Source organism: Desmodus rotundus, chromosome 7, assembly GCF_022682495.2.
Source record: "Desmodus rotundus isolate HL8 chromosome 7, HLdesRot8A.1, whole genome shotgun sequence".
Lineage (NCBI taxonomy): Eukaryota > Metazoa > Chordata > Mammalia > Chiroptera > Phyllostomidae > Desmodus > Desmodus rotundus.
The window spans coordinates 137,019,350-137,144,003 of NC_071393.1; the positions used below are offsets into that span (position 1 = coordinate 137,019,350).

General features: G+C 63.0%; 4 protein-coding genes and 1 long non-coding RNA gene across 12 annotated transcripts; 2 read left to right on the forward strand and 3 right to left on the reverse strand.

The window, feature by feature from the left end:
- Window positions 1–29,613: 29,613 nt before the first annotated feature.
- JAG2 (jagged canonical Notch ligand 2) lies at window positions 29,614–51,641 on the reverse strand. 3 transcript variants are annotated; one of them, XM_053928678.1, is made up of 26 exons: window positions 50,938–51,641; window positions 50,392–50,736; window positions 43,504–43,561; window positions 42,114–42,365; window positions 41,928–41,988; window positions 39,004–39,134; window positions 38,778–38,897; window positions 38,473–38,586; window positions 38,133–38,246; window positions 37,881–37,994; window positions 37,753–37,799; window positions 37,456–37,626; window positions 36,308–36,458; window positions 36,078–36,230; window positions 35,891–36,004; window positions 35,554–35,667; window positions 35,364–35,477; window positions 35,099–35,215; window positions 34,617–34,644; window positions 34,448–34,533; window positions 33,865–33,978; window positions 33,661–33,776; window positions 33,015–33,263; window positions 32,355–32,486; window positions 31,039–31,195; window positions 29,614–29,817 (listed from the first exon to the last, which is right to left on the reverse strand). In XM_053928678.1, the coding sequence occupies exons 1-26, from the start codon at window positions 51,001–51,003 to the stop codon at window positions 29,801–29,803; spliced, it is 3,255 nt and encodes a 1,084-aa protein (XP_053784653.1). In that variant the 5' UTR covers window positions 51,004–51,641; the 3' UTR covers window positions 29,614–29,800. The 3 variants fall into 3 exon arrangements, with proteins under 3 accessions (XP_053784653.1, XP_053784651.1, XP_053784652.1); XM_053928676.1 differs by having other exon boundaries at window positions 29,614–30,957; XM_053928677.1 differs by lacking the exon at window positions 37,881–37,994 and having other exon boundaries at window positions 29,614–30,957.
- Window positions 51,642–55,864: 4,223 nt separating this feature from the next.
- On the reverse strand, window positions 55,865–62,937 carry NUDT14 (nudix hydrolase 14). 4 transcript variants are annotated; one of them, XM_045202088.3, is made up of 5 exons: window positions 62,760–62,937; window positions 59,791–59,834; window positions 59,186–59,268; window positions 58,780–58,981; window positions 55,865–56,180 (listed from the first exon to the last, which is right to left on the reverse strand). In XM_045202088.3, exons 1-5 carry the CDS (start codon window positions 62,838–62,840, stop codon window positions 55,940–55,942), a joined length of 651 nt encoding a protein of 216 aa, XP_045058023.1. In that variant the 5' UTR covers window positions 62,841–62,937; the 3' UTR covers window positions 55,865–55,939. The 4 variants fall into 4 exon arrangements, with proteins under 4 accessions (XP_045058023.1, XP_045058022.1, XP_045058024.1 ...); XM_045202087.3 differs by having other exon boundaries at window positions 58,780–59,017; XM_045202089.3 differs by having other exon boundaries at window positions 59,204–59,268; window positions 62,760–62,936.
- Window positions 62,938–76,530: 13,593 nt separating this feature from the next.
- Window positions 76,531–116,023, reverse strand: BRF1 (BRF1 general transcription factor IIIB subunit). 2 transcript variants are annotated; one of them, XM_053927977.2, is made up of 18 exons: window positions 115,602–116,023; window positions 110,776–110,856; window positions 104,581–104,754; window positions 100,784–100,815; window positions 98,464–98,536; window positions 90,219–90,368; window positions 89,246–89,339; window positions 88,274–88,400; window positions 87,778–87,817; window positions 87,597–87,689; window positions 83,698–83,961; window positions 82,354–82,415; window positions 81,865–81,946; window positions 81,735–81,790; window positions 80,702–80,958; window positions 80,082–80,133; window positions 79,492–79,663; window positions 76,531–79,118 (listed from the first exon to the last, which is right to left on the reverse strand). In XM_053927977.2, exons 1-18 carry the CDS (start codon window positions 115,783–115,785, stop codon window positions 79,081–79,083), a joined length of 2,031 nt encoding a protein of 676 aa, XP_053783952.1. In that variant the 5' UTR covers window positions 115,786–116,023; the 3' UTR covers window positions 76,531–79,080. The 2 variants fall into 2 exon arrangements, with proteins under 2 accessions (XP_053783952.1, XP_053783953.1); XM_053927978.2 differs by lacking the exon at window positions 76,531–79,118 and having other exon boundaries at window positions 79,589–79,663; window positions 80,832–80,958.
- On the forward strand, window positions 94,655–97,227 carry BTBD6 (BTB domain containing 6). 2 transcript variants are annotated; one of them, XM_024567584.3, is made up of 4 exons: window positions 94,655–95,371; window positions 95,531–95,621; window positions 95,763–95,881; window positions 96,045–97,227. In XM_024567584.3, exons 1-4 carry the CDS (start codon window positions 95,013–95,015, stop codon window positions 97,075–97,077), a joined length of 1,602 nt encoding a protein of 533 aa, XP_024423352.2. In that variant the 5' UTR covers window positions 94,655–95,012; the 3' UTR covers window positions 97,078–97,227. The 2 variants fall into 2 exon arrangements, with proteins under 2 accessions (XP_024423352.2, XP_045057377.1); XM_045201442.2 differs by lacking the exon at window positions 95,531–95,621 and having other exon boundaries at window positions 95,267–95,371.
- LOC128781323 (uncharacterized) lies at window positions 115,984–119,543 on the forward strand. Its single transcript, XR_008427279.1, has 3 exons — window positions 115,984–116,109; window positions 116,623–116,686; window positions 116,883–119,543. It is a non-coding gene; the product is annotated as an uncharacterized lncRNA (long non-coding RNA).
- Window positions 119,544–124,654: the final 5,111 nt, after the last annotated feature.

Genomic DNA, 124,654 nt, shown 5'->3' on the forward strand with positions numbered 1-124,654 from the left:
CCCATGGCTCCATCCCCCATGTAGGCCCAGAGTGCGCATGGTGCCCTTCCCCTGCTCCCAGCCTGGGGTCCTGCTGGAGGAAAGGGGCCTCCACTTACCAGCCTGGGTACTCCTGGCCCCCCAGAAGTGAGCCCCACTGGACCCCGGGCCTCTGTGGGTGGGACTCCTGGATACTTCATCCCCCTCGGAGGTGCCGCCCACCCCGGCTCTCGGACACTGGCTAAAACAGCCTGGGCTTCTCGAAAACACCGAGGCTGCCAGTAGCCCACTGCCCGCCCCACAGGATGGTTCCGGGTTTCGAGGTGAGAGGGGGCAGTGTGGGCCCCTTTCCTGTGTCAGCTCGAGAGGCCTGGCTGTCTCAGCCCCCAGGCAGGGCCAGGCTGCCTCCACTTCTGGGGCCTCTGTGCCAGCATGTAGGGGGCACCTGAGGTGGCTGTACCCCTGTGTGTCCTGGGCCAGGGGGGCCCCAGGCGCACCCCCACCTTTCACTGCCCTGCAGACACGGTCCGGTCCCGGCCGCCCCGGTCCCTGGAAAGCTGGGCCTGGAGCGCAGGCAGGTGTGAGCACGGGGCCCCTCAGCTTCCCCGGGAGGCCAGCCGAGGGGCTGCGGTGTCCGCGGGCCACTGCCCAAGGGTGACACCCGCCTCCCAGGTGCACAGGCCCAGAACAGCCCTTCCCAAACGAGCAGGTGGAGTTGAGGCTCTGAGTGCCCGAGGCCCACTGTCAGCATCGCTCCGCAGCAGCCTCCCGAGGCCCAGGGTCCCAGGCTTGGGAGGCCTCAGTGGGGGCAGAGCCCAGGTGGGCTCAGCCAGGCACCCCTCGGGACGCTATCTGTTCACGCTGGGGCCTGCTCCCTTCCACCCCCCACTCAGGAGGTCCCCCACCCAAGTGGGTGGGTCCTGGCGGGAAGCACAGGCTTACCCTCCATGCCCTGCTGGTCGTATGATATCAGCCAAGGCCACCCATCGGCTCCCCAGCGGGGTCTGGGGGTGTGAGCTGGGGGGTGAGCTGTGCCCACTCCCCTCCAGGGCCCGCATGGCCCCTGCCTGAGCAGGAGGGGTGCGGGAGGAGGGTTTGGAGCAGGAGAGGGCTAAGGGGCACCTGTGGGTCGGCCTGCAGAGCAGCGGGGATGCAGTCACCTGGGCAGAGGTCTGGACACTTCTAAGGGCAGAGTGTCTTCCAGGCAAGGGAGGGCGTCTGCAGCCTCCTGTGACAACACCCCCCGGGGCCCCTGAAGAAGAGGGCCACATGCTTCCCTGGCCCCCGAGTCCTGCTGGGCACCTCCCGGTGAACCTGCAAGGACCTCCTCAGGCATCCTGTGTGCGTCCGGGCTCGTAATCTCGCGAGAGCGAAAAGTACTCACCTGCGCACGGATCCAAACGGCAGGAGGCACAGGAGGGTGGGCGCAGCATCCTGCCTCCGCCCAGGTCCAGCCCCACATGAGCATCGTGGTCTGGGTTTTCAGGGTTTTACAAAGAAAAGCCGCAGAGCCTGAACCCTGCGGAGCCACCACCTGGATTCAACAAACACGCGTTCCAAGACGCGTGACCTCTGAAAGCGGTGTGTTTCTGAGTGGAATGCACAAGCAGGGACTCAGCACCGGACACCCACGGCCTCCCCGCCAGAGCCGGTGCGCGCCCTGTCCTCTTGGCCTCTCACCGGAGCTGCGCCGCCCCAGCTTTCCCGCTGTCCCCTCAGGGTTCACCGCCTGGCGAGGCCAGGGCGCCACCACCGAACAGAGGGCCGGCTGCAGGTCCCCTTCCCTCGGAAGCAGCAGCGCCCCCTCCTTGCAGCCCCGACACTGGCTTGGGAAGGCACTTGGCTGGTTGTCTTACACTGTCCTACACCCTGGGTTTTGCTCGACTGGGGCCTCTGGTGTCGCTTACTGAGTCTCTCTCACCCGCGGTTCCTGTATCTGGAAATTGATCTTAAAGCCCTGAGGGGAAATGACTCTGGTGATGGTCCCCTGTGGCCCGGTGATGATAGGAAATGACCCACAGGTGAGGCGCATGAGGGTATCACTCCCGCCCCTGGCCACCTGCCTGGGAGCTGCCCTGTCACTCTCCATCTGGCCGAGTCCCTGTGCCATCTGCGGCCAAGCTGCAGCTCCTGGTGTGTGCGTTCCTAGTGGACCGGCAGGCCGGCTGGCATGAGAGTGTCCCCATCGCCGGGGACACCGGTGTCCTCCAGCTGCAGCTGAGGAGTTGGACTCCTCTCGGTATCATTCGGGACTCAGAGATCTTTTCATTGCGGCAAATTTCACATAACACAAAATTCTCCATTTCAGCCGCTGTTAAAAGTGCAGCTCAGAGGCGTCGGTGCACTCCCAGGGCTATGCAACTCCCCCCCGCAACTCTAGAACTCGCTCAGCTCCCCACCTGAAGCTCCGGCCCCACCACACACACACACACACACACACACACACACACACACACACACACACGGCCCGGCCCCAGCACCACCGTCTCCTCTCAGCCCCGATGGCTCTGACCCCTGCCGGGACCTCCAGTCAGGGGAATCAGCGTTTGTCCTCCTGCACCTGCTCAGTCCACCCGTGTCGGAGCAGGCGTCACACGGCCTTCCTTTTTACAGCCGAGACACAGTCCCTCGTGGGGAGGGACCGCCTCTTGCTTACCCGCGATCCGAGGGGGGCATGGGGCCGCCACCACCTTCCAGTGATTGTGGACACGGCCGCGGTGCGCACCGCAGCGGGGACTCACAGGTTTCGATAACTGCAGACATAATTCTGGAGGACAGTTGTCCCACACTTCACACACCGGGCATCCTGCCTCTTCACATCTGTCACCTCGACGTGTGACAGTTCGGTTCTCAAGCCACCCATGCCTGTCCGCCCAGGGATCCTTGTCCCTCTGTCCCCGAGTCTCCCCGCCTTCCCTGGCTCTTGGCTCTGCCTCCCCGCCTGTGGGCCTCAGTGGTGGTGCTGACTCAGGGTCCAGGCTGGGAGGCGGGGGATCCCCGGGGGGTTCCCCTGGCCTCAGCCACACTCAGAAGAGCAGGACTTTCCCAGATTCTGGCAGCAAAGGGGCTTTCGGGGCCACTCCTGAGAGAGCCGGCCTGAGGGGCTGAGGCTGGGGGCAGGGACGGGGCTTTGGAGAAGCGTCACAGAGCTGGGTGATTCTGAAGCCCAATTTTGAAGTCAGCCTATGCTCTGGAGGAGGGCGCCCAGCATGCAAACTAGGAGTTGGGATTTCAGCGAAGTGGTGGCGTGTCCCAATTCAGGCACAGGCAGACAGCCTGTCACCCCTGAAACCCCTGATGACCTTGCCAAACTCACAGGCTCTTCTCTCCCTCAGGCTGGCCGGATAGCATCCACAGCCTTGGGAAACCAGTGTCTTCTCAGGGTCCATAATAGTTGCTTGAGCTCCAGCCTTCCCACCTACATTCCAGGTATCAGGAAGGAAGGATGCTGAGGATGGTGGGCCCTCCCTGTTAGGGGGCATCCCAGAATGCACTCCATCCAGGACCCAGGAAGGAGCCAGGCAGAGCCAGCTTCTTTCTGGGACAGGAAGGGGCCACTGACCTGCTCGACAGCTGCTTTATTAAGCACCTGCTGTGTATCACTGCCCAAAGCAGGGGTCGATATTCTCCCCACCCCTAGGGAAGGCAGCCCTGGCCTCCCTGAGCCCCATCGCTCGCCTGGGGCCACAATCCCCCGACCCCTGCTCCTCCCAGGAGCGTGGCGCTCTCCGTGGCTGTAGGAGCTGTGTGTTTGGGCGCACAAGGGTCCCAAAGACCAGGGCCACACCAGACCTCACCCAGAGGGACAGCAGAGGTGCAGTCCTGTCCCCAGGCTGCCCTGGGAGCTCTCTCCGCCCATGAGAGCTGAGAGGGAAAGGGGGCCTCCACTTAGAGCCTCTGGGCCAGGGGCAGAGGTTCCAGCAGGTCCCCAGGTGTCACACTGTCCCCAGTCCTCCCAGTGTCAGAGGTCAGCAGCAGACAGGAGATGAGAGCCCACCTTCCCACTCCCCAGCTGCCCCCTCACCCCCCGAAGCCCCGCCCAGCCTGGAACCTCACCAGTGGTCCCCAACCAGGGTGACTTCATCCCCAAGGGACGTTCCACATTTCTGGAGACACTTTTCAGGCTTCATCGAGTGGGGAAGTGGAGGGATGATGCTGAACTCCCCACAATGCACAGGACAGCCCCTACCCGACCACAGAGAATCATTGGCCACAAACGCCACCATCACCACGGTAGGGAGGCCTGATGCCTTGGGGCGCCCCTCTGGGAGCTGCTCTCAGGCCCCACAGGGGGTGGACCAGGGACACGGACACCGGCTACAGCTGGGAAACCAAAGCATGGAAGGGACGCAGCCCCGACCCCACCCCCTGCTCTGGGGAAGCCCCTGACTGCCAGCCAGCAGCCCAGGCCGACTGTGACCCTGTGCCTTCCCCCATGGGCCCTGCTGCTATTCAGGAAGCAGGAAGGGCCTGGGAAGGCAGGCTGCCAGGGGAGGGCCTGTCAGGGGCACTCCCAGGCACAGCCAGCCAGCCCCCCACATGGTAAAACAGCGCCCACATTCACACCTCGCTGCCCACACCAGAGTGACTGGTTTCCCCTCCGCAGGGAGTCCCGTCCTGGGTCACCCTCACCCAAGCAGCAGTCAGCCCTGCACAGTGCACCACCTGCGGGGCCTGGGGGGCGGGGCATCTCACCCCGATGTCTACCAACTGAGGAGGGGGCCCCTCCCATCAGCGGGCACGGAGCAAGGGCCCCCGTGGCCACCCTGGGCACAGGGCCACGACCCTGGAGTGGCGTCAGAGCGCTGCAGTGGGACCTGGGGCTTGAATGGGGTCAGCTGAGGCCCAGAGGGGCTTCCTGAGGGATCAGAGAGGCAGCGAGCGTGAGCCTGTGGGAGGGTCGCCCCAGAACCCCACGGCAGGAGGGGGGCAGCCCATCTCCCAGGCTGGCAGCGTCACACACTGCCCTGCCAGGTGTCAGGGTCAGAGGTCAGAGGCCAGAGGTGGGGGGAAGAGGGAGGCTGGGGCAGTGTCCAGGGCTAGAGCCATAGGCCATGTGGGGGTTCAGGGGTTTCAACCCCAAGAAGACTGTGGGAAAGGGGGCAGCAGGGCATCTGGACGTTGCCAAGTGGAAGGCCAGGCCAAGGGGCGTGGAAGGGCATGGAAGGGTGCCCAGAGAAGACTCTGGTGGTGCCAAGGTCGCAGCAGCCGAGCAAGGCTGGCATTGCCCAGCCACCTGCCCCCAGTGAGGTGGGACAGGTCAGAGGGCAGGTGGGGGTGCAGCCAACCAAACGAGAGGCTCAGGGTGCAGAAAGGGGAGTTGGGAGACAGCCCAGGCTGGAGGTGGGGACAGAGGGGAGGGGCGTGTTGCGTCCTGTCAGGGGGGTGCCTGGCGGTGGGTGAGTCTCCTAAGCCACGGTGGGTGTAGAGCCACTTCTACCACTTGGTCTGTTGGGCTCCCACCTCACCGAAAATTCAGGTCACAGCAGAAGAGCTGCCTCTACTTCCTGCCCCTCACCTGCGGGCTCCACACACCCCCTCCACCCGTCACCTGAACCACGCGGCTTCCTTCCTGGGGTGAGGGTGAGAGCCACGCCTGCCTGGAGCAGGCTGCCCACAACCCCACCCCTGCCAGCCCCCATCAGCCTCCTCACCCACCTGTTGATCGTCTTTGCACATTCACACACACACTAACACACTTACACACACGTGTGTACAGACAGCCGTGGGCAACACTCACACACAGACCAGGCAGGCACGGGCTCCGGCTCCAGGCTGGCCAGGAGGCAGGTGGGCAGTGTGCAGGACTTCCGGGCCACCTTCCTGCTGCGGGGGGTGCAGGCGGGTCCCCAGGTGGCTGAGCTGGGACATCGGTGTGCAGCCTTGCCAGCCTGGCTTCCTTCCCGCACATGACCTGCCTGTCTGGTGCCTGCCCCTGCCCCTTGGTCCCCTCGCCCTGGGTCTGCTGCTGGGGCTGGGAGGCGGGGATGGGGAGGTGCACGGTTATTCAGGGTCCCTGGGGGCTCCGTGCGCATTGCAGGGTAGATTTCTCTTTCTGCAAGACTCGCGATCGGGACTTTCGGGGCCTCGCCCACAGTCTGCCCGCCCGCCCACACGCATGGGCTCTGCCAAGCTGACTTGTGTCGTCCTCAGTTCCCTCGACAGCTTCGTGGTCTTCACTGGGCACGCCTCTCACCTCCTGGGGTGAGTCGGTTCCCAAGTGTGTCTTCCTCCGGAGGCCACCGAGCATGGGACAGATTTCTTCAACCCCTGTCCATCTGCTGCCGGCTGCAGCGGGCGGCCTTTGCAGCCTGCCGCGTGGCTGACCTCGTTCGCTCCTTCTGACGGGGTTTCTACCTGTAAGACTGGGCTGTGTGCACACAGAGACCGCTTCACTGATTCCTTTCCAAGCTGGATCTGCCCAGAACACCCTCTCTGTCCGTTGTCATGGCGTGACCCTTCCTAGGAAATGAAGCCAAACCTTATTCTGTAGAAAAGCTCCCAGTTCCACCACAAACTGCTGCTGGCAGCTCTGTGCCACCCCCGGAGCACCAGGTCCTCCCTGGTGCCCCGTGCCGGCTGTCCAGCCCAGAGGCTCTCCTGGGGACGCAATGACAGGGACATTCTAGCAGGCCGGGCACATCTGCCACCTTCAGCCTCTGCAGGGCCCTTGACGCCACAGCAGGCTGGGATCAGGCCAGCTGTGGTCCCAGGCTCGGCGTGGGGGCTGAGGGCAGTGACCAGGCTTCGGTCCCCAGGCACCCATTCCCAGCCGCAGCCCTGGGGTCTGGCTCGGGCTGGGCATGGGGCTCTTCTCAGCTGCTGTCGGCCCACCATGGAGAGCAGATCCTGAGCTGGCTCCGGCTACTGCTCTGAGGCCCTGTCCTTCGTCATTCCAGCCCCCAGTGTCCTCGAGACATTTTACTTTTATTTTGATTTATTTTTAGTGAGAGAGGAAGGAAGGGAGAAAGAGGGGGAGGAACATCATGTGTGAGAGAGACCTCAACTGGACAGGTCTATTTCCTAGCAATTTGTCCATTTCATCGTTGTCTGCAATGTTGACCTCATCGTTTTCTTTCTCTTTTGGAGTCGATGTTTTGGGCACTTAAACAATGTTTCCTCTGCACACAGCACAACTTGCTGTGTGACGTCCACACAAGCGCACAGCTGCGTGTCCAGCACTGCCACGCCCCTTTGCTGTCCCTTCCCCCACCCCCTGCCCGCGACCTCAGGTCTGTCCCTCTCTCTAGCTTTGCCCCTCCCAGAATGCCACAGGGGCGGGGTCTCACAGCCTTTGAATCTGGCGTCTTTGCCACAGAAAACGCACTGGACACCCACCCGTGCTGCGTGCCTGGGCAGCACCTTCCTTTTGACCTCCGAGCCGGGCTGCGCATGCCGACCGGCCTGCTGGAGGGCGCCTGGCTGCTCCCCCGCGTGAGGGGGTGGGAAACGAAGCTGCTCTGAGGCTCGCCTACAGGTTTCCTGCATGAACCTCTGCGTTTCGTCCCTGTGAGGAAATAGTGGGGATGAAGTTCCTGGGTCGCCAGGGGGTGAGGAACCACCCCTCGGTCCCCACGGTGGTGCCCGCCCAGCACTCCGGTGGGAGCAGAGAGCGCCGCCTTCAGCGGGGTCCCTTCGGGTTGGATTCCTGCCTGCCGGGTCACCAGGAGTGCAGGGCTGCTGTGCCAGGGTTCGGATCTGCGTGTGCCAGGTGATTTCGAGGGGAGCATCTCTTCCCTTCCGTGCTCGTGGCCGCACACCTTGCTCCCGCCCGCTCAGCTCTCGACCCATTTTTAAATCCGGTGATTGTGTCTGATCTGTGGAGGTCGGGTGGTCCTTATGGAGCCGGAAGGCAGGCCCTTTATCTGGCAGATGGTTTGTGAATGTGTTCCGCCTGCTCGTGGCTTCTCGTTACCTTTGAAATCTTCGGTTGTGATTTGTGTCGTGGCTGTCCTTTCGCTTATTACCCCCACGAGTCGGTCTGTTTGGTTGGTTGGTTGATTTTTCGGAGAACTGCCCTCTCCCTCACGGGCCTTCCCTCTGCTTCCCAGGGTGCCAGTCCCCAGTCTTGTTTTTAGCCTGTTTTCCACTCTCTCTGGGTTCTTCTGGGGTTTCCCCTCCATCTTCTTTTCTGTTTCATTTGATTTACGAAATTTAGGGATAACTTGCATGCACTACCAGTTACCTCCCTTAGATGTGCCGTTCTGACTTTTCATAAATGCTCCCATTGTGTGACCAGTAGCTTAACCGAGTGTAACACACTCATCACCCCCCAGTTCCCTGGAGCTTCTCTGAAGCAACCCCCCCACGCCAGCCCCTCCCGCTGGGCCAGGACTTAGCTTCCTTCCCACCCAGAGAGCCCCCGGGGAGGCACCACTTTGGCGGCCCCCACAAGTCTGGACACTCAGTGGCTTTGTCACTCGGTGCTGGGTGTTTAAAAACGCCTGCTGTCCTCTCTCCTTCAGCTCACCAGTTATGGGGCAGCGTGTGCGTGTGTTACAGCGCTTGTCTGGGAGTTTCCCCAACGTTCCGTCACATCTTCACACACTCGGCCCAGTTAAAGGGATTGTACAGCCAAACTGTGGACCCGCCTCTTATATTTCAGTGTTAACAACTTCTGAGCTTTCTCTCTGCCTCCACCCTTCCATCCCTCTCACTGCCTATTCACCTGCCCTGCTCTGGGCCTCCTCTCCCACCTGGCCCTGGACTGTGCCCAAGGGCACCAGCAGGAGAGGACAGGAGGGGTCGGCATGGAACAGCACCCAATCCACAAGCCGGACGCCTGCCTGGCCTTCCCGCGCCAGGCACACCTCACTTTGCTTCTTGTGCGGAGGGGCTGCTGGCTCCAGCCACGGCGCTGGGCCGGGAAGCCTGGGCCGGGGAGCCCGCTCACCTGCCTTTGCTCCTCTGGTGACGGCTGGAGGAGGGGAGCCCCGGGGACCGGCTTCTCCTTCACGGAGCTGGGCCTGGGAAAGCGGGCTTCTGGGGATTGGTCCCTGGGCTGGAGGCCGGCGGCGCCCGCGAAGGGCGCGGCTGCGCTGGGTGCAGAGTCCTCTTGCGGGCGCCTGGGCTGCGCTCCGGGGCGGGTCGCGGGACGGCCTTGGGCTGGGCCCCCACCCTCCCCTCGGCCCCCCAGACAGTGGATGACGCACGCGCCTCTGCTGGAAACTTTCGTGATTCAGAGAATCCCCCTCCGCCCTCGGACGAAAATCTCCCAGGTCCCTTTCCGGCAATGACTGAAGTTCCCGACCACCCAGCGGTCACGGACGCGGAGTCCGGCGCCTCCCCGCTCACTCTCCCTGGTGGGCTGGGGCGGGGACGGGCGGCCCACCCTGGCGCTTCCGAGCCGGGCCCGGCGGGCGCTGTCCCCGCTGCACGGCCGCGACCCCGGCGCTGCCCCGCCGCCTGGTGGCCGCTGCGGGCACTGAGCCCGCCCACGGGTCCCGGCTCCAGGCGCCCGCAGCGGGAGGGCGTGGCGGGGTCCCGGCGGCCCCTAGTGCCTCCCCCAAGGCGGCCCCCGCGTGAATAGTTGTGGACAAACACACAAGTCTGCTCACGTTGCGGCTTGTCTGTCGGAACTTCCCGTGAACTTCCAGGAGACCATTTCCGCGATCACGCAGAAGAGAGACTAACCAGGTGCCGCCGTGCCAAGAGCCTCTGCATCCTAGGGACGCGTGACCTTCCGGTACTCGCCCGCAGCCCACGCCAGGGAGCAGATGCTACTGCCATGGGCTCGGCGCCCGCCCTGCCGCCCCCTTCGACCACAGCTAATGAAAATGCTTTCAGAGCGGCTGGCCTCGCCCCACACACACCCGATGGGATCCCCAACTGGGACATGGTGCCTTTTCCCCCTGGTGCTGCTGCTGGTGGCTCAGCACCTGGTCTTTCTTGCTAGCAAGGTCCCAATACGCCCCTTCTTTGAAAAAGTCTTTCAGCTGTTGAAGTTAAGATTTGTAACACTTGCCCTCCCTCCCTCCCCGCGCCTTGATCCCCAGCAGTGTGCACACCACACTGGGAGGGGTTGGAGGGGGGCGGTGGGGGGCGCTGCTGCTGCTGCTGGCCCTGCGGACCCCATGAAAGCAGTGCTGGGGGGTGCCTGGGAGACCCTGCAGTGAGCCGGGGCGGGCAGGGCAGAGGGGTGGGCAGCCCCACTGACATCTCCTCTGCCTGATGCCTGGCCTGGGAGGGCATGATTCTCACCCCGTCCTGGGGTCGCCAGCCGTCCTTGCCTCTGGGCAATAGGTGGCAAGCTTGAGCCTAGATTCTCCCTTTGTGAGGTGCCCACCCCCTCTGTGCCATCTGCTTCTTCGTCTGGGCCCCTCACTGGGCTTGTCTTTTTCTCTGGCCCTGGCCCTGCTCCTTCCTCCCCTGAGCCTATTGGAGCTGCCCCATGGGAGTCCGACCCGCTGAGGATCCAAATGCCAAGCCCTGGTTTCTTACATTCCTCGGACTGAAGCTGATTTGTGAGCCAGTTGGGATTTCTCCAAAGTGAGAGTCCCCATGGGTTTGCTGAGCAGGGGGTCCCTCACACCTGCCCACCTGGCCCCTCTGACTTCCCTCAGGTTGGCCGGTGCAGGCCCCACACAGGGGAAAGCTGCTCCTGGGGACGATGGAGAAGCCACTAGAGTCCCAGCCGGGAACAAGAAGCCGCCTGCAACCTCCTGATATGATCGGGCTCAGAAGCGCCAGGAGGCTCAGTTGGCAATCCCAGGGGCTTTCTTGAGGCCATCTGTGGGTGTGACCCACGTTGGCCCCCAGAATCCCAGGGCGCCCACACACACGCCCCCACAGCCAGCCCCAACCGGCCCCTCTTGAGGATTCAGTGCTGCCTTCGGTGCCGCGTCCACAGGGCCGCCTTAGCCTGGAGTTCTCTGTGGGCTGAACCAGAACCAGACATGTTGGCTGAGCTGAGAAGCCAGCCCACAGCCCAGGTGACTCCACGAAAGGAAGCCGGCTGACACCCCTGACCTTCAGTTCCAACGGACAGAGGGGGGCCCCCAACAAAACTGCAGCCCGCGAGGGTGCTGCTGCTCATGCGCACAGCTCAGGCGGCGAAGAAAAACTTACCGACCAAAGGGGCCTCTGAGTCCCAGTACCTCCCCTGCGCAGACTTGGACAAGCCACTCTGCAGGGGGAGCGACCCCTCCTGCCCCGTGTCCTTCCTGACGGTGAGCTGCCCACAGCACTCAGCCCCGTGGGCTTGTCTCTGACCCTGTCCCTCTGTTTGGGCGCTGAGTGGTGCCCACCCTTCTCTCCTGGGCTCCTCCACCCTGTTCACTTACTGGGCTGAGGTTTCTTAGAAAACACCGTGCGGGAATTTTTTCCTCCTGAGAGAGAGAGAACCCAGACACTGGCAGCAGTGGCCGCAGTGGCCAGCTGGGCAGCTAGGGTGACCCTTCAGCGCCTTCCCTGTTCCGCCTCTGATGGCACTGGAGTGGGTCCTAAGGACATGGATCATTTGTCCCTATGGAATCAGCGACCACCCTCCCTGGTGGCAAGGTCCCCCACTCCTGGTGGCAGAATCCACAGGGCTGCTCCTGTCGGGTCCAGGTGGGCCCCTCAAAGCCCACCCCCGAATTAATCCCACCCATAACCGAAGAGGCCCCTTCCCACCCAGGGCATCCTCAGCCTCTCGGAGCAAACCAGGTGGGTTGACGGACACTGGCCCAGACCTTGGTGCCGTGAACAAAGTTGTCACCCTGGGCACCCTGTCCTTCCCAGTCCCATACTTCCTCACCCTCTGCCCCCACGGGCGGCCACGTGTCCGCTGTAACTCATACGTCCTGCCTTCCTCGGAGTCACTGTGGGCTACCCCTGCCAGCGTCCCTTCACCTTCCCTGGGAGGGATGGACAGCGGCATGCTGGGACGGCGGTGCCCAGCATCTCACAAAGCTGGCAAGCTGACATGGATGACGGTTTCCTGGAGGTTCTGCCCTTCCCTGCTCGATTGTGGATGACTTGCTTCTCTGCTCCCTTCCCCCAGCCTCTTCTCCTGACGGCACCCCCGGGAAGGCTGTCAGCCCCAAACGGCAGCGACTTGCTGAGGAAAAACTGCACTTTGTCCAAACTCAGGCCTGTTCTTCAGGGCCCCTGATCTCAGACTCCAGCGCAGCCAGGTCTGGGGGTGTCCTGAATGCCCCCAGACCTTGAGCTAAGCACCAACCTTGAACTCAGGCTGGCTGGCTACTGCCGCCCGGGTTCCAGACTTTGCTCACAGCCCCGCCTCTGTCTGTTTTACTAAAAAACAGTGAATGTGGCCCTATTGCGTGGGGACACCAGGATGACCTGCTTTTTAAAAAATATGCATATTATTTTTTTATTTTTAGAGGGGGGAAGGAGGGAGAAGGGGGAGAGGAACACCGAAGGGCTGCCCCTTTCACATGTCCCAGACAGGGACCAGGCCCCCAACCCAGTATGTGCCCTGACCGGGAACTGAACCCACAACCTTCCTGGTGAAGGGGACGATGCCCAACCCACTGCGCCACACCACTCAGAGCATGATGACCTGGTTTTTAACCCCGGGGGGTGACCCTGGGTCCCCTCCTGCCCTGGGTGCCTCAGCCGCTGACTCTGACCTGCAGGGGCAGCCAGGATGGACTGGGAGCCCACGTTCACCCACTCACGGCTCCACCCAGCACCTCCAGGGGCCACCCAGGCCAGTACTGCGGTGGCCAACATGGGTGCCCCAGGGTCGGCGGTGCGCCTGTGTGGGTGGAGGGGCTGGGGGGCCTCCGGGAGCCTGGCACCCTGGTCTGAAGGGGGTGGCATAGCAATATCCTGAGACCTCAGGGGGTCTCCCGTCCTCAGCCTGGTGGCCCAGAGGTCTCAGCAGGACCACACCCCACTCCAAGCACCCCATGGTCATCTGCCTTCCTGTCATGTGCGGGCCCTGCTTCCCTAAAGCCACCCCCCAGGGACAGTGTCCCTATGCCCTAATGGCCTTCAGTGGCCCACGGGATGGATGGGTGCTGAGCTCCTGACCCCATGTTCACAGCCTCCCCTGCAGCCACCCCAAGAGACCGCTGTCTTCCCAGACCCTCCGTGTATGGATCAGCCTGGGGACTCTGCTCCAGGCCGGCAGCCCCTCTGCCCTGTGGCCCCCGCAGCACCACCCCCCGAGGCTTGCCCCCTCCCCCTGCCCTCTTCCAGGTCCTTTTCTCACCCATGGGCTCCATCACAACCTGGAGGACAAATGGCTTCACGCCACAGGTGGCCACCAGGGGGCGCCGTGCTTGGTTGCGGAGTTAGGGTGCATCTACGACCCTGAGCTAGGGGCTGGGAGTTGGGGGGGAGGGCCTGGGTGCAGAGGAGACTGACCGTTGGCTGGCACCTTCTGGGCTTCCTGAGAACTGGGGTAGGTGGTTATGGTGAGCCAACTCCCCAGGTGAGGAAGCTAAGGCCAGAGGAGGGGGTGCAAGGTCTGGGTCTCCAAGGTTTCTCCAAGTCCTCCATGAGTCTGCCTCCACCTTGCTGTGTGACTTTTGGGAAGTCACCTGACCTCTCTGGGCCTCAGAAAGCTGCCGCCTCAGCAGGCCAGCGGTCTTGTGTCCATGGGGCTGGGGTCTGCAGGGCCCGCTCAGCCAGCAGGGCTCAGACCCTCCAGGGGGCTGCTGGGGCTGTGGCCAGGACACAAGTTGCCAGGACCCTGCTTCCCTGAGTGACCCTGCCAGGGACAGCTCACCGGTACCCTCTCCCGCCCAAGGTCCCTGTCCGCCCAGGATGCCCTGGAGGAGGATCAGGGCTGCATCTCCCCTGGGTAGTGAGTGAACTGGCCCCTGGGGTGAGTGGCAGGGATTCAGGCCCCACCCCTCTCTGAGGCCCCGCCTCCTGGCCAGGTGCACCCCCACTTTGGCTCCACCCAGCCCCTCGGTGCAGGGCAGAAGAGGCCAGGCAGAGGATGCTGGCAGCGGCGTGTTCCCACGCTCTGTGGTGCCAGCCCTGCCCCACCCTTGCCTTGTGGCGACCAGGGCACCTGGAATGCGGCTGTGGACTCCATGCCCTGGGGCCACAGATTCCTGTCTCAGTGGGCGAGGGCAGGAGACGGCTTCCCACCCTTTGATCCCTGCCAACTTCAGGGAACAGGGCTGGCCCGGGCCTTGCCAGCTAGGCCACAGGGGAGGCTGGGAGGGAAGCCCGGCAGGTCTCCCAGCCCTGCTCCCCAGGGGCCCCGGCGGGGTGGTGGTTGGCCCCCACCTTCATTCAGCAGATGACTCTGCAGCACCAGACACACTCCCACCCGGGGTCCAGAGGCCCCCCTCCTCTCTGCCAGGCAGCGAGGCCTGGCCCTGCTCTCCTGCCGCCCCAGCGCCCCCTTGCCACAGCTGACCCAGCCTGAACCCACTGGGGTGCCTGGTGCTGGTCAGGGGTGTTGGACCACCCAGGAGCAGGAGGGGCCCCGGATGTCCTGGGCCTCACCCCAGCTGCTGAGGACCCAGCACTGGCTGCAGCCCTCAGGCAGACCCAAGGCCCCTCACCCCCAAATGTGCTGGTTTCCTGCCCCTCCCCGCACCTGACAAGTCTCCTACTTACAGTGCACGGTCAAGCACCCCTGAGCACCCCAACCCCAGACAAGAGGCCACGCTCGGAGCCTGGGTTTGGGGCAGTGTCTCAAAATCCCAAGCAGGAGTAGGGGGCAGGGGTCTGCTTGGGGCTGCTGAGGGGCAGGAGGACCCAGGGGGCTGGCTGGGCTCTGTTCTGCCAGTCCAGCAGTCAAGGAAAAGGGGCGCAGGAGGCCCCGCCAGAGGAGGGAGGGCTCTGGCCTCAGGGGCTGTGTGGCCAGTTTCTCAGGTGGGGCTCTGGTATCTGCTCTCCTGACCACCTGGAGCGTGGAAGCCATCCCCACCGGGGCAGTCTTTGCTCCCAAACCCTGCCTGACCACGGGACTGTTAGAGACTGGGGTGGCCTTTCCCAAGGGGGCGCCTCCCTCCGGGGACACGGGAGAGGGTGGAGCCAGGCCAGGTCTTCAGGTATCCTGGCTGGAGGAGGTGGCACAGGTGGGTCCCTTAGGTGCAGGGACGCAGTCTTGAGCAAAGCCTCGTGCAAGGTGGACAGAGGGAGTGCGGTGGGATCCACGGAGGTCCAGGGCCTTCCACGCGGCCGCGCGCACACACACCAACCTGACTGGGAGCTGGAGCGGGCCCGGGCAGCGGATTCCTGCGCGCTGGCCCGGTCCCGGGCCCGCGTGGGGGCGGGGTCAGAGGGACGAGGGCCGGAATGCTGACGCCCCTCCACCTGCCCCGGCCCGGCCCGTGGACTTGAGGGCGGGGGTACCCGGACTGGACGGGCTGCGCAGGGCGGAGTGGGGCGGCGGAACGCGCTTTTGTGTGCGGCGTCTCGAGAGAGCGTGTCACGGCCGGCCCGGAGCCCGGCCCCGCTCCAGCGCCCGCCCCCGGCCCCGCGCGCATTCCTGCCGAGGCCGGCGCTACGGGCGGGGTCCGCGGGCGGGCAGAGGACACCCCCACCCCCGGGAAGGGGCCAGTCCCAACTGGAGCCCAACGACGGCGGTGACCCGAGACCATGACCACCGCAGGCATGGACCCCAAGCTCGCTGGGGTGGACCTGCTGGCTCCGGGAGCGGCACTTGGAGGGCGCAAGGCAGGGGGAGGGACGCGAGGCCGCCGACTTGGTCCGCAACAGCGTGGGTGCCCGGGCCGGTGGCTGCCGGGGCGTGGCGCTGCTGAGCAAGATGAGCGCAGAGAGGCGGCGCTGCGGCGGCCTGTGCGGTCTGAGAAGCCGAGAGTTCGCGCCCGGGAGGTGCTGGGCTCGCAGTGGGAGGTGGAGCAGGACGCGGGCTCTGTCCCCTAGCTCTGCCTCTGCTCCTCCATCCATTCATTGAGCACGGCCTTACCGGTGCCAGCTTCTGCTGCGCGCTGGGCCGGAGGCAGAGGACAGGAGACCCTCTCCTGCTCTGCCTGCACAGGGCTTGTGAGCTCGCGCAGGGGGGCAAGGGCCAGCAGCAGAGCATCCAGGGACCCTGGTGGGAAGGGTGGGCCACCTAGTCAGCCAGAGGCCTGTGGGCTGCCCTCCGCCCACAGGGTCTCCGCACTCCTGCCCGCGCGCGGGTCTGGGCACTGACACCCCGCCCCAGGCCTGGATAGAGCACTGGACACACCACACTCGCCCCACCCCCAGGGCCTGATCACGGATGCGCTGGTGGGGGGAGCAGGAGCTTAGTGAGGGATGGAGGGGAGAGGGGCAGGAGGGCTGGGAGGACAGGGGGAGCCCTGAAAGATGTAGAAAGGAGCCCCTCGGACCTGAGAGAAATGCGTGGTGTGGTGTGCAAAGCAGAGGAGCAGCCCCCTGCCTGGAGGACAGGCCAGACAGAACAGCCGGCTCCAGCTAGAGCAGCAGGGACCCATGGGATGTGTGTGAGCTGGGGGTTGCCACAGTCAGGTGTGAGTTCTAGAAAGTTCGCCCAGCCGACGCCGTGAAAGCCTGAGGTACCGTCAGGCTGGACCAAGGTTTGCCTAGTAAGTGCCTGCTGCCTGGCGCGAAGGTGGTTTCCAGGTTTCTGGCTGGAGAATTTTGCAGTGACAGTCACTGTCCCAGTTGTTTGCATTTTGGGTCATTAAGAAGAATTTCCAGAACTGTGAGACTCCTGGTCATCAGCTGCTGGCCAGGAAAGTTGTGCCAGCTTACCATCCCCCAGCAGGGCGTGACAGGTACACAGACGCCCCCCCACGCCCTGCCCCAGCCTGGTCACTGTCCTGGGGCCTGACGCCCCCTGCTGGGTCACTGCCTGGAGCCCCCAGCTCTGGTCTCGGTTTGTGCCAGGGCCTCGGAATCTCTCCCTGGCCCCACTCCTCTGGTCACTGTTGGGGTGCCAGCCGGCCTCCAACCGTCCCCGGATCTCGCCCACAGGCCCCATCATCCAACACCCTCATTCTCTTCGCAAGCCCCCCTCCCCTGGCTCCTCAGGCTCAACCGTGGGAGTCACCCCTTCCTCTACCTCCCCCGTTGACCCAGCCTCTCAAACCTCGTCAGCTCACCTGCCCCCTCCTCGCCCTAGTCCAGCTCCCCCCAGGCCCCTTCATCCTGGCGGCCAAGAGCTACCTCATGCACACACCTGACCGGCCCCTTTTCTGCTTTAAAGCCCACCATAGCTCCCCAGTGCCCTTCAGATCAAACCCAAGCTCTCCCTTGAGCCCCTGCCCCACCCAACTCTCCCCACCCCCCACTCAGCTATTCACAGGCACCATCCATCCCCCTTCCCTGGAACTCAGGTGTGGCCATTTCAGCAAACCCTGTCCTTTAGCTGTCCCCTGTGTCCCTCTGCTCACATCACCCAGGCAAGCCCCATACCCCCCTGGCCTGGGGTGGCAAAGGCTGCCCCAGCCCAGGCTGCACCCAAATCAATGGCAAATGCTTGCCACTCTGGCCTGTTCGGAATCCACAGCACCTCACATGGCATCCCTGGGCCTGGGCCAGGGCCAGACTCTGCCCCCAGCTCAGCAAGGGTTTGCCGAATGGGACCCTTGGCCACGGTCAGGGTGCATGCTGGGACAGAGCATCACGGTGAGGTACCGTGACCACTGGTGTCATGTAGGAAGTCCGGGGCCAGGCAGCTGAGTACAAGGGAGCATCCCCAGCATGCCCCCTCCAAGTCCCCTGGATGTGCAAGCCCCCAGCCCTGCTCTGCAGGCTCAGGGAAGAGCTAACTCTAGGTTTCGCAGGGTCCAGCCTGCCCCCCACCCCCACAGACGCACCAAGCAGCTCGGCTGAGCCGGGCCGCAGACAGGCATGCTCCGGCACGCCCTGGCATTCCTGACCTGGTGGGCTGGGAAGAACCCAGGCAGGCCTGGTCACCACCCCAGTCTCTCTCTCAGGAATGCCAGCCACGGAGGGCTGCGCCGGAAAACCAGCACAGCCCACTGACCCGGGCTGGCTGTGGAGAAGAGGGGCTGGGGCGCCCTGCCCAGACCCACACGCCCTGCATGGGAGGCGCAGCCTTGAGGAAGGCCAGGTCCGAGCTCCATAGGCCATGGGGACGGGACCTAGCCCATCGGTGCTGGTGCTGGGGGCCTGGGGGCCAGGTCAGTCCCGCTGGGGGCCAGCTAGGGTCAAAGGCAGACCCAGGGGGGGCCACCAGCCGAGAAGCGCAGAGGCCCGCCCCCTGCTGAGAGTCTCCAACCCACAAAAATCTGGGCGTGGCCTACCCTGGCACAGTCTCCTCTAGCCCAGCTCCCACCCTGGCGCCGGGCGGGAAGGTGCCTTTATTCCAGTTTTCTGCTGAGACTCGGAAAGATTTTCAGAGCACCCCCTTTCCATGAAGGACTCGTGGGTTCCAAGATCAATTCAAGCATATAGTACACATTGTGTTCTTTTAGAAAATAACACTTTTCCTCTTATTCCTTTTTTTGGCGACTCCAAGGGTTGCTGTTGACTTTGGTGTCGGGCAGCCGTTCCGACCCCGATTGGTGGCAGCTGCTGTCCTGTCCGTTACTTCGGTGTTTCGATGCGAGTTATCTGGTTCTTAAACCGCACACTCCTTGTTCTCATCTCATCCCACCGGCCCGGATGTCCAGAGTAACCCTGAGCAGGCACAGTGGGGGCGAACCTCCCCACGTTACCCCAACCGCACGCTAAGGGTCCATCGCTCTTGTCACGGGTTTGAGGGACATGGTCCTTATCAGCCAGGAAACTTCCCTCCAGCCCTTTTTTCCTAAGTTTTTAATTTTTAAAAGAGATTTTATTTATTTATTTTTAGAGAGGAGGGAGGGGAGGGAGAAAGAGATGGAGAGAAACATTGATGTGTGGTTGCCTCTTGCTCGCCCCCTACTGGGGACCTGGCCACAACCCAGGCATGTGCCCTGCCTGGGAATCGAACCCGTGACCCTTTGGTTCTCAAGCTGGCACTCGATTTACTGAGCATCTCCAGCCAGGGCTAAAAGCCACACTTTCGTGACCCATTTCCTTTTTGAAAGTTATGTTGTATTTCTTGTGTGCTGTAAACACAGACAGTGGCAAAGTCACAGCATAAAATAGTGTCCCCTCCACACGCCTGGTTTCCCTTCCAGGGTCACGAGAGTCTCCAGTCTCTTGCATGTCCTGGCGAAGACGGGCCACCATGGTCAGTGACCCAGGAGTTGTCCCTCTCTGTGCCTTCCCCAGCCCTTCTGTCTGGTCGAGCCCTCGGCCAGTCAGATCCCCAGCCCCCCACCCCGGGGGGAACACAGGATCCCAGCCTGGCCAGGAGGGTTGTGCACACCTGTCGCCGGGGGCCACCCAGCGTGTGCTCGTGTGATGAGATGCGGGCAGACGCCACCAGCGCGGCCTCGTCCTCGTTCCCTTTCCTCTGACCTGGAGGCGGCCGCGGTTGTGGAGCCGAGGCCGTGAGGCCACAGGAAAGGGCTGGCCTGCCCCGCAGAGCAGCCCGAAGGAGAAGGCCCGCTCGCAGGGCCGGGCTGCCTCGGGCCTCCTGAGAGGAAGATAAACCCGTCTGTGCACCTCAAGCTGGGCTAGGTTTCCTTTGCTTGGAGCCAAACCGTTCTTTTTTATCCTCGCCCGAGGACACGCCCTCACTGGCTTTAGAGGCAGAGGGAGGGAGAGAGGAGCGTGGCTTGTTGTCCCCCACCTGTGCCTGGACTGGGCATCGGACCCACGGCCTTTTGGTTTCGGGACGAGGCTCCGACCCACTGAGCCACACTGGCCAGGCAAGACCCAGGCCACTGTAAACGTGCAAACCACACACATACACACACACACACACACACACACACACACGTTTCACAAACGATCACAGCAGCACCTTGACTGTTCCACACAGCCACCAACCTCTGGGCTGTCCATGCTCCTGGTGGGACCCGCCCTGCATTCGCCCCACACGCTTGGTCCGACCGACCGCCGCAGGCCCTGCAGCGGAGCTCACTCCCCCACTGTCGCTGCTGCTGAGGCATTTCACAGCCCTGGCCTCACGCCTGGGGATAAGCTCCTGGAAGTGGAGACGCCTGGGGATAAGCTCCTGGAAGTGGAGACCTCCTAGCAAGGCTACAGCTCCCACCCTAGTGGGGGGGGGCTCCAAGCGCTGGGGTCTCTGCCAGTGTCCTCAGGGCGGCTTAGGCTTCCTGTTAGGTTTGCTCCGGAGTGTTTCCGCTTTCCAGGGTCTTTTCTCTCCTGCTCAGGAGCTGTCTGTCCTGCAGACCGAGGCCGGCACTCCCGGCTCTCTCGTCCCTGCCGCGGCTCCGAACCATCGAGTGCGACAGCATTTACATCGGCCCCCTTGGGTTGTCCAGGGATTTCATCATACAAGCCACAGAAAGTGACATCGCATCCCCCTTCACAATTGTCATAGCTCGTTTTTCTTTTCTCCACGGCAACAGTAGTAACCACAGTGACGGCGCCGCCAGAACCCTCCCCACTCTGGTGTGGTGCTGGAGTGTCTGCGGGCGCGGCTGCAGCCACACTCACCGTCCTGCCGCGGCTGTGGAATGGGGCCGATCTCCGCGGCAGCTGCTCCCAGGAATTGAGCAACAGGAGGAATGTATCTGTGACCTTTGAGGGAGGGAAATACGTGTGGAGAATCCCATGGTCGCCCTGGTTTTCACCTCCGTTTCCTTCCCAGATACTGGGAGATAGAGGCAAATCAGAAGGGCAGCCTCAGGGAAGCAGAGGTCAGAGTTCGGGGCACTGGAGGGAGGGGCGCAGTGGGCAGGGGGCGGTCCTGCATGGGAGGGAGCTCCGGGCAAGGGCTCAGCAGCAGGAGTCTGCGCCAGCTCTCCTTTGGGCTCTCCCCCACGTGGCGCCGAGCCAACACCAGCTGGGGGTCTGAGAACTCAGCGCAGCTCTGACACGATCTATCCAGGAATAGCGTGGGGGTAAGGGGCTCCGTCCCACAGGACCAACCTCTGCAGACACCAGGCTGGTACCTGGGCTTCTGACCACCCGGCCAGCAGTCGGAGGTCACCTCCGTTGAGGGGCTGTGGTGACTCACGGGGCTCAGGAGCCCCAACTGCTCATGCCAATCTAGTGCAAAGGCCACAGAGGGGTTTGAACCAACAGCCGGACAAAGAGGTGCCCTGTGGTGGCTCCGGGACGTGCTGGGTCTCCAACGCGGAAGGTCTCCAGCCTGTCCTTTGAGTTTTGTGGAGGTGCGATTACAGGGCATGACCAATTGAACCCCTGGCCATCGACCACCCAGTTCAGCCCCTGGGCCGTCCTTAGATGTGGGGGGAGGGGGCGAAAGGTCCAGCCCTCTAATCACAGGTTGGCTCCCGGTCATCAGCCCCCCATCTTTAAGATTTTTCCAAAGGTCGCCTCATTTACATAGCCAAAGACACCTTGATGGCTAGCTGCACAGGAAATCCAGGGTTTTAGGGGTTCTTTGCCAGACATGGGGTGAAAACCAAATATAGACTTCTCATCATGAGTCACACAATCTCAGGGAGCCAGCATGGGGGTTCTCCACGGCCCCGGGCGGTCCGCATCCAGGGGAGCTCTCTGTGGGGCCCAGTGGAGGCGGCTGCTGTGGGGTGAGGCAGAGGTGGGACGGCAGCCCCAGGCGGTGCCTGGTGACAAAGCTCAGGCCCAGTGAGATGGAGACCCTGCCGAACACCTTGGACTCTCAGGCAAGACCCCGAAAGACCAGGGTTTAGGAATCAGAATCACACTCCAGGGTGAGGGCCAAACCCCAGGATTAGGATCGAACCTGAAACAGACTCCCTTCCAAAGCCTCCCACCAGCCTGCCAGGCTGCTAACTGCCCTCCAGGGCAACACCACACCTTTCAGATTCTATTCATTTATTTCTTAGAGGAAGGGGACAGGAGGGAAGTATCCAGGTGCTAGAGATACATCGATCCGTTGCCTCTCGCACACCCCCACCTGGGGGCCTGGCCCACAACCCAGGCACGTGCCCTGACCGGGAAACGAACCGGCGACCTTGTGGTCCACAGGCTGGCACTCAGTCCCTGAGCCACACCGGCCAGGGCGCATCGTGGCACCTGTTAAAGGAGGACAGTGTCGCTGCACTGCTGTCAGCACGGCCACCAGCGTCCCGCACCCAGAGAGCTGCTGGGAGGCGTGAGAAGGGGCAGGAGAAGACGGCCCAGCCCGCGGAGGGGCAGTGACCGGGACAGACCCACGGCGACCAGGCTCCACGAGAGGGGCCAGCACCCCAAACAGCCGCTGTGCACAAGCCCCAGGACTCACAGGAGTGAGTGCCCACCGCTGCCCACGAGCGTCGGGGACCCCCATGGGGCCGAGAGCAGGCCGGCAGCGCAAGGCCGTGTGCGCGGGGAAGACCGTCTCTGAGGGCGCACCGCGTCGGTGAACGTGAAGAGCAGGAACAGAACTCAAAAAGGAGCGTTGGAGGCGGGATGGTCTCTGGGGAGAGTTATAAAGAAAAAGCAGCCGAAAAATCTCCAACTTGGGAAAATCGCAGACGTGCAAGGCACTGAGTCCGGAGCACCCACGCACAAAGAGAATCACACCTGGACACTTCCCAGTCACACTGCTGAGAACCAAAGATAAGGACGGTGCAGTTTAAACCACAGCGAGATTCCAGTTTAATAATTAAAGTGGAAACAAGTCGCCGCCCAGTGCGGTAACGTCAGGAGCAGGCGAGCTCACGCTTGGCTGCTGAGACACGCCGGCGCACGGCCGCGGCCCCACGCCCCGCTCACACTCCTTCCCCAGAGAAACGCACTTGTATGAGAAGGGTGTGGCAGCTTTGCTCAAAATCGCTGAAAGCAGAAAGACTCTGTGTCTGTCCCAGGAGACGTGGATGGTCACAGCCACTGCGGCGACCTGCAGTGACCTGCTCCCCAGAGTGAACGGCAGGGAGTTACTGCCACTGGCTGCGCTGTGGGTGACCCCAAAGCTGAGTAAGAAGGGGCCAGACAGCCTGGGCTGGGGAGGCTCAGTTGGTTGGAGCGTCATCTGGTAACCAAAAAATTGGGGGTTCAATTCCCAGCCAGGGCACATACCTAGGTCTTGGGTTCAATCCCCAGTTAGGGTGGGTACGGGAGGCAACTGATTGGTGTTTCCCTCTCTCCCCCCACCCGCCCCGTATCCCCTACCCGCACCCTCTCTAAAAGCAATGAAAAAATATTCTTGGGTGAGGACTAAAAAAACAGTGCCCCACACCCCAACCTGTGTGCTCGGTGGTTCTCTGCCCATGACACAGGCAGGACCAGCCCAAGGGACAGAAGTCAGAGCGGCGGTGACCTGTAGGGGCAGGAATAACCTTTCCGGCCGGCGGGGGCGTCTGACATTGTGACTGGAGGTCCCGATTACGGGGCGTGTGACTTGCCGCATATCCCCGCACTGTGCACTTCAGCCCTGTCCTCTGAAACAGCACTTTCTGCTAAGGGACCAGGGACCCAGGGAATGTGAGCAGGGGAGTGTAAGCCGGGCCGGAACACTGGCGAGTGGGACAGAGAAAGAGGAGGCGCCCAGAGTGGAGAGGACAGTCAGAAGACACAGGACCAGGCCCCCCCGGGGGTGGGGGGGCCCAGGGGCCAAGCCTGGGACGGTCTGAGGGAAAAACGAAGAAGGAAAGTAACGAGAAGGCACGAATAAGTAAGACCTCAGGGATCTGCTCCTGAACAGCAAGTGGGGCCGCTGCGTGCCGCCACCCCCGGGCAGAGTTCCAGAGGCAAAGGTTTGGTGATAAAGGAAAGGGGTCTTTATTCACAGCCTTCACAATTTTGGACAGCTTTCCCCAAGAAGTACCTGTATTTTGCTGTGTATAATGCACACGTTTTTGCCCAAATTTTTGAGGGAAAAATAAGGATGCGCATTGCACATGGGTAGTACTAATTCTGTATCTATATGAATGTTTTTGATTCTTTTATTTATGTGTGTGAGTTAAATGTGTAACTCTAGAAAGCAATAATGATATCTGTATACAAACTAATACCTTGGAATACAATAATTGGTTTTGTATCTAAATATAAATAAATAAATAGTTGAATTTAAAAATTAAAATGAAAGATTTTTTCTCCTGAAAGGTTGGGCACATAACGGGGGTTCACAATATACACGGGGGCACATCATACACAGCAAAACACGGTGGTCACTCAGGCCTGTCAATTATGGCTACATTCTAACTCCTGAGTTCCCCGGCTTCCCCACTAGTTTTGGTTGTCTTATTATTCCTGTAGGGCTAGTTCACAGACTAGAACAACATCAGATACAAAAGGTACACAATGCTAGAAGAAGGGTGGGCTTGTGCCATGGACCCCGTCCCCTCGAGAATGCCTAGGGAAGAGCAACCCTGCCGCCCTCCACCAGGGCGGCCCGACCCCAGGCTGCGCCCCGAGCTCAAAATGCCGTCCGCTGCTGCATGGATGCCCAGGCACCTGGAGGAGGAGGAGCCCAGAAGCCCGAGGGCCTCTGAGCCACAGCACCAGCCCTTTTATTTCAAATCTCTGGCCCATAATGCCACGCGCTCTGGAGCCGTTCAGCTTCTCGGCCAATCCCATCCCAGGTTGTTTTACCATTGCCTCGGCAACCCCTCCCCCCCTTCTCCCCAGGAATCTGGTCAGATCTCTCTGTGTCAAATGCGTGCTCATATATAAATATTGATTATGTTTTATGAGAAATTGGATATTTTTAAAAAATTTATTTATTTTTAGAGAGGGGAAGGGAGGGAGAAAGAGAGGGAGAGAAACGTCAATGTGTGGTTGCCTTGTGTGTGCCCCCTACTGGGGACCTCGCCTGCAACCCAGGCAGGAGCCCTGACCAGGAATCAAACCATGGCCTTTTGGTTCACAGGGACACCCAACCCACTGAGCCATACCAGCCAGGGCAAAGTCTCTTATGATTAAAATTTTTCTCTATCTGCGATTACTTTCCTCTTATTTCTTCTTCCATTTTAACTTTTTCTTGACTCGGTTTCCTAATAGTCTCTCTGCTGTATTGTGATTGTGTCCCTGAAGAGTCAGCTCTTAGAATTGTTTATTATTTGTCACCATCCTCTGAGTTTGAAGCCCATTCCTCTTTGCTCTTCCTTGTCTCTGCCCAGTGTCCCACAGGCGGCCCCTGAGGCAGAGGCCAGTTTGAGGTCTACGTCCCGGGCCTTCCTGGGAGAAGGGCTGGGGACAGGCCACCCTGCCTCCCAGCGTCTCAGCTTCAGCCAGTGCGGGCGGTCCCTAAGCTGGGGTCTCAGTCGACCAGCAGGGAAACAAGTGAGGGACATGTCCGTCGTCCTGAGCCAAAAAGACCGAACTCCGAGTCTCCTGTGGCTTCGTGGTCTCCACAGGTTTGCCCCTCTGCCTGGGACATCCTGCTGCCCCAGCCCAGACTTGCAGACCCCTGTCACCTGTCTTCCCGCCCCAGTCTGGGCCTAGCAGACCCCTCCCCCCACCCCCCACCCCCCACCCCCCGCCAGTGCCTGACAATACAAACGACAAATCTTGCCAAGCTTGTACTCACCCCGCCCCCCCCACGGGCCAGGATCCCACCCTAATTGCAGGTCTGGCAGCAACGAGGTTGGGGGAACAGCCTCTGAGGACAGGAGCTCCAGCTTGCAAAGCAGCCACGTCAGGTGAGGCCACTGCAGGGCCCACAGTGGGGGAAGTGCCGTTTTTGCCCTGCAGGGTTCTCCCTCCTGGCCTCTGTCTTCCCCCACTATCGACTGTGGGGCTCAGCTCTGTCCCAGTCGGGGCCCTAACTTTCACAGCCGATGCTGCTCCCTTTGGGACCGTGCCAACCCAGCAGCTCAGAGATCAGAGAGCCTTTCCGTGACTGTAGGAACAGCCTGCTCTGGGACCGGTGCCGAGCCAGGCAAAACCGCTAAGGTGACAGCACGTGGTTCGGAGCGGCTGGCCAGCCCGCAGCCATGCGGCTGCTCATCGCAGGTGAGCACAGTGCCTCTCAAGTCACCTTTCGCCACTGCAAGCCTGGAATCTCGCCCTGGAAGTCCTGCTCGCTGCAGGGCCCGAGGGCTGCAGACGAGACTCTCCTGGCTACTTGCTAGGGCGGACGGGGTGGGCATTAGACACAGGGACGCTGGAAGGGCCAGACTGGGCTGAGCCTCAGCACGGCCCCCACAGCCGCTGGCCACAGTGCCTGCTGGTGGGGGGGGTTGCACACGACCACAGTCCTCTGTCCTTGACTGGAGAGCAGTCTGTGGCCAGCTCTGACCACAAGGGTACATCCAAGGGGAAGGCTTGCGTCTGCCAGGCTCTCGGAGCTGCTCCGTGATGGCAAAGAGCTGGGCCGGTCTCAGGGACACAGAGGAACCGGGGCTCAGCCACAGGGCCTGTGCGCGAGGCCACCGAGAACCAGCCAGACCTCAGGGGACCCGCCACCCAGTTGCAGAAGCTCTCCGGGAAGCTGGCCGTGGGCTATGAGTCCAGCAGGAGCACTGCCCGCCCACCCAGACCATCCACCCCCCCGCACTACTGAGCAGGGGTTGATCACCACAGGGGGCAGGACTACATACCTCCCTTGGACGCTGCCATCTGGCCCTGAGGGAGGAGTGGGCGAGCTAGGAGACAAAGCCCGGGCCTTTGGCCCCAGGGCCACACTCGGCCACGAGCAGGGACGGCCAGACGGCAGTCCCATGACATGAAGGGTTGGGTGAGGCTCAGGCCTCTGTGGGGGTCTCTGGCCTGGGTCCACCCACGCATGGGACAGACGTGCCTTCACCTTCCCCTCCCAGCTTCGCTGAGCCGGGATCGGAAGGTCACCCATCGGGCCTGCTTATCTGATCCTTCGGGAGTACTTGGGGGGAAGGAAGGACGTTATTTGTGGCACCCCAAGCCCCCAAACCCCAAAACCCAGGAGCCACAAAGAGAAGGACAGATGGATGACCACATGCGAATTCAAACTTCCGATCAGCAGAGAAGCACCGTCCACAGAGACCTGGGCACCACCCCCAGAACACGTCCCAAGTCACGGACGATCTGAGTGCCAACGGTGAAGGTTCCACTCGGCAAAAGAAGCCCCAGTGGGCTCCCAACTTGGAAAGCTCTTTGCAACCCGCATAGTGGACGGGGGGCCGGTTTCGCCACGTAAGCACTGACAGTCTCTCTGGGAAAAGGACATGAGAGACAGACGTGGCTGGTGCGACATGCGACTTTGTTAATTTGTGGGGATCCCCTCATGGGCTCTCCATGGAGCTCAGACTCTCCCAGTCAGCCCAGCTGCACCCCACCTTTCATGTACGTTCACTCTTGACACCTACCCACAGCTGTGAGCTGCCCCCCGCCCCCCCCCAGAACACCTGTGCACAGGTGGGCCGCCTGCAGTGGCCAGGGGACCCCAGCTGGAGCCACAGGCCAAGCTCCTCTCAGATCCCGGACCCACAGAAACGGAGGTGACCAAGGTTGGTCGTCTTTCGCTGCTGCATTGGGGTGACTGCTGACAAGAAGTGCGAGGGCGCGTGTGTCAGTCAGTGCGGAAGGCGGCTGAGTAACACCTGTGCCCAAGCCCCGTTGCTCACACATGCAGCGTGCACCTGCTGTGCCCAGGCTCTGAGTCCAGGCTCCTGTGGTCCCACTCGGAACGGGCTGCAGGGCTGCCTCGGTGGCGGGGGGCCCTAGTGCAGAGGCCGTGCCCGCTCGTGCATCAAGGCTTCACCCAGGTGACTCAGCGACTTGGTGCCGATTCCTCCTGCAGGGCAGGTGTGGGAAGGTGACTGGGACTGGTCGTGGGCCCCGGGAACACCCTCCACACGGCCCAGCTTTTCCCTTTCTGGCTCTGGCTCCTGTCCCCGGGTCAGTCTTTGTGAAGCTGCCTCTCTCTCTCTCTCTCTCTCTCTCTCTCTCTCTCTCTCTCTCTCTCTCTCGTGTGCACACGTGCATCTCCACCTCTCCGCAGCACAAGCTGCGCTGCCACACGGCCCGGGACCCACGGCCCGGCACACCCAGCCCTCCGCGGGCAGCCTGGTCTCCATTTAGCTCAGTGAAAAGTGCGTGCTCATTTTAGTCACTGCCCTGCTGGCCTGTGCCTCCCTCCCCGCTGCTGCTCCACCACTCACACGTCATGTCCCCGAATCTCTGCCCCACACACTCTCTCCCTCGAGGGACTAATTGGGGGTCTCAGCACAGGCCACCTGTCTGTCTGCATCACTGCGGAATTCCTCCCTGGTTTGGCTGCAGAAAGCCATTCTGTGGTGTTCTGGGTGATGAGCTCTGTGGCCATTCCTCCTGCAGCTCTGTCACACAGGGACGCCTTGGCCACCCTGACCAGGCTCTGGCTCCAAGGCCCTCGAGGGCTTTGTCAGCTCAGTTGGGCTCCTGGGGTGGGTGGGGGCTGGTGTCCAAAGCCTGTAGAAGTGGAAGACCCAGCAGCCCCACCGGGAGGGGGGTGAGTGCGAGACAGCATCTGGGGCGACACAGGAAGAGCTGAGGATGTGGGGTGCCATGTCTCTGGGGCCCTGCGCAGGGCTCTCGGCAGGATACCCCCCCACCCTGCCCTGTGAGTGTCCCTCCCACTGAGCGGGGGTTAATGGGCCTGGCCGCCCTGGGGACGCACAGGAGACTCGGGAGACACACAAGCGGTGCTGTCTCCAAGCAGAGGCAGCAGGGACGGTCCCCAGGGCGGCCCCCAGAGGAAACAGGGCGGCCTCAGCCAGCCACACTGCTCTGTACCGCTGCAGGCCGCCTGCCGGGACACAGGCGAGCCTGGAGGGTCTGACCACCCCCCAGTCCACAGCCAGGCAGGGAGAGGGTGCTACTGTGACCACAAGGGGACGCGAGGGGGGGGCAGCTGTCCCCAGGCCTGTGTGGGGACCCCGGCTCCGCCCTTGCTATGGTAGCCTGGTGACTGTGTAGGCCTCCAGCAGGCCTGGCCAGTGGGGTGCAGCTGGCGTCCCTGCTGGGGGCCGCGCCTGGTGAGGGTGCCCACTGTGCCCACCGCAGCCTGTGTCAGCGCCCAGAGGGCCCAAAGTGACGGAGGCGGTTGACTGCAGTCACCCAGCGCGACCTGCAGCAACTGGCCAGTCACCAGCCTGCTGGCAGCTCAGCCCAGGCTGCGGGCAGCATGTTCTTCTTCTCGCAGGTTCCGTCTGGGCTTCCTGGTTCCCTGACTTCACGACTGAGCACAGACACCCACCGACAGCCGGCCCAAGCCTACCCAGCCAAGTGCAGTTGGCCAACCAGCAAGATGGGGCTTACGGCCTCACGACCTCACGACCTCATTCTCTCGCGTGAGCTGGCATTTCCTCAAAACCTCGATAGCTCTTTGAGGCTAAGTGGCTTTAAACTACTTTCTTTTTAATCCTCACCGAGGACCTGTCTTCCTTGCTTATTGGAAAGAGAGCAATGGGAGAGAAGTACCCCCTGGTCCCTCCCACACACGCCTGGACCTGGAACTGGAACCGAACCCGCCAGCTTCCAGCTGCGGGGCGGCACTGTGACCCCCTGAGCCGCCCGGCTGGGGGCCTTGAAGCCACTTTGTAAAGCTTTTTCTCATTGTGGTTAGTAGGGTGTCAGTGCAAAGCACTTCCCGCCCATCCCCAGGAATGCTTCCGAGAAGCCCGCGTCCTCCTGTGGGCCGGGGCACGCTGGAGGCCCCGGCTGCCCGTAGGGCCCCAGGGTCGGGAGGCCCCTCCTGCAGGTCACAGCCACCTCGGGCCGCCAACTGGCTCACCCCGCAGCCACGCCCCAGTCCCCCCAATCGCTAGGCTCTCCACAGGGAGACCCCAGCCTGCCCCAACTCCAAACAACAAAGGAGCAGCACCCAGAGAACAAGGGGGCCAAAACGTTTAAGTTATTAAATCAAATATACAGAGTGATTCATTTAATATGTACATATTTACAAAAATGCACTTTCACGCGGGGGGCCGGGGCCAGCAGGTGGGCAGTGGCCTGGTGCCCACGGCACATGTTGTCAGGTGCGAGGGGAGAGTCTGTGTGAAGGCACTTGTCACGAGCTTCAGTACTGCCACCGTCCTGGGGAACAGAGCAGTCAGGAAGGGCACTTCAGAAAGCACAGCTGACAGATCTCTGGAGCGCGTTCTGGGCAGGAGCAAGCGAGGCCGGTGGACGGGAGGGGCTGCCCACAGCCTTGGGCCACGCCAACCACCGCGGCCCCCACCGGCCACCACAGGTGCCACCAGCAGCCACGGGCCACACTGTTAGCCACGGGCGGTCCCACAACAGCCTCGGGTGGTCCCATCAACAGCCACGGGCCACACTGTCCGCCACAGGTCCCATCTACACCACGGTCCTCGGGTCCCACCAGCTCTTTGGCCTGGAGCCACTGAGAACCCCAAGTGAGGAATAAAAGGGAAGATTCTGTAAACAGGGCACCACCTCTGGGCTCAGGCAGTTTCGTGAGAGCACAGCAACACCTCTCCTGCCACACAGCAGGTGCCACGCACGGAAACGGTACAAAAATAGCGGCTGTCCGAGGATACGCCCTTGCCTTCCGCCTGACAATTATCGAATAATTTACACAAGGTTAAAGAAACGTAGAAAATAAACATTCGTTTTCGGTTTCGGTTTTTCCACACAAAATAAAGAAACTGCGCACACAGCCTCAGCCCCCCACGGGCAGCGGGGGCGCAGCGCCCAGCAAGGGGTCCCGGGTGCTGGCCCAGCTGGCGGCACCGCCCTAGTCCTGGCCGGCACGGTGCGCCTCATTGATGCTCCTCACGGCGCGGTTGTCCACTTTGGGGCCCGAGGCCCAGCGGGCTGGCCTCCCCGGTGAGCACCTGGGCTCTTTGGTGAGTTTGTGCGAGAGGAACTTTCCCACCTCCAGGGAGTCCTCCTCGCTGCGGCCGGGCTCCTCATCCTCCTCATCCTCCCCGCTGCCCCCGTGGCCCGTGGGCCCTGGCAGCGCCTCACCCGCCCGGCGCGGCGGCGGCGTGAAGTTCTTGCACTGGTACAGCACGTCCTTGTGGCCGCCCGGCCGCTCGATGGGGTTGCGGATGGGGTTGAGCGGGGCCCACTGGTTATTGGTGCTCTCCTCCCGTGGCAGCCGGCTCCTCTCCCGCTCTTTCCTCCGCTTGCGGGTCCACCACACGCAGACAACCACACAGGCCGCACACAGCACACTGAACACGCTGCAGAGCGCGGGCACCAGCACACCTACGGGCGGCAGGTGTCCAGCCCAGGCTCCGCCTGGCCCCGCCCGGCGCCCCTGGCCGCCCGCCCGCCCGCCCCGCTCACCTGTGGAGGAGCCGCCCACGACAAGTGTCTCCACCTTGACCTCAGTGATGGCCAGCAGGAGCGAGCTGTTGCCCCGCTGGGTGATGGCCGCCACGATGGCGTGAGCTGCGCTCTGGATCAGGCCGCTGTCCGGCAGGTCCCGGGCTGGGCTGAAGGACTGCGGCAGAGGGCGGCGCTGAGGGCTGCTGGCCCGCCCCCTCCGGAGCCTGCACCCCTCCCCCTGGCGGGGCTGGGACAGAGCCAGTGCTGGGCCTCCTGCCCAGCTGCAGGGACGGACACAGGCCGCTGTGGCCCCCGAGCAGGGCTGCACTAGACAAGGGACGTGGCCTGGGAAGAGCAGGGTGCCACCACCACCGATGAGGCCATGGACAGTGCTTCACTACCCACAGCCCCACCCGCCCCACCCGGCTGCGCAGGCCCCGGCCTCTGTCACCCCAGCCACCACCTGCACCTCCTCCTCAGCCCCACGACTCCCAGTCAAGGCCCCAGAGGACAACCCCTGACTCCACGGCCCCCACCCTCGGCCCACGTTCCCAGGGCCTCCTCACTCCCCCGATTGCAGGCAGTGCTCCTCCCGCTCTGGGTGCAGCCTTTGCCCCCCACTGCTGCGGTCCCGGGCCGCCGGCACTCCAGGGACACCCGCCCACAGCCCTTCTATGACTTCAGATACCAGACAGGAGGAGGGGAACAGTCCACGTCCAGGCCCAGTCTGCACCCGCTCCCCAGCCAGCACCTGCCTGGCGTGCTGACCGGGCTCCTGAGCCCCCAGCACCTCTACCCTCCCCTCCACATCCCTGGGCCTCTGCCCACCTGAGCCAGAGCCTTCATTTCAGCAGGCAGGACAGGGACCCCCTGTACCCTGGTCCATGGCCCCTGAGAAGCTGACTCCACCGCAGTGGATCTCCACCTCCCTGGGCCCCGGGCCCCTCTCCAGCCCCTCCTGTCCTCCTGGACCTGCACACATGCCCCACCCCCTGGCCCCTGGGACCTGTGCCTTGCCCCAACTGCTGGCCCAGTGCTGGCCTGGCCTCCAGCCTGGCTGATGCATACTGTCCCACTGTCCCGTTGACTCCAGGTCTTGGCTCCACTGCCCCTCCTCTCACCCCAGGTAGGCTGGCCGGGCTCCACCAGCCATGGGCGAGGGCACCCAGTGCCCTGCCCCACGCAGGCACCATGGGCCGATTTCCGGGCCTGCGTCACTCTGTCTCAAGCACCCGGGGACGGGCCTGGCCTGGGCCCTGCACCCCCAGCACCTCCCAAGAGCCCATTCAGAGCAGGACTCCAAGAGGGAGGCCACCCTGCCCCCCAGCACTCACCACAGCCACCTCAACAGCACTGGCCTCCAAGGACGGCCGGTCACAGAGCAGCACAAGCAGGCGGTCCCGGGCCACGGCCCTTGTGGCTGGCAGGGCACGAATCCCTGAGCAGATGGCGCCCACGGTGGTGCCCTGGGCAGGGGAGGGCAGCACGTGAGCAAGCCTGTGCCCCACAGTCTGTCTGGGGACATGGAGTGGGGACGCAGGGCGGCCACCACCTCCTGCAGCAGAAGCAGCAGCCGGCAGGCCGGAGGGGGTGGGGCCTCACACATGCTGAGCCCTGCCCCAGTGGGCTCCATGAGCTCAGCCTCAGAGCTGCAGGCCGGCCCCCACCTGCCCTGGGGAGCTGAGGGGCTCAGACCTGATGGCCCACAGCCACCGTCCATCAGGCCTCCAGGAAAACGGATCAATGGGCACCCTGGTTGGGCCTGTCCCTCCTGGCCTCCCTGCCGCCCCCACAAGCCACATGGGGCTCCCACTCATCTGACCCCACAGGGCCAGGCTCCCTGAGCAGCCACGGAGACAACCCCAGCCTTTCCAACCATACAGGAGAAGGGCCACAGCCCACGTGGAGGGCAGCTGGAAACAGTCCCTGATGTCCAAGTGGCCACTAGGAGAGGACAGGAGCACCTGGGCACTGCAGACACCCAGTCAGCTCACCTGGGGCACCTGGTCATGGTTGAAGCGCAGAGTGAGGCGCGCACAGTTGTTGTCCAGGTGGCTGGAGCGCGGCAGGCAGGGAGTGCTGGGCAGCAGGGGCTCCTCAGGGCTGCACTCTCCCCAGGCCGCACACGGCGGCTGCAGGCACTGCCCCGGGGCCTTCTCCCTGCACTGCTGCCCCGGTGGGCACTGCACACTCAGGGCATCTGGCTGACTGACCAATAGGCAAGGCTTCCGCCCGCACCACACCTGGCCGGGCAAGCACACGGGGAGGCAGAGAGGATAGGGGTTAGCAAGTCCGAGGACCATGTGACCCCATTGCCCAGGCTCCTAGACTGTACCTAGTGCCAGAAAGAGCTCCCACCAGAGGGGGGACAGTGGGGGGCATGGGGGGCACACTGGAGCCTGCGCAGGGGGAAGCCTCAGTTTCCCCAACTGCACGAGGACAGGGGCCTGGTTGTGCCAGGGGGCCCTCCTTCCTGGGTGTCTAGCAGAGGTGGGTGGACTTGGTTCATCCCAGTCCCTGACCATGGCAGCAGCTCCCAGTCTCACAGGGTGAGTGTCAGGATCATGGACAAAAGATGGGGCCCCTGTGGGCCAGGGGCACCAGGACATCAGACCCAGGCAGGGCAGGGGCCCCAGGCACCTTGCTGCAGTCCCGGCGGCCATCCAGGCAGCGGCAGCTGTTACAGTCCTCCACCCAGGAGCTCCCGTGCGGGAAGGGCATGCCCTGCGACCAGCAGGGCCTCCCGAACACGACCACTGTGGGGACAGCAGAGGGGTCGGCCATGGAACTGCGCCCTGGAGGCCAGTTCTCTCCCTGCCCCTGCCCGGCACGGGCCCCACCTACCCTCCTGACACCGTGGGCCGGCCCGGCCGGGCGGGCAGCTGCAGCGATAGCCATTGATCTCATCCACACACGTGGCCCCGTATGCGCAGGGGGAAGACTGGCACTCGTCAACGTCTGCAGGGAAGGGGCTGACTCAGCAGGCAGCAGGGGCCATGCTCCCATGCAGGGCCTGGTCCACAGCCCAGAGCAGCAGCAGAGGCCCGTGCGGGTCAGGGGAGACATCTGGGTGGGCAGGGGCCTCCCTTTGCCCCATGGGGCCTCTGAGCCAGGCCTGGCACTGCCACTGGCCTGAGGCTCCATGGGCACCAGCCCCATCCTCTCCCACCTGCTTCTGGATCAGGGTGGGCAGGGCCTGGGGGGCAGACCCCTTGCTCCCCTGCAGAGCATCCTCTAACCGGGCAGCCTCAGGTGCTGGGGTGGGGCAAGCAAAGGGGCACTGCTGGCTGGGCACAGACAGGTAGGGAAACTGAGGCTGGGAGCGAGGCAGGGAGTGGCTGTGTCCACACTGGACTCTGGAGACCCTGACCCCAGGCCTGGGCTGGGCCCCACAGCCCTGCCCGCCCAGCCACCCCAAGCGCCTCACTGATGCGGCAGTCGGGACCCGCGAAGCCGGGCGCACACTCGCAGCGGAACCAGTTGACACCATCGACACAGGCACCGCCATTGTAGCTGCAGAGAGAGGGCAGGTGTCAGGGGGGCCCCCAGGGCGGGACGAGCTCCCCAGGGCTGCCGGCCCTCCAGCTGCCACTCACCAAGGCAGAGGGTTGCAATCGTTGGTATCTGTGTCAGAGAAAGGAGAAGGGCCAGTCAGCACGGCCTCGCCACCCAGGCCCCCTGCCCCGTGCCTGGTGTGGGTGCCCTGGACACGCCACCCATGTGGCCATGCTGGGAGGCTGGGGGGAGGGGCCAGGTGGCTTCAGGAGGAGGTGGCCCTGGGCGGTCACAGAAGGCCAAGTCCTGGAGGTGGACAGCAAGGGCCGCAAGGCCTGGTCGCAGGGTGAGTGGTCAGTGGGAGGTGGATGAGGCCTGAGATGTGCAATGAGGGGTGGGGTGCAGAGCTGGGGGCGGGCAGGGGGAGCACAGCAGGTCTTTGGGTGTAGCTGGGCTTTGGGGGACAGGTGGAACGGACACATCCATGGGCAGGGTCAGGAGGGGCGGGCCTGGGGAGCCCCCACCCCACAGCACCCCACCCCCATTCCTCCCTCCGATACAGTCCCCCCCCTGCCCCGCTCACTGTGGGTGCAGGTCTGGCCCTCCCAGCCCTCTCGGCAGATGCAGGAGAAGGAGTCACCGCTGCCCACGCAGGTGCCCCCGTTCATGCAGGGGTTGGGCAGGCAGCTGTTGTTCTTGGCTGTGAGGGACACAGAGGGGGAAGGGGGCCTGTTCACCTGGCGCTAGACAGACGGGTGTCCCCACCACATCCCGGCTCAGCCAAGAGCGGCAGGCTAGGACCGGGAATGGGCACACCCGCGTTCCGAGGGACCCCAGGGACTCCTCACCGATGTTGCAGGTGCTGCCCTTCCAGCCGGGAGGGCAGGCACAGCGGAAGGTGTCGCCACTGTCGTAGCAGGTGCCACCGTTGCTGCAGGTGTAGGCGTCGCACTGGAACTCGCCTGCGGGCACACGGCTGCTCAGGGCGGGCCCCAGAGCCAGGGCGGGGCCAGCAGGGCAGGGCGGGCGGGCACTCACGCGAGTGGCAGGTCTTGCCCTTCCAGCCGTCCTCGCACGCGCAGTAGAAGTCATTGACCAGGTCGTAGCAGCGGCCTCGGCTGTGGCAGGGATCGGGGAGGCAGTCGTTGGGATCTGGGGGCGAGGGCGCCGGTCAGCCGGGGTCACCGGCACTCGGGGAGGGCTTCTCAGGGGCAGACATGCTGGAGCTGGGCCCGGAGAGACAGAGAGGGGCGGGGAGGGCGCCGGTGGCAGAGCCGGGACCAGGCCAGGGGTGCTGGGCGAGCCCGGCACAGTGTGTGGGTGCCCAGCACCCAGAGGCTGCAGCCAGGGCAGGGAGCCTGGCAGGGCCACTCACTGGTGTCACAGAGCTCTCCCTCCCAGCCGCTGGGGCAGAAGCAGCGGAACGCGTCCACCTCGTCGATGCAGGTGCCCCCGTTGTGGCAGGGCTGGCCCCGGCAGTCGTCAATGTCTGCGGGGGGGCAGGGGTGAGCGGGGGCCCGGGCTGCTGGCCCCCACCCGGCCCACGGCCCGCGGCCACTCACTCTCATGGCAGTAGGTGCCCGTGAAGCCACTGTCACAGATGCAGGAGAAGTTGCCGCCAGGCAGGCTGACGCAGCGTCCGTGGGGGCCGCACACGCCAGGGGCCGCCAGGCCAGCCACCCTGGGTCCAGCCTCCAACCCGCAGCCATCAATCACTGCAGCAATGGGGAGGGGTCGGCCCATTGTCCCTTTGCTTCAGGCCCCGCCCCCACCCCACAGGCCCCGCCCCCACCTCTGCAGGCCCCTCCAGGGCACGGGTCCCTGGGCTCGGAGCAATTCTTGCCGCCCATGTTCTCGGGGCAGGCACAGTAGTAGTCGCCCTCCAGGTTGTAGCAGCTGGCGCCGTCCCAGCAGGGGCTCGGCTCACAGAGGTCGATGTCCACCTGCAGGGTGGGGGCATTGTGAGGGCCTAGCTGCTCCTGGCGGACTAGCCAGGTGTCCTGTCCACTCGAGGAGTCCCAGGGGCCCCGAACACCGGGCCCCACAGCCAGGGGCTGGAGGACGTCCCGCCAGGGCTGTCCAGGCTGCTCGGCTGGACGGAAACACCTGTGGGCCTCCGGGCCTCTCAGTCCACCACAGCCAGCTTCCTCTGCCCGCCAGGCGGCATCCGGCTGTCACCCCTGCTGCTAGCAGGAAGGCCAGCCCCTGACCCACTTCCCCAATGCCACTGCTGCCCCGAGCCCAGCCTGCAGCTCCTCCCCGCCCACAGCACCACCAGGCCCTTGGCCCCAGGCTGGACCCTAGCCACGTGTCCCAGGAAGCCTGCCAGCCAGCACCCCTACTCTCCCCTGCGAAGGTCAGGGCTGCTCAGAGAGAAAGGGCACGGGCCACCTGCCCGGACAGCACCACCGACTCCTGTGCTGGACCCACATATGGCCCTCACTCCGGCAGGCGCCCTCACCACACCCTGGGGCCCCTCTCAGGCTGCCCACACCCAGGCATCACAGCCACTGGCCCTCCAGTCCCAGGGTGGGGTCACACAGGGCCGCTGCCGGGCTTGGCATGACAAGCAGGGACCCCCTTTTTTCAAAAAGACTTTTATTTATTTATTCTTAGAGAGAGGAGAAGGGGGGGAGAAAGAGAGGGAAAGAAACATCCACGTGAAAGAAATACATCCATCGAGAACCAGGCCTGCAACCCAGGCACGTGCCCTGACTGGGAATTGAACAGGTGACCCCTCAGTTTGCAGGACGATGCCCACCCACTAAGCCACATAGGTCAGGGCACCAGCAGGGACCCCTGACCCTCTCCCTACCCTCTGAGCAGCCAGCCAGGCACCTGGACTTTGGGGGCTGTGTCTGTCCCGGACACTGCGGGGTCAGCCCTGACTACAGCCCCTCCCGGTCACGAGGGGGGATCCCAGGACAGCAGCAGACTCACCTCGCAGAGGGGCCCGGAGAAGCCCTGGGGGCAATGGCAGCGGAAGCCACCCACCAGGTCCTCGCAGATGCCGCTGTGGCAGGGGCTGCTGGCACACTCGTCCAGCTGCAGTTCACAGTGCCGGCCACCGAAGCCCCTCGGGCACACGCACCGGTAGCCATTCACCAGGTCCTGGGGCGGGCAGAAGGACAGATGGACAGGCGGGGCTGTGGGAGCCTCCTGTGGCAGCCAGGCGGGCACCTCCAGCCCCACACCCTTCCTGCGCGTGCGCAGAGGCAGGCGTCCGCCGCAGCTCACCTCGCACGTGCCCCCGTGCTGACACTGCCCGTGACAGTCGTGGTCTTCTGCGGACAGAGGGCGGGGTCAGGGGCAGGGTCCTGGCGCTGCCCCAGCCCACCCGCCTGCGGCCCGCCACCAGTACTGACTGATATGGCAGTTGAGGCCCTTCCAGCCCGGGAGGCAATCACAGTAATAGCCACCAATCAGGTTTTTGCAAGAGAAAGCATTAAGGCACGGCTTCCCTTCACACTCATTGGCGTCTGTGGAGGAGACAAGAGCGCGCGTGGGGCTGGCCCCACGTGCCCCTGCACCTGGCGCCCGCAGCCCCCGCAGCCCCAGCAGCAGCCGCCGGATGCAGAGCCCGCAGTCCATGCTCCCACAAGGCCCCCAGCCCTTACCCAGCAGGCAGGTGGTCCCCACCCACTGCTTGGGGCAGATGCACTCAAAGCCATCCACGCGGTCCACACAGGTGCCCCCGGCCGCGCACGGGTTGGAGGCGCACTCGTCCACATCTGAGGAGGGACGGGGGAGGTGTGGCATGTGGGAGGGGCCGGGAGAAGGACCCACGGGCTGCAGGTCTCTGTGAGGAGCACCAGCCACATGCCAGCGTCTCCCCGTCACTCCTCCCCGGGGCTACCAAGTCTACAGACACGCGTGGGGACTCGACAGCAACACCCCTGCCCTCAGGACCCCTCAGGTGCCCAGCTGGAGCCCCAAGACGCGCTCCACGGCACTCACCCAGGGCACAGGTGGGCCCGCTCCAGCCAGACGGGCAGTGGCACTCGAAGCCGGAGGGTACCTCGTGGCAAGAGCCGCCGTTGGCACAGGGGTTAGAGGAGCAGGCGTGCTCGGCTGCACGGGGACCAGAGGCATCGCTGGATGGGGGTTTCAGACCAGGTGCCCCACCTTCCCTGGGCACTTCCCCAAGCCCCAAGGCCCCAAGGTGGGGGTAAGGGAGTGTCCAGGGCACAAAGGGGCCAGAGAGATGGAGCCCAGCCAGGTCCCTGAGAAGCTGCCCATTGCCAGGCCAGGCCCCAACCTACCCCGCTCACAGTTCTTGCCCGAGTAGCCAACAGGGCAGACGCAGTGGTACTGGTCGGGCTCCGCATTGGTGCAGGTGCCCCCGTTGGTGCAGGGGTGGTGGCTGCCGCAGTAGTTCAGGTCTGGGGGCAGGGGTGGGGCGCTCAGGGCTGAGCCTGCTCCGAGCGCCCTGCCCCCTCCCCACGGTGGCCAAGACACAGGCTGGGCCGCCCGCCGTCCACCCGCTACCTTTGTTGCAAAGCAGGCCACCCCAGTTGGTCTCACAGGTGCACTGCCAGGGCTCCACGCAGCTGCCATGCACACAGCCGGGGTAGGGGACACACTCGTCACAGAACCGGCCCTGCCAGCCATAGCTGCACCTGCGGGCAGACAGCCGAGGGGTGTGGGGCCAGTAGGTGGGGGCATGCCCTGTGGACGCAGGCAGTCACATGGGCCACCCCCAGGGGCTGGCACCCCCGGCCCTTGAACTGGAGCAGGCCTGGGGCCAAGCAGGGGTCACAGTGGTTAGCCGCCCCCGCCGTCGCAGGCGCACCCAGCCACTGGCCCAGGACAGTGGCCGCAGCTGTCCAGTCACTCCTCCCAGAGCTATTTTGGGACTTGCCCCTAAGTGGGGCCCCAAGAGCAGGCGCTGGGTAGGGAAGCCCTGCCGGGACCCCAGGATACAGAGCCCCAGCTTAGGCACGCTGCTGGCTGCCAGGGCCCTGTGGCACCAGGTCCCAGCAGGCCAGTGGGACACCAGGAGGGGCTCCTGGCCTAGCCCCAGCCCTGTGACCTTGGGCCCAGCTTGTGACCCCACTTGAAACTCAAGGGCAGTAATGTCTCTCTGCCAACAAAGCCCCACCAAGGGTCCATTTCATAGGTGGGGACCCAAGGCCCAAGGCCATACCAGAACAGCCCTGCCAGACCCAGGAAGAGCCACCTGCTGCCTGGCAAAGAGGCCATGACCCTGTGGCCTGGCCCCACCCATGCTGTGGGCCAGCATCCCCTCCGGGAAGTCTTGCTGGAGGAGGGCAGGTAGCCAGGGCAGAAGAGGCCACCTGTGCAGCACCATCCAGGACGTGGCTGCCCCTCTGAGGGCCCAGAGCTCAGCGTGACTGGGGGCCCTGCTGTCAGGGGAAGGCCCCACTGTCCTGCAGCAGGGATCCTGGGGCCTCCAGACCCCAACCAGACCCCAGGGGCCTCTTCGGAGAATTGCACGGTCCTGGGGGAAGGGCGGGACCTCCAGACTGCGTCTCTTCCATGCCGGCACCCCCGTGTGGATTTATTTTTGTATGAGGAAGGAGCCACGGCCCTTCCTGGGCTGCCCCCAAGACCCATAGCCGCCCGGAGGGGACAGCGGCCTGCTGGCTCAGTGGGCACAGGACAGGGAAGCAGAGGGAGCGGAGAAGAGTCTCTGCCATGCAGACCCCGTGCACCGAGGGGCCCACATGGGTGAGGGCTGCTTGCCCCTACCCAAGCCCTCCAGGTGACATGGGAGACCAGGCTTGGGTGGGGCTGTGAGGGGCTCTGGTCCCCAGCTTGGGTCCCAAGGGTGTGCTGAAGGGCCTGGGTGGGGCAGACCCCCGCTTCCCTGGCCCAGGACTCCAGGAGCCAGGGAGGAGGCGGCAGGAAGGCAGGGCCATCTCCGCAGCAGCATCCGGTGGGGGTGTCCTGCCCTGAAACCCGAGTCGTGAGCCACCACAGCAGCTGGGCCTCACCCACAGGCCGGGAGAGGGCGGGCGGGGGCTCACCTACTCCCCCACACGCAGCCCTGCAGCCCTTCAGGCCTCGGTCCTGGGAGTCCCGCCCCTCAGCTTCCTGCTCAGCCCAGGCCAGCAGGGGGAGGGTGGGGCAGAGAGCAGCTTCCCTCCCACCCTGGCCTCCATCACTGGTCAGACCCCCAGGGCCACAACCCTGTGGCATCAATGGTGAGCCGGGGTGTGCAGGGCTGAGACCCAGCCCCACTGGGCTGGCTCCCCGGGCTCACACCCACCCCCATGTCAGCAGGCAGGCCCCTCCCTGGACAGACAGACAGCTGGCCTCATACCACCTCTCCCACCCAGAGTCCGGACCTGCCCTGGGCCGGAACCCCCACTGGTGGCCCTCTTACCCCTGCTGGTCCCCCACCTTGCGGCCGACTGAGAGGGCCTGAAGTCCAGCAGTGTGAGGGGCTGGGTAGGTGAAGCCCCAGCCCCCTGCCCTTCCTGGGGCCAAAGCTACCACACGTCAGGTAGCAGGGTCTGCACCCCTCCCTCCCTGGCCCCCAAACCTCGCCTTCCAGTCTCAACTCATTCCTGTGCGACCCTGAGAAGCCTACTCAATGTCTCCGTATCCTGGTCTGAAAAAAGGAAACCCACCCCCAGGGAGGCCTTGGGCAGAGCAAGTCCGTCTGGGCCCTGCCCATCCTCGGCACCTGGGCACCCACTGTCTGCACCTGGCTGCCAGGATCCCCAGGGGCCTGCCAGCTCCTCCCCGTCACACACCTTCACCAGCAGGAGGCCCATACCCTTCCAGCATCCTCTCTCCATCTGCCCCCAGCCCAGGGCCCCAAACACCGTCTGCACACCCCAGGTGCCTCTGGTGCCTTGGGCCAGGACCATCCCCACAAACCCCTCTGCTTGGAAGACCCCGCCTGGGGCAAGGCAGACACTGCCCCTGCCCGCCCCTCCCCTCACTCAGGACAGCTCAGCACAGAGGCTGGAAGGCTTGGGGCCCTCCTTGACCCCCCACACTCCTCTCCCCCCCATGGCAAATCCTCTCTGGGATATCTGCAGGACCCACCACCTCTCTGCAGCCTGCTGGGTCACCCCCTCCCCTGTAGCAGCCTTCCCACTGGCTCCCCCTCAGCTGCTGCCCTGGTCCTTCTGTCCCTCCTCCTCGCCCAGCTCCAAACCCCCAGGGACCCCTCTTCTCTGTGGGGTCCTGCCCCACGCCTGCCAGCCTCTCCCCATGACCCCCGAGTGCAGGCCCTGCTGCTCCCGCGTCCCTGTGCTGCAGACGCCCCTGCTGAGGGGCACTTGGTCCCCAGGCCTGTGCCCCTTGAAAGTGACTGTCCCGGCCACCCTCCCCCAGGCCTCCACAGCACCCTGCACACAGCAGACCCACCCTGTGCTGTGTGTGTGAGCAGCTGTTTGCAAATCGGGAGGAGAGGGCAGGGGCGGGGCAGCACTCACCTGCACTCCCCGGGCACGGCACAGCCCCCATGCAGCAGGTTGCAGCCTGGTTTGCACACAGCTGCAACAGAAGGGGGCAGAAAGCCTGCTGCGGTGGTGGCAGAGCGGCCCCCCCCCCGCGGCCCCCTGGCCCTCGGTGGGGCACCCCCCCAGGCCCACCCACCCCACCCCACCTCCTGGCCCCACCTTGCTGGCACTCAGTGCCCATCCAGCCGTCCATGCAGGCCTTGTTGCCGTACTGGTCGCAGGTGTGGTGGCCGAAGTAGTCGTCACGGGGCCGGCAGAACTTGTTGCAGGTGGGGCTGTAGTAGTTCTCGGCGCAGCGCACACGGACCTGCAACTCCAGCTGCGCCACGTGGCCACTGAAGCGCAGGCTCTTCCAGCGGTCCTCGGGGTTCACCATGCCCGTGTGTGACACCCGCTCGATCAGCAGCTCCTCTGGAGGAACGGCAGAGTCAGGCAGCGGAGCCAGGACGGCAGGGACGCGGGCCAGGCCACTCCAGGATGCTCGGGGCCCACCGGGCTCCTGCACCTCACCCCAACTGCAGACAGGCCCAGAGGGGGCTCCCCTCCACCTGTGCCCCAGGCCAATGGTCCGCTCCCATGCCAGTGCCCGCGCTGGCACTGCTGCCTTGTCCTAAAGCCTTCTCTTGGTCCCAGCCACCTGGCAGCTGGGCTCCACCTCAAATCCAGCCACTGCCTGGGGGTGGGGGAATGCCAGCCGGCAACCACGGGCACCCGGGGGCCTGTGAAACCATCCCTGTGCTTTGGGATTTTCCACAGCACAGGCTAAGGAATCCCGCCTACCCCCTGCTCCCTCCACTGTCCCTGTGGGCCTGTCCCAGCAGGACCCTACATCCCACAGAGCCTGTCCTTGTGCAGGTTCCTGCTCCCTGTCCCACCGCCCCCTCCTCCAGGGACCGCTCCAGATCTGAGCAGCCAGTCCCCACACCCACCTGGGCCCCCCAGCACGGCCTCCTGGGGGACCCGCCCCAGCCTCGCTGACCCCATCGCTTCCCCCCTACAGTGCAGCCCTGGCTGCTCCCCAAACATGTGGGGCTCACTCTGACCTCGGGGCCTCTGCAGGGGCTGCTGCTGCCTGTGGGGTGCTTCCTGCCAGCCCCTGGCAAACCTCTCTGCCCCACACCCACAAGGCCCACGGGCCCCAAGCACAGGCCGCCAGCCGGCAGGTGAGTGTCGGGAGAGGGCCACCAGGCCTGTGTTCCAGGACAGACAGGCAGAGAGAGGCTCTGGGCGGGGGGTGACCAACTCCCCTATGCCACCGACAGGGCCACAAAGGGCACACCTGCCAGGAGAACGCAGAGGAAGCCCCGAGGTGGGGGTGGGCGACAGCGCAGGCGTGGCCAGCGCAGCAGAGCTTCCCGGCAGCCGGGCTGGGGCGGAGGGGGAGGGGGGGCGGGGGGACACGGTTCACAGGACCCTCCGGGAGAAGCAGCTTGCCTGGCGTGTGGGCTTCTGTCCCTAAGGAGCCTGGTGGCACACATCTCCCGGTGCCCTGAGGGAGCCCGCAGGCGGTGGCCCACCTGCCCCACGCAGGCTGGCCAGGCTGACTCACCATCCGGGCTGGTGTGGTTGTCCCAGTCCCAGGCCTCCACGATGAGGGTGAAGGAGCGCTGTGAACACGGGGGGTGGGGGGGCCTGTCAGGGACCCCCATGCAAACAGGGACCAGCCTGCTGTAGCCTGCCCCCCACTCCGACTCTGCCCCTCGGTCTGTCAGGGCTCCCCGCCCACTGAAGGCTCCCTCCTAGCGTCCTTGCTGCGCCCTCCATTCCCCGACCCCTCAGCTCAGAGGAACAGCCTCTGGCCACCTCTCAGCAGAACCCCAGACCACCCACTGGCAGGAGGGAGGCTGCCCCCTTGCTCAACCAGGCTCAGGGGGCTTTTCCCTGGCTCCCGCGGCCAGCGGCCCACACCTGGGGAGGCCGAGTGCCCCAGGCAGAGCGGCAGGGGCAGCAGTGGCCAAAGGCAGGGTCCCCGTGGCCTGGGACCGCAGGGTGCCTAGTGCGAGCCTTGCTCGAGAGGAGCATGAGGTCCTGCAGCAAGCCCGCCCCAGACGGACGGCACTGTGGTTCCCCAGCTGCCCCTCTGCCAGACACGCAGGGACAGCAGGGTGGAGAACACACCAACAAGGCCCCCGACAGGCCCTGGCTCTGGAGCTGCCCCCCCAGGACGCGGCAGGTACACTCTGAACAGCATACAACCCACAAACCCCCTCACTCTGAGAATGAGAACAGGGGCAGTGAGGGACCTCGGGTGCAGCCTCAGCTGTGGTCACCACCCCCAACTCCCAGGACCATCTGAGCTGCAGGCTACATGAGGGGTGCGGCCCGGAGCAACCCCAGGGCCCTCACCCGCTGTGAGGGCAGCCAGTGCAGGCACAAGTCCCCCAGGAGCGGCCAGCCTTGGCCTCCCTGGCCAGGACCCTCCGTGGTTCCCCTGTCCACGCCATGACAGAGCTGAGTACCCTCCACCCGGGCTGGGGCCCCCAGGACAGGGCCGCCGCCGGGGCCGCCAGCTGCCCCAGGAGACCCTGCGTGCAGAGGCCAGCCTGCAGCCTGTCCTCGGTGACCCCATCTCCCAGCCCCTGTAGCCTGGCTGTGCTGGGGAACCACGCTTTTCTACACCAAGCCCCCCGCCACCCTCTGCCGTTCCCACCCCCCACTGGCAGCCTCTTGCTGACACACCCGAGCTCACTGGTTCCCCTGGCTTATGCCCCACCCGCGGGCTGCTGGCCACAGCCAGCCACATCCACTGCCTCTGGGCACCCCCCGCCTGGCCCTTGGGGACCCTCTCCTCTCCCCACAAGACACCTGCTTTCCCGTGGCCTCTCCTCTCATCCACACTGCTGCCCCTGTCACAAGCTAGCACCACCTCTGAGACACCCATCTGATGGCCAGGACCTCAGGCCCACCGACGCCCCCCGGGGCCTGTACTCCCCCAGGAACATGGGCTGAGACTGGGGACCAACCGTCTACCCTCTAGAACCCTTCCTGCCACCCCCAGGCGGCTACCAGGCCTCACACCCCATTCACTGGAGCCGCACAGACCCCCAGACTCCGTCCGCATCTCCCCACATGCTGCTCCTGGGCCCCCCACCCCCAGCTCCAGTCCTCTCACAGCCACCCTAGCACTGTCCCCGGCCTTTATACATGCAGCGCCCTCCCTCGGCCCAGAGTGCCACCCTCAGGCCAGCCTTCCCCTGGCCACCCCATTCCTCGTGACAGCCGGAGCCCCAGCTCTGTCCCAGCCTGAGCTGTTTCCTTCCTTCCTTCACTTGTTCATTCATTCATTCACTCTCGCACGGAGTCTGCAGCAAGCTTGGCTCTGGACTCCGGCCAGGACCTCAGCCCTGGCGGGCAGAGAGCCCATGGGGCTCCGGGGCAGGGAGCAGAGCGCTGTTCTCCAGGGACCGGAGCAGGGCTCACAGGGGGCAGCTGGGGCTGAGGCTGCATGGCAGGGCTCGGGGCTGACAGCGGGGACCCAGCCCGGGTGCCGGTCACACTGTCGAGGATGTGACGGCAGAACCAACTGTGGCACCAACGCGGAGCAAAGCGAGTGGCCGCCAAGGGGTGTGAGTGAGGCCTGACATCCCCGGGGCAGAGTGGGCAGTGAGGGCAAGCAGAGGCGGGAGTGGCGAGCCAGGCCAGGTGGGCCTGTGACCACCCCTGCAGGCCCACCCACCAGCGGGGCAGGACAGCCCAGGCCGCCCGCCCCATGGGGCCACTGGCCATCCCCCCGCTCCTGGGCACCGACAAGCACGGAGCTCCTTCTGGCTCCCAGGAAACCCCACGCCACTCACTCAGGTAGGATTACCACCACCTTGGCAGAGCCCCGGGCTCCGGTTACCTGTTCCCGCAGGGACATGCGTCCGCCCGCCCGCCCACGAGGGCCCCGCCGCCCGCCAGCTGGGCTCACCACACCTGCACGGCAGGAAGCCATCCAGAGCGAACCTGAGCCTCCCTCAGTGAGGCCCTGCCGGCCACTCCTCCCGGCTGGCCTCCAGGACTCAGTTTCCCCTCTGCCAACGGCAACCTGCCGTCCCTGTGCTCCTGCCTCCGGGGCCACAGGTGGACACAGCTGGGCAGAACAGGAGGGCTGATGGGTCTGGGCTGGGCCTCAGAGGGGTCCTGCCATGCCAGGGCCAGGGTGGGGCAGGTTCCCTACCAAGCAGGCAGAGGGACCCTTGTCCCTGGGAGGCCCACCGGCTAGCTGACCCTAGTCCCTGACGGTCTGGCCACAATACATCCTTCAAACCTGCCCTGATCCACCCCACACTACGCGGTAGAACCCCTCCCTCACCCAACCACCAGACCGCATCCTCCCCAACCCTGACCCCCAAGGTCAGGTCCAAACCCTTCATCTGACCCTAAGACAGGGGTGACCGGGCAGCAGCCCAAAGGCAGAAGAATGGCAGAGGACCACATGTACCACATCCCACAGCTCTGGACACCCCACAACCCAGGGCTCCCCACACCAGGAAGACCCCGCACAGCCTCAAGCCCACTGCCCAGGGATCAGGCTCCAGCCTGGCCTCCTCCCCGCGCTGACCCAACTGCATCAGCTCTCCGGCCCCCCACGGAGCAGAGCTGGGTGTCTGCGGTGCCGGGAGCTGCGAGCACAGATACATTTCCTGAAACCCGAGCTTTGGAGAGGCCCGGGCCTCTGTGGCCATTGTCACCAGAGGGAGGGGGGAGGGGCCGCCTCCCCACTAGGCGCTGGGCCCCAGGGTGATGGCAGCAGGCACAGGCCACAGGCGCACCCCACCCAGGAACCCAGACACCCACACCCCACACCAAACCGGCCAGGACCTTGCCAGGGAGTGCCCTGCCCACACCACTCTCGGGTCCCTTGCTGTGAAGAGGGCTCCCAGCACCTCATCAGCTGGACCTTGCGAGATGGCTGTGGCAAAGCCCAGATTGGGCTGCTCCTAGTCACACCTGGGGACAAGGACGGGTTCCCAGCTCACCTGGGATCAGAGACTGAGGGACCCTGCTCACCTGGGTCTGAGAGTCAGGGAGGAGGACCCTCGGGCCTGGGGGTTAGGGATGCTTGTCTCCCCACCCTTGGTGGCCCAATCTGCCTCCATCCAGACCCCACAGATCCTGACAGTCCCCAAGACCACAGTCCCTTCCCGGGGCCCCTGCCTAAAACACTGCAGGGACCTCTTCCCTGTCAGCTGCGGCCTGGCCCCCCTGCCCAGCCCCCAGGTCAAGGGACAAGCCCCGCCCATGTCCAAGCCCTCCCAGCGGCCCCCCATTGCTGAGCCCGGTCCAGCCGGACCCCTGGTCCTTGCGGGAAAGGTGTAGGAAGGAAGCAGGGGGCCCGGTGGGGGGTGCCCTTAACCCCAGGAGGAGGTGAGGTGGGGCGGAGCACAGGCAGGGTGAAGCTCTCCCCAGCAGGGACAGCACTGGTGCCCGGCACAGGCCTCAGCCAGGCCCGCTGCGGGCTGGGGGCTCGCGCAGCTGCCGGGCTGTGACGGTTGGCCAGGGCTGAGCCCTGTGCCCACATCCCACCAGAACTCCCTCTATGGGACACACCGCTCTGCGGGGCCCAAATCCCACCCCCGTGCACACACCCTCCCGAGATGCCACAGCCCCCTTGGGACCTCAGCCTTGGGCCGGGCAGCCATGCAGGAGACAGGCAGGCTGGGAGCAGGGCTGCGGGACACATGCACGCCGGGCACCAGTCCTTGGGGGAGAGCGGCCCCAGGAGCTGCTGTGGCCCAGGGCCTCGGGTCGGCTGCGCTCAGAAAGGGGGTCACCCCAGGCCCACCCGTGACACACAGGGCCCGTGCCCACCCCAGTTGTCCCCACAACTCCAGATTTGCCACAAGCAACCATGTGCCTCCCACACACAGGTAGGAAGGCGTGGCCTGCAGCATCCCCTCCACCCACCCTCCATTCCTGCACTCGGGGTGAAGCCCCGGCTGCCACACTGTGCCTCCATCGCCCAGCTCCTCTGAGCCCACCCCCATCAGGCCCCGCTGAACACCCCCTGGCCACCTGCCAGACCCAGAGAGCATGCGTGCACACTCCAGCACACACGACCTGCGCTCGGTCAGCTGGAGGCCAGCTCTGGGGTCGAAGGGTGTCCCTGAACCCCTGGAGGCCAGGGAAGAGGCTGGGGGGCCTCTGTGGGGCAGGGGCAGGAGAGCAGGGCAGCTCCCACATCCAGGCCGCCTCCACCCTCACACCCAAGGCCCAGGCCAGGCCCTCCCGGGGAAGGCTGAGCCCGACATCAGCCTGGACACCAGCCCACCCAACTCGTCGGGGTCCTGGCAGAGGTTGGGGCGGGAGGACCAGGGCTGTGGGCCCAGGGTCACTCAAGGGGCTGGAGGGGTGAAGAGCCCAGACTAGATCCTGTTCTGCTGCCTCTGCAGCCCCAGGGGTGGGAGGGGCAGCTCCCTGGACTCTGCCTGGAGGCCCATGTTCACCTCCAGATCCCTCCAAGCCCTCTGCCTGTCCCCACTTCAGGGAGCCCCAGAGTCCACGCTGGCCCTGAGCAGGAGCCCCCCCCCCCCCAACCACCACTGAAGCTCGAGGCACCTGCGGCTCCCAGGGAGCCCAGGCACAGGCTCTGCTATCTCTGTCAGAGAGGAGCCCTGGTGGGCATCCTGGGTTCCAAACAGGCCCCAGCCTGGCAGGTGGAGTGGGACCTGCTGCAGGCCGAGGCGGTGTGGCCCCGGAGCGGCCGCAGTGCGCGGAAATACCAAGACACTGGTGTCACTGCGCGCTGCACACCTGGCAGCCCAGCCGCACTGCCAGATGGAGGGGACGGGCGCTCCCCCCAAGCATGCACGACCAGTGGCCCCGTCTCCACCTGGGGCCGAGCCATGTGGCCCTGCTTCGGGCGTCGGAGGGAGCAAGCTGCGAGTAGGAAGAAGGGGAAGCTGTCTGAGACCCACAGTCTAGAATCCAGGGCTCCAGGGGAGGTGAGGGCCTGCCCCCACCCCGTCCCATGCCTTGCCGGCCAGTGGGGCCCAAGAACCACGAGGGACCCGCACCGGCCCGCCACATTCCTCTGAGGCCTCCCTGCCCCCATGCTGCCGCTGCCAACTCGAGCAGAAAACACATCCTCAGGTAGCGATTCGAAGCCGCCCTGGCGGGAGCCCAAGCACACACGACAGGCTGCGGCCCTGCTCAGACCTGCCTGCCGCGCCGGCTGTGGGGGCGAGGGGCGGGCTTGTCGGAACTGCCCGGGGCCTCCCAGGCTGCCCCTGCCTCCTCCCGCTCAGAAACACGTTCCCCTCAGGGGCCCTGGGGTCAAGGGAGACCGCAGAAGCCAGCCCGGCTCAAAGGGCGCAAGCCATGGCCAGGAGGACGGGGAGCCTCCTTATCCCACGGGCGGTCAGGAAGGGGTGAGGATGAGGGTTGGCGTAGAGGGAAGTGCCAGGGCAGGGCTCCCACAGGGTAGGTGCTGCTGGTCCGACCTTGGCCAGCCTGGACTCAGGGGCACCAGGTGGCCACATTCCTTCCAGCCGAATGTCCTGGGTCAAAAGGTGGGGCTCCTCCATCACAGCCTGGTGCCCTGTGCCTGGGACTCCCCACTCACCAGACCTCTGCGAGGCCCCCCCACCCTACAGCTAGCTGCTCCTGACCCAGTACACAGAGGTCCTGCCTCACGGGGTACTCTGCATTCCTGCCCCACCCAGTCCCAGGACTGCCACACAGAGACCCGCCCAAGCCAGGCCGGAGTCCCGACCTGGCGGTGGTTCAGAAACCGACTGCATCAGCACCTGGCCACCAGCGCTCCCTCACACAGCCCCCTAGCCCTCACACACCATGGCCTGGGGTAGCCCCCGTCCCTCTCAGCATCCCCAGGCCCAGGGCTGCTGCCTGACTGCCCAACCCCTAAGACCCAGCACCAAGGCCCCTGTCTCTTCCTGGAGGTAGGGGGCGAGGTGAGGGTGCTGGACCAGCACCGGGGGCTGCAGTCAACACACATTCATTAAGCCCTCCCCAGCCCAGCCCCCCATCCCCACCCCATCCCCGGGCATCCAGGAAACAGCAAGGCGAGCGCAGGCTGGCCGCCGGCCCAGGGCGGCTCCGCCAGGGCCTGCCCCATACCAGCCCCAGCACGCGCGGCGCACATGCCTCTGCGGCCTACAGGGGCCCAAGGCGCCTCGCAAGGCCTCCCCACCCAGACAGACACGCGCACAGCGACGCAGGCACACGCCGCGGGCCGCCGCGCACGCGGGCCGCAGCCACCCCCGCCCCCACCTCGACCCCCGCGCGCCCACGTGGCGGGGCGCGGACGGAGCCCCACGGAGCACGCGCCTGGGGTCCGCCCGCCGTGCGGCGCCCCCTGCCGGGCCCGCCCCGTCTGGGCGCGCGCAGACGCACGCAGGGCCGGGGCCGCAGGTGCCAGAGGGTCCGCGGGCAGGGCGGGGACCCGCACGCGGAGAGAGGGGAGAGCTGGGGCCCTGGGTAGAGGCGCACGTACCGGCCAGGCGAACTGGAAGGGGATGACGACGAGGCCCGGGTCCTGGTCGCCGCCAGCCCGGGCCCGCGCCCGGTCCCCCGCGGCGCCAGCCGGCGGCAGGTAGAAGGAGTTGCCTCCCAGCACGGGCGTGGCACCGTGGCCGTAACTGCAGGGCCCCGTGGGCGTCACCTTGGCCTGGTACTCCTTAAGGCACACGCGAACGTACGTGTCGCACTCGTCGTGGCCGCAGCCCCCCGCGCGCGTCTTTCGGCCGTCGCCGTCACAGCAGGCGCCGTTCAGCAGCTCCCCGTTCGCGTTCCGCAGCGCGCTCAGTCGCAGCTCGAAATAGCCCATGGGCCGCGCCGCCTAAAAATAAGGCAGAGAGCGCGCGAGGGAGGCGCGGGCCGGGGTCGCGAACGGGCACCCCGCCCCCACCCGTCCGCCAGCCCCCGCCGAGTCCTGGCCCTGGCGCGCGGCCCCGAGGGTTTCCGAACGTAGAGCTCACAGGCGGTGCCGCCCGGCCCCGAGGGACGGCTCGGTGCGCCCCGTCCGCGCCCCCTCGCTCACCTGCACGCAGAGCGCCAGCAACAGCAGCAGCGGCCGGGGCAGTCGCCCCCGACCTCGCGCCCGCATCTCCGCCTCGACCCCGCTCGCCGCCGCCGCCGCCGCCGCCCCTGCGCGTCCGGCCCGGCCCGGCCTCCCCGCGCCCGCGCGCCCTCCGAGCGCCGGCAGCGGCAGCGGCAGCGGCGGCGGCAGCGGCGGTGGCAGCGGGCGGGGTCGAGGCGGCGCCGCACGGGTCTGGGCGGCAACGAGCGCGCAGGAGCGGCGCGCTCGGGCTCGCAGGCGGCTGCGCTCCGACCCGGCTTGGCTCCCTTCCGGCGGCGGCAGCGGCGGCGAGCGGCGGCGGATCCCGGCCTCGGCTCTGAGCGCCCGCGCTGCCGGCGCCCGCAGCCAACAAGTTCAGGACGAGACTGACAGCTCGCTCGCCCATTCGTCACCCACGTACCTGCATATGCATGAGGGGGCGGGGCAAAGCCGTGGGGTGGGGTTGGGGAGGGTGCCTGGGCGCCAGGGCTTTAAAGGCGGCCGAGGGCGCCTCCCGCTAGCGTCCGGTCCTGCTCACGCTTCCCTAGACGCTGGGACCGTGGGGGCTCCGGTGACACTTCGGCCGAGCCGTGCGAGGCTGGACCGGGGCCGCAAAGCGGTCTCGGCTCGTCCGAGCCCCGCCGCCGGGTGTCAGGAGCCAGGGGGTGGGGCGCCCCCTGAGGTCACCGCCGTGGTCCCCTCCCATCAGTGCGCGGCCGCTGCGCTCCTCGAAGTCCCAGAGGAGGGATGCCGCCTCCAGCACAAATCAGGGCTCGGCCCCCACGCGGGGCGGGCGCGGCCTGGGACCTAAGCCAGGCCCAACCTACTGCGTGCCCCCTTCCCAGGGGAGGGTACCCCTCGGCGCTGTTCCCATCGCCTCCACGCCGGCCGCAGGGGGCGCTGCTCCCCTCAGGCGCCCACGGCCTCCCCGCTGCACGGCTCTTGGGTCCGGCAGCCAGGCAACAAATGCTCCCAGGCGCAGGCTGTGTCCAGCTCCGCGCTGGCGCAGGGTCGCCAGAACACTCTGGAGGAGTGCCCAGGCCAGGGTCCAGGCTTGGGCGAGGGCAGTGAAGGACGGCGCTGCACGCCCAAAAGGACAAGGTGAAATCCACCCGAAGAGTCTCCTCTCGCTGTCCCTGTCGCCAGCCCCCTAGGCCACTGTGTTGCCCCACGTCCACGGAGTCAATACCATGAGCTCCTCGTCTCCAAACATTACCTACCCTCCACGAAGCAGGGTCCCTTCCGGGGCTGGGATGGCCTTGGCCCTTAGTGGCCGCATGTTCTACAGGAGTCTTCTGGCCCCAACCCCACAATAACTGGACAGTGTGTCGTCTCCCCTGGACCCTCCAGTAAATCTGTCCCTGGGCCTTGGGCTGGGCGCTGGGGGTGCAGGCTACTGCCTGGAGCTAGTCCCTCCCACAAATAGGGGCATGGAAGGTTTCCCGGAGGAAGGGAGCTTTGAAGGAGATGGGTTCAGGGCCTGCGGGTGGGAAGAAGGAACTCAGGAAGGAGCAGAGGCTCTGCTGTGTGTCTAGAAAACGTTCCTGAGGTGCCCCCCTAAGGCCCTGGTGCCCTGAGAGTGAACGCTGCCACCCCCAATTTCACTGCCCTACCCACGCTGAGCAGCCCTCTAGGGACCCAGGCCTCAGGAGCAGCTGGGGGGCCCTGGAGGGGTGGGCCTGGCTCTGCCCACTCCAGGTGCTCATCCCTACCTCTGCGGGCTGGTCGGAGCGGGGTCTCACTCTGGAGGCCCTATCCTTTGCTCTGGCTTGGAGCAAGTCCCCAGGTACTCTAGGCCCCAGAGGGAAGAGGAGGCCCCCAGTTCCAAGGGTCCTGGGCTCCATCACTGCCTGTCCCCCTGCCCATGCCCACTGCCCCACTATTCCTTGGCACCTCTGCCCCTGTCTGCCAAGCAGGGACCAAGGCAGGCAGTCCCTGCCCACCCTCAGGGGCTCCTGGTCAAGGGCAGACAGAACTTGGACGAATCCTGTAGAGTAACACACTGCAAAGGTGAGGAAGGCCAGTAGCCCAGGGAGGGGCCTTCTAAGACAGATGGCAGACAAGGGTCAGCCAGGTGAGCAGCTGGACCAGCATGTGCAAAGGCCCTGAGGCTGAGGGAGCTGGACCCCAGGGAGGGCCTGTGAGGGACACAGGAGGGCTGCTGCCGGGGAGGTGAGGGGCAGAGGTGGGGCAGGGGGGAGCGTCAGGCTGGTCTGGGCACCCCCCCAACCCGACCAGTCTTCTTGCTGAGACCAACGGGAAGTCCCAGAAAGCAGCGGAGCAGGGGTGGGCTCCACGCTGAGACTCACATCTTCACGAAGATCCCTGGCTTTGGGGGAGGAGCAGCAGGGGCAAGGCGGGCAGGGAGGTGCAAGTGAGGGGCCAGTGCCAGGTAGGGCCTGCAGGTGGAGGGGCTGAGGACGGGAATTCCAGGGTAAGCGAGAAAACAGTCCCCTCCCCATGTGCCCCTCCCTCGCCCCCCTCGGGAGGGAAGGTGGGCCTAGGCTGTGCTGCATGCAGAAGCTGCCGCGTTCTCTGCTGAGGGCCGTTTGGCTGGAAGGCAGCAGGACAGGCACTCCCCGCATCTCGAGATGCAGGCTTGTGTCAGGAGACGCAGCCTCCCTGGGGCCCGTCCAGCCCTGGGGCACACGGAGCCCTGCCTGCCCTGCACTATCGAGGAGACAGTGGCCTGGTTCCTCTGCCTCCCTGCAAATCCTTGGGGAGTGGGACCAGGGTCCACATAGTGGGGGCAGCACTGGGGGCAGCAGGCCCAGGACTCCTGTCTGTGGGGCAGGCTCCCTGGCCTGGGAGTCGCCCCACAGGCACAGGGCCCTCCTGTTCACTGTCCCCTTCCCCTCTGGCCTCCTAGGAGCCACAGCAGAACCTACAGGTGCTCAGGAGGTGACCTCTTCAGGGGTGTGGGCCCTGGAGGCTGCTTGGAGACAGGGCCCCCCTGCTCTGGGTGCCCCTGGCAGGGATTTCTGCAGCCTTGGGCCAGAGGCCTGGAGATCCAGTGGGGTCAGGGCTCTCACCTCCACCATCGCCAGGCCAGGCTGCCCTGCCTCTTCCAGGAGGGTCCCAAGCATTGTTCTGGGGCACATTGAACCACAGCTCCCCTCAGACCCCAGTTCCATGGGGCCTCGGGCAGGCTCTGTGGTGGTTGCCCAGCTAGTGCTGTGCACGGCAGGGTGGGCTGGGGCCACGCAGCCTGGCAGGCAGGGGCGGGGGTGGTTTGGGACCAGGCTGGGGTGCGGGCTGCCGGGGCTTTGGTCAGAGGCGGCTGGGCTCAGGAGCAAGCTGTGCTTCCGTCCCATTCTGCAATGCTAAATATAGCGGTCAGGGAGGGGAGTTTCCGGTTACAGCCCCCCCCACCCCCAGTGCCGGGAAATCGATGCCAGTTCCATTAGGCTCAGCAGCGGTGCCTGCTGACCTGCCCTGGGGCCACAGAGTCAGGGGGCTGGACTGCACTCTGTCCCTCACCCTTGCCACACCAGGCCAGAGCCCGGCACACAGGCCATAGCACAGAGAGCCCACAGGTGCACCTCCAAGACAGTGTGGCTGGCAGCCCAGAGGGCCAGTGAGCACTGGGGGTGGGCAGTGGGAGTGCAGGCTGTGTGGGAGGCCGGTGGGTGGGGCAGCCCTGGGCTAGGCAGAGCTCTGGCTGTTCCCAGAGGAGTGTGGCTCGAGGTTCCCAACTGGGCCAGCCCCTTGCACACAGCACATGCCCAAAGCCCCTCCCCAGAAGCATGGCACTCACCTGGCTGGGCTCCCAGGAGGCCCTACCTGGGACACAGTGGGCATTTGCATACAGGTGATGCTGCTTGGGTGGGGCAACTGAGCACAGCCTCCTCAGGATGGCCTCAAATGCCAGGCCCAGGGCCTGTGCCCATCCGGCTGGGCTCAGCCACCAGCACTGCCCAGCCCCAGGAAGTGAGGGACCCGGGTGCCCCTCCACTCGTGCTCACGAAAGCATCTGCCTGCCTGCCTGGGGTCAGCCCGGAGAAGGCGCAGGGGAGGACACCCTGGCAGGTGGTCCTTGGCCCTCGTGAGGTGCCCCCGCCCAACCATGAGGCCCCACCCAGCACGTGCCAGAGGCAGTGTGTCCTGGCCCTGTGCCTTCCACAGTCACAGCCCAGGGCCCAGCCCCAGGGACACTGAGGCCCTGGACACTGGGCCAGTCCCCACCTTCCTGGATACCTTGCTCCCTGCCAGGGCCCGGGGTCTATGACCCAGGCTGCCTCAACCCTCCCCCCAGGGCAGCACATGAGGGGCTGACCAGAGGTTTGGGGAGCTCTGCAAAAGGACCAGACCAGGCCTCCCCCCTCCAGCTGATGCCCACGACCATGGTGACCAGCACACCCCGCACAGTGGGCTCCAGCCTGCCCAGGATTGGCTGAGCCCGCTTGGCTAAGTAGGTGCCGGCCCTCCCGAGACCCCAAGGGCTTGAGGTGTCTGGAAAGAGACACCTCAACCCCGGTTGAGGTAGCCCGGGTTTGGCAGCCCCAGCCCCCGGTTCGGGCCTGTGCAGGGCAGGGGCTTCAGGGTTGCACACGTGGGCAGGCAGGCAGGACACCATACCACAGGCTCCTGTGGCCTGGGGGACACAGGGGCTCTGGTGGTGCCTGTACACCAGGGTGGGGCATCTCACTCTCCTCGGAGCAGGGAGTCTGCTGGCACAGTCCACAGTGCTGCCCCCTCCTCCTGATGCTCAGCCGCCACCCCCTAGGCCCTTGTTCACTCTGTGCCCCGGCCCACTGAGCTGCCCTCCCTGAGTGCTTGGCCCACCCCCTGCCATCCTGCCCCGTGGCACAGCCACAGCCGAGGTTTGTGCTGCACGGAGCCGAGGGCCCTCTGGAGAGTACGCCACCCCCACCCACCCGGTCACAGCTCGGAGCCAGTGGACACGGGCTGGAGCTGTACAAGCCTTTATTGAATCTGCAGGGGCGGGTGGCTGGGACCAGCCTCTGTTCAGCCCTCTGGAATGTCACTGGGGACCCAGGCCAGGGGCCACACAGCTGAAGAACCAAGAGATACCAAAGATGACGCCGAGGGTCTTGGGGACATCCGGGTTGTCCGAGAAGGCCTGGGCGCCAGCCAGGGGCAGGTGCACAACCTCGATGAGCTCACCCTCCTCTGCCAGGCCCCCACCAGAGCCGCCCCGCTGGGCATCTGTCACCTCTGCATAGAACATGGTCTGGCTGGAGCCAGTCAGTCCTACGCCAGACCTGTGGGTCGAGACAGCATCTGCTGAGCCGTGGTGCAGGGCCCACTGGCCCTCTTCACTCTGTGCTTTCCAGCTCGCTGGTGGGTGGGGCTTGGGGGGGCTTGGGGGGGCCCCACCCCTGCCCACGTCAGCCTTGAAGATGCAGCAAGCTGAGAGGGGCCACAGGGCAGGGACCGCACAGCCTCAAGGAGCTGACCATGGTCCCGGCTGACAGCCAGCCAGGACAGAGCCTCAGCCACAGCCACAGCCACAGCCACAGCCACAGCCATAGCCCTGGGAGCTGGGAAGGGCATCTGAGCCCCAGGGTAGACAGCAGCCCCAGCAGCGGAGACCACGAAGGGTGGACCCAGACCACCAGCCTGGGCCACCTGGAAGCTGCGGCGGCTGCAGCTGGTTAGCCTCTGGGGCCTTTGGGAGTGCAGTCCCTCCTGCTCCTGCCCATGCCCACGCGGGGACCTCCTTCCCCACTTGGGTGTATCCCCCTGCCCCCAGCCCCAGGCTGCTGAGGTGTATGCTGGACCCCTGCCTGCACCCAGGGATCCAGGCTGGCTGCATGAGGGCCTGGCCTGGGAGACCCCCCACACTGTCACCTGCAGGGCACCAGGCTGGGGGCAGCAGGAGCCAAGGCAGCCCAGGCAAGGGGCTGGAGCTCATGGTGGTGATGGGGTGGGATGGAGGTGGGGTCCCCCAGACCAAGCCCATGGGTCGCTGGCTGCAGAGGAGTGTGAGTTCCCTTCTCAGTGGGTGGTGGCCACGGAATGGGACAAGCACCCAGGCAGTGGCCCAGACTGGCTGGTAGTGGGCAAGAATGGGCAGCGTGCGGACTGCTGGCTGTGATGACAGGGTGGTCGCCAGGCCAGTCTGGCTTCCAGAACAGGAGAGGAAGGCCCACGTGTGGTGTGCAGGGGGGAAGGGAACAGGGGCGTCTGGGAGATGTCCGGGGAAGGAGGGAGGCTCCGGGTCAGCCCGGCTGCCCTTGGAGACGCGCCTGAAGCACAGGACAGGGAGCGCAGCAGAGGCGCTGTCACTCCCGTGCCCCGGGAGGGCCCCCCGCACGCTGACCTCGCCCAGCTGCTTCCTCTGCCCTCCACACCCTTATCTCCCTCAAGCCCTTCCTGGTGGCCCGTTTCCGCCGGCGGCACAGCCTGTGCTTTGATGGACGCCCCACTAAGGGGTTTCCAGTCCGTTTCCTCTGGCCTGTGAAGGAGGCAGGCGTGGCCTTCGAACACACCCAGCCAGCCAGGCACCGCCTCTGCCTCCTCACTCAGATGCTCCAGTCACTGAGTGATCTCAGCCGAGTGATAGGGCCTGGTCCCCGGGGCCTGGCAGTGGGGGGCCTGGCTCATTCCGGGGCGACGGAGAGGAAGCCACGGGCCCTACCCTCGTGAGCCCTACAGGGACAGCCACCCTGCAGCTGCCCCCAGTCTCCCACACGCACGTATGAGCTCACTGTCCACAACCCTCCTTGGCTCCCCAGCACCCGCAGACTGGGCCGTAGCCCAGAGGCCCTGCTTGGGGAGCCACTGCGGCTCGGCTGCTGGCCCACCCACCCAGAGCCTCTGCCAGAACCCCTCCAGGCTCACTTCCTGGGGGGCAACCCCTCCCACCTGCCTTCTCCTCGCCCGCCCCCCCAGCCTAGCCTCTACCCCATGGCAGGCCCCTTGGATTCTCCCCATTCCCAGCAGGCTAAGGGGACAAGTAGACACTCACTGGCCACCCGGAGGACACCCGTAGAATGCTGAGGCCACTCACACCAAGACACCAAACCCTTTGGCACATTTAACACGGAGGACCCTGTGCCTCACCCCCTTCCTGGGACCAGAGGTCAACTCTGACCCCTACAACTGTGGGCTGGGGGACACCCCAGCGAGGCCTTGGGGGCTGCTGAAGCAGGGAGGCCCCAGCCCAACACTGCAGGGCCCCTGCACTGGGCTGAGAGGAGGCAGAGCCCCAAGGCCTTCTTCCTAGGGGTACAGGCCCTGCCCCCTGGGGAAGGCCCCAAGCAGGACTCTGAGAGGCATCCTCCTGCCCGGGGGTCAGGACTGATTACAGTGTCCCCAGGGTCAGGGGTGGGCTTCATTCCCACACCCTGTCCTGGAAAGAAGGACCCAGTGATGCACCTCCTGGGTAGTGTGCAGTGGGGGGCCCTGGGCTTTGGTAGGCCCAGCCCTAAAGTCCAGGGTCCAGGCCACACCTCCCTTCTCCCGAGGAGTGCTGGGGCCCCTCCAGGCCAGGACAAAGCATTCCCCCCTTCCTGGACCACTGTCAGGGCAGATCTGTGACTCACATCCCCCTCCCCCGGGGCTTAATCCTGCAGGAAGTGGAGGCATCTGTCAGTGGCAGCTGCCACCAGGGTGGGGCGGTGGGGTGAGGGCCTCAGGGTGGGGCAGGCCCCTGAACCAGCTCCCAGAGCCCTGGATCTCCATCTGGGTGTGTTCCATCCAACCATCCCCAAGCCCCCGATAAAAATCAGGGGGCACGGCCCCGCCTGCACATCCTTGTGGATGGGCATTCGCTGCCTGGAGGCAGCCAGTCCCACCTCCTGGGCAGCGCTGGCGGCAGGTGCCCCTCCCTGGCCTCGCAGGCCTAGCCCCACTCACTTGTAGGTGGCCACTCGGCGCAAGTCGGCCGGGGCCAGGCAGTAGCCGCACTCCTCCCATGCCTCCTTGCAGGCCGCCTCTTCCAGCGACAGCCCGGGCTGGTCCACAAGGCCCGCGCAGAGCTCGAACATCACCCCTGCCGAGCCGGGCAGTGTTGTCGGCAGCACCCGAGGCCTGTCTTGGTCCATGGCCGCCAGGGACCCTGGGAAGCGGCGTTCCACCTCACCGGCATACACAGCTGGTCGGGGGGAGGGCAGACCAGGGCTGCCACATGGCGGCCACCTCCCTGTGCGCCAGACCCCCTCGCCAGGCCTCAGTTTCCCCTGGAGCTCCCCCCACATCTGTATTCTGACCATAGGACCACAGGGGCCTGGAAACAACCTGCCAAGCGCCCCTCCGCCCTCACCCGCCACGGTGGCCTCACCAGGCCGGAACTGCTTCACTAGCACCAGGCTCCTCCGCGAAGAGTTGAAGAGGAGGATGGCCACACTGCAGGGCGGAGTGGGCGGAGCTCAGCACAGGAGCAGCGCCCACCTCGTCTCCCTGGGGCCCTGTTCCCGGCCAGCCCAGCCCACCTCCTCTGCCCAAGCAGCCTGGGAACGCTGGGTCCCTTGCTCAGATGGGGAGAGTGAGACCCAGGCAGGGCCAGAGCTTGCCAGGGTCACAGTCAGGCTAGGTCCCAACTGGCAGGATGGGGCGGTGGGGTGGGGAAGACATGTTGGGAGGTTGGGGGGCAGGTGACTGACGTAACATGTGGTCCCCGTTGGCCAGCTGCCTGCTGGCCACACTCCTGGAGCCATGCCACTGTCCAGCCTGTCTGTCTGCCCCAGTGCTCAGGGGCCAGGGCACCCAGACAGCCTCTCTCAGGTCCAACCTAGGGCCCAGCTCAGGCCCCAGCCTTGGGGGGACCCTCAGTGAAGGGACGGGGAGGGTGGGGATGTTTGTGGGGGACACACAAAGGCAGAGGCAGGGTCCCCATGGGCACTGGAGGGGCCCAGACTGGATGCTCACCTATCGTGTGTCTTCACAAAGTCCCATGACTTCTGAGCGCCATTCTGAAAGAGGCAGGCGGCGGTCAGGGTGGGCGGAGGGCTGCCGGCTCTAGTGGATGTGCTCTGGGCAGCTGGGGAGGCCCACAGGCCCACGCGCCAGCTCCGCCCAGGGAGGCCCACTCACAGCCTGGGCCCACGGGAGCTGCGGGCTCCTGTGGGTGGGGGTGGGGAGCGGCTGGGCTAGGCAGGGAGGCCAAGGACAGCCTGATGTCCTGCAGGGCAAGACAGAGAAACAGGGCAAAGGAAGGAAAGGCATCCCAGGCACAGGTGAGCATGCCCGGCACAGGTGAAGCCCAAGGAAGTGCAAAGAGATGTACACTGTCACCAAGTATGGGCAGGGGCAGGGAGGGAAGCCCCAAGTGGCAGAGCGGAGACGGGGTTCCTACTGCTGAAGACCCTTGGGCCACTGGACAAAGGGAGGTGGGAGGGCAGGAGGGGCAGCCGGCAGCCTGAGAGAGCACCAGCCCCAGGAGCAGCTGAGGTAGGGTGGTGCCCAAGCAGGACATGGGGATTCCATGATGGTGACTGGATGGTGGGACAGCCCCTCCTGCGCTGTCTCTCAAGCGTCCTGTGGTCCTGCTGCTCCATCCCTTCTCCCACCACCCTGCTCCCAGGCCCTGGGCATCCTGCCCTGACGGGCTCTGGGCAGTACTCGGTGTCTGCAGGAGGCAGCGTGGGGCAGGACCTGGCCGAGCCTGCTGAAGGTAGGCAGCACGGACACTAACGGGGTGCAATAGTTACTGTCCAGCGGGTAGAAGGTGCCTGGGATCCTGCCGACTGGACACCCCTGGGTGATACGGGCCGTTCCATCTGGCCCCATCTCCTTCCCTAAAGGTCTCTATGGGCAGCGCTGGACCCTGGGACCTTGGGGCCCTCCCTGTGGCTGCCCATCGCCAGCCCCAGTCACTGGCCAGCCAGAGGCCCTGGTGAACTGTGGGCCCACCCTGGGGGTCTGTCCAAGCCAGGAAATGCCAGGGACCTGAGCAGCACCGGAGACACAGAAAGTACGGCCAGGGCTGCAGAAGAGAAAGGACATTGAGGGACAGACAGCCTTTGTGGGAACTCCCAGAGGAGGTGACACTGTACTAGGCCCTGCAGAAAGGAGGCGAGGGCACTCCAGGCAGGAGAACCACACAGGCAGAGGCCCATATCTGACCTCAGCTGGGCTGGGAAGACTGGGCTGAGCTTGGCCTGGAGGCAGAAGTGTCCTGGAAAGGTGCTGGCAGCCACTGTTCCCACAGGGCAGGGAGGGCTGACGTCCTGTGGTGGGCAGGCTTGGCTGCCGGATGCCATTCTCAGGCACTGCCCCCAGAAGCAAGTCCAGGCCTGCTTCCAATTTGGCCGCCCTGGGGCCAGCCACCCACCCGGGATGGCCTCCAAGTGCCCATTGCCTCCCTCAGGGTGCGTGTCACCTGTACAGGTCTCAGGAACCCCTCAGCTCAAGATCAAAACATCAGACCCTCAGGTCCAGCCAAGGCGGGGTGCAGGGACGGTCTCAGAGGCCTGCTAAGGTGCAGCCAGCCCCTCCCATAGGGCCCTGGCTGGTTGGTGGGCCCCAGGCCTGGCTCATCTTTCTGGAGGCCTGGGAGGGAGGAACAGGACTGGGGTGGACACAGTCCCCTGCCCCTCAGAGGTACAAGGGTACCCTGACTCTGGTCCATGTGCCTGTCCACCAGACCTTCTCTAGCCAGGGCAGCTAATGACCAAAAGCTATAGATGCCCTGAGTGGCACGCACTGTTCAGCCCAGTCCTGGAGGCTATGCGCGTACGCGCGCAGTGGAAGGAGGCGATGGGGTGGGGACGCTGGCCTCTCAAGCAGGGCCTCGCGGAGTGTAGGGCCTGGAGGGGCGGGATGGGATGGGTCCAGGGACTGGGTGGGTCCCGCATTTTGCACCCACCACAGCCCACTGCCTCAGGGCTTGGCTCTGGTCACCAGCACCCATCAGTGGGAACATCCCCGAAGGCTCCCTTCACAGGGTATGGGAGAGAGGGTGCATCCACTGCCCGGCAGGTGTGGACCTGGGCCACCCCGTGCCCACCTGCTGCCACCTGGAGCCCCAGCCCCTTGGGAGCTGTGAAGCCAGTGAGACATCCTGCCCCAGGCAACAGTCATCGGGGAGGGTGGTGAGCTGCTCTTTCCAGGCCAATGCTGCCAACATAGGTCTTTCCCAGAGCCCACAGGGCCCCAGCAACGGGGAAAGTGGGGGCGCAGAGGCCTCTCTCAAACTGGATCCCAGGGGGCTTCACAGAGTCATGAGAGTAAGGGGCATGGAGAGGACGGGAGGGCAGGACGCTGCGGGTCCAGAGGCACCAAGCACCGACTGCCCGTGCTGCCTGAGGGGCAGGAGGCAGGGCGCAGGGGCAGGGGGAGCCGGCAAGTGAAGGGTGGGGAACCGAAACGGACAGAGCAGGCGTGGAGAGATGTGCAGGAGGAGGTCAACGGCTGAACAACGGGAGCGGGAGGCAACAGCCACTCATTCAACCCACAAACACCTCTTGTGAACCTCCTAGGTGCCCAGTGCGGAGGGAGGCAGCGCGGCCCTGCGTCCCCGGACCGACAGGTGGAAGCCCCCCTGAAGAGGGGGTCTCCAGTGCTCTCCGCTCCAGCTCCTGCCACCTCCCTGCCGGGCTCCTGTCCCTTAGAATGGAAACCACCGCCTCCAGGAACCTTTCCCTGATCCCGGAGGAGCCCGGTAAGTCCCACCGCAAAAAGGGCCGGTGCCCGGCAAATCCTCCCTGGAGGGATGAGGGGTCCCGAGATGTCCCTGCGGGGCCTGGCCCTTATCCCCGTACTCCCGCAGTTCCGAAACCCCAACCCTCCCAAGGAGCCCGGGGGCGGGGCTCGGCGCTGAGGGCGGGATTCCATGCTGTGGGCGGGGCTCCGGGCCGCAGGCGCTGAGGGCGGAAGCCGCGGAGGGGCGGGCTCACCTGGCGGTAGTGCAGCGTGAAAGGTTGCAGGTAGGGTGAGGCGGTGCAGCGGCCCACTGCCGCCCCCTCGATGCGCTCCATAGCGGCGCGCGGCGTAGTCCCGGCCGCGGCAGACGCAGCAGAGATCGCGCGGGCTGTAGCGGGCGGGCACGTGACGCCGTTCTAGGCATGCGCAGTGCGCGCGGGGCGGGGCCGGGCGCGCTCAGGTAGGGCCCGCCGGTGGCTGCGCGCGCGCGCGCGCAGTGGAGGGAAGCGATGTGTGGCCTCTCGAGCGGGGCCTCGCGGAGTGTAGGGCCTGGAGGGGCGGGAGGGGACGGGTCCGGGGACCGATCGCCGGTGCTCGGGGACTGGGGACCTATTGGTTGAGAGAGAGGGCTTCGCGTTGCGATTCTGCCGGGGATTAACCGAGCGGTTGCCTCCCCTATAGGGGTCGACCGTAGCCCCGAGGCGGGGTCTCCCGGGGGCGGAGCTTACCCAGGGAAGGAGACGAGGCCCTGAAGAGAGAAAGCGGTGGTCACGGCTGCCTAGCCGACCCGCGAGAGTGGGAAGGGAGGTCACCGGGGCTTTTCACACAGGGATCGCTGCGCGGACTGGGTGAAGCACAATGTGGACACCCCTTGGGGGGCGTCGCGGCTGTGCAGAGAGAAGGCTCTGGAAGGAGGGAAAGGCCTGAGGAGCACGAGTCTGGCAAAGAGAGCCAGGTCCTCCCCTCTGGGTCCCTGGGGTGGGGACGCTGGCCTGGGCCGACAATTCCGCCTGCTTCGCATGGGAGGAGCTTCGGGCTCGTTGCCTCTGGGGCTGTGCCTCCTCCCTCAGGAGCCAGTGCAGTTCCCTCCCCCGCGAGGCCCGTCTGCGTGGACCGGACCCCATCCTTCCTGGGTGTGGATCCCACGGATCCGCTCCAAATGTGGCCAGTGCCTCCCCATAGGCAAGTACAGGTGGTGGGGTGGGGAACAAGTCTGTCAACTGCTCTCTGAACTATGGTCCCAGGAGCTGTGACAGCCCACGTGGGGATGGCCATGTGGCCTTGAAGTTTACTCCCTTGTTACCTGTTGCCCTGTGAAGAAGCATCCCAGAATTCCGTGGCCTGGAGCGCCACTTACTCCTTTTTCCCATCCGCGAGTGTTGGCCCAGGCAGGGCTGGGCTGCTGTGATCTGCCGGCTTCGGGGGAGGCCTGCCCTGTGCCGCTTCTTTGCCCGGGTCTGGTGCCTCGGTTCTGTGGCTGGGGCAGTGGAGCTGGCTGGCTGTGTTACCGTGTAGCCTCTCCAGGGGGGCTGGCTTGGGCTCCCCCATGGCATGGCAGTCTCAGCAACCATTCTTCCGTGGTGGCCAACTCCCCCAGCACACAGCCACGTGGCCAGGCTTCCCCTGACCCAGCCTTGGAAGTCAAGCAGTGTCGTTCCCACTGCGTAGTGGGTGTCACAGAGAAATCCTGGGCCGCCCCAGATCCCAAGGGAAGGGACTTCATAAATGTGGGGGCACTGGCAGGCCTGGTTCATAAGGATTATCATCGGAGACTAGCTGGCAGTCGCCCCCTCTGGAGGGGATTGTGTTTCCCAACCTTGCCCCGGTGCCCTGGAGGCCGGAGGGACCACCCACCAGACAGTCGGTCCCAGAAGCTCTGCCCCCGGCCCAACAGCCAGGCCAGCTGGGCCTCTTCCTCCGCGCACACAGGGCCCGGGGGTGCTGCGGGCTGCGGTTGTGTGCGGGTGGGCACTGACCACAGAGCGTGCGCAGCGGCGGTGAGAACAGGAGGTCTGTCTACACGGAGCACAGCTTTCCTCGAGTTCGAGTTCGGGGAAGTGGCATTTTGTGATGACGCAAGCTGAGGGGCTGGCAGCGCGGGCGCGCGCCTGCGGTGTACCAGCAGGCACACGCCGTTCTTGTGGGAAACGGGCCGGCCGGCCCTCTGACAGCTCGGCTCCAGGTGTCGCCCCGGGAGTGGGAGGCGGCTCCAGACAGGCACTTGCGCCAGCAGCCCCGCCCACAGCGGCCTGAACACTCATGGCCCTCAACCAGTGACGGCAAACAAGGTGGTCTGGCCACGCGGCGGAGCGTCTGTCACCTTGCACGGACACCTGCCCTCTCTCAGGTGGGCCTGGACTCGGGCCGTGGGGAAGCCGCGGACCCCAGGGGTCACAAGTGCTAGGATCCCTTCCTGTGAAACGTCCCGGATGCGTAAATTCACACCCCTGGAAAGCGGATTAAGGTTGCTGGCATCTGGGTGGGGGAGGGGGAGAGGCTGCTGCTGAGGACAGGGTTTCCTCTGGGATGAGATAAAGTTCTGGAGCACACCGTCGTGCACACACTAGATGCCGTGGTATACAGTGAAATGTGAATGTTACGTGAACTTCAGCCCACTTCTAGAAGAAAAAAATGTACCAGTGAGACTGTGCAGGAGCACTCGGTGTTCGCTGTGGCCACCTGGCCGTGCCCTACATGCCCAAGGCCAGTCCAGGACACTGCAGCCACCCTGCAGCCTGGGGACGGGATGGCAGCAGGGGCAGGTCTCTGGACTGGGGCGTGAGTCTGGTGGTTTCCCTGTAGCCTCTCCTGTGTCCTGGCAGCTCGGAGCCCAGGCCAGGGTCAGAGGGGACCGCAGGGCCTCTGAAAAGCCACTGCTGGGTCTGGTGCTCAGGGGGCTTTGGAGACGCTGCTGGGCTGCTGAGAAGTCTGGCACGGCCCCCACATCACCACCAGCTCAGGGTCCTGTCCTTAATCACCTCTTTGCCGAAGGTTCTGGGGGTCAGCGTGTGGACACTGGCTGGGTCCATGTCAGAACCATCCGGTCCAGGCCAGTAGGAGCTTCGGAGGGGTTAGGGCCCTAGGAGCACTGGAAGGACACCCCACTGAGGGGGCAGGAGCCAGCAGGACACCCAGGATGCTCCTGCTGGCTGCCACCTCCCTTTCCTGTGTTGGGGTGAGAACGAGATGGGAGGGAGAGTGGCCTCACAGGGGTCTCCATGCAGGGGGGATGCAGCTGAGAGCCCAAGTAGCCAGGTGAACAGGGCTTCCTGGTGGCCGCAGGCTGGAGGCTGCCCTTGGACAGTTCTCAGTGGCCTGGGCAGGTGGACGAGTGGGCATTGGCTTCCTCCAGGGCTCAGTCCTTCCTCAGGTGGGCTGACAGGTGGTACAGAGAGGAGAGGATGCTGGTCAGGGGGTTTCTGACATGACAGGCCCAAGACAGAGGACACCGTGAAACCAGCCCCTTTGCAGGGCTGCGCGCTGCAGCGTCCGGCTGAGCTGCATGGACAGTGACCACTGACCCTGCCTCCCGCTCCAGGCTCAGGTCCCCCCAGGACTCCAGACCTGCAGGGGGTCTGGGGTCGGCCTTCAGGCTTCCTCTTCTGTCTTAGTGCCCTGTGCTGATTCCTGCCCCAACTCACACGGTCGAGGAGGCTGAGGCCCCACGTCTACACTCGGCGAACTGGGGGCCACACTGACCCAAGGCGGGGGACCCGAATCCTGCTGGACCGTCAGGCCCCGAGTGGACTCCCTCCCTCCGCCTTCATTCTGTCTGGGCCCCTCCAAAGGAGGAGGCTGCCGCTCTGCTGAGCTCCTCCACTGCTAACCTCATCCACATGCCCTCAGGCAGCCCCAGAACAGTGTCCCGCTAGTGCGGAATGAGCCGCCACAGAGGGAAGGAGCTGAGAAGGCAGTGGTTTGAAAAAGTCCATGTGGAAGGGAATGTGGGAAGAATGTGCTTCCGAACCTGCCGCCAAGTGCTCACGCACGCAGTCCCCATGTGCCTGAGGTCTGAGGCACAAGCACAGGAGAGAGGGACAAGGGGGTGTGTGTGTGCACGAGTGTGCACGTGTGTGTGCCGAGAAGCTGAACCCTGCAGGGCCTCTCCCACATCCACTCTGCACCTGCCTCACCTCCTCCTCCAGGCCCAGCCCAGGGCAGGGAGGTCACCTCCAGCGTGTGTGACCGGGGCATGCTGTGCCTGGCCCAGACCCTGGACGTGAACGGTCATTGGTTTAAACAAGTGGGGGCTTCTAGGCCAGGGTTTCTCTGTTTGCAGAGAGACACCCTCCCCCTTTCCTGATGCCACCTGGTCCATGACCGACACCCTCAGAGCCCCCGGGTGGGCTGCCCTGCACCCTGCACTGTTTGGCTGCTGCAGTGATGCCGCCTGCCTCCCGTCAGGCCCTGTGGCCCCAGTGAAGGAGCCCACTGACTCTCAGACGCTCAGACGTGAGGGGTGTCCTCCATGCAGAAGGCACGAGATGTGTCCCTGCAAGGTTTGGTCTGAGGAAAACCAGTGAGGCAGACGCACAGGAACACAGCATCTCTGATGCCCTGGAGGCTGTAGGGGGTGGGGGTGGGGGCTGCCCCCACTGAAGTCACTTCCTCCAGACGCTGAGAACAATCCCCTGGATCATCCCACCTGTACCCCCGAGCTCTGTTCCCTTTTGTTTTGACAAACTGCTCCGCTGAAGGCCCTGGGAGAAAAGGGGCTGAGAGAGGCCAGGTCCAGTCCAGCCTCTGCCTCCCTAAGAGTCTCCAGGAGCCACTCTGGGGCCATCAGTGGGCAGGGACACAGAAGCCCTAGGGATGACATCCAAGCACCACCATCCACCCAAACATCTGGCAGGGCTCTGCGTTTTTGCTGCAAATCCCCAGAGCCCTCTCTTAGTCCTCTGGCACAGGTCAGGGACAGGCCAAAGTAGACACTCCTAGGGGAAGCCACATCCTCAGCTGCCCCAGAGGTGCCATCTCTGGTGTCACACTGCCTACCCTAGGTGGCTGACACACACAGGCACAGCCATCCTGCACACCCTCCCTTCCCCTGGCTCCTGAGTTAGACGCTGAGGGTGCCCACACCAGGCCTTGGTTTGCGCTCTTACTGCAGTGGAGTTTGTCCCGCAGGAGGTTCTGGAGACAGAGCATGGAAGATACATTGTAATGCTTGCCTGTCTGAGCGCTCTTTGCTCCACCCTCCTGTGTGAGTGCTGGCGGGCTGGGCATGGAATTCTTGGTTGGAAATCACTGTCCTGCGGCGCTTTGTAGGCATTGCTTCCACGTCTGCTTACCTCTGGTGTGGCTGCTTCACACCTCAAGCCAGTATGAGGACTCTTTGGGGACCTAATACATGTTGATTTGGAGAATGTCCCATTTGGACTAGAAAAGAATGTGTCTCTCTGTATTGCACCACCCCAATGGCCCTGGTTTGCTCGGGAAGGTTCGAGCTGGTGCTGAGGGGTTGGGACGTTCCCCTGCAGGGGTTGGGCCAGCTGTCTGCTGCTGCTTGGTGTCTTCTGAGGCTATGTTTTTAGTTGCATCTGTGTTATATTTTTATTTGCTGTTCATGTCAAAAGTATTGGTGTCCCTCTTTGTCCTTCGTGATGCTACTATTTTTTATTTTTTTAAAGATTTTATCTTATTTTTAGACAGAGAAAAAGGAAGGGAGGAAGAGAAGGAGAGAAATGTCAATGTGTGGTTGCCTCTTGTGCGCCCCTGACTGGGGACGTGGCTTGCAACCCTGGCATGTTCCCTGACTGGGAATCGAACCCACAACCCTTTGGTTTACAGGCTGGCACTCAGTCCACTGAGCCACATCAGCCAGGGCTGATGCTATTATTTTAAAGTCTACTTTCTTGTTTATTAAAGTGACTACCCCCACTCTCCTTTGGTTGAAAGCTCTCCGACCTTTATTCTCAACTGTGCAGTCCTGTTCTTGTAAGCGTGCATTTCGAAAACACGGTACCAGTTTGGGCTGCTGCCCCTCCACTGCCAACAGGGCCCAGCCCACCCTGCCCGCCAGGCATGGCAGATGGGCCCGTGCAGGCCAGCTGAGCCCAGGCAGCAGGGAAGCACTAGGCCCACTGGCAGGAGTGCCCTGACCAGGTCTGGGAGGGGTGTAGAGCGGGCTGGGGTGGCCCTCCTGGGGAGGGGAGGGAGGGAGGAGTGGAGTAGGTTCTGGGCCCTCAGGCCCAGCTTCAGTCAGAGCTGTGAGTGGCACTCAGGGCCTCACTGTGACCCGCCCCCCACCCCTCGGGGCCCCAGCACAGAGGGAACCCAGGCTCCAGAGACTCACCCAACCTTGTGGGCGGGGCTGCCCCAGCCCTGCGGCATGGCTCAACCAGGGCCCCACATTCCCAACCTCTAGGCGCCCCTGGGTCTCGAAGGGAAACAGCTCAGCCAGGAGCCCCAGGGGCGCACAAGCCCCATCGCAGACCCAGCCCTCCCGGAAAGCGGGAGCCGGGAACAATGACCTTCGTGTGACAGACTTTCCCCTCAGTGGGAGAAAATAGAGTCTAATAGAATGGTGGCTTCCTGCGTTTGTGCCTGTGCCTGGGGAGCAGTTCACACGGAGACCTCCCACAAAGAGGAGCCTCCAGCCAAGTCTGCCAGGGCTGGGGCCCTGGCCCCAGGGCCAGAGCAGGTCCGCCCGCCACCCCCTGGGTGCCTGCCCTCCGCTCCCACAGCAGCTCAGCCCCAGCAGCTTGAACACCTGCAGAGGGCCTGAGCTGGACAGGCAGCAACAGCCACAGGGCTGGAAGAGGGGCTGCGGGTTTGAGCTCAGGGTGGGGGGTCGGGAGGGGGCAGAGGACTGGCCCGAGGAGAGCTTCTCTGGGGCAGTGGGTCTAGGATGAGAGCGGACTGTGGGCCTCTGCCCCCAAGAGGTCAGGGAAGGCATGCTGTGGCTTGAACAACCAGGGCTGTGCTAGGGAGGCCATGGGTGCCGGGCAGAAGGGAGCAGGTTCAAGGGGAGGTAGATGCACTGTCTGGGCCTCCCTCCACTTGGGGGGGGGGGTGGCCTGGGGGCTTCCCTAGGTGTGGGAGGCTGAGCAGTGCCGCCTATGAGGGTCACCATGCAGGGGTCAGGTCAGGAGGTGCCAGTGCCCACCAACAGGTCCTGGGTGGCGCGCGGTCATGGACAGCTCAGGTGGTCAGACCCAGAGCCCTGGGGACATCTGACCTGCTCAGGGGCCGGGGACTTGCCCGGTGGTAGCAGGAGGATCCTGAGGGCACCCCTGGGGGCTTTTCCTTCTGGGAAGAGTTCTGGGAAGAGGTGTGAGGGAAGGGTGGGGCAGCCGCAGGGTTCCGGCTGACACTGAGCCCTCCCTCCGGGACACTGGGCGAGGGTGCTGACCACCTCCCTCTGTCTCTGCCTGCTGGCTCTTCACCTTTCCCAAGCCCGCTTCTGAGAATCCCTCAGCCCTGCGGGGCACACAGCCTGTCAGCCAGCCTCCCTACGTCATACCTGCAGTTAGTTCCCATGACCCAGGAGTCGCTGGCCACCACCCCCAGCCCACTGCCCCTCCCTCCAACCACTCAACCTTGGTCTCTCCTGGACCAGGCCCCCACTGACCACCCTCCCACCTGCTCCTGAGACCTCTGCCACCTCCACACCAGAACCCCACCGGGGCCAGACCACCCCTCCCTGGTGGCTCTGGGTCTCACCCCCTGCCCATCCCCTTTAGAGCACACGGCGTGGAGAACATGGCACCAACCTACCTGCCTGGGTACATACCTGACCCCTCTCTTGGGGCATCCCTGACATGTGTGAGGCTGGTCCATGTGGCCACGTGGCCAGGCCCTTCTCAGACATCCTGCTGCTAGAGCCCCCCTGACAGTGGCCAGTATTGCCCTCTGGACCCACGTGGCTTCAGGGCCGAGGCCTCAGGGCCCCAGCTGCTCCCCGCCTGGGCACCCCCGGAGTTTGGAGGTGCCCTTCCCGCCCCCCCCCCCCCCCGCCTTCCCAGGGCAGGTGTCCCATGAGGCCCGGGGCTTCCCCTTGATTCATCACACGTGTGTCCCAAAACCTCTGCTGCATCTAGTCCCCATTTGGCCTCTCAGATGGACTCAAGTTCAAGCCCCCAACACCTCTCCTGGACCTGCTGACCTCTAGATCCTTGCTCAGGCCAAGGCAGCAGGACGGCCTCGCTCCCCTGCCCCCAGGGGATGCTCAGGCTGACCTTTCTGAAGAGCCTCCTAAGTTCTGGGGCTGTGCTGGTTGCTCTCTGCCAGACACCTTGTTTCATTTGTCCCCCCCTGCCCCTCGCCCCATGCTACGGCTGAGGCAGGGTGGGGGTGGGGCGGCACACAATTGCCAGCAGCCCAGCCTGCGGGGTCTGGGCACAACTCTCCCCTTGTTCCTCTAACCTCGGTGGCAGCCGCCTGCAGCACTTAGTTTCCAGGGTGCCGGCTCTCCCCTTGGTGCTCCCCCAGCCTTCCCAAGCCCTTTGCTACCAACTCCCCAGAGAAATCCCACCACTCAGTCCACCCATGGCGGATGGAGTTGGGTTCAGTCAGGGGAGGGCTTTGCCGGCCAGGAACTGCTGGGGGTTCTCGGGCACTAGGGAGAGGAGCAGGCGGGGGTCTGGCCAACGTCCCCACCATGCTGGGGTGCAGAGAGCTGTCTTGCCTCAGCCAACCTGGCTAGGCTTGGTGAGCCGCAGTGCAGGACGGCTCCAATCACCCACTCACTCCCAACTGTGGGCAAGCGCCTGCCTGAGGCCCCATCAATCCTCATGGAGCTGACCCAGGGGCACAGAGGACAAGGGAGAGGGAAGGTTGCTGAGGGCCCAAGGAGACTGCCTGTGGGGGGGGGGGGGGGCAGAACTGCAAGGCAGGGCCCAGCCCAGGGAAGGTGGGACAGGTGCTCCCCAACCTGGGCCCTGGGCCCTCACGCCCCCCTCCTCCATGTTGCATACAGCCCAGCATCCCAGCCTGGAGTCCTGAGCGGGCTTCTCGAGCGGTAGGGAAACGGTGGGAGCTGGGATTCCATCCCCCGGGGCTTGAGTACTGCGTGATGCTGTCGTCACCCTCTTGGAGCCTGTCAGCCCCTGCCAGGGATCGGGGTAGAAGACAGACTGGGAGGCGCACCCCATACAGGGTCTCCGTCAGGGACGCCACAGGAGGGGACATGCCCGTCCGCCTGCTCTGCAGCCGGCACACTGACCCCTGACCAGAGGAGAGGGCTGGGCTGACCCAGCTTCGCTCCCTGCCCGGCTCCAAGCCCAGGACGCCCCATGGCGAGGGGTGGGGTGGGGGGAGGTGGCCATCGCTTTTGACCCCAGGCTGGGGCGGCCTCGGAGTCCAGGCCGCGGCTCGGAGCGTTTCCGCCCGCCTGTCCCGGCCCGGCCCCACAGGAAGTGGCCGCCTCCTGAACAAAGAGGCCGGCGGACAATGGCCATTGAATTGGGCCGGGGCGCTCGCGCACGGATAGGCCGCCAGCTGCCCGCGCTGATAAGACCCAGCTCCGCGACGCCGGGCCTCCGTGAGCTCCCCAGGCCCGCCACCCGCGGCCGGAGCGCGAGGCTGGCGCTGCTCGTCCCGCAGGCTGGGGGCTAACGGGGACCAATTCGGCAGCTCCCTGGGAGCGGCCCCGCCCCGCCCCGCCCCGCGGCCCCGCCCTCAGGCCGGCGTTCGGGGGTCCGCCTGGCCCTTGCGCGGCGGACGGGGCCGGCGTTGGAGAGGGCGTGTGGTCCGCTGTCTCCCCCAAAGACCGTCGGAAGTCCTGCAGCTGGGACACCCGGCACCTCGCTGCGCCTCTTTCACCTCGTTCGAGGAAAACGGCGGCCCCAGAGGGCCGCCCTGCTGGTCCCTGCGCTGGGCTATCTGCAAGGGTCTCGGGAGGCTCGCTGTGCCCGGGACAGGGTGGGGGGCGGGGGCGGGCAGCCTGGTTCTCACGCCTGCAGGGGCGGGAGAGGGTCGGGGGGTCAGGGTCCCGGTAAGCCTTCCGGGAGGCCACTCAGGGCCCTATTTTCTCGGGATTCTGCATTGAGGGCTGCAAGTCCTGGGCTCCCAGCACAAAAGTGCACCCGGGCCCGAGAGCCAGCTGCAAGGGAGCAGTGGGGGACTGCCTACACCTGAGCCATACAGCGGAAGGCAGCGGTCTCTGCGCTGGCTCACAGCCCAGGGGCGCCCTCTTCCGCAGCCCTTGTGAGGCAGATGCCCATCTCTAACCAGGGCAAGTGGCAAGTGTGGGCGTGCTGGAGGTGGGGCCCCAGCATCTTCTAGAAGGAGCCCAGCACCCGGCCACCCCTGAGTTAGAAAGCCACAGAGGCAGGGGGGCTGAGAGGGACAAGACCTGTAGGTCTGGGGGAACAGAGACAGGCTCTCTTCCTGGGCAGGGTGAGGAGCCCCAGGCAGGGCAGCATTGGAGAGCTCTGCCAGCATTTCTGGCACTGCATCCACCAGCCAGCAGACCCTCTCCTCGACAAGCCCTTGGCTTGGGGGGAGCCCTTCCCCACCCAGGACAGAGATGATGCAGGGTGGGCAGGGTCAGGACAGAGACATTCCCAGGCCACAGGACCCAGGAGAGAGCTCAGACCCAGCCATGGAGAGTTGGTGGGCATGGAAGGCTTCTTGGAGGTGACACCCATTTTGCATTTCTCAGGGGAAGAGGGCAGAGAGGGCAAACCCAGCAGGAGGAGGGAGGACCCCTGACCCAGGCTGGAGTCAGGGAGAAGCCAGTGTCTGCAGGGCAGAACCCAGGAGCACAGGTGGACAGCTGTGGCTGGCAGGGGGAGGCACCCAGGCCCTGGGCAAGGCCCCCACCAGGATGGGGGCCTCGAGCTGACACCTGCTGCTCTCAGGCCTGTCCTGCCCACTCCGCTGTGCTGTGACGGTGGCAGTGGCTGTGGAGAAGTGGCCACTGGAGGCCAGTCCTGGCAGGGAGAAGGTGTAAGAGGTGACTGTGCCCACATCCCGGAGGTGGAGTGGGGAGGGTAACGGACTGCGTGGAGAGTGCTGGCGACATGGGCGGCGGCGAGCACAGCATCGCTAGCAGTGGGGCTCTCCGGTGGGCCAGCGGGCGGGGGCCTAGGCCATGGCCAAGTGCTAGGGCGCCTGAGGCCTGCCCGTGCCAGTGGGGGTGCCTCAGAAACACTGTGCAAACTCCTGCTCAGAGGCCTGGGGTCACGCCCTCCAAGGAGCCAGGTAGCCCCAGCTGGTTGCCTGCCCCTCCTGCAAGGAGCTGTGAGCACCTCACCCCCTGGGAAACCATGACCCGTCTGAGGCCAGGGCAGGTGGCACAGCCTAAACCTCGGACGGGCACACGCCCCTCCACTCAGCCTCAACGCTTGTACTGCCCTTCCTGCCGGCAGCCGCCTGGGACCCCCCAGCCCACTTCAATGTCTCACAGTGTCTTCCTTCTTGGGCACAGCCAGGCACGGCCATGGACACTAGAGCCTGCATGGGCAGACACTGGCCTACCAGGTCCCTGCCCAGCACTGAGCCCTGCTTTCGGGCTGCAGGGAGTGGGAGCCCAGCGGCTTCTGACTTTGTAACTCCAGGTCCACAGCACTCACCGAGAGCCTGCCAAGGGGCTGTCCTGACCAACACCTGCCCACCTGCCCCCACCAGCCTGCACCTGGCTGGCTGCTCTCTGTCCCAAGAGCCCTGGCGGGGTCCCCAACCCTGGCCACCCTCCATTCCCCACCCACCAGCATCTTCCCCATCGCCAGGCAGCAGGGCTGAGGTGCCCCACCCACTTGTCCAGCCCCCAACCCCAAGGGCCTGCAGCAAGCAGCGTGGGGCCAGGGGCAGGGCCCACCAGAGCTGAACACACTCTCTCACCTCTGCCGCATGCTTGCTCCCCACCATAGGCTCAGCCGTACCCCCACACAAGCATGATACCCCAACCTCCAGGAACCTTGCCCCTCCACACTGAGGCCCTCGCCTCCTGCCTCGAATGACCTGTCACCAGGCCCCAGGTCAGCGGCCCACTGGCCTCTTCTGCACCCCAATGTGGACCCCTCCTCCTCCAGGAAGTCCTCTGGCCTACCCCTCCCACCCTGGGGCCTCCAGAGGGACGTCCCCACTCCCCTGAACTAGTCTCTGAGCATTATGGGACCCTTAGTGGAAACCCAGTCTGCTGCCCTGACAGAACCCACCCCACCACCCCCACCCATGGCCCAGTGCACCTGAGACACCCTGGGGAAGGATGGAACTGAAGTTGGGGAGGAGACTGAGGCCCCAAAGGTTCCCCTCAGTCTGAACACACAGGTCCCTGCCCCCCACCCCCACCCCGTGCCAGAGGTCTGCCCTGGAGCAGATGTAAATGGCAAACAAACCAGCTGTCTGAGGACTCCTTCCCAAAGAACTGCCCCTCCCTGGAGGGGGCACCTCACAGCACTGACCCCACATGCCCCCCCCCACACACCCCCACCCCCTGCAAGGAGGCTCCCACCACTTGGCCCACCTGGGCGTCCTGCAGCGCCGCCTGGTGGTTAGGCCCTGATGCCTCCTGCACTTCAGGAGCCTGCCAGACTGGGAAGGAGTGCTTGGCATGGCTGTGCCCCCACGTGCATGGCAGTCCCAAGGGCCCTGTGTCCTGGACCATGTGACCACCATGCCCTCCCTAACATTCAGGGACCCGGGGACAGTGATAGCGGTCTACAGCTCTGTGGGAGGGCCCACCAGCCTGTGCGCGCCCAGGGGCCTGGAACGCTGCCACAGCCGCTGAGCTCCAGACTTGCACCCCGTGGGTCCTCACGTCATCCCAAACTCTTCGCCTGCTGCCGAGCACCCACTGCCCCCCATCCCCTAACACAGTCACAGGGCCCACCACTCAGGCCCTGCCTGATACTGGGGCCCTGCCCAAGCCTGGCCTTTGCCGACCCCAGGGGTGTCCCTCCAGCCGCTGGCTCAGTTCCACCTCACTGCTCTACCTGGGGTGTTGGGGTGAAGAGGCCATGGCAGCTGCCCCGTGATGTGCCAGGCGGTTCTTTTCCCAGGCCCCACCCAGGCAGGCGCCCTGCAGACAATGCCAATTCACCAAGACCTCAAGTGGGGACAGATTACTCAGTCTGGTCAGGGAAAGAGCCCCTCACTGCCAAGGAAGCAAGTCCCCATGCAGCCCAGCACTGCCCCTGGCCAGCCCGGCACACTCTCACTTGGACCTCAGCCCGGTTGTGGTCACACCTGCCCACAGGCCTGCCGAGCTTCAGGGCACTCCTGCCAGCCCCTCCCTGGCACCCTGCTCTCACACCGTAGTGTCCACTGGCTGGGCCAGCAGGCTGGGGTGGCCGTGAGAGGGTGCTGAGGACAGTGTCAGGTCACTGACAGGATCAGGGCAAAGGTCAGGTTCAGGGACAGATTCTACCAATCTGGGGCCCCTGCCCTCACAGGTCCCCAGGGGCCCATTGTGTGGGGACAATGGCTTCCTGAGCCAAGTCCCTCTCCCAGCAGGAAAGCCATAAAGAGCCTGCATTCTGCCCTTTGAAGGACCTGGGTGGGCAGTCAGAGCCTGAGGCCTCAGCCCTCGCCCCTTACCAGCCTGGCAGGGACCCAGGCATCCCCAGGGGCCGGCCAGCCCTTCAGACACGTAGACACCAGATGGCACCAGACAGGCCCTGACCAGTTGGACACTGCTGGCCACACGCAGGCACATCCCAGCCCCCACAGCATAGAAGCTGGGCCCAGGGGCCCACCCCATGGGAACCAGCTGGACCCTCTTGGTGTCCCCCAAGGGATCAGGGTGCACGTGCAAGAGCGCCGAGAGTCTTGGAGTGGCTGGGCCCCTGGCAGGCACTCCTGGCCCCTGCTGCCTGGGACCTGGGGCCAGTCCTGCAGTGGGGCTGGCGGTGTTTCCCACACTAGGGCTCCACTGTCTTGCCAGGTGAAGGGGTCCTGAGACCCAGGAAGGGCAGGAGGTGGGGGCGCTGAGGACAAGGACAGCAAGCTGGGGAGCCCACGTGGGGTGTGGCCGTGGCAGAGCAGCTGTGGTGGAGCTGCGTAGCCCTGCAGACGGGACCGCGTGCTCAGGGCCTTGACAGGAGCAGTCCCAGCCCCAGCCCTCACACGTGCCCATGGTTCTGTGGGTTGTGCTTTTTATTGTTCAGAGAATGGGGTGTTCTTGGGGGCTGGGGACCCCAGTTGGGGCCTGGAAACAGGAAGACTGGTGAGGACCAGCCTGGGCAAAAGTCAGTCTTGACACTGGGTGGAGTTGGCCCCCAGGGGGCAGGGCAGAGTGGAGCTGCACACCAGCTCTCCCACAGCGCGGGTGATGTGGTCCAGTTGCCAGGAGGAACCTTCAGGAGCAGATCCCTGGGTAGCCCATCCCCACTGTGGATCCACAGCCACAGTGTAAGTCCCTGAGTTTGTCCCGCTGTGACCCTGAGGCCCCTCTGTGCTGCAGCAGCCGGAAGGATGGCCATCCCCCTCCGCACCCTTGCTGGGCCCAGGCAGACTGTCCTGACCCAGGCCCACCCCCATGAAATAGCCCCTGGGTCAGACCTGGCCTGACAGCCTTTGCCCACCCAACAGCACCAGGGATCAACTGGTGGGGGTGGCACCTAGAGGAGGGGCAGGCTGCTGTGCCAGTGCCTCAGCCTCCAGGGTGAGGAAGCCTGGTCTGAGGGAGCCTGGATGGAGTGGTGTGGCCCAGGACCTGTGACGGCAGGTGGGCAGGGCTCCGAAGGGCAGAGGCATCAGCAGGCTTTTGCTCTTGGAGGCCCTTGGGTGCTCCTGGGAGTGTGGGGTGGCCATCGGCCCTGCAGTTTGCTTGGAGGCCTGTCTCATCCAGAACCCACCACGGGGCCGCAGGCGGCAGGGGCTGTCAGGTGTGTGGGCCCAGCTGGGTGACCGTGGGCCATCACTCAAGCCCCTTTGCCTCTTTGGCCTCAGCTGAGACCTGCCAGGAACCATGGAGGAGCCCTTGAGTTTACCCCAGCATCTATGCTGACCTTGACCCCTGGGACATCAGAGCAGAGGCTCCGCTCAGCGCAGGACAGGGAGGCTCCAGGGCTGGAGATGGGGGAGTCCTGTGCCAGCCCCTGGGGCAGAGGCTTGGAGCAGCAGCCACAGCCCCTCCAGTGAGATGTCAGGCCCGGGGCCACCTCTGGGCCAGCAGCTGGAAGGACCCGACTTTGGGTCATCCAGACATGTGAGTGCTGGGGGCCCTGCCCCCGACCCTGGGCCTGATAGAACAGGTCACCAGGGTGGGCAGGGTAATGCCAGTATGGGTGGAGGAGGACACAAGTCCCCCTCAGACCAACAGGTGTGGCAGCGGTGACCTGCACACAGGTACTGTCCAGCCGCTGGCCTCCCCCATCACCTGCCGCCTGCATGTCCATGGCGCTGGCCCCACGGCTCGAGGACCCTACGCCAGGTGCCCCTTGCCCCCCCACCCCCACCAGGGCACAGCTCTTCCCCACCAGTACCCCCTCCCCGGGGCTGGACTCCTGCTTCCGCCACACATGCCAGGCCATGCTGCCCGCCACAGAACCCCCTTCCCATAAGCCATCTTCCAGCCCCACCTGCCCCTCCAGCCTCCCTGGGGCCATGTCCCTCTGGGGCAGTCCACAAAGCCACACACAGAATCACAGACCACAGCCTCAGTGGGTTTCTGCTCGAGTAGCATCTTCCCATGCTTGGAACCCAGCCCCCATCTACCTCCCAGGTGGCCCAGGGTGCCAGCCAGCTCCAGAGGGCTGCGGACACACGGCCTTCACGTCCTGACCTCAGACTCTCCGACTCTTAGAGGAGGCCCAGCCTACCCCAGGGGATGGAGCGCTGGCCCGGCGAGGCAGTGTGGGGTGGCCTGCACTGAGGCCACACTCTCCTGAGGCAGCAAGCAAGGGCCAAGGCCTGGCCCTCAAAGACACATCCAGAGCAGAGACAACCCAGCTGAAACCTGGGCAATGGTCTCTGGGCACCCCCCAGCCGTGGCCTGGCCCCTGGCTGGTACTGGGCGGCGGGAACCCTCTGGAGCAGGATGGCCCAGCTTAGGGCCCTGCCTGCCTCCCCTCTGGGGTGCTGGGCCAGAGGCCAGCACAGACATGGGCGGCCACCGCTCTCCTGGCTCAGGCCCTCTGGACTCATGGGTGGGGTGTAGCTCTGCCTGGTCCCAGCACAGAAGTGGCGGGAGGGAGGCTGGGGTCGGGCTGAGCACAGCAGCTGGAGGTCCAGGACCAGCCCCAGACCAGCAGAGGGGTGAGTAGACACAGTGCTTCTCAGTGACAGTAAGGTGGCAGGTGCAGGGCACCCAGCCATACGAGGGGCAGAGACCAGAGTTCTGGAGCCCCCCTGGCCCCACTCACTGGGACAGGAGCTGGCCTCTCTGTGCCTCAGTTTCCTTACAGGAGACTCCACAGTCACGCCTGCAGAGGGCTCTTGGGCCACGAGACCTACGTCTGACCAGTCACCTGAGGGCAGCGGTCCAGTCCCCTGTTCTGGACAGAAATGCGCCTCACACTATTCGTGAGCGCTGTGCCCGACCCCGCACGAGGCTGCGGAGCAGGCGGGGCAGCGCCTCACACACAGGAGTCTCCGCGCTCACGCTTGTGGGCCCGAGGCCCTGCCTGACTTCTCAGACGCCAGCAGAGTCCACCACCAGGACACTGCCCACTGTGGGGTCACGCCTTAGTAGCCATCGTCATCGTCACCATCACAGCCGTAATCTGCAAACCAGAAAGGACAACCGTGGCCGCTGAGGAGGGCTGTGCAGTTGGACCGTCCAGGCGTCCCTCCCTTGCCCCCCGGAGGCTCTGGTACCAGCTGCTGGGCCGTGGCTGTACACTCTACTTGTGCGGGACGGACCACCCCTGCCTGCCCAGCACCCATGGTCTCCCCGGTGGGGAGGGCCTGGCCACCTCTGCCTGGCACACCAAGGGCCGCCAAATTCAAGTGTCTTCGTTCAGATTTCCTTCCAGGGTGAAAGGGGCCGCGTGTGCAGCCCACAGGCCTCAGTGTAGGGCTGTCGGGCAGATGGCCGGTGCCCTTTCCCTGGACGACCCTGCCCACGACAGTCCCACTGGCCCTGCGGGCCCTCACCACTGCCGCCCAGCATCTGCAGGGCACTGACGCAGGGCTCCCCGTCCTCCTCGTCTGGGTCCTCCTCCTCGGCGTCCTCCTCAGGGTGGTACGACACGGGCCCGCTCTCCACTACCACTGCTGAGGGCCTCACAGGCTCGGCTCCCGGGGTGGGGGTGCTTGGGAGCAGGGTCTGCGAGAGAGACGCGGGTTCTGGGGCAGAGTGATGAGCAGGCTCCCTGACCTGCCCCCCGCCAAGCCCTCGCTGCCTCTCTATTTCGGCTTCCTGGGCCAGACCAGAGCCCTGACCACAAGGAGAGAAGGCCCTGAGCCCCATCCCTGGAGGGCCCGGCCCCCAGACAAGGGTGCCACCCAGGCAGGGAAGGCTGGCGCAGGCGGGCTGGACCGGGGGCCATGGCCTCACTCCCCAGAGGCGTGGCCGGGAGGAACAACCACAGGCCCCAGGAGAGTGGTCTCAGGACACCTCTCCTGGGTGCCCTGGGCTCAGGACGCTCTGCCCCCTGCCCACAAGAGCGCTGTGGCTGGAGCTCCTACCACCCCAGGCCCCGCCCTCCCAGTGCAAGGCCCCACCCCCGTGTCCACACACCTACCTCTCCCAGGGCTGCCTTCTTCGCTGGCTGTGCAGACACGAACGGCCTCAGCCTGCAGGGAATCAGAGGAGGGAGGGGTGAGAGAGAGGAGGAGCAGTACTCTGGAGCCCTGGTCTGCCCCTCTCCTCCAAGTCAAACAACTCTGGTGCCCCTCCACCCACCCCATGGCTCACAGCAGGGGTACCCTGACTTGTGCTAACAGCCCTCTTTCACTGGGTCTGCTCTCCCTCCCCTAGACGCTCAGCCAGGGAATCTTGCCCCACTGTCACCTGCAAGGGACCGAGGGGGAAATACCCCAGAGCTCCTCAGTGCTGCTGACCCACCCCAGGGGGATGGTTGGGACCCCCACCTGAGAGGAGGCGGGCTCCCCTGAGTGCCCAGGACCCCAGCACCCCAGGGCTGGGAGCAGGGCAGTGTGCACTGCAGCTGCTCCCCTACAGGCCCAGCTGGGGCCACACACTCCGCTGGGGGCTGGAGGGGCTCAGAGGACCCGCTACACCTGCTGGGCCCCAGGCCCCCCCAGAGCCCAGCCTGGCACGCAGACTCCTGGGCAGTGGGTGCCACCAGTGTGGTCCCCAGCATGCGGACTCCTGCCCCATCCTGCCCACCCAGCGTGACACCTTTTCCCCACGCTGGTCATGGGGTCAGCCCCACTCTTGCCGGCCGGCTTCTTCCTCCGAGGCAGCTTCCTGGCGCCGGCCCTGTCCTCGGGCCGTGCGTCCGGCCTCTGCGTACCGCCCCCGCCCTTACTGTCCAGGTCACGGAGCACGCTGTAGTTGATCTTGCTGGAGATCCTCTTCTGCTCCAGCATCTTCTCGATGGCCTCACCGGCCGTGCTGGCCTGAATTGGCTCCCTGCGCTTGCAAGACTTCTTGGGCTAGAGGGGACACACCAGTCATGCCCACCGTGGCCACAGTTGGTGCCCTCAAACCCCTAGCTACTGCCCAGGACGCCAGGGGAGGACAGGGCTCAGCAATCTAAGGCCAAGCCCTCCTCTTCCTCTCCTGGGTGTGGGGGAGGGAGTGCCCCATGCTGCCCAACTGCACCCTGTCCAGGGAGCAGGGCCCCAGACAGCACCCACCGTCAGCAGGAAGCCTGGCCTGGTGCTGCAAAGTGCCCCCACACTGCCATGCTGCACCCCGCCAGACCCAGTAGACAGGGGGCCAGGTGTCCTGTGCTCTGGCTGCGTTGCTGGCAGGGAGGTGTGGTCCCCAGACCACCTGCAAACCACTGAGCTGCAAACCACCGAGCTGCAAACCACCGAGTTGCAAACCACCTGCAGCAGCCCCCCAATCCACCTATCCAGCTCACCAGCTGCTACATGTGGCCCGTCATGGGCCAATGACCCCAGCCAGGCTTCTGGCAGCCCGAACACTGACCCTGGCTCCCAACGAGTCCAGAAAGGCTCTCAAGGGCAGCCTCCCGGCAGCCACAGGCCAGGCCCTGGCTCTCTGGCTCAGTCACAGGCTTGGCTGCCCCCACCCCCTACCCCACCTGGGAGCTCCCTGGCTGGATGGCACCATCCAGCCACATAGTAGCAGCTCAGCCCCTCACTGTGACTAACTGGATGGGTGGCAAGATGGGGACCCTCAGCACCCGCTGACAGCCTGCCTGGGGCTTGCCCCTGAAGCTGAAGGGCAGGTGGGCCCCTACCTTCTGCTCCTTGTACACACCCAGCTCCTTCTCCTTTGCAATCCGTGCTTCTTTCTCTGAAAGGCCGACAAGCACTGGGTCAGCGAGGGCCTGGCACCTGGGGGGGCCTGAGTGGGGGCCGGGCACATACCTCTCTGCTCCCGCAGGTACTCGGCGTTCTCCCGCATCCACAGCTCAGCCTTCACACGGGCTTCCGCCTCATTCAGGATATACTGGGCAGAGCGCACAGCACGCTCAGCGCTTGCTCCACCTCAGCCACAGACGCCCCTCCCACTTGGGCAACTGGCTGGGCAGCGGGCCCTGACCAAGGAGGGCGCGTGCGCCACACTAATGGCTCGCCCCCTGGGAGCACGTGGTGTCCCCCATGCTGCTCGCCCCTGGTCCCAATAAGGGAGCGAGCTGAGGGCCCCGGAGGCCACCTTGGAAACTAACGGGTGGTCCTCGGTGCGACGTCCTGAGAGCAGGGACAGACCTCGTCTGCCGCAGGCCCTGCGCACCCGCGGCCCGGGGACTGGGGGTCTGAAGCTGTGGGGGCACTCGGGTCCGAGTCCCTGTGACTGGTGGGGCCTCAGCACACGATCACAGCGGGACTGATACCTGTGTCACAGCCCGCACTCACCCTGTCGATCTCCAGGTCGTCGATGCCGCTGAGGTCCAGCTCGCCGTCCCCCGAAGTGTCCTCTAGAGGGAAGCACGGCTTCTGGTCAGCACGTGTCAGTACCACCTAGGCTCTCATAACGCTGCTCCACCCTCGCCGCTGTGGGGCGGACACTGCTCTCCCTCGAGCAGGGAGATGAGCGGATGACCTCATGCTGCCCGGAGGAAGCAGGTCACTAAATGGGGCCACTGAGCACACATGCCCTGTGCTTCCTGTCCGGAGCAGCTTCCAGACCAGGAGAGGGCGCTCCACCAGGTCTCTGCTCAACCGCCCAGGGGATCCTCCGACTGCTCTCAAGACTACCCAGAGCCTGTCAGCCACCCTTCCTGCCCTAGCTGGGTCGACAGCACCATCCTCAAGTCTCAGAGATCAGGGTGGCCCCTCCTGTCTGCTGCCCCTCGCCACCCGAGGTCCTCCGCGAAGTCCCGCTGGTGCCAGCCCACCCGAAACAGGCTGTCTGGGACGCTCCCCGCTGAGGCCCTGCCAAGGCCCCCTTGCGCCCTTTGCTCTCTCCACTCCAGCCAGAGTGGCCTCTTTCTGCTCCAGGGTCACAGTGTCCCCACTGCCTCAGGGCCTCTGCATGTGCCCTCTGCCCTGAGCTTTGCAGGACCTGCCCACACTGGACTGCCGCCCACCCACAGCATTCGATTCACATCTAAGCCTCTGAACAGCTTCCCTGAATGGCGCCCCCTCAGTCGGCAAACCCACGTCGTGGCACCTAGGGGAGGTCGTCCCAGTGAAGGACCAGGACCGGCTGTCGGAAGTGAGTTGACAGAGCCAAAGCCACTTTCCTTAGAGAGCTGTAGGTGACTGTGCCAGGGGTGGGAACAGCTGTCCCAGTTCTGTGGTTGGTTGTCCCTGCTGGTGACGGGGCTCAGCGAGAGACATCCGTCTGGCCACGAGGACCGTGCCCTCAGGCCCCACGCCCCCACCAGGTTAGACAAACACGGGGACCAGTCTGTCCTCGTGGGCCCTTTGTGACGTGTGTCTGACTTCTCAGCTAAGAGGCACAGGATGCTGCTGCACAAGTGCCTCCCAGGTCCCCTGGGGCAGGAAGGAGCCTGCGGCCACGACCCAACCCAAGGGCTCCGGCCAGGACCTGGGCCAGTGGGCAGCAGTCCCGGGGGGGGGGGGGGGGGGACGCCCGGCTGGCATTGGGTGTCGGCGACCCTGGGCCCTCCACCTTGCCCACAGCCCACAGCCCTGCACCGGGGGCTGCCTCCGCCTCCTGCAGGCCAGGAGGGTGGCCCTCGCCCGACCCCAACCCAGAGCCCGTCCCCAACCCGCCGCTGGCCCAGCACTCACTGGGCTCCCCGCTCTGCGAGATGCACTCTCGGATGGAGTCTGAGATGCCCAGGCTGGCTGCCGTGGGTAGGGGCCCCAGGAGGGACTCCAGGGCGGGGGGCCTGCCACTCCCGCTGGGGCTGCCCGCTGCCTCCGAGGTCCCAGGACCGCCGCCGAGCAGCTCCTGGTAGAAGTCCTTGTTCAGGTGGCTGGCAGCGGCCTCCAGCTCCTCGTCCTCAGCATCCTCCTCGCCAAACAAGCTGGCTGCAGGGTCCTCGACAGAGCCTGGGGGTACAGCCCCACACCACCCATCAGCCGCAGAGGCCAGGGGAGCCCGCTCTTGTGCAGACACTCCCACCAGCCACACAGGGTATCCACACCACTAACTCAAGCTCCTGAAGGGAGAGAGCGCCGCCAGATGGCCTTGTCACAAAAGGTGCCTGCCATCAACCACGGCCAACACCTCCTGCCTGACGTAAACTAACACCAGACAGCCACAGACTCGATGCAGCAGCTCAAAAGACAAACCGCGCAGAAGACAACGCAAGAAACGTTTGACTTTGGGTGAGGTGTGCACTGCTCAGAGGTGACACAGAACAGAACCCACACACGCTGGTGAGCTGGGCTTTCCCGAGGCACAGACAATGCACAGACTTCTTGCAGGTCACACACCTGACACAGGACCTGTATTTACGAAATGTGAAGATCTCTCAGAACTTCGAAAGAAAACAACCCTGGTAAAAAATGGGCAAAAGATCTGAATAGGGACCAGCAAATACGACACTGGATGACGAGGAAGCAGCGGCCCCCACCCCACGGAGCAGCCACGGAGGCAGCTGGTGGGCTCTCCAGGACAAGCCCTCGCCTGCCCGTGGCCCACCAGCCTCTGCTCCGTGCTCACCGAGGCTGCACCAGAACGCCCGCAGCACTCGGGGTGACAGCCCCGGACCAGAACAGCCGCAACACCAACAGCCAGGACAGGCCGGCCAGCCGCCACGGTCTCTGGTGCGGGGTTCCAGGAAGAGGGACGGGAGCCGACAGAGATGCAACAGGCAGACGAGTGACTGCCTAGGGAGGGGCAGGCGAGCCTGAGGACACGTGAGGGACACGCGTGCGCCCATGACATCCTGGGGGTAAGCACACGCCCGACTGCCTGGCGCCGCCTTCCCTGCACTCTGTGCCAGTCGCACTCACATGAAGCGGACAGGGAGTCCCACGTGGCGCAGCGCCCCCCAAACAGTGCTGGAGCATCCAGTCTCAGCTGGCGTGGAGTGTCACAAGCGGTTCCCATCTGGGTGAGTGTCCCCGGGGGACAACCTTGCCATCCCCAGTGGGGAGTCGTGTCGGGGACCGTCTTCTGGACACACCTGGTGGCTCTCTGTCCTGGACGCACATGACACCCCCTCCAGTAGAAGGACCCTCCTTGCTGCGCAGCCGGCTCTTCCCGGCCTCTCGCCTCCTTGCACATTTCACGTGGACACAGCAACACGCAGAACGAGCCCACGGTAGCCGTGGCTTCCACGGGCTTGCAGGTGTGGTGCAAGTGGACAACCCCAGGAGCAGCCCCACCGCCTAAGGCAGCCAGACCTGTACTGTTCCATCGAGCTCAGACCTGGCAGGTCGGTGGATGAAGAGCCTGCCGCCCTGACATCGTGAAGCAGTGGGGTAGGGGGCGGGGCTGGTGGGCTGGGAGGGAGGGGGAGCACGCGCCCATTTTGTCATGGCCAGGTAGGTGCTGCCAGGAAACACCAGGAACCCGAGCCAGAGAACACCTCCGGGGGAGCCCCCGGCCGCAGCGCGCCCCCACTGCTTGGGGAAGAGGCGGCCAGAGCAGCAGCGGCAGACGGGACGGCTCTCTAGACAGCCAGTACAGAAGTTTCTCAGACACTGGCCACCTGTGTCCTCCGGAGGCCACAGGGCGCGGTGAGGGTCGGGCCCCCAAGGTGTCAGCAGGGAGACACCCCACAGACACAGGGGACCAGGCCAGGGGGCTCCTCCCACCCTAGAGCGTCTCCAAAGACTCCTGGCCACAGACACGCAGTGGATGGCTCAAAGGAGGGGCAGCGCCTGCAGCCCTGCCCGGCATAACCTGGAAAACGCAATTACGACAAAGCAGAAACCTCCCGCGCATGGCAGGCCCTCACTGGACTCTGCACGCCGAACCACCACGGCTTCGGCTGTGAGTGGTGGACAGCACCCGCCATCACATCAGCGGCACCCTGCCCTGCCTGCGCGGTGCCAATGCCAGCACCCAGCCGCCCACGGGCTGTGTGTGCAGAAGCAGGGCACACAGAGTTAAGGCAGCAGCAGCAACAAATCTGTATGAAACTGCAGACAAAGCAACTCAATGACCTACCTAGAAAGAGCCCCGAAATGAAACTATGTAACGTAAGGAAGAGTGAGGGAGAAAGTCACCAATAAAACGAAAAGCATCCTCAGACACACCTTGATTCCGTTCTGTGTGGGAAGAGCAGCTGGCTGGCGGGCGGGCACAGCAACAGGAGAGTGGACAGGCCCAGACTGAGGCAGGATGCACCCACCGCCCAGGACACCCCCTGCGCACGCCCTACAGGCGGAGGAAACACCAAGTGCCGACACGGAAGACGTAGCGGGCACGCAGGCGTGCACACCCTTCCCAGGAGAACCTGGCATCTCAGCCCAGAGCCCTGCACCACAGTTCTGGGCGGCACCAAGACCCCGCAGGGAAGCCGTGATGTGCTTGCTGCCACCACCTCACTCTGCCTGGTGCTGGGGGCTGACAGCAGGTGCAGCGGAACAGAAGCCAGGGGCCGACCCGCTGAGCGGAACAGTGGGAGCGCAGGAGAAGGCCCTCATCTCTCACGGGGCGCCTTGACTTAGGATGGTGTCTGCATCACAGCCAAGCACTGTCCAGTCAAAACACCCTGAGTGGAGAGCGCCCCCCACACTTCCCTGCAGACCGGCTGCCGTGGCCGACCTGAGCCGAGTTCGGAACATGACCGTGAGCCAGGCTGTCACACTGAGCTCCATCTCGGGGTTCACTGCCCTGTCCTCTCAGCACGAGCAGGAGTCACAAGTGGGCATTTCATAGACACGAAGTGTGTGTGTGGGGAAACCGCAAAACACGGTGCCCTGCGGAGGGTGGGCCATGACACCCATGACCACGTGGGGGATGGGGCCGCAGGGGAAACCCGAGTTCAAGCTGCCGGGCACGCCCACGCCAGGTCAGGGCAGGACTCGCGAGCTGCGCTGCCGCCAGTCGGGACCGTCTGTGCTGGGAAGCCCCACGAGGAGCCAGCACTGAGGCCGGGCGCACAGAGGCATGCAGAGGCGGCATCCCCACAGACAGCAGCCGCTGCAGGGACAGGGGAGACAGCACTCCCCCGCACAGGGCAGGCTCAGACACGGTGACCACAAGGATGGTCCCAGCCTCCTTTGGCTGTGTGGGGTGGGGGCGGAGTGTGGGGCGGCATTGGGGAATTATGACTGAAGATCACGGGAAAAACACACCACGGCGGCTGCCAGAACCTGGAGAGGAGCCTGGGGGCATCGGCCACCCAGACTGAGTGTCCAGCTGGCACAAACATCACTTGGCAGCTACTCCAGGGCCTGGGCCTCATGAGACAGGACTGGAACAGACAGACTCTGAGGGGCAACTGTGGGAAGGGGCTTGGGGTGGCTGGCAGCTGCGTGTCCAGGACTGAGCTCCTCCCCTTGGGAGGCAGGCAGGGCTGGCCTCTGCCCGAGAACAAGAACCCGAGGGGACAGCTTCAGCCCAGGGCAACTGGGACAGGAGACAGGCAGGTATGGGTGCTGGGGAGCTGCCCTGGACGGGGCCAGGGGGCCAGCTGGTGACGAGGCCTGCGTGACATGGAACACGTGGCTGTGGACAGGGTGTAGGCAGGGGTGGCCCAGTCGGCCAGGTATGGGGGCAGACTCACCATCTCGTGCCAGGCTGGCCAGGGCCCCCTTGGCCTTTGGCCGGCTGTGTTCTAGCTCAGTCTCAATTGCGTCCTGATAGGTGGATATTTCACCTGAAGCGGCAGGTTAAGAGCAGAAAGTGAGCACAAACCCTCTTTGCTAAGGAGCCCATGGTACCCATGCAGTAGGGCAGCTGGCTACCTTCGACTTCCTCCAGCTTCTTCGACAGCACCTGCTCGAGCTGAAACGGAGAGGACGAGAGCACTCAGCGACAGGAGGGGCCCGAGTGCCCACCGGACGCTGCCAGGCCCCTGCAGGCCTGGCACAGACGCAGGGGCCCCTAACGCCAGCCTTGCCAGGTCTGTGCATCACAGGTGCTGACGGGAAGCAGACAGCAGCAGTGTCAGGGGCCAGGAGGTGTGGTGCAGCGGTGGCCCGGGGTCCTCTGACTCAGTGACTGGGCCCTGGAGAGGCAGCACTTCCCCAGACCCCACACTAGACGCCCAGAGGGACAATCTGGAAAGAAGCCCTGTGCACCCCACACCAGCACCTCCATGTGCACACCCCTCCCCACACGCTCGTCTGCATGTACACCCGCCGCTCCGCCACACGGGTGTGCAGTGTCAGACTGCAGGATGCCACCAGGGCCTTGAGTGCTGACGGTGAGGCCAGGTGGCTGGCGTGCGTGTGGGCTCACCTGCTTCATCCGCAGCTTCCGCTGGCCAGCCGTGTATGACGGGGGGTCACATTCTTCCTCCAGGTCGATCTTCATGAACTCGTCCACGGTCAGCTGGCTGGTGGGCGTGTCTTCAAATTCTGTGAGCCTAGAACAGAGATGGGAAAGGGACCTGACGCCCCTGAAGAGCCACTTAAACCAGCACCCAGTTTACAAACATCCCCAGGCGGTCTGGGGTCCCTGGCCCAGTGCAGGGCTGCTCAAGGCAAGCACAGGCCCCGAACCCTCCTCAGTCCTGGCAACAGCTCAAACCTGACCCAGGAGAGAAGGCCACACACCCTCCCGGCTCCCACAGGTGATCGGAGAGGCCCTGGGAGAGAGGAGCCCAGCCTGCGGCCACATGCCCAACTGGAGTTTACTTTTCAACCACCTGGCCAGTTTCCCACAGTCCATATAAGCATCGAAATGCTGAACAAAAGAATTTAGAAAATAAATGTGAGTCACACAAGCACACAGGGCTGTCTGCTTCTGAGAAGGACCTGTGGGGAGGGCAGCGGGCGGACAGGTCCCAGAGCGGCACAGCTGGGGCAGCCGAGACCCCTGCACCCCACAGCAGCGCCTTGCCAGGCCACTCACACACACAGACATGGTGGGCATGCTTGAGCCCAGCTTCCAGGTGACCGTCCCTTGGGCCACACCAAGCAGGACACAGGCAAGGCTGTCCTCAGTGCCCACTTCCTGACCCTTTTGAGCTGCAAAGTCTATAAACTACCATCACTTGAACTTGACTTAGCGAGAACAATGTCTGCCAGAAAGGGGTGTGGTCCAGGACAGACCTCTGTAGAACAGAGGGTGGCGACGCTGTGACCTGGCCATGCGGGGGTCCTGGCCACACAGGAAGAGGTAGGACCATGGAGAGCTCCATCTCTAGGACCCCAGGCCTGGCCGAGCCTGATGGAGAGGGCAGCCCTGCCCCCAGCAGAAGCCACTCACCTCTTGCGCAGCGTGGACTCGCACACCTTGACCACGCTGATGACCTCTTTGATGGTTCTCCGGAAGTCGTGCATCCTGGCTGCCACCAGAAGTGCTGGGAGGAAGACGGGGGAGTAAGCAGCAGAATGCACCATGCATTGTGAACCAGCGTCAGGGCCAACCCTGCACTCAGGACATCCTCTGCCTAGTCAGCGGTGGCTACACAGTCCATGCAAACACCAGGAGGCTGAGGCCCACGCACAGCTCTGTCCACAACTGCCGAGATTTACAAAGTGTACAACACGCTGAGTCACACCCTCCATGGTTCAACACAGGAGAGTCGGAGTGTGTTTCCTGAGAACTTCAAGGAGTTCCCCAGAGGGAACCTGCCAACTGAGGTGCCTGTGCAGGAGACGCTGGCTGGCGATGGGGCCGAGGTCTCTGAGGGACAGAGGGAGAGGCCGAATGCTGGGTGCAGCAACCACCGCGGGGTGCAAACTCGGATACCAGGCCTTGGGGTGGAAAATGAGCCTCAGGCAGCATGGAGCCTGCTGGTAGCTGATCGTGAGAACACGGCCGTTGGTGCCCAGAAAGGAGTGGACCTGTAGACACTGAGCACAGGGCCAGGAGGAAGAACAAGGGCCCTGCCAGCCTGAGGGGCCCTGGGTGAGCTGCAGGTCCAGGGCCTCCAATGGACCCAACAGCATCTGCAAGCGGCTGCCACCGGAGGACACACCAGACAGCTGCCCCCTGGTGCCAAGGAGCCAGCCCAGGAGACTGCTGCCCCAGCAGTGGAGCCCCAGGTCCAGACAAGGGAGCCTGGCAGTCCCTTCAGCCCGACGGCCCTGCCCCTCCCCCAGGCCAGTGGAGGAGAACTGGGAGTAGGCTGAGGTCCTTGAGGGCATGGGAGGCTGGGGGGCAGCTCTGGAGACAACCCAGCTCCCACCACCCAGAGGCCAGTGGGCCCGGCCAGTCGGACTCCAAGGCCCCTCACCTGCCCCGCAGAGGCCTGAGGGGCGCCGGCCCGTGTGCATCCAGTCCCTCTTCATCCTCTGCAGGAGCCTCAGGGCCGTCATGGACACCTCGTGGTTCTTCTCGCCGAACTCCAGCAGGTGGGCAAAGCGTGGGATGTACAGGCACGGGTCTGTGGCAGACACACGCCTCACTGTGTGTCCTGGACAAGGTGGCCTTGCCACCATGCCCCCAGCACCCCCGGCACGGCCACCCTCACCGGTCCTTCTACCACACAGGCTCCCCAGGGACATGCAGCCTCCCTGACCCGCAGGTGGGGACCCTCACTGCACACCCCCTCCCATGGCTGAGCAGCTACTGCTTCATTTGGGCACTTCGTGGCCGGCAGGTGAGGTCGAGCTGATTTCTAACATATTTACTGGCTGACATTCACTCCTGTGGGATGTCGGCTTCTGTCTTCCACCTCTTTGTCTATGGGTGTGTGGCGTCTCCTCACCTGAGTGTCTGCTCATTACTAAGGGCCCCGGGCACACGGGTGCAGGTAGAGACACACACCCAGGGCTGGCGCAGGCTGAGGACCAGGCTTTCCGGGGCCACAGCCTCCAGGGCAGCAGCACCAAGTCACTTAACGGACTTGGCTGACTGAGGCGGCTGCAGCAGGGTGGTGATGTGGCGCATGGGGGTGAGACCTTCGGACAGGACTATCTAACAAAGCCTCACTCGAGAGGGGCCGCTGGGGCAGAGGGCGGAGGAAGGAGCAGGGGCAGAATGGGGGGCCCTGGGCAGCACAGAAGGGGTGGGCGAGCTCATTACACCCGTCAAACGCAGCAGGAAGTGGTGAGATAGACCCTGGCTGTTGGTCACACTGGGTGCCCTCGTCCCCAAGGGCCTCCAGGACTGAGCTCTGGCCCTGGGAGCCCCAGGACTCTGCAAGCACTGCCACTTGGCACCGGCCAGCCTTGGCTCACAGGAAACCCAGGGATGGTTTCTGAGGCCACAGAGATTGGTGCAGCCTCTGAATAACACGGGTCCCTGAGGGCTGCAGTGGGCCTGAGTGGCACTCCCCACACTGACCAGGGGGCACCCCCTGGCAGTCACACCACCAGGAGCGTCATCCAGCCAGCACAGGCAGCTGCTGCCTCTCAGCCCCTTCCCAGGGGAGCAGACAGCACAGAGACCCCGAGGCCACGTGGCAAGTCGGCCACCACAAGGCTGGCTCAGGCGTGCGGCTGGACAGCTTGAAGTTACAGCCAATGTCCACCCTGGGCGTTTTGTTTGAGATTCGTTCTTTCGTTTTTGTTATTTGGTATTTGGTTACTAAAAAATGTTTTTGGGAGAAAGCCAAGATATGCTTTATAAATGATGCAAGTAAGATTTCTAATTAAAAAAAGAACCATCAGAGCTGGGGTTTAAAAGCAACACAAAGGACTTCATCCTAGTTTGGGTGGACTTGAACATAAGGTTAAAAGTACGGGTGCCTTGGCTGGTGCTGGTAAGTCGGTTGGAGCATCGTCCTGTGACCAAAGGGTTGCAGGTCGACCCCTGGTCTGGACGCACATGATCCCCCTTTGGGGGCGGCCAACCGAGGCTTCTCTCCTGCACTGACGCTTCTCTCTACCTTCCTCTCTTTCTAAAAAAGCAATGAAAAAATGTCCTTGGGTGAGGAACAAAAAAATGAATAAATAAAAATAAATGTACTGGTAAAAATTTCACAGCAAACCCACTAGGAAAGGGGGCGGTGCTGGGAGGGACAGGGACTGTCCCGTTGGGAAGGAAAGGAGCAGGCAAGGGAGAAAGCAGCAAACCACAAACACAGGTCACATGGCCAAAGTGAAATGCCAGTCAGCTGGGAGAGAAAAGCAAAATTCAGGGGCAGGGTCTGCAGGAGGCACTGGAAACTGAGGCCAAAACGCAAACACCAAAGGCTGTGCCAAGCCTCACGAGCACGGTCACCAGGATGAAGGGCGGCATCGATGCGATCGCAGCTGTGGCTGCAGGAGCAGTGAAGGGGGCGGGGTGGACACTGCAGGGTGCGGAGAAAGCGAGCCCCTCACAGGAGGCCAGACAGACACTGGGAAATGCAGCAGGCACGGAGCACAGCAGCAAGGGCTGGGGACAAGTTTCAAACCACGACGCTGTGCGGCTTTAACACACACCTCAAGCTAGACAGACTCAGGGGAAGACTGAGTGTCTGGGAAGTGGGTGCCATCACCACCGTGCGCGTGGCATGCTCTGTGCAAGAATCGGCCCTGGCCGGCAGCTCAGCTGGTTGTCGCCACACACCAAGGTTGTGGGTTCGATCCACCGTCAGGGCACACATAGGAACCAGCCAGTGACTGCACCAATGGGTAGCACAACAAAGCGATGCCCCCCAAAAGCCAGTTTAAAATATATATAATCTATGTATTTCAAGTCCAAGACCCTAAAAACAGCAGTCATGCCTCTCCGAAGCCTGTGGGGCCGCTCTGAAGACTGGCCGTGTGTGGGAGAACAAAGAAACCCTCCATAAGGCCCGAGAACACAACTCTCACAGCTCATGCCCTCTGACCACAAGTGCGAGAGTCCTAAATGCGTGTGGCCGGGGGCTTGGCTGGTTAGAGCCCCACCCTGCACACCAGAAAGGCTGCTGGCTCAGCCCCAGTCGGGGTGCACACAGGAGGCAGCCGGTCAGTGCTGCTCTCTCTGTCAAAGATCAGCAAGCGTGTCCTTGGATGGGGATTAAAAAAAAAAAAAGAATACTAGATATTAGCCAGAAAAAGATAAAACAGTTCCCTCACATCCAAGCAAAGTATTAGGAAATTAGAGAGCAAACTTAGACTTAAATGCTTTGTTAAGGAAGAAACAATGAACTAAATACTAAGTAAAAAATTAAAAGTTAACAAAATAAAGTATTTGAGGTAGACAAAAGGAGTAATAACCAAAAACAGTAAATCATCACCACCCGGAAAGAAGTTTAAAAAGACCACACCAGGCAGCACCGTGGTGCAGGCACAGAGACACACACACGGCTGGGGCAGAAATGAGCCCAGAAACGGCCCCGCACATGCTCAGCGAGCCTCCACAGGTACCAGGAAGCCAGGAAAGGGCAGTCTCCTCAAAGAACTGGGTTGGAGCCCTGGCTGGTGGCTCAGCTGACTGAGCCCGGGCCTGAGAACCGAAGGGTCACCAGTTCGATTCCCAGTCAGGGCACATGCCTGTGTTGTGGGCCAGATCCCCAGTAGGGGGCATGCAAGAGGCAACCACACATGGATGTTTCTCTCCCTCTCTTTCTCCCTCCCCACTCTCTCTAAAAGAAACAAAACAAAATGGTGTTGGAAATCTAGACCCTTATATTACATCACATACGAAAACCAATTCAACCCTGGCTGGGCAGCTCAGTTGGTTGGAGCATCATCCTCAGATGCCAAGGTTGCAGGTTCGATCCCCAGCCAGGGCACATACAAGCATCAACCAAAAAGTGCATCAATAAGTGGAACAACAAATCAATGTGTCTTTCTTCCTCTCTCTCTCTAAAGTCAAAAACTAAAATAAAACACAAAACAGATTAGAGAGCTAACTGTGAGATGTGGAACCCCAAAACTAGAAGGCTTGGGGGGAGCTCAGGGCATCAGAATGGGCAAAGATGTCTTGGATCTGATACCAAAAGGACAGGGAACAGAGCAAAACCACTAACATGACAACATCAGCTTAAAAACTCCAGGGCAGCAAAGGAAACAATTAGCATGAAAAGGCACCGAGGAAATGAAAGCATTTTCAAATCATGTGTCTGAGAAAGGATTAACATGCCATATGCAGAGAACTCCTGTGACTCCAGAACAACAGACACCTGATTAGAAAAAACGGGCAGCCACACTGGGGTGGCTCAGTGGCTTGAGTGCCTGTCTATAAACGTCCAGGTCACGGGTTTGATTCCCAATCAGGGCACATGCCTGGGTTGCAGGCCAGGTCCCCAGTAGGGGGCACGCGAGAGGCACATTGATGTTTCCCTCCGTCTCTTTCTCCCTCCCTTGCCCTGTCTCTAAAATCTTTAAAAAGGGCAGAGTTCAAGCGGGCCAGTTCAGTTGGCTGCAGCGTAGTTCCCAGACGCTGGTTGCAGGTTTGATCCCGAGTCAGGGCACACACAAGAATCAGCCACCAAATTTGTAAATAAACAGAACAACAAATCTATGTTTCTCTCGCTCTCCTTCCCCCCTCTCTAAAATCAATAAATAAAAAATTGGAAAAGCAAACAAAAGGGCCCTTGGACAGGTGGCTGTTTGGAGGGTCTGCCCATACACCAAAAGGTTGTGGGTTCAATCTGGCCCTTCAGGGTACAGGTCGTAGGCAACGGATTCACGTCTTCCCCCCCCCCTAAAAAAAAAAAAAAAAAAAAAAAAAAAAGAGAGAGAGAGAGAAATGCCCAGGGCGTGAAGCCTCATTTCTCCAAGGAAGACACGAGTTGGCAAACAGACCAACAGCCAGGTGTGGACCCACTGGTCATCAGAGAAATGCGGATAGCTGCACTGCCTGTCCGCGGACTTTGGGCAGTCCCAGGACCAACCACACCACGGCCCACTGCTGGCCCTGGCCTCCGGCCAGAGCAACCCTGCGAGACTTAGCACGGCCGGAATCACAGCAGTGCGCAGGCCTGCGCCGCCTGCTCCAGAAGTGGGGCTGGAGGCGTGCTCGTCAGCGCGCGGGGCGGGGCCTCGGGCACGTACGTCCTCCTCGCGGGGCGGCCCAGGCACCCTGACGCAAAGTGACGCGCAGGTGAACGGCGCCCCCTGCGGCCGGGCAGTGGGCAGCCGGGTGAGGAAGCAGTGCTCGCTGCGGCCCCATGCTGCTACCCCTGGCCTGTCTGCACGGTCGGGTGACGCAGTGCCTCACCGCGCTCCTGGTGCTCGCAGAGCCGCCCCCAAGACCCAGGCGCAGCGGGAGGGCGCACGGCGCACCGCCCCTGTGCGCGGAGGCCGACCTGCCGGTGAAGATGGCCGCGGAGCTGTACGCTCCCGCAGGCGCCACGGCTGCCACCGCCACGGACATCGCCAACAGCAACGCTGCCGCTGTCGGCAGGAAGGGCCTGCCCAGCGCTCCGCCGCCGGCCGCGCCCCCGCCTGCGCCCTTGCCGCCCGCGCCCGACAACAACAACTTGGAGAGCCCCAACTGGCAGTCCTTCCACCCGACCCTGCGTGAGAGGTGAGTCCCGGCTGTGTCTGGCCTGCAGCCTGCGCCCCCGCCCCGCCCCGCCCGTCCGGCCCTGAGGCCCGGAGCTGGTCTTTCAGCGCCCCCTCCTCCGAGCGCAGGCGGAGCCCTACGCCATTCGAGCCCTGCGCCTCGTGCCTTTCCCCTTTACAGGAACGCGCTGATGTTCAACAACGAGCTCATGGCCGACGTCCACTTCATTGTGGGCCCCCCAGGAGGGGCCCGGAGAGTGCCTGCCCACAAGGTTGGTAGAAGCTTGGCCCTTTGAGCTCCCAAAGGTGACAGGCCATTTTCTTATTAGGAACGGACTGTCTTCTACCCCGGGGTGTGGCATCGCTGGGGCAGGGGGGTCCAGGGCTCAGGACAGTGCGCTCTCTCTCCACAGTACGTCCTGGCGGTCGGCAGCTCAGTCTTCTATGCCATGTTTTATGGGGACCTGGCAGAAGTCAAGTCGGAAATCCACATTCCTGACGTGGAGCCTGCGGCGTTCCTGATCATGTTGAAGTAAGTGGGCTCCCCTGGCTGAGTTTGGGTGGTTCTTCCATGTCTGATGCCCTGCAGCCAAAGCCCTGGAGTCGAAGTCCACAAGGACTGGTGGGCTTGTCTCCCAGGCGCTGGGTGCTTGGTGGGTCCCAAGCAGCTGGTGACGTGGTCCCCACCCTGCCAGGTACATGTACAGTGATGAGATTGACCTGGAAGCAGACACAGTGCTGGCCACTCTCTACGCTGCCAAGAAGTACATTGTCCCCGCGTTAGCAAAAGCCTGTGTCCACTTTCTGGAGACGAGCCTGGAAGCCAAAAACGCCTGTGTCCTACTGTCTCAGAGCCGGCTGTTTGAGGAGCCCGAGTTGACCCAGCGCTGCTGGGAAGTCATCGACGCACAGGCGGAGATGGCCCTGAGGTCCGAGGGCTTCTGTGAGATCGACTGGCAGACCCTGGAGATCATTGTCGCTCGGGAGGCCCTCAACACCAAGGAGGCAGTGGTCTTCGAGGCTGTGCTGAGCTGGGCCGAGGCAGAGTGCAAGAGGCAGGGCCTGCCGGTCACCCCACGCAACAAGAGGCATGTTTTGGGGCCAGTCCTCTACCTGGTCCGAATTCCAACTATGAGCCTGGAGGAGTTTGCCAATGGCGCTGCCCAGTCGGACATCCTGACCCTGGAGGAGACCCACAACATCTTCCTGTGGTACACAGCGGCCAACAAGCCCCCACTGGACTTCCCACTAACCAAGAGGAAGGGCCTGGCCCCACAGAGGTGCCACCGCTTCCAGTCCTCCGCCTACCGCAGCAACCAGTGGCGCTACCGCGGGCGCTGTGACAGCATCCAGTTTGCCGCAGACAGGAGGGTGTTTGTTGCGGGGCTGGGCCTGTATGGCTCCAGCTCAGGGAAAGCTGAGTACAGCGTGAAGATTGAGCTCAAGCGGTTAGGGGTGGTCCTTGCCCAGAACCTGACCAGGTTCGTCTCTGACGGCTCCAGCAGTACCTTCTCAGTCTGGTTCGAGCACCCTGTGCAGGTGGAGCAGGACACCTTCTACACAGCCAGCGCTGTCCTGGATGGCAGCGAGCTCAGCTACTTCGGGCAGGAGGGTATGACCGAGGTGCAGTGCGGGAAGGTGACCTTCCAGTTCCAGTGCTCCTCGGACAGCACCAATGGCACCGGGGTCCAGGGTGGGCAGATCCCCGAGCTCATCTTCTATGCCTGAGATGCTGCGGCTGGCTGGGATGTGCTGTGGGGGAGGTGGGGAGGGTGGCACTCACTCTCCGCGGCAGCTGGCGGGCGTCATGCACTTGGTGAATCTTTTGTACACAGTGGGCCCAAATGTATGAAATAGATGTTTTCTATACAGCCAGAGCGTGGGCTTCCGAATGCTAGTGACTAGGCCTCATGGCATCTCCCACACTGCGCACTGGGGTGCCCATGGCAGGTGGAGGGCAGGCTGGGGGCAGACAGCAGCTCCGACCCTGCCGGTGGCACCCACGCCAACTGCTTGGCGGGCTTGGCTGTCCCTCCCGCCTTCTTGGATGTTATTCTAAGTGGTTCTAAGCTTTAGACCTTCCCTTCAAGTCTGAAATCTGGGCACAGTCATTTCAAATAGCTTATCTCAAGTTTATAAAGTGAGAGCCTCACATAGATAAGTGCTGCTCAAGTTCTCACCGGCCCACCAGCAGGGAACACCTGCAGTGCTGAACTGCACAGGTGAGAAGCAAACTGCAGCCCAGGGAAGCCCGCCTGCTCCAGGTCTACCCTCTGCCAGAGGCGGGGCCTCCCCCATCTGGGCAGGCCTGCCTGCTGAGGCTGTAGCTAGAATGCCCTGGAAGAGACTAGAAGTCTTGCACTTGGTTAAGCATCACTAGCTGCTCAGACAAAACCCTCCTACGTGACAAATACTGATTCAAGGGGGTGGGGTGGGGGCACTTGGGGGGCCCAGGGCTCTACCCCCTGGGAACGCCCCTGGCAGGCTGGGATCACCCCACATGGGTGAACTGCAGTGAAGCAGGCTCTCTCCTCTCTGAGGACACAGCCCCAAAGGTTTGTTTCTGGAAAACCTCTACAGGACCCCCAGAGGAGGGGAGGCGCTGCATCACTCAGGGGGAATGTGGCCTCTTGGGAGGAGAGGGCCCTTCCCACCCTGCACCCACTCCAGCCTCCAGGCCCACCAGCCCCAGGGGACCATTTGCCCCAGGGGCCATCCTGTGGGTGGTTCAGGACTGCTTTCCCTTACTTCCAGGAGACGCACTGGACGCTGATGGGCACAGGAAGGAACAGCCTGCCCAGGCCAACTGAAAACCGGCCTCCTGGCGACACTTCAGCACTCGAGCCGGGCTGCCCACTGTGCCCAGGCCCTGCCTTCCCCGAGGCACCTGGCTGCCAGTGTGCACCTCAAAAGGCAGACACGGGGCCCCGCCTGTGGCAGTGCCCATGCTTCCCTCTGTCCACACCCTTGTCCACAGCTGCTCAGGACAGACATCAGCACTCTGGCTTTCATTTGGAAATAACTGCCACCCTGCTGAGAGCCCGGACACGTCTCTCACCTCGCCGTGTCCTGCACTGGCACACGACCCCCCACTCGGCACCAGCCCTGCCGTACCTATCGCCGGTGCATTGATGCAGAGCTCTCTTGCCAACAGGAGGAACGTCTTGCCCAGCACATACACGTTCACCTGTCAAGAAGAACCACCCAGGGGTGGCGTTTGTAATTAGGAAACGTCTGCTTTCTCTTAAGTTGCGTGTTTCGTTTTGGTGTTTTAAAGAACCCATCGGCCCCCCCAGCCCCCCCACGGGCCCAGCCCTGGGACTCGGGCCTCCCAGAGAGCTCCCTGCCTGACCCAGCCTGGCCTGTGGGCCCCTGGCCCAGGACGCAAGAGGCCACCAGGAAAAACAAGACCATGGTGTGTGCCACACCCACCCAGGTGCTGAGGAGTGAGGGGGGAGCCGGAGGTCCTGGGGGGCCCCCCTCCACCCCGGCCAGGCACAGTCACTGCACCTGCTGCTCATAGGTGCCCTGAAGGCTCCGGGGCAGCCATCCTGAGGGCCAGCAGCTCACAGAGCCCATGGCCTGTGCTCCGGCCCATGCACGTGTGTGTGCCGAGAGTGTGTACGGATGTTTGTGCATGTGTGGTGTTAGCATGAATGTGCATGTGTCTGCACGTGGCTGCTAGCATGCACATTAGTGCGCACGTTAGCATGGACACATGTGCATGCATTAGCATGTGTGTGCATGTGCACGCCTCGGCTGGGCTCCCACCAGGTTTCCAGGCCTCCCGGCCCCCTGCCTCTGTGCAGGCCTGCCTGCCACGCCACCTGCTGCCACCCTGTCCCATGTCCCAGGAAGGGAAGGTGCGAGTGCCCAGGGAGGGGCTCCCTGAACGGACTTCCAGCAGCAATAGAGTGTTAAAAGGGGAAGCACTGAAACACAGGCTTTACCACCAGAGACGCCGTCCCTCCTCACCCATCACAGGTCGTCGTGACAGACACTCCAGCTCAGGGTCACTGTTCGCAGCTCCTCTGATGGTGGCTGGTCACCGTGGGGGGTGGCCGGCCAGCCCTCCCCACTACGCCCAAGGACAGGTAGGCTCTGCACATACAAGGATCCCGGCTCCACCTCTGAGGGCCCTGCCCAGGTGAGCACCCCTATCAGCTGTGCCACAATGGGACAAAGGGGCCTCCTGCCGGCACCCATGGGTGCTCCCATGGCTCCTGCTGGAGGGTGTTCACTGTTCACTCAACCAGGGAGTGCCAAACCTTGGGGGATGTGCATAAAAACAAAACAAGACCCTAAGCCTGGGTGATCTCTTCCAATATTGAGTCTGGTACTCATTTCCTCTCTACTTGGTCAGCTGCTGGCAGTGTGAGCCCTGGGGTGAGGCCCACAGTCGAGGGTGGAACACCTTCCCTGCAAATGCTGCACCCAGCCCACCTGGGGAGTCTGAGGCACAGCCTTCCCCCAAGGCATCGGGGCAGCCAACTGTGTGCATACAGCCTGAATCTGCAGGTCAGCACAGGGACCCCGCAAGGCCTGGTTCGGCTCCGGGTGAGCGGAAACACCCACTCCCGCTGCCCTCTTCGTGTGGGTGCCTGACTGGTTTCCTGTTTCCAAAGCTGGGAAGTGAGAAACTACCAGAACACTCCTGCCCTGCAGGCAGGGCCCAATCCCTTCCTGGACAGCGGTCCTGCCTGGCCTCTCACGTCCTTCCCAGGCAGCCGGTCACCTGATGCACAGCCCGGGAAGTACTCGGGTCTCACAGTTCAGGCGGGTGTTCGGAGCAGACCCCTGAGAGACGCCATGCGTAAGGGTAGCCAGGACAGAAATACCGGCAGCGCCCGGTGCTGGTCAGCCCAGCACCCCGTGTGATGCCCGGGCTGGGACAAGCTTCCCCCATGGGGATGGGACTCGTGTGGCTCTGCATAAATCCTCACACTGTGGTAACGTCTGTTTTCATTGCCACAACTTCACTGTCCAAATCCCCAGTGGAGAGGGCCCTTGGCCCCAGCCCAGGGTGTGGGGCGCATACAGAGCCTCGATGGCCCCGACCTGGCACCGCCCTGCCCTGGAGCGCGCCCCATGCACATGTGTGCCCATACGGGGTCTCTCTGTCACATTCGGCCCTCTGGAGATGAGAGGCTCCACAGGACATGCTCCCTGGTGCTCAGAAGGCAACTCTCTCTCCACGCCCTGTGGAAGCAGGACCGTGTGCATTTCACACATGCACGTCTGGTCTTTGCCTGTTAAACAACTGCCCTTGCCCACACCTGAGTCCACCTGGGCCCCACCACCGGCGGGGACAACATGGGGCCCCCACTAGAGACCACGGTCTCTTATGTCCCTTGCCCAGGGACCCTCCTGGCCGGGCGGGGAAGCATGTGCCTCAGCACAGATCCAAGGGGCAGGGACTCAGAGGGCACTGTACCTGGAGCAGGTCACTGAGGTCGAGGAGCATGTCTGCAGGGCAGGTCAAGGAGCATCTCTCTCACCCACAGGCCTGTGGAAACCTCAGCTCAGCGCCGATCGGGAGGGAAGAGTGAGGTAGCAGCAGGGTGACTGGACCCTCCAGAGACTCCTGTGAGCCAGGGCAGGACAGAGGGGGCCCCACCCACACAGGTGCCCACGCACCGAGAGGCGTACTGCCCAGAGGGCGTGGCCCATCTCAAGTGCGCAGTAACATTCAGTGCCTGCAGGTGCTGGGGTGTCACCTGCACCAGGCCTCCCAGCTCCTGCGGACAGACGCAGGCACCAGCACCGTGCTGGTGCTTGAGGGGAGGGCGGTGGGGACTCAGGCATGGGCCCTGTCCCCCGCTCCTGCCACATGATCCAACTGCACCCAGAACAGGCCCTCGGTGCAGCACTGCCAGGCTAGACACACCCCCCCGCCCCGAAACACAGCTGCTGAACCAGGGACTTGTCAAACAAAGCAAAGTGGTCACACTGGGTCCACGGCGGCTTTACGGAGGAACTCCAAAGGAAACCCCCTGGGGCTGGACCAGAGCCCGAATCAGGTGTTGGGGGCTGCAGCCCCCCATGAGGGCAGACACTCAAGGGCCGAGTTTCTCAGTCTCTGAGGGCGGCAGCCCCAACGACAGAGTGCGCCATGCACAGGCCCACAGGCTGTGATGACTGTGAGGATGGGAGGGGGACAGAGGGAGTGCACGACCATGGCGGTCCCAGGGGCCAGGGCAGGGGTGCAGCACAGGAGGTCTGTGGGACCGGTGAGGCCTCCCTCGCATCCAGCACGGCCGCACTTCGGGGAACGCGGGCAGTGACACAGAGGGCATTTTACGGTGTTCCAAGAGTCATTCCCACAGGACGACCCCCAGTTCGTGTCCTGATGACATAGCTTCTGATGTGACGGGTCAGGGAGCTGTGGGGAGCAGCAGAGCTCTCAGCCCTCCCACAGCCCCAGGGGAACCCAGGCAGGGCACCCTGACAGGCACAGGCAGCCCAACCCCCGCGGAACACTGCAGCCTCCAGAGCCGACGCTGCTGAGCTGCGTGGACGGCCTCCGGCTCAGGAGGCCACTCAGGGCCCGTCCTCAGAGCACGTCTTGTAAACGAGCCCAGGACACAAGAGGTGACCGTGCAGATCACAGAATGCCCTGACAAACAGCACATCGAAAGTGGGGGGTGTCGCCCTGACAGGGCAGCTCGGCTGGGCAGAGCAGTCCTGGGCAGAGGGTCCTAGGTTTGACACCTGGTCGAGGCACATCTGGGAGGCAACCATCGACATTTCCCTCCCTTCCTCTCTCTGAAAGCAGTGAAAAATGTCCTCAGGTGAGGGTGAGAAAAAGAAAAAAAGGGAGATGCTGAACCAAAGCAAAGCCCAGCTGCAGAGAAATGCACGGTCTCCAACACTTACCATGAGGGAAAACCAACTCAAGTCAGGCCACTCAAGAAGCTGGAGTAGCCCTGGCAGGTGCTCAGTGGAGTGAGTGGCCGCTGGGGGACACAGCCCCTCGGCCGAAGGGCAGGGCGGGCCCCCCGCAGACCTGGAGCCTCGGGGAGCACACAACACAACCACGAGGCAAACGCAGAGAGGCAGCGGCGGACGCGCCTGCTGAGCACCGGGGATCATACAGAGTCGTGCCCCCAGTGGGCAAGTGGAGGGGGGGAGGGGGGGCATCATGTCTCTGTGAAGCTGCTACCAAGGAAAAGATGGTCCACCCCTCGGGAGAAAACCCGGCACAGGCGTGGACACGAGATGTGGGAGGCTGCGTCCCCACAGCGGCTGGGCTGCAGGCTCCAGGGGGCAGGGGGGGAGGGCCGCCTCGCCAAGCTGCTGCAGCACAGGAGCCTGAACCCACAGAGACAGCCGCCACGGGCCCAATGCCCAGAGGAGGTGCCGTCCTGCTCACCCCACTCCTAGAGCACAGCGCCACCCACAGGAAACAGTCCTCTGCTGAGGGGCAGGCGGTGGCCATGGGGACGGAGCTAACTCTGAAAGCCGGCCCGGACCTGCAAACCACAAGTGCGGTGACCAAGCGCCGCGTCTGCCGTCCCAGAGATAGAGGGTCCGAAGGCGGCAGCAGGCTGGATGCTGCCAGTCGACCGCGGAGGCTCTGAGTACACCTATCCCTCCAGCCCAACGCTCTCTCAGGCAGCGACAAGTCAGAGGTGACAGAGACTCCCACACTGCTTCCTGGCTGCCTGCAGACCCCCAGGCCTCCCACACTGGCCTGCTGGCCACTGGGCTGGAGCCCAGCAAATGAGGGTGGACGCCAGCTGTGGGCAAAGGCACCTGCACTCTGTGTGCAGCAGCTGGTCTGGACGTCCAGCCCCAAAGTCTCTGCAGTCACACCTGCCCAGGGCCGGGGACAGGAAGTCTAGAGAGCAGGTCTCCTCCTGCCAGACCTTCTGTGAGCCAGAGAGGGGAGGAACCGCGCAGGCACATGAGGGTGGGGGGCTGCAGGCAGTTAGTTGGGGCCAGAAGAGAGCAGCTTTGTGTGGACTCTGGGTGTTTGGAATTTACGTGGAAGGGATGAGGCGGTGCCAGAACGGGGACCACAGAGCCAAGCCAGGGGAGCAAGGAGGGCCCCGGGGCAGGAATGAGAGGGGTGTCCAGATTTCCACTTGTCTCCCCCAAAGCAGCCGTCCCAAGGCTGGCCCGGGCCTCCCCACATCCTGCTATCTGATCTGTGACCGTGCTACAGGGTCAGAGTTACAGCCACAGTTCACCTGTTCACAGCATGCAGTTCAGTGGTCCTCAGTCTACCCAGAGCTGCGCTCCAACCTGATGCGGACCCATTCTACCACCTCAGAGAGGAACCCTGGACTGGGCCACCGGTCACCCTCACCTGGCGGGCAGCCCTGTGCACTCCATCTAGGGGTCTGCCTTTGCTGATGCTCTGCAGACAGGGCATCCCCACACATGGCCTCTGTCCCCAGCTGCACCTGGGCCCACAGTAAACAGGAAGAAGACAGGGAAGACAGGACTGCAGGGCTGGGCCGGAGCAGCACAGGAGGAGGAACCGGTGGCTTGGGCAGCCCCGGGCAGGAGGTGCCAGAGCCACCAAGTCCACGGCTCCAAGAACCTTCTCATTCAGTGAAGGAGCTCCCACCGCAGATGGAGGGTGGGACTCGGGGTGTTGGGCTGCTCAGCAGGTCTAAGGAGGCAGAATGCTCCGGCCCTGGTGTGCAAATTCTGGGAGAACCCTCTGCACCCTAAGATCCCCTGTGGGCGCAGACAGAAGGGAGACTGGAGGCCATGGGGCGAGAGTGGGGCCCACCCAGAACAGGGGTAGGGAAAAGAGCACAGGAAGCAGGAGGGCAGACAGCCTGGCAGGGAGCCCAGGGGCACTGGATGGACCCTGGGCATGTGGGCCGCCTGCAGAGCTGCACCCAAGGCACCCCGGGCATGCACAGCGAGGGAGAATAGGCGCGGTCCTCTCCAGAGAAGGCAGAGCTGTGGGGCGGCCGTGAGACCAGCAGGCCTCCGGGAGGCCACTCACCCTGCACTGTGCACCGGCCTGGCTATGAGCGCCCAGCCACAGGGAGATGCTGAAGGATGGCGGCAGAGCACCCACTATCCCCCTAGGGGCCAAGGGGCACAGGGGCCCAGCCACCCAGCTCCTCAACAGGCGACAGGCAACCAGGAAGCCCGGCGCTCATCCGGACGGCTGACCCCACCAGGTGTTCGACAAAACAAAGATCCCCGCAACTGCCGCACCCCACAGTGAAGAGGCGGCCAGCCGAGAGGCCCCAAGCCAAAGGATACGCGGCGTGCCCTCCGTGCGGCACACCAGGTAGAGGCAGGCGGCGATCACGTGAGCCATCTTCCGGCCCCGGGTCAGGTGCTTGCTCACTGCCATCTTGAAGAAGTTGAAGGCCGTGTCCAGGCAGTGCTGGTTCAGCTGCAGCTGGCTCCCCAGGTGGTGGATCTGGCGCCGCCCTAGGACACAAGGCGACGGTCACTGCTGCGCACAGCACTTGGGACGCAGGCGTGGCCTCCCCTCAGCCCACAGACGACGATGATGGCTGGCCCCCTGCTCTGACTCGGACCCTGGCCAGGGAGGCGTGAGCTCTGGGCTGTCCTGGGGTTTGTGCGCTGACCAGGACTGCTGCCCGAATGGGGGTGCCGAGGAGCAGCCTGAGGAACCGGCCAGGCAGTGGGGGCTATGAGCTGGATTCCACCCAAGGGACCTGCCACCAGTGCCCCTGTGGACCCCCACCCCACCCCCGCCCCACAGCCCTGCCCCCTCAAGCACCCACGCAGCTCCAGGGCCTCCAGCTGGACTGAAGGGACGGACATGGGTCACGGTCACTGTTCTGTGGAGCCAAGGCCTAGGCAGAACCAAGACCCTGACCGACCAGACAGAAGGATAGCAGGGCCAGTCGCCACCTCCCCATCAGAACGTCACACCTGGCATCCCCAGCAACTGCGCTGGTGTGCACGCTGTGTGTGAGGACAGCCTCCCCGGGGCGGACTTGGTCCCCCTCCTGCTCTGAGGGGCTGGACTGAGTGCTGCTGAAGGAACACAGTGCAGAAACGGGACCCAGGGACCTCTGGGCGGAGCCTGGCAGGGACAGGTGTCAGCTCACCCGACCTCTGCGGGGCCCCTCCGAGACCCACGGCAATCTCAGATGCAGGGCCTCCTCCGAACACCTGCCCAGGCTCCTGGGGAAACCAACACCGAGGGAGAAGACAAGGGAGGCGAGGCCACAGCAGCCCAGAGGGTCTGAGGACCCCCAGAGATGCCCGGAGAGGAGCAGAGCAGACCAGCAGCTGCGTGCGTCCACAGTGTGGCCAACAGTGTGGCCACGCTGGTCCGGAAGGTGCTGCTGCGTCAGGGGGTGCTCTCTGGGCCCGCCCCCCATAGGAGGAGAGAATTAGCTGTCTGCACACCTGTGGGCTCTAGCCAGGCCGGGCGCAGAGGGAGGCACAGCGGGAGGCACAGCTTTAAACGCAGACGCCAGCCAAAGGGAGCTGGGAAGAGCGGTTGAAAGTGCCCACACGGAAGCTGAGAGGCAGGTGCCGGAGGGAAGGGACAGGCAGACGGCAAACGTCCACAAAGCCACACTCCGGAAAGATGAGCACAACTTCGAGCGGACAATCCCGGGCATGGTTGGTGGAGAAACCAACTGCAGCCGCCCAGAGAGAAAGAAGGGCCCAAGCAAAGGGAGGGCCAGGGAGGCAGCAGGACGCCCGCTGAGCCATGGGGCTCACCCGTAGACACCGACGGGAGGAGACAGGAAACTGCGATGGTCCCGTGACAAGCAGCCTTCTCGAGGAACTTCTCGTGACTACAAAGTCCCACCAAGAGGACACTGGTTCACACAGCCTCACTAGCGAACCCCACTCGAGGCCAAGACAGGCGTCACACAGAGGCCTGTGAGGGGCCAGCGTGATGAGAAAGCGACACGAGAAGGACAGGACAGGCCTCCGCTCCCGCGCTCCAGACCCAGAGGCCGCACCAAGACTGATGGTCAGACACTGGGACGTGGATGCCGCACACGCGGCCCACCAGGGCGCAGGCCCACGCGGGCAGTCAGGATGCCCTGCACTAACAACAGGGAGAAGGGCGGGGGCGAAGTGGCCAGTGACTAAGTGCTGACATCACATCGCTCGTGACGACGGGGAAATGCTGGCAGGGCAGCGAAGTCAGGGACACGGGGACATGGCACCGGACAAGCAGGGCACAACCGGGACGGTGACCAGCCCTGAAGTAGGGGTGGGGCTAATGAAGTGCGGGGCCCCTTCCCACAGCATAAGCACCTGCAGCGACACCCCGGCGGGTTTTCTGGTGGGAACCTTGACTCGGGAAGGCCCAAGAGCAGAGGCCCTGCAGCCGCGTCCACGCAGCACAGAGGACCAGGACAGACCGTGCTCACGTGACCAACAACCAGGCCTGCCGAGAAGGGCAGCCTCCTGAGGGTGGCGCTGGCCCCACACGGGGCGCCCACTGGAATGTGCAGGCCAGGACTCCCTCGGAGCACGGGCACAAACGGGTCCAAGTGAGTCACACACCCAGTGTGAAAGAAAGCAGTAGTGCTCCAGGCACGGACATGGCGGAGTGTCTTCAGACCTCGGGGTGCACGAGAATTTTTAAACAAGTCGCAAAAAACCCTAACCACAAGAAACTGATAGTGGTGCTTCATTAAAATTGAGAACTCAACGGACAACGTTTAAAAAGTGGAAAGGCAACCCATCGACTGGGAGAGGGATTCGAAACACGTGCATCCAACAAGGAACTCAAATCTAGAATGTGGAGCTCCCACAAACCAGCCAGAAAAAGACTAGTCCACTTAAAAAACGGGTGCAAGAGGCAACGAGCAGGCACCTCACAAGAAGGGGACATCCCAGCAGCCACAGGCGTGGGCAGTGGCGGTCACTGGCCTGAGTTGCCTGCACACCCTCCGCAAAGATGGTGACCCGGGTGCCCCTGGCTCCGCGGCCCCAGGACCCTGAGCCTGCTTGCTGGCGGGAGGGTAACGGCACAAGACAGACAAGCGTCCCCCAGACCACGGCCCACACAGCCACCAGCCAACCGGCCCACGCCCGACACTCCCGAGGGACGTGCTCTGGGGTGCACACTGGCGTCCGAGGCAGAAGGGGCCGTGTGGGCTCCGGGAGGGTGCTGCCGCCTTGGTCAGCGAGGCTCAGCGCGTCCCGCAGTCCAGGCTCAGTCGGCACGCTGCATGACCTCACTACACACAAGTCACACAGAGAAAAAGGAAACAAATTCCCCGAGAAAGGCCTGGCCAGGCAGCTCAGCTCGTTAGAGCGTCATCCCGAAGCACCAAGGCTGCAGGTCCAGTCCCCCGTCAGGGCATGTACAGGAATCACCCACAAACGCGTCAGTAAGTGGAGCCACAAATTAATGTCTGTTTTCCTCTCCCCCCACCCTGCCGCCACCCTCTAAAATCCGTTTTTGGTGGAGTGCCACGGCCTGCGCTCCTCAGCCAGGGTCTCCTGCGCCTCGGTTAAGAAGGAAAAGAAAGAGGGCGATCAGAGCTCAGACCGGGAGCGTGGCGTGTCCTTCCAAGGCAGCCTCTAGCCTCTAAGCACCCGCCTGGAGTGAGATGCTAGCCCACCCCCAGGCGCTAAGGGAAGGTGCAGGGGAGCTCAGAGGACACGCTGCCTGGGGGTCCTGCCGCAGGTGGCGCCCCGTTGGCCTGGGGGGAGTTACTGGCCACCCCATCCCCAGGGGCAGCAGGGTGGGGGCAGGTCCTTGAGAGCCACAGAGGTGGGCAGCGTGCAGGTAGAGCGTGGGGCGCATTGACTTGGGGTGCTCTTGTGTGCCCTAAGGTCCCTCAGTGTCCTCACAGAAGCGTCCCAAAGGCCTGGGGAAAGTGTCCCTGCCTGAGCTGACCACAGCTGACCTCACGCTCTGTGGCGAGGAACTGGATGCTGTCCTCTGAAGCGAGGGACAGGACCCTTCCCTCCACATGGCTCTGGAGGGCCTAGCGGGGGTCAGCAGGCAAGGACACGGAATAAAACCACCCAGTTTGGGAAGTGAAGGAAAGCTGTTTTTTAGTTGTATTGTACTGATTATGCTATTACAGTTGTCCTGATTTTCCCCCTTTGCCCCCCTCCACCAGCGCCCCCTACTCCCTCAAGCAACCTCCCCCCGCATTGTTCACGGCCACGGGTCACGTGTGTGAGTGGTCTGTTGCTGTCCACTAGGTGTGTTGGCCCTGGGTTTCCCGGGAGGTGCAGGCCAAGGTCAGCCCCCACCTGTGTTTTGCCCGGGGCACCCCGCTGGGCCTGCAAAGCCATCCGAGGTGGCTGCTGCCTGTGCCCGGCTGGGAGCTTCCTGGGTGAGGCCAGGCTGTGACTCTAACCTGGCTGTCGCTTGTTTGACAGGATTTAGGAGCCAAGGCGAGCTATTCTTATGGAAAAGCTATTCTTGGGTGGGCCTGTAAGTTGGGTGGGTAGAGCCTCTGGGGATCTCCAAGGTGGGGCACACAGTGTTAGCCAGGTTGACGGATGTGTGAGCCAGGAGTCTCAGATGTGGCACCAGCCTACCAGCTCTGTGGGGGGTAGGGTTCAGCAAAGAGACAGTGGCCTCTGCTGGCCGGGATGCCGGACACCTCAGTCTCTCCCTGTAAACGACTGGGGCCCTTCAAGCTGCCGCCCTGGTGCTGGGGCTCAGAGGGAGTGAGTCTGAGTAGGCGAGTCCGTGTGTGGGTTTCCCAAGAGGAACTGCTTAGGGCCCCAGCAGCCTCCTCCACTGACTCAATCCCCGCTGGTTTTCACAACCACAATTCATGGGGACTCATCTTCCTGGCAATGAATTCCAGGCCCGGGGACACGGTGTGGGGCTGCGACTCCTCACTCCCGAGGTATCCCTCCCGAGTTTTTATCCACATGGGTGTCCCTCCTGCTGGTCTGCACGGATGTGGTTTCTCTATTTCCACAGCTGTTGGAGTTCCACTCAGCTCGATTTCTGATGCTCCTGAGTGACGGCTGTTCTCGGGTTTTGCTGTGATTTTGACGCAGCTGTGCGAAGGGGCAAGCCACCTTGACCGGCGGCCCCCACTCTACCTATTTCCATATGTTATGACCTTGTATGTAAAATCCTCGGGAACCCACTAAAAACTGTGATAATACACGATTTCTGTAAGGGTTGCAGTACGAGATCAGTAGGTAAATGCCTGTCCTTCAGTTGTTCATCTGCACACTGACAATGAACAACTGAAAATGAAATGAAGGCAGCAGCCCCAGCCCTGGCAGGTGGTTTGGTCAGTCGGAGCAGCGTCCTGTGACCGAGAGGCTGTGGCTCCAGTCCCCGGTCGAGGTGTCGGCGGATCAACGCTTCTCTCTCACGTTGATGTTTCTGTCTCTCCCCCTCCCTGCCTCTCTTCCAAAGTCAACAAACATGTCCTCGGGTGAGGATTAAAAAAGAGTACCCCCCACAAAAGAAAGCAATAGCATCAAAAAGAATAAACCACTTAGGAACAATGTAATGAAAGAAATGTAAAACTTACATTGCACAAACCACAAAAAACTGTCGGAACAAATGAAACACCTAAGTCAGTAAAGAGACACCCACGCTCTGGAGTCAGGAGACCCCACCGTGTAGAGAGGGCGATGCCCCCCCACCCCCTGCCACGAGGCCGACCTAGAGACCCAGCACGAGCCCCCGCCCCACCCCAGGCAGAGCCCCCGCTGCTGCTCTGCAGGAACGGGCAAGCCGACCTTAGAACTCACAGGGAAATTCGAGGGACTCAGAGTAGTCCACAGAACAGGGTGAAGAACAAGGAACAGGGTTGAGAGCCTCCTGCTTCCTGACTTCACACTTGCTACAAAACCACAGCCACCAAGACAGAGCCAACGGGCTGACCCAATCCCTCAACAACTGGTGTCAGAGTGCTGGACACCCACAAGCAGGAGAGAGGGGCTGGGCCCATTGCTCCAAGTGGGCCAGGGCCTCACTCTACGAAAACAGTGCATATGCCTGCGATCTGGACTGGACTGGCTACATTTCTCAGCTGTGACTTGGAAAGCACAGCAACAAAGGAATGAACAGGTGACGTGGATCCATCAGAATCACAGGGGAGATAGACAGCATCCAAACAAACACCTCTGGGCTCACAGTGCAGCATCGGCAAAGGGCAGCCCCCCGATAGGTGCCATGCAACCGACAGGAGACGGGGGTTCTGCAGCGCAGAGAACTCTCCTCGTGCACATGGAGACGACACACCCGGGAAACAGGCCTGGGGCCAGACGGCCAGCTCTGCCCCTGCGGTGAAGCACAGCCACACGGAGCTGCACGTCTCTCCTCAACCTCACCGAGACAGAACAGAGCCGGACCCCGCCCAATGCCCTGGCACAGTCTTCGAGTGAGGCCTGCGAGGGGTCCTGCTGGCCTGGGGGAGGGGGCCTGGTCACAATCCCTCCTGGAAGTGGGGCCCGTGCCCGCCCTCACCCTGCGCCCGCCCTCGCCTCGCACTGTGCAGCGGGAGATACCATTCTGCAGGGTCTGTGCTCTCGACTCCTTTCCCAGGTTCACGTGGAAACCGCTGCCCAGGGATGGGGTTTTGCCAGCACCTAGAAACACAAATCAGACCAATTAGCCCGAACATGGCAGAGCAGCTCTGCACAGCTCTGCACCAAGAGCCCTTGCTTGCCTCGGGTGTGACTGAGAACCGGGCAGGGTCCACAATCTACCCTCTGGTGGAGCAGCAGCAGCCTCCTGAGACCTGAGGCTCAGCCCCCTCAGCTGTTTCCTGCTGTCAAAGTTGCCACAGGGCCAGCCCAACTCGTGGGGAAGGAGTGCCGTCTCCTGTTGGGTGCTATGCTGGGAGAGGCCCCTATTGGTGGGGCACATGCAAAGTGGACCTCCCCCAGCAAAAGCAACACCACCTGCTGGAGACCCCCTGCTGCCCCCACCATGGGGCTGGGGGCAGGAAACCTTTCTCATCCAATTACAGGGGGCATCTGTCACAAGGGTGTGGAAGTGCTTCATCACTCACAACTGAGACACCTCCGGCCCTCAGAGACACTGTGGCCGTGGACACCGTGGCAGGTGCTCCCCAGACAGGCAGGTCCCCAAGTACGCAGGAGCCACATTGCTGGGTGGAGCCCCCTCTTCCCCCAGGTGCCATCACCTACCCCAGAGGGAGCTCCCAGGGGGAGGGCTGCTTTCCTGGGGCCCTCAGCTCGGCCAGCCCTGCAGGCTGCAGCAGCCGTCCCTCACACAGCCCATCCCTCACAGCCTGCTGGGGAGCTCTGCTCTGCCCCTCACAGTCCCTGACAGGCACAGGGCGTGCCCCTCCCTGGGACCCTTCCTCAGGGACCACGAGGCCCCAGCAGTTCTGGCCTTGCTGGGTGTGCAGGCTTCAGCACCCACCCTGTTCAGCCCATCACCTGTCCCTTGGCCATGAGCTCCTCACCAGCTGAAGTACTCGGCCTGGGTGTCCCCCCAGCCCCAGCCTCACTGCCACCACGGGGCAAGGTGCTGGCTGTGCACCCAGCACAGGAGCACACTCTGCTGGCCATGAACATCTTCCAGGGAGCCTGGGGGCCAGGGCCCCAAAGAGCAGGAGTGCTGGGGTGGCGCCCAGGGCCGGGAGACGCCAGACCCTGCCTTCTAACTGACATATTCTGGAGGAAACCCCCGAGCTTATTGCCCAGCTCGGTTCTCAAAGCACACGCAGGAGTGCGCAGGGAGACAGCAGCCCTGGGACCCAGGAAAGGGCCACTCCCAGGGATGCTCACCTGCAGGGGGCTGGTGTAAGGAAGCACTGCGAAGGCCGCTGGACACACACAGCGGTGCCAGGGAGGCTGAACCAAGTCATCAGCTGGAGCCCCCGCCGCTGTGACGGGGAAGGGAAAGGGCCAGGCTGGGAGAGCCCTCCCTGAAGGACACAGGAGCTGCTGCAGGCAGGTGCCACCCCTCTCCTCTCTGTCCAGGCACCAGCTCCCTGTGTCCCCACGGGCTGAGAACCTAGGACCCCTACCACGCTTCCCTGAGAGACAGCCCCACGGCACCTTTCAACCACACCAGCAAACAGCGCCTGGCTCCAGGCCTGTGCTCATAAGGCTGTAGACCAGTGGGGCCCTCTGCACCCGGGTGGGAGCCCATCTCTCTGTCCAGAACCCCCTGGGTACCCCCTCAGCCCCAGCTTCCTGCCTGCCCAGTGTGGACAGGCGCTGGCTCGGGCAGTGGAGAGCACTCAGCACAATGCTCCTGCTCCCTCCGGTTGCTGTTCTCTTCCCAACAGGCGTCAAAGTCCTGGATGACTCGCGGGGAAAAGTGTGGCAACGTGTGACAAAGCCGCAAACAGTGCCTGCGACTTGGCTCCAGCGGTGCCGGGAAGTCACCCTGGGGAAGCCACCCAGGAAGAACACAAAGACGCCTGGGGAGGGAGGCAGAGAGGAGAAAAATCAATGCGACCCAAAGCCGGTTCTTTGTAAAGAGCAATAAACTTGATAAACTTCTAGCAGAAGAAACGAGGGGAAGAGAGAACATAGAAAGCACCAGCATCTGAGAGAAAGGGGGCACTGCTGCAGACCCTGCGGCCCTGGGGAGGACAGCAGGAGAACGGTGTCCACCCCCCTCCCTGCGGACACTTGCAACTCAGACCAAGTGGACCGAACCTGCAAACCACAAACTCACCCAGGGGACAGGGACCACTTACACCCTAACCGACCGCCTACAACCACAGAACACACAGAATCTGTAGTGAAGAACCTTCTGATAAAGAAGCCCTGGGCCAGGTGGCCACACTGTGAATCCTACCAGACATTCAAGGAAAAAGTAACACCAGTTCCTCACAGGCTCTTCCAGAAAAGAGAAGAGAAGGAGCATCTCACACGTCACTCCCTGAGGCTCATGGCCTTGGCATCAAAACCAAAGACATTACAAGAAAACTACAGACCACCATGAACATAAACTTAAAGATCCTCAACAAAACACTAGCAAATTGAATCCAGCAACACATCCATGGAACGACACCCCACAGCCTGGTGCGTTCACCCCAGGATTGCGAGGCAGGTCCAACGGGCAAAAACCAGCCACACTGACACACCACAGAGGAAAAACACACGACCGTATCAGTTGATAAAGAAAAAGCATCCGAAAATATTTAACACCCACTCACGATAAACTCTCATCAAACTAGGAGTAGAAGGGAACGTCCTCAACTTCACAGATAAAGAACAGGCGCCAAAGCCCCGGCTCACACGGGGCCAAACCGGGAGCGAAAGCTGCCGGACCGAGAAGGCGGTGAGGAGGGGAAACACAGGAAGAGGGCAAACAGCCCCGTCTATGGACGACAGGACGGTCCACAGAGAACAGCCCAGGGAGTCTGCAAAAACACCCGCAACTGATGAGTGCAGCGTGTCAGCAACGGGACCAGACGTCTCTCTACATGCTGGCAACGAAAAACTTGAAACAAAAACTGCATTTATTTTTAGAGAGAAGGAGAGAAACATCAGTGTGTGAGAGATACATCGATCGGCTGCCACTCGCAACCAGGACCTGGCCCGCACCCCAGGCACAAGCCATGACCGGGAACCAAATGAGCGGCCTGTCGGTTTGCAGGCCGGTGCCCAATCCACTGAGCCACACCAGCCAGGGCTGAAATGAACTTTTTAAAAATATCATTTAAATAGTTCTACGTGGACCGTAGGTAGCTACCTAAAGATGCACAGGAGCTCCAGGCTGAACACTACAAACACTGACGATACAGCAGAGGGGACCAAAGTGTGTTCATGGACTGCAAGACACAGCACAGGAAAAATGTAAAGTCATCCAAGATTCATCAACAGGTTTAACACAATTCCAATCAAAGCCCCACTGTGTGTATTTGTAAACATACAGAACCTTATTCTAAGAAGAGCAAAGTTGGAGGACTCGGGACATCTGATTTCAAGGCTTAGGATAAAGTGCAGGAGGCCGGGCAGTGCTGTGAGGACAAAGGCCTGGCACTGGGGCCAAGGACACAGAACTGGGGGCCCAGTAACAGGCCCCACAAACACGGCCCAGTATCCATTGCCAAAGGAGCAAAGGCAAGTCCAGAAAGGACAGTCCCACAGCAAATGGTTCTGGAACTGGACGTCCACCTGCAGAAATGAGCCTCTACCCACACATCACACCTTATACTAAGTAAATTCAAAACAGTCATAGATCTGCCCTGGCTGGCAGCTCAGCGGGTTGGCCTCAATGTGCTAAGGTTGCAGGTTCCATCCCCGGTGAGTGCACATACACAAGTCAATCAAGAAATGCATCCAGGAATGGAGCAACGAATCTATGCTTCTCTCTCTCTCTCAAATCAATAAATAAAAACAAATTTTTAAATGGTCATAGATCTTAATGCAAAACATAGAAGAATAAAAGTTCTCGAAGAAAAACAGGGTGATGTGGGGCCAGGATGTGCACAAAAAGTACCACCCGTGAAAGAAAATAAAAACGATCCACTGGACTGCATCAAATGTCAAACTTCAGTCAAAACATGAAACTTCTGCTCTACCAATCACATAGCCAACAAAGGAGTTGTCACTAGAACACGTAAAGACCGCTCCAAACTCAACTGCAACAAAACCCACAACCCGAACAGGCAATGAGCGCGAGACCCGGACAGACGCTCCGGCAGGGGACTGAGGCTGCTGTTCAACATCACAAATGCGCGCCCCCAACACTGAGGCAGGAACACGGGGCGCGCAGAGCAGGAGCAGCCAGGAAAGCCAGTGGTCAGTCCGCGTGAAGTTAAACCTGCAGCTGCCCGTGACCCGCGGCCCCGAGACTTCACCCCTGGGAAACACCTGGAGAAGAGAAAACGCCCGCCCACACAGGAACCCTCCCACGACGTCGTCAGCAGTCCTAGTCGGGACACCCAACTTGGCGACCGCCCGAAGTGTCCACCGATGCCCGGTGGCCCCGCTCTGGCGGATGCTGCCGAGCCGCGAACACCCAGAGCAGGCAACGCCACCTCCCGGGCGACTCTCCGAGACCCTGGCGGGAACAGACACCGCCCCCCAAGGTGGCCCCCGTCCTGGATACTGCTCCGCGGCACCGCTGGGGCTCAGTCGGGGGAGAGTGGGCGAAGGCACGGCGGCCCTCCCTGCAGGTCTCCGAGGCCGAGCGTACGTCAGTCCCACCATGTAACCCGGAGGCCAGCTTGGCTGCGCGGTAGTCCCGGGGGAGGACGCGCCACGGGCCCCGGCCCCGGCCCCGGCCCCCGCCCGCAGCCGCCGCACGTCGCCCCCGGGTCGGAAATTCAGTTACGACCCCGAGGTCGAGCCCGCAGAGCTCGCGGCTCCCCCGGCCCCGGTCCCGGTCCCAGACCCACCGTCCAGCGACACGAACTGGCCTACGGCCGACGAGCCGCCGCCGCTACTCTCCACGAACTGCACCTCGGAAACGATGATGTTGTCCTCGAGCACCGAGCCGCAGCCAGTGCACACGGCGTCGCCGCGCGCCGCGTCCAGCTCAATGTCCGTGCCGCCGCAGCCGCGGCACACCCGGCCCGTCATGTCGGCGGCACCACGGGTCGGGCCCGCCGCACCGGTGTCTCGGCCCGCCGCGCCGCCGCCGCGCCCGCACCCGGACTCTCGCGATGCCTCCCCGCCTCCGCTGCGCCCGCCGATTCGCAGCGGCAGATTCGCCGCACCTCCAGCAACGTCTGCGCCTTCGAGAGGAAGACAAGCAGCACGGCCAAAGCGGAGACGCGACGACGCGAACCCGCGACATCCGAGCCCCGCAGGGCCACAGAACACCGCCACCACGAATCAGCAAGTCTCGCGGGCCGCGCGAGGGCTTCTGAACGAGGGGCGGGGCTTGCGGGGCGCACCAAGAAAGTGAGTGAGGCACATCGAGACCGGGGCCTGTGGGCGGGGTCGGGGGTGGGGTTGGAGTGGTGGGCGGGGCCCTAGGAGACTTAGGCGGAGAGCGCAGCCTGTGATTAGCCTGGAGGTTGTAGACAGAGCCCGGGGCGAGGCCGGACTGGTGCGCCCGGCCCAGGGCAGGGTTGAGAAGCGAGTCTTAGGGACTAGTCAAAGGTGGAGACCTAAGCCCGGGACCGCCCGCCCTCCCTCCCTCAGCGCTAGTGGCTGGGCCCCGCGGCTCTCCGGGACTCCAGACCTGTCCCTGTCTTGCCCTGGCATCCCCAAGCGCGCCACGCTTCTGTTGTCTGTCTCCACAGGACTCCCGCCACCCGTGCCCGTCACACTTTTTTTTTTAAGTAGTGGAGACGTGGGAAGGGGACAGGTCAGGCCTAGCATCTTTAGATTTTTTTCATTTTTAAAATTTATGTATTGATCTTAGAGAAGAAGGAAGAGAGAAAGGAGCTGATCTGTTGTTGCACTTTTTAGACACTCATCGGTTGATTCTTGTGTGCGTTCTGACCAGGATCGAACCCGCAACCTTGAGGCATGGGTGAGCCCTAACCCAGTCACCTTGATAATCACATTTTGTGTCCCCCCCACCCCGATCCATGCACGCGTGCCGTTCTCAGACATCCCAACACCCATGACGTCCCTGGGAGTAATCCTAAAAAGAAATGTGCAAGAGTATATTTTATTTTATTTTTTAATTGTCGTTCAATTACAGTTGTCTGCATTTTCTCCCCTAGAGTGCATTTTTGACAAGAGCTCAAACTAAATCAGAAAACGGCAGTCGTAAAGTCAATTTAATCCCCATCGCAGGACAGTGAGATTTTCAGAAAACTTGATGAGCTGATCCTGAAGTCCCCTGGAAGAGATGACTTACAATAGTCGAGAAAATTCTAAAAGAAAACAGAAACCTCGAGGAGACCGTGGAGCCAGCCAGCACCCGCGCAGCGCTGCAGGCCCGATGGGAGGCTGGCGGTCGGCCTCCTTGCAGGGAGCTCTGAGGAGCAGAGAGGCTTTTCTCCTCTCCGTCCCCGGGGAGGAAGAAGTGGGTTGTCGACCCTGCTGGGCCTGAGGGGAGCGCCAGGGAGCCACACTGGAGAGGGGCGCCCGGAAGAGGGAGCCCGCCCTCTCCGCCCTGGCGGGGTGAGCACCAGGAATCCGCAGCGCCAGGAGGTGCCACCGAGGTGAGGACAGTAAGAGAGGGTGTGGGCGGCTGGACCAGCATCCCGACGGTGGGGTGGTCAAGCGCCCCAACTGCCTTCGGACGTGGAGGCGCTGGTGGGAGCAGCGGGAAACCGGAGGGGGCGGGGCGGCACTGAGGGCGGCCAGTGTGGAACTGCAGGCTGGCAGTCGCTGTCTGAGCACTTTAAGAACCTCATTCTACTATCTTCTTGCTTCCATCATTTCTCTCCGAAAAGCGCTTTGTATCTTTTTGTTGCACTTGGAAGATAACGTGCCAGTTTTTTCCTGGATGCCTTTAAAAATTCTATTTCCAGCAGGTTGGCTAGGCTGTTTCTAGGTGATTTTCTTTTATTGGGTTGGCCAAAAAGTCTGTTTAGTTTTTTCCATAAAATAAGACACCTTTGTCATTTTCACCAATAACTTTATCGATTTGGATGTTTTGAGTATGTTAGGTATCTCCCGCTATTAGCCTCTAGTGGGGAGAGGCCAGGGGTGCTGCTAAACACCCTCCAATGCATAAGACAGCCCCACGGCAGAGAATTATTTGGCCAAAATGTCAGTAGTAGCAAGAAACTTCACACACCACTTCTGACATGTTTAATCAGCCACAGCACCTTCTCCACACACTGCACAAATCTTTTATGCATTTCATTTGTGTTTTTACCTTTTTTAAAAAAGATTTTATTTATTTATTTTTAGAGAGAGGGGAAGGGAGGGAGAAAGAGAAACATCAATGTGGTTGCCTCTTGAGCGCCCCCTACTGGGACCTGGCATGTGCCCTGACTGGGAATGGAACCAGCTGCCCTTTGGTTCACAGGCCAGCACTCAATCCACTGAGCCACACCAGCCAGGGCTGGTATTTACCTTTCTTGAAATAATAAAGCATAATACACCAAAAATGTTGCATATCTTCTTCCATCTTCAATATTAAAATAGCTGCACAAAAATTCACCAATTTTGATAAGTTTTTTTAATTCGTGCTGATATGACAGCTGTCACAATACAATCTAACAATTGTTCTGATGAAGTTAAACAGAACTAAGCACTACTAGAGCCATTCTAAGGAAAAAACATAACAGACTTTTTGGCCAACCCAATACTAATTAAATTCACCTGTGGCCCTGGCTGATGTGGCTCAGTAGATTGAGTGAACCAAAGGGTCACAGGTTCAATTCCCAGCCAGGACACATGCCTGGGTTGCCGGCCAGGTCCCCAGTAGGGGGCATGTGAGAGGCAACCACACATTGATGTTTCTCTCCCTCTCTTTCTCCCTCCCCTCCCCTCTCTAAAATAAATAAAATCTTTAAAAAAAATAAAAAGTAAGTTAAATATATAATTTGTGAGTTTCCCTTTTGAAGTCTTCTCAGAACCAAAGGTTATTTGATGAGCTTGATGAGTATTTACACCCATGAAACCATCACCACCCGAAGACAAGAGTGAGATGTCCCTCCTGTCCCTCTCCCACTCGTGTCCCAGACATTGGTCATTTTTGACTTCTGTCCTTTCTTTCTTCTGGTCAGCCTGGAGGTTCACCGGTTTTCCTGACCTTCTCAAAGAACCGTATTTGGTTTGCTGATTTTCTTGATTTTTTTTCTGTTTTCCATTTCATTGATTTCTACTCTGGCTTTATCGTAGTTTTCCTTCTGCTCCTGGGTCTTGATTTTTTTCTTCTAGTTTTGTAAGGTGGGAGCTGCCACGTCAGGGCAAACCACGCTCAGTCGCGGTGTCTGGGGCTTTCTGGTGGGACTTGGCTGTTCAGCAGAGCCAGCTCCCCCCCTCCCCCAGTTCAGAGTCCCCACCACACCCCCGTTTTTGTGAGTCTGTTTTGCTTTCCCTTCTGGGTCTCCTGGGGGGACAGCAGTGTCTGAACCTGAGCTGATTTGGAGCCCTCTCTCCTCCTCCTTCAAACCCAAGTGTCAGCCCAGTGGCTCTGGCCCACTCCCTCTCCATGGCAGCGCCAGCCGGGCCAACCCAGGGTGGTGCGCTGGACTACACGGCCTTTCTACTTGTGACCACAGCCCCTGTCCACATCCCACACCACAGACGCAAACCTTAGAAAACTGCTGTGTTTGCCCCAAAGTGTGCTGTCCCTCCACCTCTGCTCTTGGTGGAGCACAAAGCCCAGCATCCGGGCACCTCCGTCAGGCCGCACTTTATCCTTCAGCTCAAGATGACCTAAATCATTGTTGCTAGTTGTAAGACATTGGAAAAATAAAGAAAACCCTAAGGATAACCAGAAACCATTTCTACGTTAATCTGAAAACGCTGAGGCTGAACACCGGCTCAGGGCACTGCAGCCACCACGGCCACCATCGCGACTTGTCCGTGAGCATCTTCTGCTGACCTCTGTGTTAGAAGCTTGCTGTCGCCCTTTCTTTTCCAACATCTAACTCCGGCACTGGCTTATTGGGACACTGTTTCCATTGGGAGAAACACAGAGTGGCATTAAATTAAACACAAAGGTGCCCCTTGTTCTCAGGGCTCACCAAGGCCAGGTGAGCGCGGACGCGCTCTCCTGGGCTGGCAACATGGCACTGGCAATCGTGGTCGGTGTTCCCCGGGCTGGGAGTGTCCTGGCTGACCTGCCTGTCTTCTGTTGTTGCCCATTCCTTTCCCTACATTTTGCTACTTGAAATGTCACACACACCTGTTCCCATGTCCCTGTTGATGTTTCTAGTTTCACCTGTGGGATCTGTGGCCCTGCAGAGGGCTGCTCCAGGTCCCATCCCTTGAGGTGCCACACCTGAGCCTCACCTGCACTGAGAATAAGCAGGGTGCACACCAGCCATGAGGCGCAAGGGGTTCTCTCAACTGGAGGTGTACAGTTGGTCTACAGTCAGTCCGTATTAGTCTGTGTCAGGGAGTTTCAACCCGTGTGCCATAGGAGTTTTTAAAACATGCAATACCTGATGATTTAGTCAGAGTCTAAGGGACCTCTTTTCCCTCAGACTGTCAAATACAAAAATTACAACAGCCAACACAACACTAGCTGTGTGGTGTGAGTGAATCAAAATCATACCTTTTTATGGTCATCAGCAAACCATATATTTTTTGGTGTGCTGCATGATTTCAGTAAGTAGTTTACATGCGCCGAGAGATGAAGAGGCTGAAAATTGCTGGTCTGTGGCCAGGACATAGTGAACCACGTGGCTTGTTTTGACCTATGGTTCCCGGCACCGGTGACAGTGCCGAACACGGTGCTGCGCAAGCACTTTTGTGAGCCTTGCCCTCCTCCCCAGGGCGTTGCAGCTGTCTGGTAGGTTTACGGCTCTCTCTGACAGGAGTGTTACCCTGGGCGCAGAGCGCCCTTACAAAGACCCCTTCCGTGTGTTGCAGGGGCACAGGTGGGAGGCGGCTCCTTGTTCACCTGGTTTTTCCAGGACGTGGCCAGCCCAGCCAGACAGGCCACCACTGGGCCAGCAGCCTGGCCACAGAGGCCAGTGTCATTTGCCTTCCCTTTTTTTTAAATCTTCACCCGAGGACATTTTTTTTTCCTTGCCTTTAGGGAGAGGTAGGGAGAGAAACAGAGAGAGAGAGAGACACTGACTGGTTGCCTCTTGTACATGCCCCAACCTGGGACTGAACCGGCAACCGCAGTTTGTGCCTTGACCAGGAATCGAACCTGCCACCATTTGGTTTTCGGGACAATGCTCCAACCAACTGAGTCACACCGGCCAGAGCTATCTATTTTCCTTCATGTTAGTACACAATTCATACACATTCGTTGCAGAGAAATTTATGATATAAAGACAAGCAAAAAGGAAAACAAGTCAACTGGATCACACCATAGTGGTAATTTCTTAATACTTTGAGTTCATTTTAATCTTTTGGTCTTTTCCCTCTACTTAAATAGGGCTTTTCCATGTATAACCACATACATGTAAATACACACTTTACACGTACATGCATTTACACGCGTGTTCTGTCGACCAAATAGGATCATGCTGTGCATTTTATCTGTAGCCATTTTCTAACCAACCATTTCTCCCAGCTGGGGAGTGCTCCATGGGGGGGGCTGCATGGGGCTGCAGGCCCCACGCCCCACCCCACCGCCCAGGGCTGATTTGAGGCTCCCAACCTCAGGGGCCGAGCTGGTGGGGCCGAGGGCAGGCACTGCTGGCACTGTCCATGGGTGGCCCAGGGACCATCTGACACTCCGTGCAGGGCTGGTCACCGTAGGGGACTGATGATGCCACTCGGGGCACTGGCACCCACCTCCCACCAAGCACCAACAACACAGGGATCCTGGTGTTCGGTCCTCAACAATCAGGGTTGGAGGGGAAGCCGTGCCCGTGGGAATCCATCCCCTGTGCTCCTGTCCACCTACCACCCTCTACCGGCCTTTGAATGGCCCTTCCCTGCTCCATTTGGTCCTGTTTGCCTGCAGGGCCCGTCACAGACCCAGGGTGTCAGCCCTTGGCTCCCTGGCCCCCACCACATCTCAGAGTGTATCATGTTAACTCAGGCTGAAGAGACCAGTGAGTTGCCAGAACCCCTACCTGCCAATGGAGAGACCCCCAGTGACAATGGTTGGGACCTCAGGAAAGGGGTTGCAAGCCTGGATCTAGTGCCCAGAGAAGTTGAGGCTTCAACACAGCCGGAGTCCTATTGCACCCCTGGGAAACCTGAGGCTTTAATTCATCCATTTCTTAAAAAGATTTTATTTATTTATTTTTAGAGAGGGGAAGGGAGGGAGAGAGAGGGAGAGAAACATCAATGTGTGGTTGCCTCTCACACGCCCCCTACTGGGGACCTGGCATGAAACCCAGGTATGTGCCCTGACTGGGAATGGAACCAGCTACCCTTTGGATCACAGGCCAGTGTTCAATCCACTGAGCCACACCAGCCAGGGCTGAAGCTTCAATTCGTTTAGAAATGAGGCAGGCAGGTGGCACACAGTCAGATTCTCACCAAGGTTTTCAGGGTGCCATCCTGGAACCCCGGGGCTCTGGATAACACTCTCCTCTGGCCTCCTACCCAGCCTCACCCAGCCACCCCTGTTGTCCAGAGAGGTTCCTCTTGGAGCAAGTTCTTGCTTTAAAGAAACAGCTACCAGAAAGACCAGGTGCATGCCATACATGGGGGGGTGTCACCCCATGCCATGCTCACTGGGAGGGGCATCCTCCCCACTGTCACAGCATCAGCCTGGGACCCATGGTCCCCTGGAGGAAGATGAACACAGTCATTTTCAAGGACAGAGGGGGACAATGCAGATACGAGGTTCTGGCCAAAAAAGTAGCTCTGTCCACTGCAGAAGTCAGGAAAAGCGAGAAGACCCCAGTGTCACCCCCACTGACATTCCGGCCCCCACGCAGCCCCAGCTGGAGAACAAATGAGCACACAGAGTCACGGGCACAGTGTGCACGGAGTGCCCTTGCCTTGCGTCCCTGCCTTGCATAAGAATGTAAGTGTTTTCACCACAGCAGTGACTTGGGGTGGGGAGGCCATTCCGGGCCAGACTCTGTGGGCCCCCACCCTGGCTCCTCTCCTTAGCAGCTGCATAATCTCCCGTGTCTCAGTTTCTTCAACTGTCAAATGGGGATGGGACAGGCTGTCCTGCCCAGGAAGGGCTCACAAGGGCGTCTGGTGTGGAGGAAGGCCCCAGCGGCACTGTGGCCGGCTGGCAGCTGGTATCAAGCCCCTGTGTGCTGGGCTTAGTCACCCCGCATTTCCTCATTTCACCCCCCGCCCCCGCTGTACTCGTTGCCTGGGTGAGATGCTGGTGCAAACAGACACCATGTCAGGCGGCCCATTCATCTGACCACCTCGCGCTGTCCCACAGTGCCACATGCCAAAGGCTGAGTTCAGTAGGTGTCTGTCTCCTGTTGTCACCAAAGGCAGTCTGTCCTCACCAGGGACTGTGCCCTGCCCTCTGAACGCCCCATCTCGTAGGTACGAAACCTACAGGTGCTAGTGGCAGGAGCAGCAATGCAAGACGACACCCAGCCAGCTGGCCTGCAGGACAGACCCTGGTGCTGTTGGTTGCACCACCCAACACGTGGGAAACACAGACTCTCTTGTTCTCTCCGAAGCAGCTTTAAGCAGATGCAGCTGTTTTCGCCCCAGATACCAAGTTACAGCTGGAGGCTGGGCGGGATCCTTTGCAGGAGAAAGGGCTCCCAGGGGCTCTGGGATGTGAACCTGGAGGCAGTCCATTGGACTTGTTTCAGTAAAACTGCTTCGAGACAACAGAACCCACGGAGGGAGGGGGGGGACAGGAGAGGAAAGCATCTGTGTCACACTGTGGATACAAAGAAACAGAAGAGGTGCCAGCAAAGCTTTTCCTAAATCTCAGCATCTGGTGACTGACCAAAACCATCACCAAAAGGATGCGGGGAGGGGACTCCTTGGCCCCGAAACCCAGATGTCCTTTCCTAGGGCCTTTTGCCACCTTCCCTGCCCTGTGGGCCCAGTGGGCAGCTCTGTCCATTGCCTCCTACTAACCTGGGTCCCCAACTTCACTGTGAGCCCCTGTCAGGAGCCGCTCCCGCCCCATACATTTGTTCTCCATTGTCTAGTGTAAAAAAGGCAGAAAGGGTGTTGCTGGACAATAAAGAGACTCGGGCAGAAAGAGGACACGCCAGAGGGGATTTCAACCCCACACCCTGAGCTTGAGGGGCTTCCCTGGGCCCCGGCAAGCAGAAACCCCTCAGCGCTTAGCCCTCCAGCTGCACGGCGTCCCCAGGCCATCCGCCAGGCCCTGCGGGGGACAAGAGGGGCGCAGGGGCCCGGTGGTCTAGGGGGTTCCTGCGGGAGACACAGGGAACGGTAGGGGACAGAAGGGTACCAGGGGACACCGGGAATGCGCGGGGGGCGGGGAGACTCCGAAGACGCGCAAGAAGCCCGGGTTGGTGCGTGGGGACAATGAGTGCTCCTGGGTGGTCGCGGGACCCGGGGACTGGGAAGCACGCTTTGTGGACCTGGCCGGCAAGCAGACCAGGGTGCCGCCAGACCCCTCCCCTCCCGACCTCCCCCGGGTGGCGGGGCGGAGCCTTTGCGCAGGCGCCGGCGCGCGCTCCCGCAGGTTGTGAGGGGATGCCTCGCGCTGCGCCGGCGAGAAGGGCGTGCTCTAACCTCACTTCCGGCGAGCGCTCCGCGAGCGGTAATTGGTTCTGATGCATATTACAAGGCCTAACCTCCAAGTCATAAATATATTACCTGGCTGTGTCTAGCTCAGTGTTCTACTGTTAGTATTCAATAACGTTTGAAGGTAAAATGAGATGGGAAAAAAAAAAAAAAAAAAAAAAAAAAAAAAAAAAAAAAAAAAAAAAAAAAAAAAAAAAAAAAAAAAAAAAAAAAAAAAAAAAAAAAAAAAAAAAAAAATACAATA

Excerpts from the sequence above, each read along its gene's own strand:
- JAG2 (XM_053928676.1), bottom strand. The coding sequence starts at position 51,003 with ATGCGGGCGCGAGGTCGGGGGCGACTGCCCCGGCCGCTGCTGCTGTTG. Across the intron at positions 39,135-41,927 it reads GCCGTGCCCGGGGAGTGCAG|GTGCAGCTATGGCTGGCAGG; the intron begins GTGAGTGCTGCC and ends GTCTGCCCGCAG. Across the intron at positions 33,264-33,660 it reads GCCGCCGGGACTGCAGCAAG|GTGTGGTGCGGGCGGAAGCC; the intron begins GTGCCTGGGGCC and ends TTGCCCGGCCAG.
- NUDT14 (XM_045202087.3), bottom strand. The coding sequence starts at position 62,840 with ATGGAGCGCATCGAGGGGGCGGCAGTGGGCCGCTGCACCGCCTCACCC. Across the intron at positions 59,835-62,759 it reads TCACGCTGCACTACCGCCAG|AATGGCGCTCAGAAGTCATG; the intron begins GTGAGCCCGCCC and ends TGCCTCTTTCAG. Across the intron at positions 59,018-59,185 it reads TGGTGAGGCCACCGTGGCGG|CTGTGTATGCCGGTGAGGTG; the intron begins GTGAGGGCGGAG and ends CCCCCCGACCAG.
- BTBD6 (XM_024567584.3), top strand. The coding sequence starts at position 95,013 with ATGCTGCTACCCCTGGCCTGTCTGCACGGTCGGGTGACGCAGTGCCTC. Across the intron at positions 95,372-95,530 it reads CACCCGACCCTGCGTGAGAG|GAACGCGCTGATGTTCAACA; the intron begins GTGAGTCCCGGC and ends TCCCCTTTACAG. Across the intron at positions 95,622-95,762 it reads GGAGAGTGCCTGCCCACAAG|TACGTCCTGGCGGTCGGCAG; the intron begins GTTGGTAGAAGC and ends CTCTCTCCACAG.
- BRF1 (XM_053927977.2), bottom strand. The coding sequence starts at position 115,785 with ATGACGGGCCGGGTGTGCCGCGGCTGCGGCGGCACGGACATTGAGCTG. Across the intron at positions 87,818-88,273 it reads GGAAGCTGCGGATGAAGCAG|CTCGAGCAGGTGCTGTCGAA; the intron begins GTGAGCCCACAC and ends TCTCCGTTTCAG. Across the intron at positions 80,134-80,701 it reads ATGACCAGCGTGGGGAAAAG|GCTGAGGCCGTTCGTGTCTG; the intron begins GTGTCACGCTGG and ends GATTCCCTGCAG.